Source organism: Choloepus didactylus, chromosome 25 (genome assembly GCF_015220235.1).
Source record: "Choloepus didactylus isolate mChoDid1 chromosome 25, mChoDid1.pri, whole genome shotgun sequence".
NCBI lineage: Eukaryota > Metazoa > Chordata > Mammalia > Pilosa > Megalonychidae > Choloepus > Choloepus didactylus.
In genome coordinates, this window is record NC_051331.1 from 5,005,484 (window position 1) to 5,135,237 (window position 129,754).

At 38.6% G+C, this 129,754-nt stretch overlaps 3 protein-coding genes and 2 pseudogenes across 4 annotated transcripts in view; all 5 read left to right on the forward strand.

The window, feature by feature from the left end:
* Positions 1-3,954, forward strand: part of LOC119520246 (zinc finger protein 596-like) — a 20,797-nt gene extending 16,843 nt beyond the window's left edge. The window contains exon 7 of one of the 2 annotated variants that reach the window (XM_037817942.1): positions 354-3,954. In XM_037817942.1, the coding sequence (XP_037673870.1) occupies positions 354-1,526 (1,173 nt within the window). In that variant the 3' untranslated portion in view covers positions 1,527-3,954. Of the gene's footprint in view, positions 1-350 lie in introns of both variants that reach the window. The other variant, XM_037817941.1, reaches the window with a different exon arrangement.
* Positions 3,955-4,918: 964 nt separating this feature from the next.
* Positions 4,919-7,282, forward strand: LOC119520232 (annotated as a pseudogene).
* A 12,384-nt stretch (positions 7,283-19,666) lies between these two features.
* Positions 19,667-65,839, forward strand: LOC119520251 (zinc finger protein 596-like). Its single transcript, XM_037817957.1, has 6 exons — positions 19,667-19,847; positions 58,957-59,042; positions 61,210-61,336; positions 62,089-62,184; positions 62,879-62,961; positions 63,397-65,839. Exons 2-6 carry the CDS (start codon positions 59,040-59,042, stop codon positions 64,543-64,545), a joined length of 1,458 nt encoding a protein of 485 aa, XP_037673885.1. The 5' UTR covers positions 19,667-19,847; positions 58,957-59,039; the 3' UTR covers positions 64,546-65,839.
* A 3,044-nt stretch (positions 65,840-68,883) lies between these two features.
* On the forward strand, positions 68,884-69,988 carry LOC119520233 (annotated as a pseudogene).
* Positions 69,989-94,509: 24,521 nt separating this feature from the next.
* Positions 94,510-95,442, forward strand: LOC119520252 (olfactory receptor 7A10-like). The gene has a single exon (XM_037817958.1). It carries the CDS (start codon positions 94,510-94,512, stop codon positions 95,440-95,442), a length of 933 nt encoding a protein of 310 aa, XP_037673886.1.
* Positions 95,443-129,754: the final 34,312 nt, after the last annotated feature.

Sequence of the window (129,754 nt, forward strand, 5' to 3'; positions counted from 1 at the left end):
TAAATATGGAAGTAAATGCTGTCCCATCAATAAGTTTTGGATAGTTTCATTTAAGGGAAAAATTAACCTGAGCTGAAAATGATAACCTGAAGTCTTACAAAAGTACAATGGCATAAACAGGCTTATATACCTATTCTTTGAAATGTATTGAAGTATTGAACATTAATTAGATAGCTCTGCAGATGAGATTCTAAAAAGAGTGAATCTCTGCAAACAAGAAAGTAGCCCATCATTTGCATGTAAATAACATGATGAACTTTAACTAGAGCCTCACTCTATTATTAGCCTAGAGAGTTCAGTTAATGACTATATGTGGACATACCTTTAACAGTTTCTCTTCTCATTTATAGCAGCAGGTTTCTAACATTGGAGGGGATCCCTTTGGAAGTATTGATTTGGGAGAAGATTTAATTCACTCAACATTGGCTGACATGGAAACAAAGCCCTATGTAAATGAACAATTTCAAAAAGCTATCAATTACCAGTCAATCTTTAGTAGACATAAGCAAATTCAGACAGGAAATAATTCATATGACTGTCATCTATGTGGAAAAGCCTTCAGAAATATTTCTGTCCTTAGACATCATGAGAGAACTTGCACTGGAGAGAAACGATATGTCTGCCATCTGTGTGGGAAATCCTTCAGTCGATGTTGTAACCTTAAGGAACATGAGAGAAGTCACACTGGGGAGAAAGCATGTGTCTGCTATCGATGTGGCAAAATCTTTACTGATAGGTCTAAGCTCAGAAAACATATGAGAACTCACAATGGGGAGAAAGCATGTGTCTGCCATCAATGTGGCAAAATATTTACTGATAGGTCTAAGCTCAGAAGACATGTGAGAACTCACAATGGGGAGAAACCACACATTTGCCATCTATGTGGAAAATCCTATAAACATCGTTTTAACCTGAGGCTACATGAGAAATCTCACACAGGAGAGAGACCATATGTCTGCCATCTATGTGGGAAAGACTTTGCTCGTAAATCTGCCCTCAAACCACATATGAGAATTCACACAGGGGAGAAACCATATGTCTGCCATCTATGTGGGAAATCTTTCAATTATTGGAATAGCCTTAGGGATCATAAGAGAACTCACACTGGGGAGAAACCATATGTCTGCAACACATGTGGGAAATCCTTCCGTTATTCTGCTAGCATTAGTTACCATAAGAGAACTCACACTGGGGAGACACCATATGCCTGCCATCTATGTGGGAAATCCTTCAGTCAGCGTGGGCACCTTAGGGGACATGAGAGAACTCACACTGGGGAGAAACCATATGTCTGCAACACATGTGGGAAATCCTTCCGTTCTTCTGCTAGCATTAGTTACCATAAGAGAACTCACACTGGGGAGACACCATATGCCTGCCATCTATGTGGGAAATCCTTCAGTCAACGTGGGCACCTTAGGGGACATGAGAGAACTCACACTGGGGAGAAACCATGTGTATGCCATGTGGGTGGGAAATGCTTCACTCATCATACTGCTCTCCCACAACGTGAGAATTCACATTAGGGAGAAACCATATTTATGCATCTATATGGGAAACGCTTCACTCATCGTACTGCTCTCCCACAACATATGACAATTCACACTGGGGAGAAACCATACATCTGCCATCTATGTGGGAAATCCTTCAAAACTTGTGGACACCTTAGGAATCATGAGAGAACTCACACTGGGGAGAAACCATACATCTGCAATGTATGTGGGAAATCCTTCAGTAAATGTGGTCAACTTAGGCAACATGGAAGAACTCACAGTAGGGAGAAACCAAATGTCTGCCATTTATGAGATAATCTTTCAGTCAACATGGTACCCCTTAGGCAACTTGGGAGAACTCACACTGGGAAGAAACTGTGTTTTGGCTTTTTATGTGGGGAAATCTTCACTGATAGAGTGACACTCAGACAACACAAGATAATTAACACTGGGGAGATAACATGTCTGCCCTTTATGTGGGAAAAAATTTAGACATAATTCTACCATTAGGAACATCATAGATCTCATTAACTATGTTGTGCATATGGGAGAGTTTTCAGACAGAGCTACCAGCTGTAAAAAGTAAAAAGAAGAAAAAAACCCACACAGGAGTTTAAATCCCCCTCAATGTAATCAATGTCTAGATGCCTTAATTTACAATCTATCCTTAAATAACATGATTGCACTATCCTGGGAGGAACACTATGTAATTACATATAGTAGATTTCAGCTGAGCTCCAGCCTTGTACACAAGAACAGCTCAGAGTAGGAATAACTCCAAAACAAGAAAACTGGATAAGAAAGATGTTATCACTGGGAGAAAACTCTAGGAGAACTCTAGGAGATAATTATTGATGGAAGAATAATTCAAAGATGAAATTTGTGAAATCCTTTGCTTACACAGCAATGTGTGGAATATATGTGAAGTTTGACTTTTTATAAAATATTCTCTATATGTGTATAGAAAATGAAGAAAAGTCTTTGGTGGCTTTGAACTGATTCATCAGTGTTTAATTTCCCATATGGAGGAAATGTCAACCCTAAAATAAAATCACAAAGTGTTCAGCCAGAGTTCACATCAGGAATATCAGACAGGCAAAAACATCTAACAAGAATGCTTTACAACACAATTCAATCATGACTTCAGAGTTTTGCCTGAAAAATGTTAAAACTTACATTGTGAAGTCATCTGTGAGTGCTGAATGCAGTATTTTTCAGTGAGTTTTAGGGAAGGAAATCAAAGTTTTATCAATACACTTGCAAACAATTATGAAGTAAAAGCTGTAGATGAAAATTCTGTAATGTTCAGCGTCTATTTTTTCACACAACTCTAAACATAAATATGATGACTGTTAAACCAGAGAACTTTGAGTGTTAACTGAAGAATGTACAGACCAAGATTATGTGTCATAAATATTATATACTTTTGACAGATATGCATACAGCAATAATGAATAGAATATAAATTAACAGATTATGGGATTAATGTCTCATGATAGAGAAATTTTCCTTTACACTGTCACTATTGGTATACCTTAAATTGAATTAAAATTAACTGTTAAAGGAATTACATGGTTGTAATTCATGGAGTATTGGGAAGCCTGGGGATGGGAAATCTCCCAATATTGACAGGCATTGGAGTCATTCCCTCCATTAAAAATGGGTTATGGGGGATCAAAGATGGCAGAGAGGTAGACATAGAGCAAATTTCTCCTCCATGAAAAATACTAGATAAAAGACAGAAGGTGCCCAGAGTAGCAGTTTCAGGGTTCCAACTGCTTGGCAAAGACTTCTAAATCCATAGTGACTGAGAAAATGAGGGACTGCATTTGGAAATATGGGAGTGTTTGAGGCTTCTGGGGAAATGGAGGCCTAAGACTTGCAGTGGGGAGAAGTGAGAGACAGTGATTGGAGGCAGGTTAATGTAAAATCTGGAAAGCTGCTGGGGGTCCAGCAGAGAGAGCCACAGTGGAGCACAGTGGGGAGATCCTTCCATTCCCCAGACACCCAACTCCCTATCTGGCATGGGTGATAGCCTTTGGCACAGCCAAAGCTAAGAGCTCCCGTGCCAGGGAAGAGCTGTGTAGCAGGCAGAGCTCCACAGAAGTGGGTTGTTTCTGCACGCTGTACAGATATCTGCAGCAGGCTAGGAGATACCACTGCAGGACCACAGCCAAGAGTTTCATGTGTGATTTTGCTGGCTTGAGATTGTGCACACTTCTCTGCAGAAGCCCATGGAGTGCACAGGCTAGATGCAGGGGTGCCACACAGAAATGTCAGGAGCCCTACACCAATCCCAGGGACTTGTGGACCCACCACAGAGAGGGATTGTATGAAATCTGAGGTGAAGGTTTTGACGTGTTACAGCCCTAGTGCATTCCAGCCACAGCCCCAGGTACAGCTGGGAGTACTGGGTCTTAAAGCCATCTTTCCCCCCAAACTGCAGAGTTCACAACCCCCACCGAAAGGGTTGGTGGTCCCCACCGCACAAGGAAAATTAGTGTACCAATTGGACCTCCACAAGATTTGCACCCCACTTGCTGCATAAACAAACTTTGGTAGGATAGGCTTGATGGTAAGAGGTAATTTGGGTGTGCCATCTGCTGTTAGGTCAGGGATAGTGCACTCAACCAAGCTGTAGCTCCGGCAAGTTACAGATAATTGTTTACATAAGCCTGCATATATCAAAAGAACTCTTTCAAGTTAAGCAAATGCCAAGAGGCCAAAGACAACCGAAAATTTTAAACCATATGAAGGAACTGTAAGGTATGAATAACTCAAATGCCTGAACTAAAAAACCAGAGGAGACACAGAAGTTGGAGCAATTAATCAGAGATAATCACAGACACCAGTGTCATGGCTCAGGATATATAGGGCATCAAAAAACCCTAGAAGAGCATAAAGCAGAATTTTCAAGAGTAAATTTTAAAAGGAGGCTGTTAGGGAAATTAAAAAAATGATTGAATTAAAAAGATTCTGGAAAACAGCATCAGATTTGTTGAAGAAGAGGAATGAATAAACACACTTGAAAAAGTATTCTGGAGAGTGAAATCAGAAAAGAACAAATGGAGAAAAAAATGTAAAATTTTAAATAGATATCAGGGATATGATAGTCAAAATGAATTGCACAAATATCAGAATCATAGGTGTTCCAGAAGGGGAAGAGAAGGGTAAAATTCTAGGAAGGGTATGCAAAGTCAATGTTTGGAAAACTTCCCAGCTGTTCTAAATGACAAAAATATGCAAATCACAGATGCCCAATGAACTCCAAACTGAATAAATCCAAATAAACCCACTCAGACATTTTGATCAGATATTCATATGCTGAAGAGAAGGAGGAATTTCTTTAAGCAGAAAGAGAGAAGCATTTCACCACATAGAAGGGAAACAGCATAAGACTAATTGGTGCTTACACAGCAACCACCATGGAGGTGAGAAAGCAGTGGCATGACATTTAAAATTATGAAAGAAAACTTGTCAACCAATTATTCTTTATCCAGCCAAGCTCTCCTTCAAATTTGAGGGAGAGCTTAAAATCTTCACAGGCAAACAAATGCTGAGAGTATTTGCTGAGAAACCAGCCCTACAAGAAATACTAAAGAGAGACCTTAAAGCAGGGGAAAAAAAAGAAATGAGAGGGAGGTCTGGATAAAGGCACAGAACTAAAGAGTTTTAGTAAGGGTACATTAAAGGAAATAGAGAGGGGGAAAATATATCTGACAAATAAAAACACAAGGATATGATGGCTGATTCAAGAACCGCCTCCACTAATAACATTAAATGTGAATGGATTAAACTCCCAAATTAAAAGATATAAATTGGCAGAATGGTGTAAAAAATATGAACCCTCAATGTGTTACTTAAATATGTAGCTCTAAATGCATACATTAAACAGAAAAAAGAACTAAAACCAAAGAACTAATGGAACAACTGAAGAAGCTAGAAAATGAACAGCAAACTAATCCTAAACCAAGTAGAAGAAAAGAAATAACAATGATTAAAGTATGAAACATGACACCATGGCTGAACCTTGAAGATAAAATGCTGAGTGAAATAAGCCAGGCACCAAAAGAGAGATGTTGTATGTTACCACTAATAAGAACTCTGCGAAAAATGTAAAATCAATGTTTTATGTTGTAGAATATAGGGGACCTAGAGATAGACTTCAGCTATTGAAGGGGAAGCAATAATAAGAACAGATAAGTTATGGAGAGTAATCTTAAAGGTCTGGGAATGCTCAGGAATGGCTATCATTTACTAATTTTCTGGGAACCCTGTGGTAGGAACATGTTAGAAGCAATGTAGTTATTTTAGGTCATTTGTTTATCTTATTCCTTGGTTTTGTTTTGTTTGAAATGTTTTTTATTGATTTTTAAAATTTTTTCATAAATAAAATTTTTAAAGAAATGGGTTGCCACTATATATCTTGAGGAGGGTGGCTCAGGTGGTGGTGGTGGCAGTGGGGTGCCTGCTTAGAGGGCTGAGATGGTGGGAGCTGGGGATGTTCTGGGCACCCCTGCCCCACGGCTGCTCCCAGCCACAGGCTCCTAGAAGGACTCCCAATCTGTGTGATCCACATCCCTACACAGGGCTGCACCAGACACCTTGAGCTACACCCTTGCCAGTGGCCCACTGGCATTTAAGGAGGAGGATATGGTGGGCTGTGCCAGGCCAAGAAGTTGGAGCATGTGTGATGGCAGTGGTTTCTGTGGTCTTGGCCAGCCCTGCAACCTCTGAACTGCCTCTACTCCCCCTGACAGGAGTGTCCCCTTTCAACCAGCACCTGGAATACAGGAGGAGCTGGTGTCCAACGGCCACCCTGAGAGCTGCCAGTGGCTCCACCCACCCACTGCTCACAGTCTGGTCACCAGTTCACTGGTACAATTGGTTTCTGCTGTTCTGTTACCTGCACTCTCACCCTGATGACACCAGGCTGGGCCAGGTTGTGGGTTCACTGTCATTGCCTGAGGCTATATCAGCTGCCCCAGGCTGACCTGCAAGAGGGACAGCTGCCAGACTGAGTTTTGTGACCACCAGAAGCAGACCTGGCATCCAAAACAGACCTGTGATATCAGCACAGGGTGCAGAGGTTGCAGGTAAGGACTATGCACTGTTCAGGCCTCAGATAGGGGCAAGATTCTGAACCAGATGACATCAAGCCTGACCAGGATGCAATGCTGACATCACCATAATGAATGACAGAAGCTGTACTCACATGGCCTCTGCAGAATGTGGCTGTGGATGTGGCTGGCTTTGTCTGCAAGAGATCTCAGAATTGCATTTACTCAGGCCTGCTGGCTGCCCCTTCTAGGGCAAGAAGCCAGAAGCAAGAAGAAGATTCTTTGGCCACTGGACACATTGATTGGTGCTCCAGTGGGGGTTTCCCTCATGGCTGGCATTGCCTTTCCTCCCATGGTCACTGTCATTCCTGTTTGTGTTGGCAGGAGGATCCTCAGCAGGTGTGAGGGAAGAAAAACCCCCAAGCACAGGAGGAATTTGTGTATTGCAGATAGAGTGTCTTTGTCAGTCTTGGCATCCCCAGTTATTGCTGCAGTTGTTTGTGGCTCCCCATTAAGCTAGAATACGTCTATGGGTTTGTGCCCATTTCTTTCTGTCCTGGAGGGGACTGTGGAGTTAGCACAGCCCAGGGAAACGGAGTGAAAATTTCCCTTGGGGGTGAAAGCTATGTCATAATTCTGACAATAAGTAAGAAGAATTTCACATCATATTTCAAAAATAAAACTGCCCTTGATCTCATATATAAAGCTGACATTTCTGAGTTCTGTTAACACTTCAGTCACAATGTTTTTGATAAAAAATTCCATACTACTTAACATTGATTTAACTTGAGTATCTCATATCTCCACCATTTTACTATAAAATATGTTAAGTACACTCAAAGTGTTATTGAAGTAATACCAACTTAGGTGCAATAAATATAATATATAATTTCAATATAATAATAATTGAAATCCTCAGAAAATATATTCATGGAATATGTCCAATGAAACCATTAATTTTATATTACTAAAATGTTTAAAAATTAAAGTCTTGGGATATTACAAAAATTCTTATAATCCTATCCTTTGGGGGAAGTTACTTGAGAGTCATTGCATTTCTGCTTTACATTATATTTTCATTTGTAATATTTGATTTTCTAACAAATAATTTTATATATTTGGAGAGAAAAAAGATGCCAAGAGTGATGAACTTACCTGAAAAGGTGATGGATTTTTATATTGATTGGTTGAATTATGCATTCATTAATTGCACCACAATGAATATTCATACATCTAGAAAATAGGACTAAAGGCAGCTAGTATGTTTCCTTTCCTCTTAGGAAAGTAGATATTGTTTGTGAGCATCAGTGTTTAATAACAGTGTGAATTTGAATAAGAAAACATGTTATTGAGTGTTCTGGTCTCTCTTTTACATGACTTAATGATTCTGTGATTGTCTTTTTGTAGAGAGTTGGAAACCTCCCCCCTTTTTCTGTGAACTTTCTCAGGTAGTCCAATTTGCTTGTTCTGACACCTTCCTCAATGACTGTTCTAGTTTGCTAATGCTGCGGAATGCAAAACACCAGAGATGGATTGGCTTTTATAAAAAGGGGGTTTATTTGGCTACACAGTTACAGTCTTAAGGCCATAAAGTGTCCAAGTAACACATCAGTAATCAAGTACCTTCACTGGAGGATGGCCAACGGCGTCCAGAAAACCTCTGTTAGCTGGGAAGGCACGTGGCTGGCATCTGCTCCAAAGTTCTGGTTTCAAAATGGCTTTCTCCCAGGATGTTCCTCTCTAGCAAGCTTGCTCCTCTCCAAAACAACATCACTCACAGCTGCACTGCGTCCAGTCTCTTTGAGTCAGCATGTTTTATATGGCTCCACTGATCAAGGCCCACCCTGAATGGGTGGGGTCACACCTCCATGGGAGTGTCCCACCGAAGTCACCACCCACAGCTGGGTGGGGCACATTCCAAGCAAATCTAACCAGCACCAAAACGTCTGTCCCACAAGACCACAAAGATAATGGCATTTGGGGGACACAATACATTCAAACTGGCACATTCCACCCCCTGGACCCCAAAATGACATTATCTTTCCAAATACAAAATACATTCATTTCATCACAATATCACAAAAACTTAAACCATTTCAGTAACAAAAGTTAAGTACAAGATCCCATCAAAATCAAATATAGGCGTGGTCAGTCCTAAGGCATACTTTTCCTTTAGCTTGGATCTGTGGACTTAGAACAAGTTATATGCTTCTAATATACAAAGGAGAGACATTCATAGGATAAACATTTCCATTGCCATAAGGAGAAAGCATAACAGGACCAAAACAGTTCCTAAAACCTGCAGGACAAACTCCATTAGATTTCAAAGTCAGACAGTCATTAACAGAACAATGTTGCATCCTTGGGGCTTGAGAGAGCAGGAGCCTAACCCTTCCTAAGGGCCTTTTTGGCAGCCCTTTCCTCTCCAAATGCTTAGGTGAGTGCTCCAACATACCCACACATTGGGGAGACCACCTTCTCGGCCCCACCCTCAAACATCGGGGCAGCTCCCGGATTCCCTTCCATCTCCGGGGCACACGCTCAACCCCTTCAGAACAGTGGGGTGGCAGCCAGGCTCTCCCCAATTCCCTGGGAATGTGCTCCAACCTCTTTGGGACCTGAGGTGGCAAAACTCTTCCAGAGCATCGAGGCGGAAAGCCCGCCTTTGTCCTCCAGGGCAAACTCACCCTTTCCATGCATGTGGGCTGCTCCACTCTCCCAGCCCGAGGCCTCTTGACTCCAGACCTCAACCTCCATGGCTCTGTCTTTGAAGAGATTTTTCCTTTAATTTTTTCCTTGTCTGTCTCCTCCAGTCCAGACCGGCAATGGCTCTGTCTATAAAGATCTCGCAAAAATTCTGTTGGCTTTGCATGAAGCATGCAGGGGTCAAAGCCATCAGACAATAGGACTTTCCACAAATCCTTTCTGCTTAACTCCTTTTCCAATCTTGGCTTGTACTGAAATGGCGGCTGGGTTCCATGTTTGGTTACATCCTCATGTTGGGCTGTAGCTTCTGGGATTCCACCCCCTGGAAGCCTGTAATTTTCCAAGCCATCAGCTTCTGGTTTCTTTGAACCCAAGAGTTCAGTTCTAAGTTTATCTCTCTCTGCTCGCATTTTACTATAAGCTGCAAGGAGAAGCCAGGGTATATCTTCCACACGTAGTCTGGAGATCTCCTCAGCTAAGTATTCCTGGTTGCCACTTTTAAATTCTTCCTTCCATCTGACACCAGGACTCAATTTTGCCAAATTCTGTGCCAGTTTAAAATAAGGATCGCTTTTCTTCCAGTTTACAACAACACATTCATCATCTCTGTTCAAGACCTCGTCAGAAGTATCTTTAGAGTCCATATTTCCACAGTCTCTTTAAAGCAGTTTTGGCCTTTTGTATCAAGCTCCTCACAACTCTTCCCGAAACTCCCCATTATCCATTTAAAAAGCCATTCCAACATGTTCGGTATTTGCAAACTCAGCAGCAAAAGCACCCCACTTCTCTGGTACCAAAATCTGTTTTAGTTTGCTAATGCTGCAGAATGCAAAACACCAGAGATGGATTGGCTTTTATAAAAAGGGGGTTTATTTGGCTATACAGTTACAGTCTTAAGACCATAAAGTGTCCAAGGTAACACATCAGTAATCAGGTACCTTCACTGGAGGATGGCAAATGGTGTCCGGAAAACCTCTGTTAGCTGGGAAGGCACGTGGCTGGCGTCTGCTCCAAAGTTCTGATTTCAAAATGGCTTTCTCCCAGGATGTTCCTCTCTACCAAGCTTGCTCCTCTTAAACATGTCACTCATAGCTGCACTCCGTTCAGTCTCTTTGAGTCAGCATGTTTTATATGGCTCCACTGATCAAGGCCCACCCTGAATGGGTGGGGTCACACCTCCATGGGAGTATCCCACCGAAGTCACCACCCACAGCTGGGTGGGGCACATTCCAAGCAAATCTAACCAGCACCAAAACGTCTGTCCCACAAGACCACAAAGATAATGGCATTTGGGGGACACAATACATTCAAACCGGCACAGGTACCTTCACTGGAGAATGGCCAATGGCGTCTGGAAAACCTCTGTCAGCTGGGAAGGCACATGGCTGGTGTCTGCTCCAAAGTTGTGGTTTCAAAATGGCTTTCTCCCAGGATGGTCCTCTCTAGCAAGCTTGCTCCTCTTCAAAACGTCACTCACAGCTGCACTGAGTTCCTACTCTTTGAGTCAGCTCATTTATATGGCTCCACTGATCAAGGCCCACCCTGAATGGGTGGGGCCATGCCTCCATGGGAATATCTCATCAGAGTCATCACCCACAGCTGGGTGGGGCACATTCCAAGCAAATCTAATCAGCACCAAAACGTCTGCCCCACAAGACTACATCAAAGATAATGGCATTTGGGGGACACAATACATTCAAACTGACACAATGACCTAGTGAAATATTTTGCTGCTGGATTGTGGGTGTTATTCCACTCACTGGGATCCTTTCCTCATACTCTAAGACTGTGTCCTCTCTGTTGAGGATTTCAACAGTGGGAGGCAAGTATGAAGCATTTTCCACTTGTGTGTTTCACCTCTCAGTAGTGTCCCTGTTTTATGGTACATCATTTGGAGTGTATCTTAGTTCTGCTGCTACTCAAAACTCAAAGGCAAGTGCAGTAGCCTCAGTGATGTACACGGTGGTCACTTCTATGCTGAACCCCTTTATCTATAGTCTTAGAAACAAGGACCTAAATCATGCCTTATAAAAACTCCTCAGATGTGAAACATTCTCAGTATAAAAGGATACTTTGTCTTAAGTTTAGAAATTTGTCATGTTTAATAGAGGTCAAACAATGGGAGATCTGGTTCTATACACTTTTCAATGTTGAGAAAGATAATCTGCTATTTGTCTAATTTCTATGATTCTATCTAATAATTACATATTGAAAACACCTATTTTTTCTGCTTATTTTTAAAAATGATTTGACTTCATTATATTCCATGGTTTCACTGCTGAAGATAATCTGTGAATTTTCTGTACTAATATATTAGTATAGTGCTGGTAAGCTATTCCTTTTAAATATAGTCTATAATATGTATACCATATGCCACTTGGTTGTTAATTTTTTTTGTACTTGTGTCATGCCTTATAAATATATCATGTTAACACTTTTTTGTATTTGTAGTGCTACTCTCTGGGCTACATGCCTTTAAACAACCATTTACAAACATGTGTGTCCTCAATGCATCACTGATACTTATAATCCCATTAATGAACCATAATCACACCTGAACATTCCCAAACCATTAAGTTCACCTTCATTATCATATCTCCACATATTAGATTATCATTCCTCCTTCACTGGCTTCTTCCTATCTCTAGGTTCCATATATTATACATCATAATACACTTATTTTCATTTTTAATGGAGTTCTCAGTGGCAACATACAATATCTCTCCTTTTGTGTCTGGCTTATTTCACTATGCATTGTATCTTCCAGGTTTGTCCATGTTGTCATATGTTTCAAGACCTAATTCCGTATTACTGTTGCATAGAATTCCATCATATGTGTGTACACTTTATTTATCCACTCATCTGTTGAAGGACACTTGGATTGTTTCCATCTCTTGGCAATTGTGAAGAATGCCACTATGAACATCAGTGTGCAAATACGTGTTCACATCACTGCCTTCATATCTTCTGGGTATATACCAAGAAGTGAAATTTCTGCATCATTAGGGTAACTCAATATCTAGTTTTCTAAGGAACCACCAGACTATCCTCCAGAGTGGCTCCACCACTTTACAGTCCCACCAGCAATGAATAAAAGCTCCAATTTCTCCACATCCTCTCCAGCATTTGTAGTTTCTGCTTTGTTTAATGACAGCCGTTCTAACTGGTGTGAGATGATATCTCTTTGTGGTCTTGATTTGCATTTCCCTAATAGCTAGAGAAGATGAACATTTTTTTCATGTGTTTTTTAGCAATTTGTATTTCCTCTTCAGAGAAATTTCTTTTCATATATTTAACCTATTTTATAATTGGGCTGTTTTTACTATTGTCATTGAGTTTTTGGATTTCTTTATATATGCATAACAGTCTTGGATCAGATACATGGTTTCCAAATGTTTTCTCCCACTGTATTTGTTGCCTCTTCACCTTTTTGTCAAATTCCATTGATGTACAGAAACTTTTGATTTTGAGAAGTTCCCATTTATCTATTTTTTCTTCCTTTGCTTGTGCTTTGGGTGTAAGGTCTAAATAGCTACCTCCAAATACTAGGTCTTGAAGTTGTTTCCCTACATTATCTTCTAGGAGTTTTATGGTACTGTCTCTTATATTGAGGTCTTTGATCCACTTTGAGTTAATTTTTGTATAGGGGGTATTGGTCCACTTTCATTTTTTGGATATGGATATCCAGCTCTCCCATCCCCATTTGTTGATGAGACTGTTCTGTCCCTGTTCAGTGGATTTGGGAGCCTTATAAAAAAAATCAGTCAACTCTAGATCTGAGTTTCTATTTCTGAATTCTCAATTCAATTACATAGATTAATATGACTATCTTTGTGCCAATACCATGTTGTTTGACTACTGTGGCTTTATAGTATGCTTCAAAGTCTGGAAGTGTAAGTACCACCCCTTAGTTTTCCTTTTTTAGAATGTTTTTAGCCATTTCAGGCCCCTTCTCCTTCCAAATAATTTTGATAACTAACTTTTCCAAATCTGCAATATAAATTGTTGGAATTTGGATTTGAAATGCATTGAATCTGTAGATCAGTTTGGGTAGGATTGACATCTTAACAATATTTAGCCTTTGTATCCATGAACACAGGATATCTTTCCAACTCTTAAGGTCCTCTTGTTTTGTTTCAATTTGTTTTGTTTAGTAAAGTTACATAATTTTCCATGTAGAGGTCTTTTACAACCTTGGTTAAATTTATTCCTAAGTTCCTGATTTTTTGTTGTTGTTGCTATTATGAATGGAATACTTTTCTTGACTTTCTCTTCATTTAGGTCATTTCTAGTGTATAGGAATATTATTGACTTACATGCATTAATCTTGTGTCCCACCATTTTTCTGAATTTGTTTATTAGCTCAAGTAGCTGTGTCATCAGTTACTAAGGATTATCCAAATATATGATCATATAATGTACAAATAGAGTTTTCTGCTTCCTTTCCAATTTGTATGCCTTTTATTTCTTTTTCTTGCTGGATTGCTCTGACTAGAACTTCTAGCACAATGTTGAGTAATATTAATGACCATGGGAATCTTGTCTTGTTCCCAGTCATAGAGGGAAGACTTTCTGTCTCCCAGTCTTGAAGATTATGTTGGCTGTGGGTTTTTCATATATGCCCTTTATCATATGGAGAAAGTTTCCTTCAATTCCTACACTTTGAAGTGTTTATATCAAAAAATGATGCTGAATTTTTTGAGTGTTTTTTCAGCATGTATTGTGATGATCATTTGATCATTCCATTTTGATTTGTTAAGGTGTTATATAACATTGATTGATTTTTTCATGTTGAACCAAGTTTGCATTCCTGGGACGAACCTCACTTCATTATGTTGCATGAACTTTTTTTATTACCATTTTTAATTGAAATATATTCACATACCACACAGTCATCCAAAGTATAAAACAGTTGTTCATTTATCATCATATATTTGTGCAAGCATCACCACAATCAATTTTTGAACATTTCCATTACTCAAAAAAATAAAAATAGGAGTAAAAATAAAAGTAAAAAGAACACTCAAAACATCCCTTACCCCTCCTTCCCCATATTAGTCATTTAAATTTTGTTCCCATTTTTCTACTCATCTCTCTGTACACTGGATAAAGGGAGTATAAGACATAGGTTTTCACAATCACACAGTTACACCATATAAGCCACATAGTTATATGCTCATTTTCAAGAATCAAGAATACTGGATTGCAGTTGAACAGTTTTATATATTTCCTTCTAACTATTCTGATGAACTAAAAACTAAAGTGGGATATTTATATCATGCATAAGAGTTATTTCCAGAATGACCTCTCAACTCTACTTGAAATCTCTCAGCTAATGAAACTTTATCTTGTTTCATTTCTCTTCCCCCTTTTTGTCCAGAAGGCTTTCTTAACCCCATGATGCAGGATCCAGGGTCATGCCTAGGAGTCACTACCCACATCATCAGGGAGATACGTAACCATGGAGGTCATGTCCCATGTAGGGTGGAGGAAAGTGAGCTCACCTGCCAAGTTGGGTTAGAGAGAGGGGCCACATCTGAGCAACAAAAGAGACAATCTGGGGGTGACTCCCAGGCACAATTATGAGTAGGCTTAGCCTCTCCTTTGCAGTAACAAGCTGCTTAAGGGCAAACCCCCAAATCAAGGTATTAATCCACCAGGCTGGTAGTCACCAATGCTTGTGAGGATAGCAGGAATTCCCCAGTTGGAAAGGTTTAATATTTCTGCATTTTTCCCTTGTCCTTCAAGTGGGTTTTGCAAATACTTTTATTCTCTGCCCAAATTACTGTGGGTTACATGAGGGCTTCATGCTAACCAGTACAAACCAATGAGATCTCACTTTCTAGTCAAGGTTCCATGTAATTACAGTGGTACTGACCATACAAGTTATATAGTGTGCTACAGAAAATGTATATTTTGCACCAAATAAACATCTCTTCCATTGGTCCCACACAGAAGCCACATTTTAACACAAAGTTAATATCCTCTGCCCTTCAGTCCAATCTACCCCAATCTTAACAATGTCCATTTCATTCATGTCTCCAATCAAGGTCTGATCTGTTTTTCAGTGTCTTTAACAGTTGATTCTTTGGGGCAATGCTGACACTCACAGCTGCCAAAGTCTGTGAATCCAAGGTACCACACAGAAATCTGAAGCTTCAGGGTCTGACCATGTCACACACAAACAGTTCAGAATCTCATACTTTAGAAATAACTGTTACAACTCATGAATAGAAGTGACTACTGTAGGAGCTCACAGTCTAGGAACCCTTATAGAAGCCCTCCCCTCATCCCCATGCTCCCAGATTCAATTCTCAGAGTTTGCACATTATTATTAGTCCACATTAGTGAGGCACTAAAATGGTTGCCTTTTCATGTCTGGCTTATTCACTCAACCTACTGTCTTCATGGTCCATTTATCTAATTGCATGCCTCACAACTTCATTCCTTCTTCCTCTTCCCTCATGCAAAAACATTATTCTATATGTACATTTAATCATACTCATTGAGCACTCTACATTTCACTAAGTTATATAGTCCCAGTCTTTATCTTCTGTCTTTCCATCTGGTGTCATACATACCCCTAACCTCCTCTTTCAGATATGCTCACAGTCATCTTTTATCAGTGTACCTGCAACAGTGGGCTACCACCACAGCATATTGTGTTATCCATTTCTGGATCTACACAATCAATCCTCCACGATATTCTATACTCCTTCAACATCAAATGCCCAATCACTAACCTCTATCTCCTGATATCTTCATTTCTACACTCTTCTCCAAAATGCTTTCTCCTGTCTTTTCCTGTCAGTAGCACTCATTTTTGTATTCCCTGTAGAGGAGGTCTCTTGTTCATGAACTCTCTCAGAGCCTGTTTATCTGTAAATGTTTTAAACTCTCCCTCATTTTTGAAGGACAGCTTCCCCAGATATAGGATTCTTGGTTGGCAGCTTTTCTCTTTCACTATCTTGAATGTATCATACCAGTGCCATCTAGCCTCCATGGTTTATGCTGAGAGATCTGCCCTTAGTCTTTTTGAGTTTCCCTTGTATGGGATGGATTGCTTTTCTCTTGCTCCTTTCAGAATTCTCTCTTTGTCTTTGACATTTGAAAATCTGATAACTGTCTTGGAGTAGGTCTATTTGGATCAATTCTGTTAGGGGTACACTGTTCTTCTGGGACCTGTAATTTTATGTGTTTCACAAGAGTTGGGAAATTTTCATTGGTTAATTCCTCTATTATTCTTTCTGCCACTTTTCTCTTCTCTTCTCCTTCTGGGACACCTATAACATGTATATGCATGTGTTTCATGTCATCATTCAGTTCCCTGAGACCCTGCTCATATTTTTCCATTATTTTCCCTATCTGTTCCTTTGTGTGCAGGATTTAAAATGTCCTGTCCTCCAGCTGATTCATGCCAAATAGAGTTTCAAAATCTAGAATTTATTGAGTCTTCCCCTCACATTGTATGTATTTAGTCCTATAAGAGCCAGTTACATCTTACAGCTGGGTTGAGTCAAAGAGCCCTCAAAAAGTCAGATATTGCCTAATGAACAGACTCACCCACAGATATAACCCTGTGAACTTCCTCATCATTCCTTTTTAAGTTAACTGATAAACAGGTGGTGATAATAGTAAAATCAAAATGTAAGCCTTGTACTTCACACCTCTTGCATATTTTAGAATAATGACCCTTCCGTTAATCTACATGATAGAGCCGAGATTCATTTTAATAGAGGAACTCACAGGGAGGTTAGAAAAAAAAAGAAACAAATATGAGGGAGTAACAAAGAGAACCCTGGTCTCCTCAAGACTCAGCCTGATCCAAACCCTTGCTCTGCTCTTTCTTGACTCTGACTTTGGGGGAAATACTTAACATCATTTATATTTTTTTCCCCTGTACTATAAGGGGGAAAGATACAAACCATTCATTTAGTATGTATGTTCTGTTTGGTTTTGTTTAGTTTACACACCTTTAAAAAGAGGTTTTTCTTCCTTCACCTTTCACTTTTTTTTTTTTTAACCTAAAGTAAGCAGTTGTTTTGTTTCTGCATTTTTTTCTATTGCCAACTCTGTGCATTCATTCCATTTAATATTATTTCACATTATGGCTCACTAGGTAATTAAATTGCCTTTAAATCTTTCAGGGTCTGAAGGGAGCTACTTATCTGAGAGCACTGTCAAATGGATTTTTTTAAATTATAATAATTCAAGCTGTGTTAATGTTAATCTTTATCCCAAATTTTTAAAATGTCTGAGACTTGCTTGTGTGTGTTGCATGTGTTTGAGTGGAAATTATGTTAGAGAGAATAAAAAAATTATCTCTAAGAGATGGAGAAACGAAACCAGTGAAGCATGGGATGTGGATATAGGGTCTCTAGGTAGAGAATGGGGTTGTGAAAGTAAGTCACAGATAAGAAGGTACAGCCAGGAGAAGATTAGGGTGGCCAGAATATGTTGAGTATGCAGTTTGCATAGTGGAAAAAGTGGTCTGACATGAATGCAAAACTCCTCAGGATCACTTCTATTATGTAGGCAAAGGGGGCAGGGACAGAGAAAATATCTTTGGGCAAGGGGATTATAATAGCAGGAATGTTTTGGTGTGAATAATAGAAACTTGATCCCAACTGTTTTGGGTAAAAATGGAACATATTATGGTTAGGCCTGGCTGGTCTCAGGTGCTCAGATGATGCTATCAGGAAACTTTCTCCATCTCTGAGCTTAGCTGGAATCTGGGTTGTTTTCATATTCAGGCAGCAAATGATCACCAGCAGCTTCTGATACATAGACTCTCAGTTTACAGTGGAGGAGGCTTCTGTGTTTCCTTGCTCCAGAAAAAAATGCGTCATGGTCTCAGTCTCCTTGGCCTGGAATAAATCACATGCCCATTTTGAACCAATTACTGTGGTAGGGAGGCAGGGCTGGCTACACAATTTGCAGAACCCAGTTCAAAATAAAAAATGTGAGGCACCACATAAAAAAGCAGGAGAAAAGTGTGATTAAAGATACTAAAATATAAAGCTATTGCGTTTATTCTGCAGTCTCTCTCACAATTATTATTTGCTGTATGATTTCTTTCTAAATAAAGAAAAATTAAAAAAATTTAATTATTAGCATGGATTTTACTGTCCTTCTTTATATTGGGCAATGCTAGTCTTAAATGCAAATATCAGAGTATTAAACTTGCATAAGGACTCACAAATTACATAATTCATTTTTCATTGCTCAAACATACATATGTATTTTGTTCTTACCAGAAGGATGGAAATATTGCAAAAAAAATTAACTGTACTTCTTGATACATTGTGCACATTCTACAGACACTCTACCTATAGCTCAATTATGAGTAAGGAAGGACCAAAAGGGAAAGGAGCTATGAGTTGCCCCATCTTCCCCTGTCCTTCCATGTGATCAATTTCAGCATAAGTGGTTGCCTAATGCAAGGAAATAATTAGTAAGAAAGGGTATGATAGGGTTCCTTGGTCATCTGTTTTCCTTAGAATGCCATAGTCTTCCTTTTGAATTTTAAGCAAGTTCTGGTGCAAATGGAAATCATGGCCTCCCAGGTGTCAATGTCCACAGTTATTCAGCTGTTGATGTGAACACCTGCCCTGTACTTGCTTTCAGTCTCACTGACCTCTTAGGTCTGCCAGAATTCTGTACTCATGAGGCATCATGAACACTATACACAAATGCTATATGTGATGCAGGCAAGGAGAAGTGTGTATTGTAAAAAACTCCTCTGCTCACATGCACCCTCCATTATCTCATCGCATTTACAAAAAATTCAAAGGTACAACTACAGGAATTCTGAGACAGAAAGAGCAGAGTGCTAAACCAAGTCTGGCACCATTCTGTAGCAGTAACCTTTTTAATACAATCTAAAACTGTAAGCAAGCAGGAAATTGTAAAGTCACCCTAAAATGTCACCAGAAAGCATCTTTTAAATGTAAAGTTAAAACGGAAAGCAGGCAGGTGGTGAAAACTTTTAGTTTCACAAAGGAGCAAGATGTAAATAAGGTCTGCAGCCATATGTAACTATCAGTCTGCACAAAAACCTAAATAATTAAAATCTATTGTCTTAAATCTTCCAAATATGAATCAGCCTTTCCTCTGGCTCTCTAGACTGCAAGGAAACTTTGCCAGTGTAAATCCTAAAAAAAGTACGATAAAATACTGAAATTCTCCTGTGACATGTTAAGGAAGATGATTAGCCCTGTCTCTAATGCGTTTAGCAAACGGAAGAATCAGTTGGAGGAGACTGATTTGGAAAACCTTCCCCTGTCCTCCCACCAGGGTAAATTAAGCCGCTTTTCCTCTTCAGCCTGGCGCGCTGTGACGTCATGAGGCTGCGCCGAGCGACGAACCCAGATCCCGGAAGTGCTTCTTCCACAGTTTTGACGCCAAGCCTGGGACACAAGGTCTGAAAGTCGTGCTGCTCTGTGGGTTCCTGGACCCCCGAGGTGGGACATTGTCGTCTCAGCTCCGCGGCCGACGGAGAGACTTTCCTCCGAGAGCTGGACAGAGAGTTTCTTGCCCCCGGTTTCCAGCACCCCAGCAGCTGCTGCTGCAGAGGAAAAGAGGTTTGGTGAGTGAGTGTGGACGACGCATGTGCTTGTATAAGCCTTGGCCTTGTTTCTCTGGTTCTTGGTCTTGTCTTCTGTTTGTTTGTGGACTGTTTGTTTCTTTTTCAGGGACACACAAACTGCTGGAGCTGTAAGCGGGAGACCACACTTGGTTTGGGCGCTCACTGGCACATAAATTTAAGCCAAAGATGTTTTTGGAGGGTGCAGTCACAGGCATCGGGAAACATTAGTGGGGTGGATTTCTAGGCCCATTTCTTGTGGGTCCCGCGCTCCCATTCCCCTTCCTGCTTGCGTTTGCAGATTTTGCACTTCCATTTCTCTCCCCACCAGAGCCTACAACTTGACCACTCCCTCCTCTTCCTCTCCCTCTGCCACCTTGTGAGAAAGCTAAGAACAAGCCCCTCATCCCTATGAATGTCCTCAAAATGGACTTACCGCTCCATATCATGAGTGACATGAACTTCAGGCAGGGTGTCTCTACCTCTGGAGGACACAGGCAGGGACAGTGTCTTTTTCTACAAGGGTCAGCTGAGATAGACACAAGGTATGAGCTAACTTCTTTCTCTACCTCAGATCTACGCAACTGGAAGAACTAGGTCCCCAGTAATCAAGAGAATCCCAGGAAAATGAAAAGCATGTTTAAGTTAATTTTTTTGTAATGCATAATCCTAAATGGGCTGATATACAAACTTTGTTAAATGTCCTATAATCTCAAAAGAAAGGGAATTAGTCTTAAAAGGGCTTAATTATGCTATTTCAATTGTGCTATTTCTTTAACCAACAATAAATCAGAAAATCCAGTTCATGCCCCAGGAAATCTGGGTATTCCACAAGTAGACCCCTACTGGGACCCAAATAAACAAGCTGGCAGAAAAAAATCAGATCACTACAAAGCATGCATAATTGTGAGACTAAAAAATGGAGTGCTCAGTAGCACATAAAGCCATTGAGACTTGGTTGCCTGGGACTTGGCTTTGATTCTTGGTCTTGATTTTGTTTGTGGTTTGGTTAAGATTTTGTTCTGTGTTATGTCTTGTCCTTTAATAAAATTCAGGAGGTTGTCTAACAGCTGGATGAAAATCCTTCCATGTTTTGAGAACAGTTATTTGAAGCTTACCTTAAATTTATTCATATAAGCCCAGAGGACCCAATAAATCAATGCAATGTAATTCAGTCTTTCATTTGTAAGAGTGCCCCTGAACATTCGTCAGCAATTGCTGAAAGTTAAGGTGTTCTTAAGTTACCAATCTCAGCACTGGTTAAAATTACATTTAAAGTGTTCTGTAATCATCATGCAGCTCAAGGAAAGGATGGAAAGAAAGCTGTCACCTATAGAGCTAACTGGAAGGCTAATGTCTTAAAAACAGCCCTGAATAAAACTTTTTATCAGCAAAAGGAGTCTGAGAAAGGCAACCCCTGCCATCTCCAAGGAAACTGCTGGGCCCCCAGTATATGCATATTGCTAGGGGAAGGGAAGTTGGAAATGGGAATGTCCCAGCTTGATGCAAAGGGAAACAAGGGACCCCAGCAATCCAGTGTCCGCAGCTGACAGGAGACAGGACAGTGAACCTTAGTGATGAGGTCTAGGGGCACTTTCCATCCATTGGGAAACCATCCTGATCACCCACAAAGAACCTTGTGTCTCACTGCAAGTGGGTAAGAACTTAGTAAAATTTCTGGTAGACAGGAGACTTAATTGCACTTAAAAAGGAATCAGTCCTTGTTATGGGCAGGTCTGAAGTTGCTAATGACTTCTCCCAGCATCAGTAATGCCAAATTGGAAAAAGGTCAATTGACTTACAAAGTTCTTTACCCACCCCTCCCAGTCTGAAATGAACTTACAAGTTCTGACTCTAGGAAGAGGCCTACAAACTGCATTGAAATATATAGGCAAGCCACAAATGCCTAAGGAAGAAGAGCTGTGAAATATGCTTCAATATCCACTTAGATGAAGAGAAGAGACAACATTTTTGCCACCAATTAAAAGATTTTAGAATAATGACTAATAACACCAGGAACTCAAAATTACAAATTTGTCCAGAATTTAAGAGTTATAAATCCAATGATAGAAAATATATGTCCCACAGTACCTAATCCATATTCTCTTCTCATCCATATTTCTGATGAATATACTTATTTTAACTTGAAAGAATGCCATTTATTGAATCCCAATAAATACTCAAAAAACTTTATATTTGAATAAGAAGAACTTGACAAAACTAAGACAGCAGTGTAATTAATATGCTACCACAATGTTTAAAAATGCAAGTTTTGTGCAGAAATGTTCAGGGAATAAAAATCCAGAAGAGACTGTTTTGCAGGGTAGACCCTTTGGCAAGTGGCCATGCCAAAGAGCAAAAAGAAAGGATTCTGAGGTATAAGTAGCTATTCCCAACTTTCAATACCAAATATTTGGTTGATAGCCAAACTTCTTTATCTGGACATAAATGGAAATGGAAAAAAAAAACCAAAAACTTTAAAACGGACATGAGAATGTACAATTGCCTTTGAAAGTTTAACGGCAAATTAATATCCACTCCAGCCTTGGGCCCCCTGGTCCCATGAAAAAATTTAACATGTCTCTCTATGAAAAACAGGGCATGACTTACAAGTTACTTGTGGAAGCTTATATAGGACCAGTGGTTTATTTGTCAAAACAGTTTGACACTGTAGCCCGAGAATGGCCTGCTGACCTGAGGACAGTGGCAACCACTTGTGAATGCTTATGAGAAATGAAAAGTTTACTTTGAACTCCCAACATGCCCTTACTGTATTCAGCAAAAGGGGGACAGGAAGCACTGCTGGACAGTCTTGAATGTCATCCTACAGGAAGCAAAATAACCAGTAGCAAATACTGCCTTTCCCACTGGAAATATCAGCACAAAGAGTGGGATTAATTGCCCTCATAAGTGCCCTCCAGCTGAGTACAAGGCAGATCACGCACCTGCACAGACTTAAGGTATGCTTTTACTAACATCCATGTTCACAAAACAATTTTTAAAACATGGTCAAATAACTGCAGCCAACAAAAACATAAAATATATACATCTAGTTTTTAAGTTGTAAAATACAGCAAGGCATCCCAAGAAATGAGTCATCCACTGCAAAGTACATCTATCCATGGATAACAAAGGCCTAAATAGTGAAAAAAAAAAAGTTAGCAAATAGATTCACAGTCAAGCCAAATGTACTTGGAATCTTCAAGTATTTGGTAGTGCCCAAAATTCCTAGGGAAAATTAACCAAGGCACAAAATAAAAATTATTCTTTTCTTGAACCCCAGGTTGGGCACCAATTTTCACAGGTTGGTCTCTTTACACCTCAAACCTATGCTCTCCATTAGAAAAGGCCTGAGTCTTCTCAGGTTGTGATTCAATTGGTTTGGGCTTCATCAAGTAACCTCCCACTCAATTAAGATCATAGGGACAGACAGTAGTTTATAAGTAAAGAGTCCACCAGGCAAGAATTCAACGTCAACACATTTTTACTAAAGGAGCAGTTAAGGTAAGAGAAACAACTTTACAATGTGAAAATTATTTGATACATTACCAAGCCTGGGTGCCCATGCTCCTGCAGATGCAGCTGGACATGAACTCACAGCCCCCTCTTGTCTGAGTTACAGATTACTTATAGCATTTTTTCATTTAGAGTGTATTTTATTAAGTTATATTCTATTTTGACATTTAAACCATGCACAGTAAATGATGTGTTGTGAAACATGAGTGACCCACAAAGTGTCCTGCTCCATGAGTGATTCACAAGTGTCTTGATCTAAGAGTGGTTCAAGATCAAAGGAGGGTATCCAGTGTTATCAGAGACTTAGCCTTGAATGACTGCAAAACTCTATTGTACATATTTCTACTAATTAAGATATGACTTCTGTAAAAGCAATAAAAGTTACTTTTTACTTACGTGAAATCTAAAACTTAGAAAAGAGATTGCTATTTCTTGTCTCTAACTAATATAGTTTTCTTATTTCATTCTACAATTAGTTTAGCCATTACATCATGTTGATAGACATTTGGTTAGACCTGTATTCAGCATTGCTGCATTACTTACAAGTTTTCTATGATGAAAGTAACAGCTGCAGCCCCAGCTGCAGAGTTCTAGATGGTTACATGTTATCTATTTCTAAGAAGGTTGAGAGGGCCTTTCTGCTTTTTGAAAATTTCACAGTTTTTTTTTTTTTTTTTAAAGTTTAGCTTCTTCAGTACAAACTTCTATTATAGGACCTGAAGGATATGAATCATCTGTCCCAGTTATTATAGCAGGTGCTTTCCACTTTTGATCTCTTGGAAATTGTACTTGAGTGTTTTAAATAAGCTTCTAGATCAGAAGAAATAACTGATTCTTCACTATCAGAACAGAAAGCATCAGGTGGTATATGAGAGCAGCATAGAGAAAAGGAGTCAACATCCTCATTATCAGGTTCCTCAGTGGGGATATTATCCTGTGACAACAGGTCGTTATTTCTTTACAGCACTTTGGAACACAGTCTAGTGTGCTTTCCTGTCAGTCTGAAGAGCTCCGTTTATCATTGCTTGTAGGGCAGATTTGTGGTGATGAGCTACCTCAGCTTTGTTTGAGAGTGTCTTAATCTCTCCCTCAATTTTATTAAGATATATTTACATACCATACAGTCCTCCACAGTGTATGATCAGTTGTTCAAAGTGCCATCATACAGTTGTACATTCATCACCACAAACAATTTTGAGCATTTTCCTTTCTCAAAAAATATATAAGAATAAGAATAAGAATAAAAGTAAAAATGAACATCCAAATCATCCCATCCCCTCATCCCTCCCTATTATTCATTTAATTTTTGTCCCCATTATTTGACTCACCTGTCCATACAGAGGATAAAGAGAGTGTGAGCCACAAGGTTATCACAATCACACAGTTATACCCTGTACACTGTCTAGTTATGCAATCATCCTTAAGATTCAGTGCTACTGGTTTGCAGTTCAACAGTTGCAGGTATTTCCTTCTAGCTCTTCTGGTACACTGAGAACTAAAAAGAGATAACTATGTAATGCATAAGATTTACCTGCAGCATGACATCTCAGCTGAAGGCAGATGGAGCGGCAGCCCCACCCTTCCGAGTGCTTGCCCAGCAGCCGTGCTCCCTCCAAACACTGGGTGGAGGATCCGGTATCTTCAATCATTGAGGTGGTGGCCGTGCTCTTACCTCCACCCTCATCAGGCATCTGGTTGGAAAGCAGAATTTTAAGCAAGGGTCACCTTTCTAATAGTTTGTGATATCATATTCTTCATTTTTATTTAAGGCCTCATCAGAATTAGCCTTAGTGTTCATATTTCCACCAATAGTCTCTTCAAAGCAATCTAGGCCTTTTTTTCTCAAGAACCTCACAATTCTTGTCTCTTGTCATCACACAATTCCAAAGCTGTATCCAGATTTTTGTTATTTGCAGTGGCAGTTTGCCAGGAAGCTGAAAACAGATATTGAAAAATGGGAATTTATTAGCTTCCAAGCTTACAGTTTTGAGGCCATGAGAGTGTCCAAATCAAGTCCTCAAGGCAATGCTTTCTCCCTGAATGCTGGCCGGTGGGGATCCTGGACCCCTGTCACGTGGCAAGGCACGTTGTAGCAGATGATGGTGTCTCTCTTCCCTGCTGGGTTTTTTGCTTTCAGCTTCTTGCTTCCCTGACTTTCTCTCTCTTTGTCTGAATTACACTCTTTTATAAAGGGCTCCAGTAAGAGGAGTAAGACCCACCCTGGGTCATGTCTTAACTGGAGTAACCTCGTGAAAACCTCCTTCCAATAAGTTTATACACACAGGAATGGACTCACGTGAAGAACATGATTTTCTGGTGTGCGTACGGTCCCAAACCACCACATCCTATTTGGTTCTGTTTTAAAATTTCTAAGACTCTCATTGTTTTCCTCATATCCTATAGTTTTTTCCTCATCTCCTTGAACATTTTTAAGATTATTTTTTGAGGCTTTGTTCCATGTATCCACATTCTCATCTTATTCATTGGTATTTTCTTGATTTTTATCCTTTCTGTTTGGATGAGCCATAATTTCCTATTTCTTTCTTTGTCATGTACTCTTGTTGCTTAGTGTACATTTTAATGTTTAAAAATGTTAACTCGGGGATTTATTGCCTGACATGCCTGTTTCTTGGTATTGTAACCAGCTAGTGATAAGGCACATTTTCTTGAGTCTCAACCCCCCTATCAGAAATGTCTGCCCAACATGAAGTGTGCAGGGTTTTTCCTGTCTTTCTGAGCCTCTGTCTTAATTCTGGGCTTTGGTTATTAGTTGTTTTGGAGTTCTCCTGTTAGGTTGTCCCCTCTGTTTCCCAGGAGACAGACCTCCTTTTCCCAGGTATTTGATGCCTGCAGGACTTTGTCCCAGACAGTCCCATACTGTCTGTCTCTCTAGTTTTATATCTCTATATATTTTTTTACAATTCTTTCATTGTCTCAAGCTACTTATGCCTGGAGGAAAAATTCTTGGAGGGAGGCACACCTGAAAGAACTTTCTCAAGTCAGTCTCTCCCAGCAAAAACAGTGCCAGGGGCTCACAGAAAGGCTGCAGACCAGCTCCAAATTTCTCTGGGGATGGGGATCAGAAAGGGTGTAAAGAGCTTCTCTGACAGCTCCCCATAGCTGAGTTTTCCTGGCCTGCCCAGCAAATGCAGCCATTCAGCTAGCTCCCCAGTAGGCATGAGGATGTGCAACATCTTTAAATCTCTACCACTGCTGCCCCTGTTCCAGAAGGTTAGAAATAATGGCTGCCACTGCCTTTGTCCAGGGTGGATTGAATCAATTGCTGCCCTCAGAGCCAGGCTCTCACTGATCCAAATTCACTAATCCAAAGCCATGGTCAGTGATCAGTCTTGCCCACCTCTGTTCTTGGGGAAGAGAAATTTTATGTCCCTTACTGCCACCAGCAAGCTAGCCATGGACAGGTGCCTGGTGGGGGGTGGGCAGCTGTAGCCACCATGCCGACAGCAATTAACTGTTCTTTATTTAATTTATCTGCTCTTCCCTGATTGCTGTACATTGTTCTTCTCTCCTCTGGAGTCTTAAAAGTTATTGTTTCAGAGACTTTCTGCCTGTTTAATAATTGATTTTGTGGAAGGACGTTCCTGGAGCTCCTACTCCACTATCTTCCCACTAGCCTCCGTCTTCTTCATGATTAAAATGGAAATTTTGTTGCAAGGTTTAATGAGATGACCTTTGCAAATCTGCCTAATAACTTCTCTAGTTGCTGCTCAGAAAGAGAAGCCTGAGCTCCCATCCCCATTCCCTTTTGTGTGGGAACGTGGCCTTCATTACATTACATTACTGGAGTACAATTGTGAACTCACCATTTTATTCTTTTTACATTAATGGTTTTGCTATCTATATCATTTTCAAAACCTTACCTCCTTTGTCTGGTGCTTCATTGATCTGTAGCTAGTGCACTTTTAATTTGAGGTCTAAAAATTGAAAAGTAGTTAGTACCATGTGGATGAGATTCCAGGGTGCTGAAATTTCCCATGGAATGAGACAACTCAAACAAAGGTGTCTGTGTCCTCAAACTGACATTCCAAAGAGGAGATTTATGACAGAAAGAAGCCAAATTGCACATATAGAATAAAGTGGGTTCTTACTGTCACAAAGAAGAGACATTTTAATTGGTTATGGTACTATCGAAGTTTGCTAGTAGTTGCCACCATGGGTATTGACCCATCCTGAAAAATGCCAGGTGTAATGAGGAAATAAAAATATATCTTTCTTAGTCCCTTGGCTTTGGAGTCATACAGTGTTTCAGTTTCTATCTTTCTTTAATGTTAGAGAAGAAATATATTCTTCTTGTTTTCTAACTATGGGATTCATATTTGAAAGTAGTCATTAATTGTAGAATAATGTAATTACAGTATTAGATAAGAGATATCAAAACATTACATATGCTGTTTTCAAGAAGCCAAGAAATAATTTTTATTTATGTCTATCAGTACGTCCTGAGATTTAACCTGTCATTGAAAAGACAGAATCATAGGACTTTTTTCTTTTTTTATTAAGATTTATTCACACACCATACAGTCATCCAAAATATACAATCAATTGATAACATTACCATCATGCAGTTTTTCATTCATCACCCCAGTCTATTTTTTTTTAACATTTTCCTTGTACCAGAAAAAGTGAGAATAAGATTAGAAAAATGAGAGTGAAAAAAGAACATGCAAATCATCTCCCCATCCTGCCCTATTTTTCCTTTAGTTTTTCGCCCCCATTTTTCTACTCATCCATCCATACTGTATAAAGGGGAGCATGATCTAGAAGGCTTTCACAATCACATTGTCACCCCTCATAAGCTACATTGGTATACAATTGTCTTCAAGATTCTTGGCTACTGGGTTGTAGTTTGATAGTTTCAGGTATTTACTACTAGCTATTCCAATTCATTAAAACCTGAAAGATTTGTCTATATAGTGCATAAGAGTGCCCACCAGAGTGACCTTTTGACTCCATTTGGAATCTCTCAGCCACTGAAACTTTATATCATTGCATTTCACATCCCCCTTTTGGTCAAGAAGATGTTCTCTATCCCATGATGCCAGGTCCAGATTCATCCCCAGGAGTCATATCCTGCACTGCCAGGGAGATTTACACCCCTGGTAATCAGGTCCCATGTATGGGGGAGGGCAGTTAGATCAACTGCCGAGTTTGCTTAGCTAGAGAGAGAGGGCCACATCTGAGCAACAAAGTCTATATAAATATATGGTAGTGGTTAAGGATATAAGAATATATAAGGAGATGAGGGATAAAAAGTAATGGGAGGTTTAGAAATACTTTGGATTACAATTATCTAAGAAGCCCCCTCTGCCCAATGACATACATGTAGGGAAGATAGAGCCAGGCCAAAACCTGCAGGACCAGGTTTCCAGGAAGAGGCAACAACAGGTGCAAATGAAGCTCTGTGGATAGACAAACCAGCCAATGGAATATTACTAATCATTGAAAATATACCCACATATATGAAAACAATATTATAGAAGTCCTGAACAGATAGCTGGATTTAACAAGATATAACAAGAATTTTACTGACAAAGAAATCGGAATGGCCAATAGACTTATAAAAAGATACTCTCAATATATTAGAACCACAATGTATGTCATTTTACATTTACAGTATTGGCAAATATTTTAAAAGGTATGACATTTTGAAGTGCTGGCAAGGATGTGGAGCAATAGGTACTCTTTTATACTCTGCTGGAAGGTGTGTAAAGTTAGTTTAATTGCAGTGGAAAACACATTTAATTATCTAGTAGAAATATTAGGTGCATGAAAATGCAATTCTCACCCAGAAATGCTCTAGAGAAATTCTGATGCATGTCTAAATACAAGAGATAAATATTATATGAATGTTCATAAGAGTATAGTTCTTTTTCTTTTAACTTTTTATTTTGAAATTTTTCAAATTTACAAGTTGCAACAGTGATACAAAAACAGTACAGATATGTGGTTTCCAAATATTGTCTCCCATTGCATAGGCTACCTTTTTCCTTTTCTGACACGGTCCTTTGAGATACAAAAGTGTTTAATTCTGAGGAGATCCCATTTTTTTATTTGTTCTTTGGTTGCTCGTGCTTTGGGTGTAACGTCTAGGAAGCCACTTCTCTCACAAGATCTTTAAAATATTGTCCTACATTTTCTTCTAAGAATTTTATGGTCTTAGTGCTAATGTTTATGTCTTTGATCCATTTTGAGTTAAATTTTGTTTAAGTTGTGAGGTAGGAGTCTTCTTTCATTCTTTTGGAAAAGGATATCCAGTTGTCCCATTGCCATCTATTGAAGAGGCTGCTCTGTCTCAGTGGCTTTGGCTTGACTGCCTTATCAAAGATCAATTGTCCATAGATGTGAGGGTCTAATTCGGAACACTCAATTCAATTCCATTGGTCAGTATATCTATCGTTATGCCAGTACCATGCTGTTTTGACCACTGTAGCTTTGTAATATGTTTCAAAGTCAGGTAGTGTGGTGCCGGTTTGAGTGTATTGTGTCCCCCAAATGCCATTATCTTTGTGATCTTGTGTGGGGCAGAAGTTTTGGTGCTGGTTAGATTTGCTTGGAATGTGCCCCACCCAGCTGTGGGTGGTGACTTTGGCGGGATACTCCCATGGAGGTGTGACCCCACCCATTCAGGGTGGGCCTTGATCAGTGGAGCCATATAAAACATGCTGACTCAAAGAGACTGGACGCAGTGCAGCTGTGAGTGACATTTTGAAGAGGAGCAAGCTTGCTAGAAAGGAACGTCCTGGGAGGAAGCCATTTTGAAACCAGAACTTTGGAGCAGACGCCAGTCACGTTCCTTCCCAGCTAACAGAGGTTTTCCGGATGCCATTGGCCATCCTCCAGTGAAGGTACCCGATTACTGATGTGTTACCTTGGACACTTTATGGCCTTAAGACTGTAACTTTATAGCCAAATAAACCCCCTTTTTATAAAAGCCAATCCATCTCTGGTGTTTTGCATTCTGCAGCATTAGCAAACTAGGACAAGTGTGAGATCTGCCACTTTGCTATCATCATTATCTAATTCTAGTAGATTTGCTGTAGATTTTTCTGGATTTCCTACATATGGTATCTATAAATGTCTGTCAAGTCTAGTTCATTTATCATACAATTCAGCATCTCTGTTTCATTATTGATCCTCTGTCTAGATGTTATATCCATTGATGAAAGTGGTGTATTGAAATCTCAGCTATTATTGTAGGAGTATTTCCTTGTACTTTGTGTTCTCAGTGTTTGCCACGTGTGTTTTGGGGTACTCTGACTTGGTGCGTGAATAGTTATGATTGTTATGTTTTCTTGATGAATTGACCTTTTGTTCCAGTTTGCTAATTCTGCTATCATGCGAAATAGCAGAAATGAATTGGCTTTTATAAAGGAGGTTTATTTGATTATAAAGTTAGAGTCTTAAGGCCATAAGGTATCCAAGGTAAGGCATCAACAGAGTACTTTCTCTGAAGGATGGCCATTGGCATCTGGAAAACCTCTGTTAGCTCAGAAGGCACGTAGCTGGTATCTGCTTGCTCCCAGGTTGTGTTTCAAAATGACCTTCTCCAAAATGTTGCTCTTGGGACATTTTGTCCTCTCTTAGCTGCAGCTGCTCTCCCAAGTGTCACTCTCACTTGTGTAGCAGTGAGCTCCTCTGTCTGAGCTTATATAGTGCTCTAGTAAACTAATCAAGGCCCATGCTGAATGGGCAGGGCCACACCTCCATGGAAATTGTCCAATCAGAGTTATCTCCTACAGTTGTGTGGGTTGCATCTCCATGGGAATAGTCAAGGAATTACAATCTAGTCAACAGTACTACATCTGCCACACAAGATTGCATCAAAGATAATGGCATTTTGGAGAACATAATACATTCAAATTATTACACCTTTTATTAGTATATAGTGTCCTTCTTTGTCTCTTTTGTTTTCCTTTTTTAGAGTTTTTTATTAAATTTATTTTTTTTGGTACAAGGAAAATCTTCAAAAAATAGATTGGGATGATGAATGCACAACTATATGATACTACTGTGAACAGTTGATTGTACACTTTGGATGATTGTATGGTATGTGACTATATCTCAAATAAATTGAATTAAAAATACCCAAATACCATATAATTTTTCTTCCCCTCTTTGGGGAATTTCCAATACCAGTAATTACAGTGTACTAAAAACATTGTTAGGATTACATTTAGATTTCAACTCGCCACCAGACCAAGTGGCATTTTTACAGCAAAGAAAAATCAAAGTTCCACATGGGGTCAAAGTCATTACCACATTCCCAAGTCCCAGTGAGATGAAGGCTATTGGACTGACTGGATGTTGGGAAGCTGTTAACTCAGGACAGACTACTACAGGCATATCTAAGAAAGACTCAGCAGAATCCAGGCTTCCAAAGTCCCCACTGCCATTATTATCAGTCCATATGTCCCCATCCCAAGTTTCAGGATCCCATTCTTTTCGAATCAATGCCTTTACTTTAACAGCACACACACCATGAGGTTGAGATTTCAGTTTACATTGTAAATCTGCTACTCACACAATGAGACTCTGGTCTGGTTTCAGAAATCTCAGGTCTGTGGCCCCAGGAAACCTATGTGGCCACATGAACCTATCCATCACAGTGTATAATTTTCTTTCTTTCTTTTTTCTTTTTTTTTTTTTTTTGTAGTATCTTTTTCTGACTTTGATGTTAGGGTGATGTTGGCTTCATAGAATGAGTTAGGTAGCTTTCCTTCTTCTTCAAATTTTTTGAAGAATTTGAGCAGGTTTGGTACTTAGTCTTCCTTGAATGTTTGGTAGACCTCACATGTGAAGCCATCCTTTCCTGCACCTTTGTTTTTTGGCAGCTTTTTGATGGCCATGTAGACTCTAGCTCTTGTGTTCCTAAGAAAGAGTCCTTGCACTTCTCTTATTGTCTGGCAGATGGTGATGTTCAATAATTTTATCTTCCTCAGAGGCTGCTCTGCTTCTGAGCACAGCAGGCCAGAAATGTGGGACCCTTATGCCCTCACTCTGCCAGCCAAAATCAGGCTTCATGTGGGGGTCCACCCATGGCAAAGCACTCCCCCAGCTGACTGAGCACTCCAGCTTTACCCACGTTGAGGAAACTGACCACTGGCTGCTGCTTCCCTCATGGATGGGGGAAGTGCTTTCAGACCCAGGGCTGGAACAATTTCTCTCTCCATGTTTCCCAGTCTCTTTTCCCCTCACTGATCTGGGCCTTGAAATGTTCTCCCCTTCCACAGGATCTTCAAACAGTGAGGGTGTTTTTCACTGCTGTGAGATTTTAAAATCTGTGTCCCTTCTGGGAGGGGTCCTGCCTGAAGTTTCTGTTCCTTTCCCACGTGAAGACAGAATGAGAGGGAGGGGAGAGGATCAGCTGGTCTGGGTTGGAAAATTCCTACCTGATATTGCTTCTCTTTCTTCAATTCAGCATGTGCAGGGTCTCTCTCCTCCAAAGTTTCAAAGAATTCAGAATTGTCCTTTATTTCATTGAATCTCTGGAGAGCTTTTCAGTAGCTGTTTATGTTGCCATGTTGATGATGCCATCCCGTCTATTTCTTCTTGAGTCAATGTTGGTTGTTCATGCTTTTTTAGGAAGTTGTCCACTTCTTTTAAGTTGCCAGATTTATTAGCCTATAGTTGCCTGTAGTATCCTCTCATTATCTCCCTTATTTCTGCAAGATCAGTAATGTCCACTGTCCCATTTCTGATTGGATTTATTTGCATCTGCTCTCTTTCTTTTTTTTTATCCTAGCTAAGGGTCCATCAATTTTAATAATTCCCTCAAAGAAATTGATTCTCTCTATTGTCTTCCTGTTGTCAATTTCATTTATTTCCCCTCTAAAGTTTATTTCTTTCCTTCCTTTTGCTTTGTGGTTAGTTTGCTGTTTTTTTTCTGTAATTCCTCCAAGTGAACAGTTAATTCCTCAGTTTTTTCTATTTCTTCTAATATAAGCATTTAGGGCAATAAATTTCCCTTTCAGCACTGCCTTTGCTGCATCCCATAAGTTTTGATATGTTATGTTTCCTTTTGCATTTGCCTCAGGGTATTTACTAATTTCTTCCTTTTCCCACTGGTTGTCAAACTGTGTTATTTAGCCACCATATATTTGTAAATTTTCAGGCTTTCTGCCTATTATTGGCTTTCAACTTCATTTCATTATGGTTCATGATGATGTTTTCTATAATATCAGTTTTTTTAATTTGTTGAGACTTGCTTTGTGCCCAACATGTGGCCAATCCTAGTGAATGTTCCCTGAGCACTTGAAAACAACATGTATCTTTCTGTTGTGGGGTGTAGTGTTCTGTAAATGTCTCTCAAGACTAGTTCATTTATCATGCAATTCCACTTCTCTGTTTCCTTATTGATCCTCTGTCTAGATGTTCTATCCATTGATGAATGCAGTGGATTGAAGACTTTATTATTATAGAGGTATCTGCTTTTGCCTTCAGTGTTGTTGGTGTTTGCTGCATGTGTCTTTGGGCACTCTGACTTGCTGAATAAGTATGATTGTTATGTTTTCTTGATGAATTTTCCTTTGTATTAATATATAGCATCCTTCTTTGTCTATGTTATTTGTTTTACATTTGAAGTCTAATTTGTTATGAAAACAGCTACTTCTGCATTTTTTTCTGGCTGTAGTTTGTATGAAATATCTTTCCAACCTTTCACTTTCAGCCTATTTTTTCCTTCTGTCTAAAGTGAGTTCTTTGTAGATAGCATATAAATATGTCTTATTTTTTAATCCATTCTGCCAGTCTATGTCTTTTTATTATGGCATTTATTCCATTAGTATTTAGTGTTATTATTGTAAAGGTAGTACTTCTATTTTGTCTTTTGAATTTTATATGTCATATCTCATTTTTTTCTCTCTGTCTCTTTTTACCCTTTCTGATAGTCTTAATTTCTACACTCTTCTCCTAATCTCTCTCTCTCTCTCTCTCTCTCTCTCTCTCTTCTGTCTTTTCCTATCAGCCTGTAGCAGTCCCTTTAGTATTTCTTGAAGTGCAGGTCCCTTATTCACAAATTCTCTGTGTCAGTCTCTCTGAAAATATTTTATTCTCTCCCTAATTTTTGAAAGACACCTTTGCCAGATATAGATTTCTTGGTTGGCAGTTTTTCCCTTTAGGCTGTTATCTCTTTCACATGGCTAGTTACTCTCAGAAAACTTTAATTCTTGTTTCTGTCCTTGCCTTGAGCAGTGCTGAGGCAGCTCCAAGAAAGACTGCTTTTCTTTGGGGGAACATCAGCACCCTGCCTGTGTGAACTGATAGTTTTTTGCTGCCATCTCAGCCATTCCACCCATTCCCCAAAAGTCCCTGAAAACATGTCTGTTCCAGACAGTTACTGGCTATTTACCAGCTTCCCTAGTTAATTAACTAGCTTCCACACCTCATCACTCCACCATCTTGCTCACCCCTTTTGGTCAATTTTGAGTTAAGTTTTCAATATGTTGTGGGATAGGGGTCCTCCTTTGTTCTTTTCATTTGGATATACAGTTCTCCCAGCACCATTTATTGAAGAGACTATTCTTTCCAAATTGAGTGGACTTGAAAACATTGTCAAAAATCAATTGGCCAGATATGAGGGTCTGCTTCTGAATTCTTAATTTGATTCCTCTTGTTGCTATGTCTGTCCTTGAACCAGTATCATAATGTTTTGGTTACTGTGGCTTTGTAATATGCCTTAAGATCAGAAAGTGTAAGTTCTCCAACTTTGATCTTCTTTTTCAAGATTGCTTTACTATTCGGCGACACTTACCCTTCCATATAAATGTGAGGATTTGCTTTACATTTCTTCAAAGAATGCTTTTGTGATTTTGATTGTATTGTGTTGAACCTGCATATCATTTTGGGTAGAATCAATATTTTAAAAATATTTGGTCTTCCAATCCATAAGCATATCATGTTCTTCCATTTATTTATGTCTGTGATTTCTTTTCACAATGTTTTATAGCTTTCTGTGTAAAAATACTTTATATCCTTGATTGGATTCATTCCTAGATATTTGATTCTTTTATTTCCTATTGAAAATGTAATTTTAAAAAATTCTCTTCCAATTGTTCATTACTAGGGTATAGAAAAACTACACATTTTTGGGTGTTGATCTTGTACCCTGTCAGTTTGCTGAATTAATTTATTAGCTCTATTAGCTTTGTTGTGGAGTTTAATGGATTTTTTTGTATATAGGATCATGACATCTGCAAATAGGAAAAGTTTTATTACTTTTTCTCCAATTTGGATATCTTTACTTTCTTTCATTTGCCTAATTTCTCTAGCTAGAACTCCCAGAAAAAAATGTTGAATAGCAGTGGTGACAGTGGGCATCCTTGTCTTGTTCCTGATCTTACTTAGAGGTAAAGCTTTAGTCTTTCACCATTAGGTATGATGTTAGCTGTAGGTTCTCAAATATCTCCTTTATCATGTTCAGGAAGTTTCCTTCTATTCCTAGTTTTCTAAATGCTTTTATCAATAAGGGGTGCTAGATTTTGTCAAACACCTTTTCTTTGTCAACTGGGTGGTCATGTGTATTTTTCCCTTCATTTGTTAATGTGGTATCTAAATTAATTTATTTTATGTTAAACCACCCTGCATACATGGAATAAGTTACTTCAACATGTTGTCTAATACTTTTAATTTGCTGTTGTATTTAGATTGCTAGTATTTTGTTCAGGATTCTTTGTCTATATTCATAAGAGATACTGGTATGTAATTTTGTTTTCTTGTGTTATCTTTATTTGGCTTTGGTATGAGATGTTGGCTTCACAGAATTAACTAGGAAGTATTCCCTTTTCCTCACTTTTTGGAAGATTTATAATATGATTTGTGTTAATACTTCTTGCAATGTTTGGTAAATTCCTCCTTGAAGTCTAATTCTGGGCTTTCCATTTTTGGAAGTTTTAGATAACTGATTCAGTCCTTTTACTTGTTATTGATATGTTGAGATCTTCTATTTTTCCTTGAATCAGTGTAGGTAGTTTGTGTGTTTGTAGGGATTTGTCCATTTCCCATAAGTTATTTAATATTGTAGCATATGATTGTTCATAGTTTCCTCTTTTTTTTTTTTTGCAGAGAACTTTTCCTTTATGCTTTAATCTCTTCTGCTGTCTTCTATTCTTCTGTTTTCTATGATTTTTTTATCATCATTTTATTGAGATATATTCACATACCACGCAGTCATACAAAACAAATTGTACTTTCGATTGTTTACAGTACCATTACATAGTTGTACATTCATCACCTAAATCAATCCCTGACACCTTCATTAGCACACACACAAAAATAACAAGAATAATAATTAGAGTGAAAAAGAGCAATTGAAGTAAAAAAGAACACTGGGTACCTTTGTCTGTTTGTTTCCTTCCCCTACTTTTCTACACATCCATCCATAAACTAGACAAAGTGGAGTTTGGTCCTTTTGGCTTTCCCAATCCCATTGTCACCCCGCATAAGCTACATTTTTATACAACTGTCTTCGAGATTCATGGGTTCTGGGTTGTAGTTTGATAGTTTCAGGTATCCACCACCAGCTACCCCAATTCTTTAGAACCTAAAAAGGGTTGTCTAAAGTGTGCGTAAGAGTGCCCACCAGAGTGATCTCTCGGCTCGTTTTGGAATCTCTCTGCCACTGAAGCTTATTTCATTTCCTTTCACATCCCCCTTTTGGTCAAGAAGATGTTCTCCGTCCCACGATGCCAGGTCTACATTCCTCCCCGGGAGTCATATTCTACGTTGCCAGGGAGATTCACTCCCCTGGGTGTCTGATCCCACGTAGGAGGGAGGGCAGTGATGTCACCTTTCAAGTTGGCTTAGCCAGAGAGAGAGGGCCACATCTGAGCAACAAAGAGGCATTCAGGAGGAGACTCTTAGGCACAAATATAGGGAGGCCTAGCCTCTCCTTTGCAGCAACCGTCTTCCCAAGGGTAAAACTTATGGTAGAGGGCTCAACCCATCAAACCACCAGTCCCCTATGTCTGTGGTCATGTTAGCAACCATGGAGGTAGGGTAGGCGAATACCCCTGCATTCTCCACAGGCTCCTCAAGGGGGCACTACATCTTTTTTTTTTTTCCTTGTTTTTCTTTTTTTTTTTTTTTTTTTAACTTTCCCTTCTTTTTTTAAATCAACTGTATGAAAAAAAAAGTTAAAAAGAAAACAAACATACAATAAAAGAACATTTCAAAGAGACCATAACAAGGGGGTAAGAAAAAGACAACTAACCTAAGATAACTGCTTAACTTCCAACATGTTCCTACTTTACCCCACGAAAGTTACATAATATAGCAACATTTCTGTGAACTTGTTCCTACTATATCCATCAGAAATTAACAGACCATAGTCATTTCTGGGCATCCCCAGAACGTTAAATAGCTTATCTGTTCTTCTTGGATTATTGTTCCCCCTTCCTTAATTGCTCTCTACTGCTAGTTCCCCTACATTCTACATTATAAACCATTTGTTTCACATTTTTCAAAGTTCACATTAGTGGTAGCATATAATATTTCTCTTTTTGTGCCTGGCTTATTTCGCTCAGCATTATGTCTTCAAGGTTCATCCATGTTGTCATATGTTTCACAAGATCGTTCCTTCTTACTGCCGCGTAGTATTCCATCGTGTGTATATACCACATTTTATTTATCCACTCATCTGTTGAAGGACAATTGGGTTGTTTCCATCTCTTGGCAATTGTGAATAATGCTGCTATGAACATTGGCATGCAGATATCTGTTCGTGTCACTGCTTTCCGATCTTCCGGGTATATACCGAGAAGTGCAATCGCTGGATCGAATGGTAGCTCTATATCTAGTTTTCTAAGGAACTGCCAGACTGACTTCCAGAGTGGCTGAACCATTATACAGTCCCACCAACAATGAATAAGAGTTCCAATTTCTCCACATCCTCTCCAGCATTTGTAGTTTCCTGTTTGTTTAATGGCAGCCATTCTAACCGGTGTTAGATGGTATCTCATTGTGGTCTTAATTTGCATCTCTCTAATAGCTAGTGAAGCTGAACATTTTTTCATGTGTTTCTTGGCCATTTGTATTTCCTCTTCAGAGAACTGTCTTTTCATATCTTTTGCCCATTTTATAATTGGGCTGTCTGTACTATTGTCATTGAGTTGTAGGATTTCTTTGTATATGCAAGATATCAGTCTTTTGTCAGATACATGGTTTCCAAAAATTTTTTCCCATTGAGTTGGCTGCCTCTTTACCTTTTTGAGAAATTCCTTTGAGGTGCAGAAACTTCTAAGCTTGAGGAGTTCCCATTTATCTATTTTCTCTTTTGTTGCTTGTGCTTTGGGTGTAAAGTCTAGGAAGTGGCCACCTAATACAAGGTCTTGAAGATGTTTTCCTACATTATCTTCTAGGAGTTTTATGGTACTTTCTTTTATATTGAGATCTTTGGTCCATTTTGAGTTAATTTTTGTGTAGGGGGTGAGGTAGGGGTCCTCTTTCATTCTTTTGGATATGGATATCCAACTCTCCCAGCCCCATTTATTGAAAAGACCATTATGGCTCAGTTCAGTGACTTTGGGGGCCTTATCAAAGATCAGTCGGCCATAGATCTGAGGGTCTATCTCTGAATTCTCAATTCGATTCCATTGATCTATATGTCTGTCTTTGTGCCAGTACCATGCTGTTTTGGCAACTGTGGCTTTATAATAAGCTTCAAAGTCAGGGAGTGTAAGTCCTCCCACTTCGTTTTTCTTTTTTAGAGTGTCTTTAGCAATTCGAGGCATGTTCCCTTTCCAAATAAATTTGATAACTAGCTTTTCCAAGTCTGCAAAGTAGGTTGTTGGAATTTTGATTGGGATTGCATTGAATCTGTAGATGAGTTTGGGTAGAATTGACATCTTAATGACATTTAGCCTTCCTATCCATGAACATGGAATATTTTTCCATCTTTTAAGGTCCCCTTCTATTTCTTTTAGTAGAGTTATGTAGTTTTCTTTGTATAGGTCTTTTACATCTTTGGTTAAGTTTATTCCTAGGTACTTGATTTTTTTAGTTGCTATTGAAAATGGTATCTTTTTCTTGAGTGTCTCTTCAGTTTGTTCATTTCTAGCATATAGAAACATTACTGACTTATGTGCATTAATCTTGTATCCCGCTACTTTGCTAAATTTGTTTATGAGCTCTAGTAGCTGTATCGGTGATTTCTCAGGGTTTTCTAGATATAAGATCATATCATCTGCAAACAATGACAGTTTTACTTCTTCTTTTCCAATTTGGATGCCTTTTATTTCTTTGTCTTGCCGGATTGCCCTGGCTAGCACTTCCAGCACAATGTTGAATAACAGTGGTGACAGCGGGCATCCTTGTCTTGTTCCTGATCTTAGAGGGAAGGCTTTCAGTCTCTCACCATTGAGTACTATGCTGGCTGTGGGTTTTTTCATGTATGCTCTTTATCATGTTGAGGAAGTTTCCTTCAATTCCTACCTTTTGAAGTGTTTTTATCAAAAAGGGATGTTGGATTTTGTCAAATGCTTTTTCAGCATCTATTGAGATGATCAATTGATTTTTCCCTTTCGAGTTTTTAATGTGTTGTAATACATTGATTGTTTTTCTTATGTTGAACCATCCTTGCATGCCTGGAATGAACCCCACTTGGTCATGGTGTATGATTTTTTTAATGTGTCTTTGGATTCGATTTGCAAGTATTTTGTTGAGGATTTTTGCATCTATATTCATTAGGGAGATTGGCCGGTAGTTTTCCTTTTTTGTAGCATCTTTGCCTGGTTTTGGTATTAGATTGATGTTAGCTTCATAAAATGAGTTAGGTAGTGTTCCATTTTCTTCAATGTTTTGAAAGAGTTTGAGTAAGATTGGTGTCAGTTCTTTCTGGAAAGTTTGGTAGAATTCCCCTGTGAAGCCATCTGGCCCTGGGCATTTATTTGTGGGAAGATTTTTGATGACTGATTGGATCTCTTTGCTTGTGATGGGTTGGTTGAGGTCTTCTATTTCTTCTCTGGTCAGTCTAGGTTGTTCATATGTTTCCAGGAAATTGTCCATTTCTTCTGCATTATCCAGTTTGTTGCCATACAGTTGTTCATAGTATCCTCTTATAATTTTTTAATTTCTTCAGGATCTGCAGTTATGTCACCTTTTTCATTCATTATTTTGTTTATATGGGTCTTCTCTCTTTTTGATTTTGTCAGTCTAGCTAGGGGCTTGTCAATCTTGTTGATCTTCTCGAAGAACCAACTTTTGGTGATATTTATCCTCTCTATTGTTTTTTTGTTCTCTATGTCATTTATTTCTGCTTTAATCCTTGTTATTTCTTTTCTTCTACTTGGTTTCGGATTGGTTTGCTGTTCATTTTCTAGCTTCTTCAGTTGATCCATTAGTTCTTTGATTTTGGCTCTTTCTTCCTTTTTAATATATGCGTTTAGTGCTATAAATTTCCCCCTTAGCACTGCTTTTGCTGCATCCCATAGGTTTTGGTATGTTGTGTTCTCATTTTCATTCGTCTCTATATATTTAGCAATTTCTCTTGCTATTTCTTCTTTAACCCACTGATTGTTTAGGAGTGTGTTGTTTAACCTCCAGGTATTTGTGAATTTTCTAAGTCTCTGATGGTTATTGACTTCTAATTGTATTCCATTGTGGTCAGAGAATGTGCTTTGAATAATTTCAATCTTTTTAAATTTATTGAGGCTTGTTTTATGTCCCAGCATATGATCTATTCTGGAGAAAGTTCCATGAGCACTAGAAAAGTATGTGTATCCTGGTGATTTGGGATGTAATGTCCTGTATATGTCTGTTAAATCTAATTCATTTATCAGATTGTTTAGGTTTTCAATTTCCTTATTGGTCTTCTGTCTGGTTGATCTATCTATAGGAGAGAGTGATGTGTTGAAGTCTCCCACAATTATTGTGGAAACATCAATTGCTTCCTTTAGTTTTGCCAGTGTTTCTCTCATGTATTTTGTGGCACCTTGATTGGGTGCATAGACATTTACGATTGTTATTTCTTCTTGCTGAATTGCCCCTTTTATTAGTATGTAGTGGCCTTCTTTGTCTCTCAAAACATCCCTGCATTTGAAGTCTATTTTATCTGAGATTAATATTGCTACACCTGCTTTCTTTTGGCTGTAGCTTGCATGAAATATTTTTTTCCATCCTTTCACTTTCAGTTTCTTTGTGTCCCTGTGTCTAAGATGAGTCTCTTGTATGCAACATATTGATGGTTCATTTTTTTTGATCCGTTCTGCGAATCTATATCTTTTAATTGGGGAGTTTAATCCATTTACATTCAACGTTAAAACCGTGAAGGCATTTCTTGAATCGGCCATCTTATCCTTTGGATTATGTTTGCCATATTTTTCCCTCTCTCTATTAATATCCTTTATTGTACCCATACCGAATCTCTTTAGTACTGAACCTTTCTCCAAGTCTCTCTGTCCTGTCTTTGTTTCTCTGTCTGTAGGGCTCCCTTTAGTATCTCCAGTAGGGCAGGTCTCTTGTTAGCAAATTCTCTCAGCATTTGTTTGTCTGTGAAAAATTTAAGCTCTCCCTCAAATTTCAAGGAGAGCTTTGCTGGATAAAGTATTCTTGGCTGGAAATTTTTCTCACTCAGAATTTTAAATATATCGTGCCACTGCCTTCTTGCCTCCATGGTGGCTGCTGAGTAGTCACTACTTAGTCTTATGCTGTTTCCTTTGTATGTGATGAATTGCTTTTCTCTTGCTGCTTTCAGAACTTGCTCCTTCTCTTCTGTGTTTGACAGTGTGATCAGTATATGTCTCGGAGTGGGTTTATTTGGATTTCTTCTATTTGGAGTTCGCTGAGCATTTATGATTTGTGTATTTATGTTGTTTAGAAGATTTGGGAAGTTTTCCCCAACAATTTCTTTGAATACTCTTCCTAGACCTTTACCCTTTTCTTCCCCTTCTGCAACACCAATGAGTCTTATATTTGGATGTTTCATATTATCTATCATATCCCTGAGGTCCATTTTGATTTTTTCAATTTTTTTCCCCATTCTTTGTTTTATGCTTTCATTTTCCATTCTGTCATCTTCCAGGTCACTGATTCGTTGTTCAACTTCCTCTAGTCTTGTACTATGAGTGTCCAGAATCTTTTTAATTTGGTCAACAGTTTCTTTAATTTCCATAAGATCATCCATTTTTTTATTTAGTCTTGCAATGTCTTCTTTATGCTCTTCTAGGGTCTTCTTGATTTCCTTCATATCCCGTACTATGGTCTCATTGTTCATCTTTAGTTCTTTGAGTAGCTGCTCTATGTGCTGTGTCTCTTCTGGTCTTTTAATTTGGGTGCTTGGGCTTGGGTTCTCCATATCGTCTGGTTTTTTCATATGCTTTATAATTTTCTGTTGTTTTTGGCCTCGTGGCATTTGCTGAACTTGATAGGGTTCTTTTAGGGTTTGTAGACCTATTGAAGTCCTTATCTCTAATTTATCAGATCTACAGCTTCGTGGAGTACACTTTCTCTAACTAACCAGCAGGTGGCGTCCACGAGCCACCTGTTCTCCACAAGCCAGATCTCCCCTGCTTAGCCTTTTTGGTGAGTGGGGGAGTGAGTCTTGTGGGGCCCAATTGGTGTACCAAGCTTGCGTGTGTAGTTGGTGTTGCCTGCCCTGTATGTGGGGCGTGTTTCTGGGCAGTCGGGGAGGGCGGGTGGCCCTAACAATCAAATCTCCCTGATGATCCTAGAGTTTTAACCCTGCTGCAATAGTCTAATCCTTCAGTTCAGTCCTGCCACAGTTTGTCTCTGCCACTGACCCACAAGTCTTTGGTATTGGCGTATGGCTCCTGAGACTTGCAAGTGGGCCCCTGTTCCAGGCTGTGCACCCCGGGTCCTCTGTTGAGGGATGACTGTGCTATGTCACAGGTGAGTGCCGTCCCCCCAGGGCAGTTCTGGGCTGCTGGGCTGTGTAGGGAGGCTCCCAGTCTGCTCAAATGATGGCTGAATGGGGCTTTGTTAATTCACACTGCTCCACCTTCCCAGCTCTGGGACAATCAGCTGAGGTTGCAGGGAAGGCTAATGTCCACGCCCAGTATTGTGGTGTGTGCTTGTTATTTGAAGCACTTCCGTCACACTGGGTTGTCTGGGGCAGCTCTGGGCTATGGGGCTGGCGATGGGCAGGAGTGTTTCCTGTCCACCAGGATGGTGGCTGTGAGCGGACACCCCCCTTTTCTTGGGAAGTTGTGGTGTTTAGTGAATTTTCCCAGCCACTGGATAATTGCCTTTTGTCTCAGAGCTCTCTTAGTTCTGCTCTTGACTTGACATGCCCAAATTGCAATTCTTTGAATCTTTCTGTATTGGGCTTCTTAGAGTAATTGTTTTAGAAAAAGTAAAAATGATTAAAAAAAAAAAAAAAAAAGGCCCCTCCTCAGAGATCTAATGGGTTATTGAAATGCTAATAGACACAGCAACCAGGGCCATTAAGGAAAGGTCCACAGGGCAGGGAGATCAGCTTTTCTTCGGGATTTGCATATGCGCCTCAAGGCCTGAGCTCCACCTTTCCCCTTTCTGTGTTCACCAGAACTCCAGAAATCCTCTGCTTTTATTTTGGAGTTTTTCGTGTTATTTTTATTTTTTTTTTTCTACGCCTGTCTCCTCTCTGCTGGGCTGGCAGCTCTCAGATTCTCCGGTGTCTGGTCTCAGTCTATCTATGGTTGGAATCTGGATCAGTAGAATGAGTTTCCGATAAGAGCAGCCACTGCAGTTCTCCCTTCTCCTTCCCGGAGCTGACAGCCCCTCCTCCCACGGGACCGAGCCTGGCAGGGAGGGGCGCGGGTCCCCTGGCCGCAAAAACTTACAGAATTCGCTGATCTCAGCAGTTCGACATTTTCATGAGTGTTGTATGAAGTATGCCCAAAGACAGATTGCTCTGTGGTGTCCAGTCCACGCAGTTCCTGGCTTTTTACCCACTTTCCTGGAGGAGTAACTAAAACCTATAGCTCACCAGTCTGCCATCTTGCCCCGCCTCCTCTGTTTTCTATGATTTTTTAACGTTGCTGCTGGAATTTTTCAGATGTGCAGATATGTCAGTTTTTGTTTGATAAATATTCCTAAACGAATTGTGTGTGTGTTGGTTTTATCTCTTCCAACTGAACCTGGCTATAGCCATTGAAAGAAGCATGGACCCTGTGCTGCGGATTGCCTCCTACTCTTCACCACCGGTCCCCAGGAAGATGGAAAAGTGGAGGTGGTACTTTGTGCGGCCTTGCAATCTTGGCTCTGGTTCAGTTTCTCCTTTGTAAAATGGGGATAATATCTCTTGTATAGGTTTAGTGTGAGTACCAAAAGAACTAGAGTAGCCCAAACACTATTCTAGCTGGTTCTTCCCAACTTGTAATATTCAGAAGCAGGGGACACTCCAAAGAAGAAAGAGGAATCGGCTTTCAGCCACTCAGGAGAGGGGAAGACCTCCCTCCTGAACTTCCTGGTACCCAGACAGTGGAACAGGACAGAGCCCCTCCACTCAGATCTCCAGCAGACAGAAACCATAGTGTCCTCTTATAGCTTTTTATTTTGTTTTTTTATTTATGTGTGGTCAGTAATAATCCCTTTTGTCATTTCTGATTTTAGTTATTCTATCTTCTTTCTTTTTTCCCCCTTAATCTAGATAAATATTTATCAATCTATTGATCTTTTCAAAGAACCAAGTTTTGGTTTTGTTGATTCTCTCTATTGTGTTTTTTTTTCCAAGATGCTATTTTAATTTTTCCATGCCCTAATGTTTGATATTTCCTTCTTTCTGCTTGATTTAAGTTTAATTTGCTCTTTCTCTCTGGGTTTGTGTTTAGGTTTTTTTGTTTTTTGTTTTTTTGTTTTTTTCTTTAAGCATTTAGAACTATAATTTCCCCCTCAGCACTGCCTTTTCTGCATCATATAATTTTTGGGATGTGTTTTCATTTCCACTCTCCTCCAGAAATTTTCTAATTTTTCTTGTGATTTCTTCCTTGACCCATTGATTGTTTAGAATTATATGGTTAGTTTCCACATATTTTTAAATTTTCCATTTCCCCTTCTGTCATTGAATTTTAGCTTCATTCCATTGTGTTTAAAGAAAATACATTGTATGATTTCAATATTTTTAATTATTGAGAATGTTTTTCGTGACCTAACATATAATCTATCTTATAGAATGTTCCACATATAGTAGAAAAGAATGATTATTCTGCTGGTTTTGGGTAAAGTGTTCTCACATGTCTGTGAGATCTAGTTGATTTATAGTATTTGAGTCTTCCATTTCCTTACTGATCTCTCTAGATATTCTATTGAAAGTTTTGCATTAATGTCTTCTACTGTAGAACCCTCTCTTTCTCTCTTTAATGCTGTCAATATTTGCTTCATATATTTTGGGGCTCTGGTGTTAGGTGCATATATGTTTATAATTGTTATATCTTGTTCAGTTTACCCCCTTTATCAGTATATAATTACCTGTTTTTTCCCTTGTAGTAGTCTTTTACTTAAAGTCTATTTTATTTGATATTAGTATAGCTAACTCAGCTGTCTTTTAGTTACTGCCTTCATGGTATATTTTCCAATCCTTTCACATTCAACTTGCCTATGTCTTTGAATTTAAGGTAAGTCTCTCATAAACAATATATATATATATAAATATAATCGATTCTTCCTATCTCTTCCTTTTGACTGGAGATTTCAATCAATTTACAAGAAACTACTGCTACTGCATGATTTTCTTCTGCCATTTTGCTATTTTGTCTTTGTAACTCTTAAACCATTTTTTTGGCCGTTAATTCTTCTGTGAATGCCTACATTCATATTTCTTTGATTTATGTTTGTAGCATATTGAGTACCTTCTCATTCCTTTCTTGTTATATTTTTCATGTATTTTCCTTGTAGTTACAATGGGCTTAAAATTTAACATCCTACTATATAACAATCATATTTGATTTGATATTAAATTTGCCACAATAGAATACACATACACTGTTCCTACCCTTCTGACCAACCATCATTTTTTGTACTTTTTAACTGGATTGTTTGTAAAATTAAAAATAAGCTGATAAAAATCCTTAAATCATCCAGTTCTTTCAATTCTTTTTCAATCTTGCATATTGGGCCCTTTTGTTTTTCTATGCTGTCATATCCTAATTCTGTCATACCATATGGGAACTCCTGTTTGGAGACTCACACTATGTTGCTTCTCTGAACCTCCATGCAGTGATTATCACACTAATATTGGCTTGATATCATCCTTGTCATCACAGAAATGCTGTATACCATCTATTCCAATTTCATTTTCATCTTGTGGATTTTGAATCTGTTGTACAGTTGTTCTAACTTCTTTCTGTCATTGATCCTCTTATAGTCTATCATATCTAAAGTTCAGAATTTTGGAAAAATTTGTCCATTGCAAAAATTAACTTTAAGTCCTTTTGAGATAGACAACTTAATGCTGTTTTCTCACAAGATTGTGTGCATATCATATACTGATAAACTTTATCCTTTGATGTTGATTTCAACTTGTTCAAATTGGTGTCCTTCAGGCGTCTTCCCTCCTTCACCAGCTCCTTAATGACTGGACAGTGGAGATGGTGGCTCCTGTCCTGGGCTCACCAGATCCCACTCATGCACAGTGCATAATTGCAGGGAGGCAGAGGGTCCCATCTGCCTTCTATTTTTTTGAGAAGGAGGAAGAAAAGAGGGTTTCTGTATGGTGGCAGGAGGACAGGGGAAGGTTTCCCAAATCATCCTCACAGTAGTGATTTTTCAATTCACTTTTATGCAGGTCAAAGACAAAGGAAGGTAACATTTTGTTTAATAGGTAACAGAGATCTGGAAAACTTCAGAAATTTCATTATTTACTATTTCCTTCCTGGGAAATATGCCTTCATGAGTCTAGGAAGATAGAGGTTGGCTTTACTCGTATCTGGGAGGTTGGGGGACCATAGGTGAAAGCTTATTGAAATCTGGGTGCAGACTTTACATTTACATATTGCTGCAGGCCTTACATCTATGTTTTGCTCCTTTGTGCGACCAAGAGTTCTCACCAACTGCCTACTCCCAGTTATAAAATACATTTAAATGGGGCTTTAGAGGTTCCATTTTTATATATTATATTTTAGTTCAGTTTTATTGAGATATATTCACATACCCCACAGTCATCCACACTGCAGAAATGGTCATAGTACAAACATACATCTGTGCTTTCATCACCACAATCAATTTTGAATATTTTCATTACTCCAAAAGAATATAAATAAAAATACAAGTAGAAAAGAGCACCCAAAATATCCTATCCCCCATCCACCCTATTATTCATTTGATTTTTGTTCCCATTTTTCTACTCATCTGTCCATACACTGGACAAAGTGAGTGTGAGCCACAAGGTTTTTACAATCACACAGTCACACTGTCTATGCTATGTAGTTATACAATCATCTTCCAGGATTAAGGTTACTGTGTTGCAGTTCAACATTTTCAGGTATTTCCCCATAGTCATTCCAGTACACTGAAAACTATAAAGGGATATCTATACAATGTATAAGAATAATCTCCAGATTTACCTCTTGACTCCACTTGAAATCTCCCAGCCATTGTAACTTTATTTTTTTTTTTCATTTTCTTCCCCCTTTTATTCAAGAAGGTTTTCTCAATCCCATGATTCCAGGCCCAGTCTCATCCCCATGAGCCATGACCCAGACTTCCAGGGAGAGTGACACCCCTGGGAATCATGTCTCATGTAGGTGGGAAGGCAGTGAATTTACCTCCAATTTGGCCTAGAGAGAGAGGCCACATCTGAGCAACAACAAAGGCATATGAGGGTGCCTCTTTAGCATTTATACAAACAGGCCCAGCCTCTCCTCTGCAGCAACAAGCCCCAAAGGTTAAGCCCCAAAATCAAGAGCTTGGTCCTCTAAATTGGCAGTCCCCAATTCTAGTGAAATTTAATACTTCCACATTTTCCCCCAGTCCTCAGAGGGGCTTTCCAAATGCATTCCTACTCTCTGCCCAAATTATTTTGAGATTTATTGAGATTTCACACCAACCTCTGCAAACCAATCGGATCTCACTTTCCAAGCTTCATGTAATTATGGTGTTTGAGTAAACTGACTGTATACATGAAACTATCTGGTGTGCTACAGGAAATATAGATTTTGCACCAAATAAATATATCTTCCTTTGGTCTCATGCAAAATTTGAAGTTCTAAAACAGTATCATCCTTTACTCTTCAGTCTGACCTGCCTCCATCCTAACCTGCCTTCATCCTAACCAGATTTGCTTCAGTCATATTTCTAATAGAATTCTGGGCTCTTTCTCAGCATTTTACAGGTGCTGTATGGGATAATACTGATATTCACAGCTGCCAAACTCTAGCTCTGAGTCTCATGTGCCACACAGATACTTGAAGTTCTTGGGCCAGACCAGGTTATACACAAAGAGCTCAGCATCTCTGAATCTAGAGATAACCATTAAAACTCAGGAACAGATATGACTGCTGTAAGAGCTCACAATATAGGGATCTTTATAATAAGCTTTCCCCTGATAACCTGTACTCTAAGATTCAATACTCATTAGAGTTTGCAAATTATACTTTGTCCATATTACTGAGGTGTTATAATGTTATAATGTTTGCATTTTGTTGCTGGCTGATTTCACTCAATATGTTGCCCTCAAGATCCAGCCACCAAGTTGCATACCTCACAACTTCATTCCTTCTTGCAGCCTCTCAGCATTCTATTGTAGGCCTACCCCACAGTCCACATTCTGTTCATCTGTTGAAGTAACCTAAAGCCACTTGCATCTGTTGCAAATCAGGAATACTGTCACCTTATACAACAGTGTGCAAATGTCCATTCATATCCCTGCTCTCCTTTCTTTCAATTATGTACTCAATAGTGAGGTTTCAGGATGTTATGGCAACACCATACTTAGCTTTTTGTGGAACCACCACACTGCATTCCAGATGGGCTGTACCATTCTACTTCCCCACCAGCAGTGAATAGGTGCATCCCTTTCTCCATGTTTTCTCCAGCAATTGTATCCTTCTGTTAATTTTTCTTCTGCAGTTTTATAGAGATATATTCACATACCATACAGTCATCCACAGTGTACAATCAGTTGTTCACAGTATCATCGTATAGTTATGCATTCATCACCACAATCAGCCCTTGAACATATTCATTACAATAAAAAAATTTAAGTAAGAATAATAAAAAGGATAAAAGAGAAAGTAGAAGTAAAATAAAATAAAATTCAACAATAATGTCACACAATACCACCACTAAGCAAGAATCCCATACCCCATTTCCTATATCCGTTATATCCCCTCTTATAGATCTTTAGGTTTGGTATATTGCCATTGTTAAAATTAATGGAAGCATATTGCAGTGTTACTGTAAAGTATATACTCTAGTTTTTATTGATTATATTTTTCCCCAATACCATCCCATTCTCAACACTTTGCAAACTTGACATTCATTTGTTCCCCTACATGGAGAAATGTTTCCTATTTGTACATTTAATCATCATCATTGATCATTCAAGTGTTTGCTAAGTTATACAGTACCAGTCTTTATCTTGTATCTTTTCCTTTTGGTATTATACATATCCCTAGCTTTCCTCTTTCACCTTTAGTCACAGTCATATTTTTCCAGGGTACTAACAATATTGTACTAACAATATTGTGCTACCAACATTCAGTATTTTGCTATCCATTTCTGGATCTATAAAATCAATCCTGCTGAACTTTCTATACTCCTTCAGCATCAAATGCCTAATATCTACCCTCTTTCTATCTTGTGATATCCTGTGTTCCCAGCTTTTAACTCTCAAAGTTTTTCATTAAAATTAGTTCATATTAGTGAGACCATACAGTACTTGACCTTTTGTTTTTGTCTAATTTCACTCAGTATAATGTCCTCAAGGTTCATCCACATTGTTTTATGCTCTGTCATTATTCTGTATTATAGCTCCACAATACTGCATTGTATGTATATGATACTTGTTATCATTTATTTATCCGCTCATCCATTGATGGCTGTTTGGGGTATTTCCATATCTTGGCATTTGTGAATAATGTCACTGTAAACATTGATTCACAAATGTCCATTAATTTCTTAGGTTTTATTTCTTCTGAGTATATACCTAGTAATGGAATTGCTGGATCATATGGCAGTTCTAAACTTAGCTTCCTGTGGTATTGCCACACTGCCTTCCAGAGTGGCTACATCATTCTGAATTCCCATGAACAATGAATAAATATGCCTCTTTATCCACAACCTCTCCACCACTTGTTATTTTCATTATTTTATAATGACCATTCTAGTAGATGTGAGATAGTATCCCATTGTGGTTTTGGTTTGCATTTCCTAAAAGTCAGTAAAGTTGAGCACCTTTTTACATGTTTTTGACCCATTTGTATTTCCTTTTCAGAAAAGTGTCTATCCATGTCTTTTGCCCAGTTTTTAATTTGGTTATTTTTCTTACTGTTGTTGAGTTGTTGGATCTCTTTATATATTTCAGATATTAAACCCTTATCTGGTATGTGGTTTCCAAATATTGTCTCCCATTGCATTGGCTGCCTTTTTACTTTTCTGACAAAGTCCTTTGATATACATAGTGTTTAATTTTGAGGAGATCCCATTTATGTATTTCTTCCTTCATTGCTCATGATTTGGGTGTAAAGTTTAGGAAACCACCTCTTATCACAAGATCCTTAAGATATTTCCCTACATTTTCTTCTTAATGTTTTATGGTCTTAGTTCTAGTGCTTAGCTGTTTGATCCATTTTGAGTTAATTTTTGTATAAGGTATTAGATAGGATCCTCTTTCATTCTTTTGGATATGGATATCCTGTTCTCCAAGTACCAATCATGATTTCTTGACTCCCTTATTGAAGATTAATTGTCCATAGATGAGAGGATCTATTTCTGAACTCAGAATTTGATTCCATTGGTCAGGATATCTATCTTTATGCCAGTACTATGCTGTTTTGACCACTGTAGCTTTGTAATATGGTTCAAAGTCTGCCTCTGGGGTTTAGGCACTGGGCACCACAGCGTGTTCTCTGTGTATGTGCAAAACAAAAATGTCTTGGATGTTCTTTTTATTCTAATTTTTATTTTATTATTTGGAGTAATGGAAATGTTCAAAGATTGATTGTGGTGGTCAATGCACTATGAACAACTGATTGTACACTTTGAAGGATTGTATGTTATATGAATATATCTCAATAAAATTGCATTTAAAAAAAAAGTCTGATGGCTCCCAGAGGTGTTCCAATTTTGCCAGCCAGCAAGCCCTGGTTTGATTTCCAGCACTGCTCTGTTGTGTTGTCTGTATTTCTCAACTTAAACAGGGCTCATTTACTGGGCACAGGGTGTAGAACAGTTCCATCAGTCCTGGGATGAAGTCTACAGAGGTTCTGAGAAATTCTAAAATTCCTTTGTGCTTTCCAGTCTATCCAGCAGATGGTGCTGTACAGTGACTTGATTGTCCTCAGAGAGTGTTTTTGAGGCTGTGTCTGACCAGATGAGGCTAAGTTCTCTCTTGAAGCCCGTTCTACTTTGCTAATGCTGCCAGGATGCAAAACACCAGAGATGGATTGGCTTTTATAAAAGGGGATTTATTTGGTTACACAGTTACAGTCTTAAGGCCATAAAGTGTCCAAGGTAACACATCAGCAATCAGGTACCTTCGCTGGAGGATGGCCAATGGTGTCCAGAAAACCTCTGTTAGCTGGGAAGGCACATGGCTGGTGTCTGCTCCAAAGTTGTGGTTTCAAAATGGCTTTCTCCCAGGACGTTCCTCTCCAGGCTGCAGTTTTCTCAAAAATGTCACTCTTAGTTGCACTTGGGGTATTTGTCCTCTCTTAGCTTCTCCGGAGCAAGAGTCTGCTTTCAATGGCCGTTTTCAAACTGTCTCTCATCTGCAGCTCCTATGCTTTCTTCAAAGTGTCCCTCTTGGCTGTACTTCCTCCTCAAAATGTCACTCACGGTTGCACTGAGTTCCCTCTGCCCGTCAGCTCCTTTATATGGCTCCACTGATCAAGGCCCACCCTGAATGGGTGGGGCCATGCCTCCATGGAAATATCTCATCAGTTATCACCTACAGTTGTGTGGGGTGCATTTCCATGCAATTCTAATCAGCACCAAAATGTCTGCCCCACAAGACTGCATCAAAGAATGTGGCTTTTTCTGGGGGACATAATGCATTCAAACTGGCACAGAGCCCAGATTCATCTGGCTGGGTGGGGCTGAATTACCTGTTGAAGCCTGGCCAAGTCCATCTGGGTGGCGATTAGTTACCTCTTAGAGACCTGGTGAGTCTGGCTGGGTGGGGCTAAATAACTTCTTGGAGCCCATCTGAGTCTGGTTGGGTGGTGCTGAATTACCTCCTGGTGCCCCTGTCTGACAGGGCATGGCTGAAGCTGCAGGTTTCTTGCACCCTCATTTTGCTGGGTAATGTCTGACTCAGTGTGGGGCTGTGGCCTCCTCTCTCTCTATCGTAGAGGGCTCCTCCAGCTGCCACTCTCTTTCACCATCTCCCAGGCAGATATTGGCCTCTGGCTACTATGTTCCTCAAGGGTGGGGGAAGGGCTTTCAGACTCAGGGTTAGAAATGGCCTCTGCCCATGTTTTCTCATACTCTTTTCCCCTCACTGATCTAGGCCTTGAAATATCATCCCCTATCCCCCTGATCTCCAAATGATGGGCATCTTTCTCTCTGCTGTGAATGATTTTTTTTTGTCTGTGTCTGCATTGGGAGGAGAGTGGAATCCTAACTGCTGGATCTGTGTTCCTTCCTTGCTGTTCAAGGCTGAGAGTGGGAGTGGGGAGAGGACTCACTGGCCCAGAAGAGATTTCTCGTATGTTAAATCTCTCCTTTTTGTAAATGCAACTTCTATGGGGTACCTCTCTCATCCATATACTCTTCCAGAGTTCTGAAAAAGTCAAGGTTCTCTCCCTCTTTTGCTGAATATCTGGGAAGTTTTCAGCAGCTGTTTACATCACCATGTTGTGTTACCACCACTGCAGTTTAATTTAATTTAGTGTTATGGAGATATAGTCACATATCATATAATCATCCATGGGTGACAACCAACTGTTCATAGTACTATCATATACTTGTGCATTCATCACCTCAATCTATTTTTTGAATATCTTTCTTATACCAGAAATAGTAAAAATAAGATTACAAAATAAAAGTAAAAAAGAACACCCAAATCATCCCCTCCCACCCTATTTTTCATTTATATTTTGTCCCCATTTTTCTATTCATCCATCCATACACTGGATAAAGGGATTGTGATCCACAAGGCTTTCACAATCACAGTATCACCCCTTATAAGCTACTTGCTATACAATTGTCTTCAAGAGTCAAGTCTACTGGGTTGCAGTTTGATAACTTCAAGTATTTACTTCTGTCTATTCCAATGCATTAAAACTTAAAAGGGTTATCTATATAGTGCATAAGAATGCCCACCAGAGGGACCTCTCAACTCCATTTGGAATCTCTCATCCACTGAAACTTTTGCATTTCATTTTTCATCCATATTTTGGTCAGGAAGATGTCCTCAAACTCATGGTATCATGAGCAGATTCATCTTGAGGAGTAATATCATGTGTTGCCAGGGAGATTTACACCCCTCAAAGTCAGAGCCCATGTAGTGGGGAGGGCAGTGAGTTCACCTGTCAAGTTGGCTTAGCTAGAGAGAGAGGGCCACATATGAGCAACAAAGATGTACTAAAGGGGAGACTCACAACCAGGTTTAGCCTCTCCTTTGTAGTAATGAGCTTCCTAATGGCAAGTCCCAAGATAGAGGACTTTGCACATCTAACAGTCAGCCCTCTGTGCTTGTGAGAATGTCAGCAACATCCCAGGTGAGAAAGCCCAATATTTCCACATTTTTCCCCAGTTCCTCAGGGTGGCCCTGCATATATATTTTTAGTCACTGCTGAAATCATTTTGGGATGTGTCACTATTTCACATTAATCTACACAAACCTACCAGGTTTCACTTCCTATTAAAAGTTCCATGTAATTATGGTATTTGAACAAACTGTGTGAGTTAAATTGGTTTGGAAACATGAATCCTGCACCAACTAAGCATCTCTTCCCTTGGTCTCACATGGAAGTTGAACTTTTAAAACATAGTCAGTGTTGTCCTTTATCCTTTGGCCCAATTTACCCTAGTCCTAACCAGATCTGCTTTTTTATATCTCTAATTGAAGTCTTGACTCTTTTTCAGCTTTTTTAACAGTTGCTGTATGCACATAGCACTAATACTGACATTCATATCTGCTGAGTTCTAGCTCTAAGTTTCAGATGTCACATGGATACCCAAAGTTCCAGGGTTTAATCAGGTTATACACATAGGGATCAGCATCTCAGAATCTGGAAATAGCCATTGCAATTCAGGAATAAAGATGTGACTGGTGTAAGAGCTTCCTATCTAGGGATCATTACAATAAGTGTTCCCCTGATAAGCTATGCACTTCTAAGCTGGCACTACAGCTCAGAGCTGTGCCAAACAACCCAGTGTGCCAGGAAGTGTTTTCAGCAACACACGCACATGCCACAATATCTGGCATGGACAATAGCCTTTCACACACCCACAGCTAATTGTCCCAGAGCTGGGAAGGCGGAGCTGTCTGAAAACAGGGAAATTAACATGTCCCATACAGCCATCCTTTCAGCAGTTTGGGAATGCCCCTACATGGCCCTGCAGCCCAGAACATCCCTTGGGTTATGATGCTGACTTGTGATATAGCAGTCTTCCCTCAGGAGAGGCTCTAGGAGGACACAGCTTGGAAGAGGGACCCACTCACATGTCCCAGGGACCATACACCAATACCAAGGCTTGGGGGTCAGTGTCAGAGGCAAACTGTGATGAGACTGAACTGAAGGAATAGATTCTTGCAACAGCTTTAAATCTCCAGGAAAACCTGGGATATTTGATTATTACAGCTGCCCTCCCACCCTAACTGCTTAAACACACCACACATTCAGGGTGGGCAGCACCAACTGGACCCCAACAAGATTCAGACCCCCACTTACCACAAAGACAAATTTGGGGAGAAATGGCTTGAGGGGAATAGGTGGCTCGCGGATGCCACCTGCTGGTTTGTTAGAGAAAGTTTACTCCACCAAGCTGTAGTTCTGATAAATTAGAGATAAGTGTTTGAATCAGTCTACATATCCTAAAAGAATACTATCAAGTTAAGCAAATGCCAAGAGGCCAAAAACAACAGAAAATTTTACAGCATATGAAGAAACCAGACAATATGAATAACCCAAACTGAAACACCCAAAAGAGCAGAGGAGACACAGTGCTTGGAGGAATTAATCAAAGAACTAAAGACAAACAATGAGAGCATGGCACAGGGTATAAATTATATGAATAAGACCCTAGAAGAGCATAAAGAAGAAATTGCAAGAGTAAATAAAAAAAAATAGACCATCTTATCAAAATAAAACAAACTGTCGGCAAAATTAAAAAGATTCTGTATACTCATAGTACAAGACAAGAGGAAGCTGAACAATGAATCAGTGACATTGAGGATGACAGAACAGAAAATGAAAGAATAAAAGAAAGAATGGGGAAAAAATTGAAAAAATTGAAATGGACCTCAGGGATATGATAGATAATATAAAATGTCCAAATATATGATTCATTGGTGTTCCAGAAGGGTAGGTGGAGGGTAAAGGTCTAGAAAGAGTATTCAGAGAAATTATTGGAGAAAACTTCCCAAATCTTCTAAACACCATAAATACACAAATCATAAGTCCCCAGTTAAACTCCAGATAGAATAAATCTAAATAAACCTACTCCGAGACATATTCTGATCACACTGTCAAATACTGAAGAGAAGGGGCAAGTTCTGAAAACAGCAAGAGAAAAGCAACTCACCACTTAGAAAGGAAACAGCATAAGACTATGCAGTGACTACTCAACAGCCACCATGGAGGTGAGAAAGCAGTGGCATGACATATTTAAAATTCTGAAAGAGAAAAATTGCCAACCAAGAATTCTTTATCCTGCAAAGCTCTCCTTAAAATTTGAGGGAGACTTCTAATTTTTCACAGGCAAACAAATGATGAGAGAATTTGCTAACAGGAGACCTGCCCTACTTGAGATACTAAAGGGAGCCCTACCATCAGAGAAACAAAGAAAGGAAAGAGCAAAATGGAGAAAGGTTCAGTACTAAAGAGATTCAGTACAGGTACATTAAAGGACATTAAGAGAGAGAGGGAAAAATATATCTGACAGACATAAAACAGGATAGGATGGCTGATTCAAGAAATGTCTTCATAGTAATAACATTGAACGTAAATGGATTAAACTGCCCAATTAAAAGATATAGATTGGCAGAATGGATCAAAAAATATGAACCATCAATATGTTGCATACAAGAGACTCAACTTAGACACAGGGACACAAAGAAATTGAAAGTGAAAGGATGGAAAAAATATCTCATGCAAGCTACAGCCAAAAGGAAACAGGAGTAGCAATATTAATTGCAGATAAAATAAACTCTAAATGCAAGGATGTTATGAGAGACAAAGGAGGCCACTACATACTAATAAAAGGGGCAAGACAACAAGAAGAAATATCATAAATGTTTATGCACCCAATCAAGATGCCACAAAATACATGAGACAAACACTGGGAAAACTAAAGGAAGCAAATGATGTTTCCACAATAATTGGGAGAGACTTCAACACATCACTCCTATAATTAGATCAACCAGACAGAAGACCAATAAGAAAATTGAAAAACTAAACAATCTGATAAATGAATTTGACTGAACAGACATACATAGAACATTACATCCCAAATCACCAGGATACACATTCTTCTCTAGTGCTCACAGAACTTTCTCCAGAATGGATCATATGGTAGAACATAAAACAAACCTCAATAACTTTTTAAAAAATTGAAATTATTTAGAGCACATTCTCTGACCACAATGGAATACAATTAAAAGTCAATAACTGTCAGAGACTTAGAAAATTCACAAATACCTGGAAGTTAAACAGCATGCTCCTAAACAATCAGTGGGTTAAAGAAGAAATACTAAGAGAAATTGCTAAATATAGAGAGACAAATGAAAATGAGAACACAACATATCAAAACCTATGGGATGCAGTAAAATAGGTACTGAGGGGGAAACTTATATCACTAAATTCATACATCAAAAAGGAAGAAAGAGCTAAAATCAAAGAACAAATGGAGCAACTGAAGAAGCTAGAAAATGAACAGCAAAGCAATCCTATACCAAGTAGAAGAAAAGAAATAACATGGATTAAAGCAGAAATAGGTGACATAGATAACAAAAAAAAAAAAAAAAACAATAGAGAAAATAAATAACACCAAAAGTTGGTTCTTGGAGATCAAGAAGATAGCTAAGTCCCTAGGTAGATTGACAAAATTATAAAGAGAGAAGACCCATATAAAAAAAATAATGAGAAAGGTGACATTACTGCAGCAATCTGTGAAATTACAGGGCAGTCTGGCAAGACAAAGAAATAAAAGGCATCCAAATTGGAAAGGAAAAAGTAAAACCATCATTATTTGCAGAGGATATGATCTTATATCTGGAAAACACTGAGAAATCAACAATACAGCTACTATAATAAAAAAATTTATCAAAATAGCAGATACAAAATTAATGCACATAAGTCAGTAATGTTTCTATACCCTAGAAAGATACCATTTTCAATAGCAACTAAAAAAATTTAAGTAACTAGGAAGAAACTTAACCAAAGATGCAAAAGACCTATACAAAGAAAATTACATAATTCTACTAAAAGAAATATAAGGGGACCTTAAAAGATGGAAAAATAACCATGTTCATGGATAGGAAGGCTAAATGTCATTAAGATGTCAATACTACTCAAACTCATCTACAGATTCAATGCAATCCCAATCAGAATTCCAACAACCTACTTTGCAGACATGGAAAAGCTAGTTATCAAATTCATTTGGACAGGAAAGATGCCTCAAATTGCTAAAAACACTCTAAAAAAGAAAAGCAAACTGGCAAGACTAACACTTCCTGACTTTGAAGTTTATTATGAAGTCACAGTAGTCAAAACAGCATGGTACTGGCACAAAGATAGATATATTGATCAATGGAATTGAATTGAGAATTCAGAGATAGACCCCCAGATCTACAGCTGAGTGATCTTTGATAAGGCCCCCAAAGCCGCTGGAGTGGGACATAACAGTCTTTTCGGCAAATGGGGCTAGAGAATTGGCTATCCATATCCAAAGGAATGAAAGAGGATCCCTACCTCACACCCTACACAAAAATTTACTCAAAGTGGATCAAAGATCTCAATATAAAAGACAATAACATAAAACTCCTAGAAGATAATGTAGGGAAGCATCTTCAAGACATTGTATTAGGTGGCCACTTCCTAGACATTACACCCAAAGCACAAGCAACAAAACAGCTGTAGACTTCTTACATTTGAGTTTAGGAGATGAGAACCTACCCCTGTTTCTCTTAGAATATACTACAAGTTTCTGCTAGTTGGACTGGGGGAGGTTACTTCCAGGTGAAGATTTGGATATCTGTGTCAAATGGCTCTGGAAAATGTGGACAAGTTTTGAGTCACATGTCTTCTTTCTCCATCCTCAGCTTTGGATGCTTATTGCCCAGACTGCCTGAGAGTGAAAAACCAGAAGAAGATTGTTGGTGGTAGAACTCTAACAGTGCAAGCAATGGTGAGAAGGGAATTACTGTTCCTACTGAAAAAAACTTTATTAAAAAAATAAGCCTAATTCTCTTATGACTTGGCAGATTCCAAGTACACTTATGAAATATTCACATATTTCAGATCCATTTAAGTATACCCAGGACTCTTGTATAATTATGGTGGTCCTAAAAGTGAGTTAGAAATCTCTCTACCATTTACATTAATTTCTTCCTGCCTCTGTAAAGGGTGTGTTTTCACAGAAGAGATGTGATAGGATTTATTTGCCTTGTGGAGCCTATGGTCTCAGTTTGGAAGAAATTCACTCATTCACTGTGTTAGTGGTAGTAATGTGCTTAGGATTGTGGTGAACACAAGGGATAGAGATGAATAATGGTGCAACTTAACACAACAATAGGGAGCCATATGGTTCAACAAGTGAGTTCAGTCCATTGTTATGAGAGCTGGGTCCAGGGCTATGCTGTGTTCAAGAGAGGACAAGAAAGAGAACACAAAAGGCAATGAAAGTGTTTATATTATCCAATAGTAAAATTCCAGCACTTTTGATAGAATATATTTTAATATTTTGAAAAGATGTTTTAAATTCTCATTACCATCTTGTCCCGAGTTAAACATTTTCTTGCATGTTAACAACATTTGTACAACTTTGGTAAGTTGAAGCAATGAATAGGGAATATTGTTTCCTCAATTTAAGCTGTGCACACAGGAGGAACATTGTAGGGAGAGTAAAATTTCATGACCAGTATGAATAGTTGAAGATCTAGTGAGAAAGAGACACCAGAACAAATGAAGAGTCTATTTATCCTTGAAAAGAGTCATGATGAATATACAAGGACACAATGAAAACTATTTTTTGCAGGTGTAGGGGAATATTGAGAATGGGTGGCCTCCTACCAAATAAAGGGTCAGCCTAGGACTGTACTTTAATATAGCAGTCACAGGGGTCCATGGTTTCTGCTACTGCATATCCTACCCTCATACTGTAATAAACACCTGAGTTTTATAGAGTTGAATGAGGAAGAACCTACTGTCCCCAAGTTCTGTATAAAGTTTGTATACTTCTACAGAATCATGTACATTTCTTCAAGTCTTTCCATGATTTTATTGAATCATAGATTTATTACTTGTAGTTAACAAGTGTTGGTTACACAGGAATCATCAGTCATTGGATTTTTCAAAACTTGCAACATTTTGTTAAACCATTTCATAGACAAGGAAACTGAGATCATTGCACTGCCTCAAATTGGTTAAGCTCAATTTCAAATTTGTGTCCAGGTGGAGATGAGGTGTCACAAAATGGGGTAGTGAGACAATATTACATGAATTATGTAGTGATTAGTCCAAGATCGTAGGGAGATTGTGTTGCCATGTGGAGTCAGTGGAAAGTGTGAACAGCCTGTTTTTGTGTGGGTAGTACACACGCATAACAAAAAGTCTCAATGGGTTTATGCTTTTAATGGGGCATAGGGGGAGTTAGTAGATTTTCCAAATGGGTTAGAGATTGATTAGTTTAAAGCAAATACCTGTGAAAAGGGGAAGGACACTCAGTTTGTAGAGATGGTTACCATAGCATTTGAGACCACATGAGGGTTCTGGGTGAGGCATGTCAGTGATGTGGATGGTGACCAAAGATGTAGGTTTGAATTCTGGAGGGATGGAAATTGTTAATTAGGCCAAAGGCCAATGTTGAGGAAAATGGCTTGGCCAAAGATGGATGCTAAGGCGGAACACAAAATTATTTTTATAGGATGGATGGGAATAATTGAATAATCATTATGTTAAAAGGTTAAAAGGTGGAAGATCATGAATAATGCTTCCCTAATGATTAGTCTGTATTTACTTGAAATTGAAGATTTACTTATGGATTCTTATGAGAAAATTTGATGATCACCATCTGGAAGTCATTATTATCAGTTTGTGGGTTACATCACACCATATGTTGTGCAGTGCTGCCTTATTGTGAAGTTTTATGTATGCAGAGTTGGTATGTCTCTGAGTGTATCTGAAGGATAGATGCCAGGTTAGCAGTAAGATTGATCTAACTGGAATCCCAAACTAAGTTTTGTCTTTTTGTACACACAACCTCTTTCCTTCATCAATGCTGTGATTTCAACCTATGTACTATGCATATTGGTAGGAATAGCCTTGTCTGAACTCAATTGCCTATGATGTTTTAGGAATCAGTGACCTTCAATGATGTAGCTATAGGCTTTGATGCAGAAGAGTGGGCCTTGATGGACACAACACAGAGGAACCTGTTCAGACATGTTATGCTGGAGAGTATCCATCATCTGGTGTCAGTGGGTGAGTTTCTTGAAATTTTCTGTCATATATACATCTGTCTATCCATCCATCCGTCCATCCACCCATCCATCCATCTGATCTTTCATCAATTAATTCAAGTATCTTGATAACTTCCCTATATTCCACTCTTATTTCTGCTCTGATTCTTTTATAATCTCATGACTACTTGTAAGAAACTATCTCTTCTAGTTTTTCCTTACATCTTGTTTGTCAAACCAGTGACCCATGATATTCCTGACTAAAATTTCATGTCTGTTTTGTGGCTAACTGCCACAATTCAGAATTCTGTGGGAACTCAATGAATATTATTTCTATGGATAAAATAAATATTCTCTAAATAGTTATCCTCCTGGGGCTCTGGTGTAGTTTCAGAACACAGTAGAAAAATAATCAACATGCTCTTTTCCACATAGAACATATTTTTTTTTTTGTGGAGCCTGTTTTAGTAGATTTTTTTAAATAAAATACTCTTCAACTACTGTGAAGATATAATTGTTCCTTGTATATAAAGACTGAGGATACTGTTATCTATGAATTTAGGCATGGGCATTAACATATACTTAATGACTTTGTATGTCAGGATCATCCATTTCTGCAAATGGATTATCACCATATGATGTTTAAATTGCACTTCCTCATGCTGCTCTTCACAGTTTACCTTATTCTTCCTAGTTGTTGTTCCCTAGACTTGATAATCATGAATGTGTATCAGCATAGAATTCAAAATCTGTGCTTCTGTTTCTCATAAATAGGGTATCAGCTCTGCAAATCAGAAGTGATTTCCCGGTTGGAACAAGGAGAGGAACTGTGGAGAGAAGGATTAGGATTTCTCCAAGGACAGAGTACAAGTGAGTTCTTGGGCACTATGCTTCAATAAGAGGAGGGGCCTGGTCAATGAATGAGAAGGTCTTTAGAAATAGCAACTGATTTCCTTAATTGAGTGATATTCCCTGAAATGTAGGCTATGACTTTGGCATCAAACTCCATAAATTGTGCAGTGATTCTGTACATGTATCAATCTCTAGTTTAGAATCCATTTATGGTTGTCTTTGGCTTAGCAAAAGAGATATTTATGTACTTACAGGAGTCAAACTTGCACATAGTGGCCTTTTCCTGTCCTTCTCTTTGAGGAATTCCCTCCTTACCACCCACCATGGCATCTTATTATTTTCCCTAACTTTAATACTGAAAATATTGTAGTTCTCTATTTCCATAAAAAGTTTTGCAATGTTCTTAAGTTTAGGTACTTTCCCATTTAAATAACAGTATTTAAAAAATAACCACATGAGCCTTGGAAGTGTTTTTTTTTTTTTTTAATTGTAAGAAATTTTATTTTGTAATAAATTCAAACTTACAGGAACAGTTGCAAAAACAGTTCAAACCCCATACATAGAACCCCATCATACCCCGACCCCCTCCCCTGATACCACAGTCCACCACCTTTAAGATCCTGAAAGAAATGGTGGTATGACAGGATGTTGGAAGTGTTTTAATATTTCAGATGGCTAATGCTACTATATAATGTTTTTAAAATTATTTCAGACAGACAAAATGACCATAGAAAAGAAGAAATGATAATTATGCCACATACCTGCAATAAGGACAAATATATGACCCAATCAAAGGTAAGCATCATAAATGTGATCAGCAGTCTTACAAATAAATACCTGGGATTGCATAGTCTAGGAGTTCAGCACAACCATCTGACTGTAATTAAATATGGGAGTAAACACTGTCCCATCAAGGTTTGGATAGTTTCAATTAAGGGAAAATTAACCTGAGCTGAAAACCATAACCTGAAGTCTTGTAAAAGTACAATGGCATAAACATGTTTGTATACCTATTGTTTGAAACATATTGAAGTATTCAACATTAATTAGTTAGCTCTGCAGTTGAGATTCTAAAAAGAGAGAATCTCTGCAAACAAGAAAGTAGCCCATCATTTGCATGTAAATAACATGATGAATTTTTACTGGATCCACAGTGAATTATTAGACAAGAGAGTTGAATTAATGAGTATATGTGGACATACCTTTAACAGTTTCTCTTCTCATTTATAGCAACAGATTTCTAACATTGGAGAGGATCCCTTTGGAAGTATTGATATGGGAGAAGATTTAATTCACTCAAGATTGGCCGACATGGAAACAAAGCCCTATGTAAATGAACAATTTCAAAAAGCCATCAATTACCAGTCATTCTTTAGTAGACATAAGCAAATTCAGACAGGAAATAATTCATATGACTGTCATCTATGTGGAAAAGCCTTCAGAAATATTTCTGTCCTTACACAGCATGAGAGAACTTGCACTGGAGAGAAACGATATGTCTGCCATCTGTGTGGGAAATCCTTCAGTCGATGTTGTAACCTTAAGGAACATCAGAGAAGTCACACTGGGGAGAATGCATATGTCTGCCATCAATGTGGGAAAATCTTTACTGATAGTTCTAAGCTCAGAGTACATTTGAGAACTCACAATGGAGAGAAACCATACATTTGCCATCTATGTGGAAAATCCTATAAGAATCGTGGTGACCTTAGGCAACATGAGAAATCTCACACAGGGGAGAGACCATATGCCTGCCATCTATGTGGGAAAGACTTTGCTCGTAGAACTGCCCTCAGATCACATGTGAGAACTCACACTGGGGAGAAACCATACATCTGCCATCTATGTGGGAAGTCCTTTGGTCATTGGAGTAACCTTAGGGAACATAAGAGAACTCACACTGGGGAGAAACCATATGTCTGCAACACATGTGGGAAATCCTTTAGTCATTGTGGTAGCCTTAGTAGTCATAAGAGAACTCACACTGGGGAGACACCATATGCCTGCCATCTGTGTGGGAAATCCTTCAGTCAACGTGGTCCCCTTAAGGATCATGAGAGAACTCACACTGGGGAGAAACCATATGTATGCCATGTGTGTGGGAAAGGCTTCACTCATCGTACTGCTCTCACACGACATGTGAGAATTCACACTGGGGAGAAACCATACATCTGCAATGTATGTGGGAAATCATTCAGTCATTCTGATAACCTTAGGAGTCATGAGAGAACTCACACTGGGGAGAAACCATACATCTGCAATGTATGTGGGAAATCATTCAGTCAGTCTGGTAGCCTTAGGAAACATGAGAGAACTCACACTGTGGAGATACCATACATCTGCAATATATGTGGGAAATCCTTCAGTAAAAGTGGTTGACTTAGGCAACATGGGAGAACTCACACTAGGGAGAAAACAAATGTCTGCCATTTATGAGGCAATTCTTCAGTCAATGTGGTACCCTTAGGCAACTTGGGAGAACTCACACTGGGAAGAAACCATGTATCAGTTTTTTTGTAGGGAAGACTTCACTGATAGAGTGACCCTCAGACAGCACAAGATAATTAACACTGGGGAGAAAACATGTCTGCCATCTATGTGGGAAAACTATTAGACATAATTCTACCATTAGGTACATCATAGAACTCATTAACTATGTTGTGCATATATAATTTTCAGACAGCTACCAACTTTAAAAAGAAAAAAACCCACACAGGAGTATAAATCCCTATCAATGTAATCAATGTCTACATGCCTTTATTTACAATCTATCCTTAAATAACATGATTGCACTATCCTGGGAGAAACACTATGTAATTGCATATAGTAGATTTCAGCTGAGCTCCAGCCTTGGTGTATATAAGAATAACTCAGAGTAGGAATAAATCCAAAATGAGAAAACTGGATAGGAAAGATATTATCAGTGGGAGGAATCTCTAGAACTCTAGGAGATAATTATTGATGGAACAATAACTCAAAAATGAAATGTGTGAAATTCTTTGCCTACACAGCAATGTGTGAAATATATGTGAAGTTTCACCTTTTATAAAATATTCTCTGTATGTATAGAGAGAATGAAGAAAAGTCATTGTTGGCTTTGAATTTATTCATCAGTGTTTAATTTCCCATACTGAGGAAATGTCAACCCTAGAATAAAATCACAAAGTGTTCAGCTGGAGTTCACATCAGGAATATCAGACAGGGAAAAACATCTAACAAGAATGCTTTACAACACAATTCAACCATGAATTCAGAGTTTTACCTGAAAACTAAATTAAAACTAGCATTGTGAAGTGATCTAGGATTGCTGAATGAAGTATTTTTTAATGAGTTGGAGGGAAGGAAGTCAAAATTTTTCTCAATACACTTGCAAATAATTATGAAGTAAAAGCTGTAGCTGAATGTTCTATAATGGTTAGCTATTTTTCACACTCTAAACATAAATATGACTGTTAAACCAGAGAACTTTGAATGTAAACTGAAAAATGTACAGACCAAGATTATGTATCATAAATATTATATTCTTTGAACAGGTATACATCCAGCAATGATGAATGGAATATAAATAAATAGATAACTTGGGATTAATTTCTGCTGATAGGGTCATTTTCCTTTGCACTGTCACTATTGGTCTTGTACCTTAAAATGGAATTAAAATTAACTCTTAAAAGAATTACACAGTTGTAAGTCATGGAATATTGGGAAGCCTGGGGATGGGAAATCTCCCAATCTTGACCAGGCATTGGGGTCACTCCCTCAATTAAAAATGGGTTGTGGAGGTTTTCAAATAAGGCAGACTAGTAGACATAGAGCAAAATTCTCCATAAAAAACACTAGATAAAAGAAAGTGCTCCCAAATAGCAGTTCCAGAGTTCCAACTGCTTGGCAAAGACTTCTATATCCCTAGTGACTGTGCTCTTGGAGAAACTGATAGATGGCATTTAGAATCATGTGAGTGTTTGAGGCTCCTTTGGAAATGGAAACTTGAGACTTGTGGTGGGGAGAAATGAGAGACTGTTTGGAGGCAGGTTAGTATAATACCTGGAAAGAAGCTGGGGATGCAGCAGAGACCCACAGTGGAGCACAGTGGGAAGTTCCTCCCATGCCACAGGCACCCAACTCCCTATCTGGTGTGGGTGATAGCCCTTTGCACAGCCAGAGCTCAGAGCTCCTGAACCAGGGAAGAGCTGTGTAGCGGGCAGATTTTCACAGAAATGGGTGGTTTCTGCACCCTGTACAGATACTTTTGCAGCAGGCTGGGAGACACCCCTTTGCAGAATCCTGAGGGATTCTGCTGGCCTGAGATTGTGCACTCTTTTCCTCTACAGAAGCCCATGGATTGCACTGGCTAGAGGCAGGGGTGCTGCACAGAAGTGCCAGGAGCCCCACATCAATCTCAGGGACTTGTGGACCCACCCCAGAGAGGGCCTGTAGGAAACCTGAGATGAAGGTTTTGACATGTGTTGCAGCCCCAGGGCATTCCAGTCACAGCCCTGGGGATGGCTGGGAGTACTGGGTCTTAAAGCCATCTTTCTGCCCAAACTGCAGTGTGCAAACCCCACAACCCAAGGGCTGGTGGTCCCCATTGCACATGGAAAATTGCTGCACCGATTGGACCTCCACAAGTTTTACACCACACTTGCTGTATAAACAAAGTTGGGTAGGATTGGCTTGAGGGTAAGCGGTGGTTCAGGAGTGCCATCTGCTGGTAGGTCAGGGAAAGTGCACTCAACAAAGCTGTAGTTCTGGCAAACTACAGATAATTGTTTACATAAGCCTGCATATACTACAAGAACTCTTTCAAGAAAAGCAAATGCCAAGAGGCCAAAAACAATAGAAAATTTTAAAGCATGTGAAGAAACTGGATGGTATTAATAACTCAAATGCCTGAACTAAAAACCAGATGAGACACAGAAGTTGGATCAATTAATCAAAGAAGTAATCACAAACACCAATACCATGGCTCAGAATATAAAGGATGTCAAAAAGATCCTAAAAGAGGATAGAGAAATATTTTCAAGAGTAAATTAAAAAAGGAAGATCTCATGTAAATAAAAGAAACTTGATCTAATTAAAAAGATTCTGGACAATATAGCATCAGATTGGTTGAAGAAGAGGAATGAATAAGCTCACATGAAAAATGTGTTTTGGAGAGTGCAATCACGAACAAATGGAGAAAAAAATGGAAAATTTTAAATTTATCTCAGGGATATGATAGACAGCATGAATTGCACAAATATAGGAATCATAGGTGTTACAGAAAGGGAAGCAAAGGTAAAGTTCTAGGAAGGGTATACAAAGTCATTGTTGGGAAAACTTCTCAACCATTCTTAATGACATAAATATGCAAATCGTAGATGCCCAATGAATGCCAAACTGAATAAATCCAAGTAAAGCCACTCTAGGACATTCTGATCAGATATTCACATGCTGAAGGGAAGGAGCAATTTCTGAAACCAGAAAGAGAGAAGCAATTCACCACATACAAGGGAAACAACATAAGACTAGTTAGTGCCTACTCAGCAACCACCATGGAGGAGAGAAAGCAGTAGTATGACATATTCAAAATTCTGAGAGAGAAAAATTGTCAGCCAATTACTATTTATCCAGCCAAGCTCTCCTTCAAATTTGAGGGAGAGCTTAAAATCTTCACAGGCAAATGCTGAGAGAATTTGCTAATTAGAGACCTGCCCTACAAGAAATACTAAAGGGAGCCCTTCCAGCAGAGAAAAATAATGGAGAGGGAGGTCTGGATAAAGGCACAGAATGAAAGAGTCTTAGTAAGGGTATATTTAAGGGACTACAGAGGGGGAAAGTATATCTGACAAATAAAAACCAAAGGATATGATGACCGAATCAAGAAATGCTACCACTAGTAACATTAAATGTTAATAGATTAGATTCCCCAATTGAAAGATATAAATTGGCAGCATGGTGTGAAAAATATGAACCATCAATATGTTGCTTAAATATGCGGCTATAAATGCATACAATTAAAAAGGAAAGAAGAGCTAAAACCAAAGAACTAATGGAACAACTGAAGAAGTTAGAAAATGAGCAGGAAACTAATCCTAAGCCAAGTAGAAGAAAAGAAATAACAATGATTAAAGCATGAAACATGACACCATGGATGCAACTTGAAGATAAAATGCTGAGTGAAATAAGCCAGGCACAAAAAGAGAGATATTGTATATTAACACTAATGAGAACTCTGTGAAAAATGTAAAATAAATGTTTTCTATTGTAGATTGTATGGAACCTAGAGATACACATGAACTGTTGAATGGGGAACAATAATAAGAACAGATAAGTTATGGAGGGAATCTTAATATTGTGGGAATGCTCAGGAATGGCTATGGATTGTTAACTTTCTGGGGAGCTTGTGGTAGGAACATGTTGGAAGCATTGTTGTTATTTTAGGTTATTTGTGTTTCTTATTCATATGTTTTATTAGAAATCGTTTGTATTGATTTTTTAAAAATTGTTTGATAAAGTTTTTTAAAAAATGTGTTGCCACTATATATCTCCAGGAGGGTGGCTCAGGTGGTGGTGGAGGCAGTGCGGTGCCTGCTTAGGGGGCTGAGATGGTGGGAGCTGGGGATGTTCTGGGCAAACCTGCCCCATGGCTGCTCCCAGACACAGGCTCCCAGAAGGACTCTAAATCTTTGTGATTCACTTCCCTACATGGGGCTGCACCAAACACCTTGCACTACAACCATGGCAATGGCCAACTGGGGTTTAAACAGGAGGATGTGGTGGGCAGTGCCAGGCCAGGGAGTTGGAGCATGTGTGATGGCTGTGGTGTCTGAGGTCTTGGCTGGCCCTGCAACCTCTGAACTGCCTGTACTGCCCCTGACAGGAGTGCTCCCTTCTCAACCAGCACCTGGAATACAGGATGAACTGGTGCCCATCAGCCACATGGAGAGCTGCCAGTGGCTCCACCCACCCAATACTCATAGTCTGGTCACCAGTTCACCGGTACAGTAGGTTCCTGCTGCTCTGCTACCTGACATCTGACCCCAATGCCACCAGGCTGGGCCAGGTTGTCGGTTCACTGTCATTGCCTGAGGCTGTGTCAGCTGCCCCAGGCTGACCTGCAAGAGGGACAGCTGTCAGACTGAGTTCTGTGACCACCAGAAAGAGAACTGGCATCCAGAACAGACCTGTGATATCAGCAGAGGGTGTAGAGATTGCTGGTAAGGACCATCCACCAATCAGGCCTCAGAAAGAAGCAAGATTCTGAACCAGATGACATTAAGCCCAACCAGGATGCAATGCTGACATCACCACAATGAATGACAGAAGCTGTACTCACATGGCCTCTGCAGAATGTGGCTGTGGATGTGGCTGGCTTTGTCTGAAAGAGATCTCAGAATTGCATTACCTAGTCCCACTGGCTGCCCCTTCTAGGGTAAGTAGCCCAGGAGCCAGAAGAAGATTCTTTGGCCACTGTACAATTGATTGGTGTTCCAGTGGGGGTTTCCCTCATGGCTGGCATTGCCTTTCCTGCCATGGTCACTGTCATTCCTGTTTGTGTTGGTAGGAGGATCCTCAGCAGGTGTGAAGGAAGGAAAACCTCCAAGCACAGGAGGAATTTGACTATTGCAGGCAGAGTGAGTTTGTCACTCTTGGCATCACCAATTGTTGCTGCAGTTATTGTTCGTGGCTCCCCATGAAGCTGGCATATGTCTATGGGTTTGTGCCCATTTCTGTCTGTCCCAGAGGGGGCTGTAGAGGTGCCACAGCCAGGGGAAAGGGAAGGAAAATTTCCCTTGGGGTGAAAGTTGTGACAGTAGCTGTCATAATTCTGACAAGTAAGTAAGAGGAATCCTACATTATATTTCAAAAATAAAACTGCCCTTGATGTTCTTGTGTATAAAGCTTATGTTTCTGGCTTGTGCTAACATTTCAGTCAATGATTTTGATATAAGATTTCATACCACTTAAAACTGATTTAACTTGAGTATCTCGTATCTTCACCATTTACTATAAGTACTTTAAGTACACTCAGTGTGTTATTTAACTAATATCAACTTAGATGCAGTATATGACATAATTGATTGAGGAATATCTTCAATAAAGCATTAATTTAATATTATTAAAATATTTCACAATTAAGGTCTTTGAGTATATTATAAAAATTCTTAAAATCCAGTCCTTTGTGGGCAGCTTCTTGAGAGTCATTGTATTTCTACTTAACATGCTTTCATTTGTACTATTTGATTTTTTAAACTATAACAATTTTATTACTATCAATATGCATTTACATGTTTGGAGACAAAAAAGAAGCCAAGAATGATGATCTTACCTGAGAAAGTTATGGATTGGTACATTGATTGATTGATTGATGCATTCATTAATTACACCACAATAAATAGTCACAGATCTAGAAAATAGGAATAATGACAGCTAGTATGTTTCCTTTCAACTTATGAAAGTAGATGTTATTTGTAGGAATCAGTGTTTAATAACAATATGAATTTGAATAAGATGAAATGTGTTGAGTCTTGTGTAAAATATTATGTTTTACCATACAAGTTGAATATAGTTCAGAATGTGAATAAGCTGAGACATAAAAGGATTGTTGTATGCATATGTGCAAATGTATGCATTGTTGGTAATCTGAATAATAAATGCATGTTGATTAACAGCTAATTCCTTGTGAATTCTCCTCTTCATACCTATCACTATAATTTGTAATATTTCAACCTGTTTTTGAAACCCCAATGCTTACAGGCCCCTAGGCTAAATTCTTAATAAACCCTGGTGAATAGCACATATTCTCATGGACTTCCTTTAACTATTTCCTTGATGAGTTGAAACTTTTAAATAGACATTTGCAGACTAGCTTAGCCTTCCACCCCTGACTTCTCTAAAGGAACATTAATCATACCCCCATACTTCATATTCTGGTTTTCTGATTCCCCATTTTTATTGTGATTGTTCACATACCATACAATTATCCAAAGACCCAAAGTGTGCAATGAATTGCACTGGCACCATTATACACATGTGCATCCATAACCACAATTAATTTTTGTTCAATGTTTAGAACATTTTCATTACTCCAGAAAAGAAACACCCACAAACAAAACAAAACAAAACAAAAAACAAAAACAAAATGAAATGAAACAAAAAAAAAAAGGAAACTCAAATCCTCCCATATTCCTAACCAACCCCCTCCATTGTTGACTCGTAGTATTGGTATAGTACATTTGTTACTGTTTATGAAAGAACTATTAACTGTAGTATATAGTTTGCAATAGGTACATATTTTTTCCTATATGCCCCTCTATCATTAACTTCTAGTTGTAGTGTCATACATTTGTTCTGGTTCATGGAAGAGATTTCTAATATTTGTACAGTTAATCTCAGACATTACCCACCAGAAGGTTCACTGTTTTATACATTCCCATCTTTTAACCTCCAACCTTCTTTCTGGTGACATACATGACCATGAGCTTTCCCTTTCCACCACCTTTACACACCATTCATCACTGTTATTCTCACAACATGCTACCAACACCTCTGTTCATTTCCAAACCTTTAAGTTCAACCTAGTTGAACATTCTGCTCATACTAAGCAACTGTTCCCCTTCTTTAGCCTCATTCTGTATCTTGGTAACTTATATTTCATGTCTATGAGTTTACATATTGTAATTAGTTCATATCAGTGAGACCCTGCAATAATTGCCCTTATGTGTCTGTCTTATTTCACTCAGTATATTACCCTCAAGTTTTCATCATCAACCCCTTCTTTTTTAAGATGGTTTTGTTCACATCTCATACATTCCATCCTAGGTAAACAATTGATGGTTCCCTGAATAGTCACATATTTATGTGTTCACCACCCTCACCAATATCTGTATAAGGCCATCTACATTTCATCCACAAAGCAGGATGAAGAGTCAAAGAAGGTAGAGAGACAAAAGAAAAAGAGAAATGAAAGAGGAAAAAGCAAACACACACAAAGAACCAACATGACAGCTAGGAAGCAGCAAAAAGGAAAGGTAACCCTAGATCAAAGTAGAATAAAGAGTCAGACAACATCACCAATTTCAAGAGTCTCACCCCTCCCCTAAACCCCCTTTTATCTGCATTTACCTTGATATGTTGCCTTTGTAACATTAAAGGAAGCACAACACAATGATTTTGTTGATTATAGTCTCTAGATTACATTGTATTTTTTCCCCAATACCTCCCTATTTTTAACACCTTTCAAGGTTGACATTCATTTGTTCTACATCATGAAAAAATATATTTGTACATTTCATCACAATTGATGAACACTCTAGGTTTCACTGAGTTATACAGTCCCAGTCTTTATGTTTCCTCTTTTTTTCTGGTGTACCACATGCTCCTAACCTTCCTCTTTCAACCATATTCATAGTTATCTTTGTTCAATGTACTTACATTGCTGTGCTACCATCACCCAAAATTGTGTTCCAAACCCCTCACTTCTGTGCTTCCTATCTATCTGTAGTGCTCTCTTTCATATTTCCTGTAGAGCAGGTATCTTGTTCACAAACTCTGTCATTGTAAGTTTATCAGAAAATATTTTGAGCTCTCCTTCATATTTGAAGGACGGCTTTGCTGGATATAGGATTCTTGGTTGGTGGTTTTTCTCTTTCAGGATCTTAAATATATCACACCCTTCCTTCTTGCCTCCATGGTTTCTGCTGAGAAATTTGCACATAGTCTTATTAAGCTTCCTTTGTATGTGATGGATCAGTTTTCTCTTGCTGCTTTCAGGATCCTCTCTTTGTCTTTGACATTTGATAATCTGATAATTAAGTGTCTTGGCATAGGCCTATTCAGGTCTATTCTGTTTGGACTATGCTGCACTTCTTGGATGTGTAACTTTTTGTCTTTTATGAGATGGGAAATTTTCATTGATTGTTTCCTCTATTATTGTTTCTGCCCCTTTCCCCTTCTCTTCTCTTTTGGGACACCAATAACATGTACATTCCTGCATTTCATTTTGTCCTTAAATTCCCAGAGATGTTGCTCATATTTTTCCATTCTTTTCCCAATCTGTTCTTTTGTGTGTAGGCTTTCAGGTGCCTTGTTCTCCAGTTCCTGAGTGTTTTCTTCTACCTCTTGAGATCTGCTGTTGTATGTTTCCATTGTGTCTTTTGTCTCCTGTGTTGTGCCTCTCATTTCTATAGATTCTGCTAGTTGTGTTTTTGAACTTTTGATTACTGCCTTGTGTAAGCCCAGTGTTTGTTTTTTTTTTTTGTAGCATTTATCTCTTTTGCCATATCTTCCCTAAACTTTTTGAATTGATTTAGTATTAGTTGTTTAAATTCCTGTGTCTCAGTTGAAGTGTAAGTTTGTTCCTTTGACTAGGCCATAACTTTGTTTTTCTTAGTGTAGGTTGTAGTTATCTGATGTCTAGGCATCTGACCTCCTTGGCCATCCTAATCAGGTTTTCACAGACCAGAACAGGCTCAGGTCCCAGAAGGAAGAAATATTCAGTATCCAGTTTCCCTGATGGTGTGTCTTAGAGGATTGACACACCCTGTGCTTTCCTGCCCAGCAGTTCATGCCTGTCTGCCTGTCACTCCAGCTTGGTATAAGGGGTGTATGGCCTGTGGCCATTTTCCCACAGGCTCTGAGTTGTTCTGAATGGAAGGTAAGTAGTAGAGCTGGGCCCCACCTCTTTCCTCCTGGGAAGATATGCCCCCTAGAGAGGGGTCATTTGCATATAAATAGATTATTTCTCTGGCTCTGCTACCTCCACCTGTGTCTGGGCCAGACTGCTGCAAGTTAAAATGGCTGAGGCTTTCTCTACTGCAAAGCACTGCAAGCCAAAAAAAGCCAAAGCCCCCTCCAATGAGCCAACCAGGTCGAGAGAGAGAGAAAGGGACAGAAAGCCCCCCTCCAGGGTTAGTCCACTGCCCCCAGATGCACTCATCAGCCAGAGACAACACTGGGCTCCCCATCCCAAGACCAATACATCCTCTAACTCTCCAAGATCAGTCACCATCAAAAACCTCCAACTGCTTGTTGGAGATTCTTAGTTTGTATTGAGCAGTTAACATTAAAACCCCAGTTGGAGCTGGGCTGAGGTATATTTGCTTGTTCAGAGAGTGCTGCTCTGTAGCACCATGTGGTTTTGCAGTTTAGGCTGCTGTGAGGGAGGGGGTGCTCAGCTCAGATCTGCAGCCTTTACTTACAGATTTTATGCTGTGATCTTGGGCATTTCTCCCAATTCAGACTGTTGCATGTGTGGACAATAGTCACCATCTCCCAGCAGCTATTTCAGATCTTTTACTAGTTTTTCCTGTTTCTTTAACAGTTGCTCTTGGAGAGACTAACTTCCACTCCTTTCTATGCTGCCGTCTTTTCCCTGTCTCTTATGCCCTTTTACTTGTGATCCAAATGATCATTGGATACACAGAGGACCTGTGATAATTTCCAGACTGTCCTCCTGGTTGCAAGACTATAAATTTTCTCATTATTCTCCTTCCTGTTGGTTCTTAGTTCAGGACCATTTGAAACAGCTCTTTGAGATGTTTATTTTTGTTGTTGTTGTTTTCTGTTTTACACCAGCCTGTTTACTGAAAGTTTAGTGATAGCATCATATGACTAAGCTGGTTAAAAACAGCTGTTTCAATATTCATAAGAGCTCTAAACTAGTAAAATTTATTTCAGTGTGAAGGTCAAAATCTTAGGAAGATTTTCTTAACATTTTCTTCAAATTAAACTAACATTTCAAGCCAATTATCAAACTGTTACTGCTGTATTATAGAAAAGCAACAGGGTTTCATTGTTTCAATATAGAATAAAAAAGTTTTATTAAGTTGCATTCTTGAATCAATATTAAGTTTCTAGTTTTAATTTACATGTGACAGTACAGAACAGTTAAAACTTCACACCTTCATTGAAATACTTATTTTATGTCTTAACTCTGCCTTTTACTTGCTTTAAAGTTCTGAGAAGTCTTTGAACATCTTTGAAACATCACTTCCTTATAGGATTTGTAGTAATACCCACCTCATGAACTTAATATTTAGAAAATATCTCAAATAAAGCCAGTTCTCAATTATGTCTATGTTGAAGAAAAATAAATCAATAAAAATTACAAATCACAGACAAAAAGCATTAATCATGTGAAACCTTCACCACTTACTTTTCTTCCATCCTAAAGCCATAGTACTATTGTTTTTAAACAAACAAAGATGTAGGAGGAAAACAAAGGGTTCACATTTGCTACTGGGCTTTTCTGTTAAGAAGAATAGGACATTATAAAATGTTCTGAAATGATTTGTATAGAGTTTGTAAAACTTAGACCCTTTCTTCACTTTCAGATTGGCAGGAGGCAGGAGGATCAAAGCACAGCAAAGCTTTCCTGTGGCAAGTAGAATATTGCACAGGGGCTCTCATACCACACAATATAAAACAAATTTCATTGACTTCAATGCATAAGCATGAAGAATTCATTTTCAGTCTGAAGAACAAGTAGTATAATTTTTCATTTATATTTTTCATTCACATGTCCATATAAAATTCAATATACTTGAATTTAATTCAATGTTACAAAATATTTAGGGGTTAATTTTGCACATGATGGTCTGGAGGCTGTCTCTATGGATCATGAACAAGTGCTTATGTGCTCCTCCATAATATGCTATGAAAAAACCTATAATTAAACCTCAACTATAAGGGATCCGGTATATATTTTATCTTTATATCAAGGATTTACTTACTTACTTTGCACCAACTGAATATATACTACAGAGATTAGTAAGGAGAAGATAATAGGCAGATATTTGTTGTAATTAGTTAAATAGAAAATATCCAACTTTTAAGACAAACATTGTTAAATAGAAAATATCCAACTTTTAAGACAAACAGAACCCACCATAATTAAATTTATTTAAATAATTTAAATTAGTATTCTGCATAAACAAATTTTTGGCAGCCAGAAGAGTCTTTCTCTTCCACCCTGTTTTGCTGGCATCAGTTCCACTAGATGCTGTTATCCAATAACTGTGCACTTTCATTAACAATTATCAATTCTGCTTAAAACTGCTGGGACTGAGTTTTCCAATTCAATGAATAATAAATAGTACATTTGTTCTAGTTTGCTAATGCTGCCAGAATGCAAAACACCAGAAATGGATGGCTTTTATAAAGGGGGTTTAGTTGGTTACAAAGTTACAGTCTTAAGACCATAAAGTGTCCAAGGTAAGTCATCAACAATCAGGTACCTTCACTGGAGGATGGCCAATGGTGTCCAGAAAACCTCTGGTAGCTGGGAAGGCACGTGGCTGGTGTCTGCTCCAAAGTTCTGGTTTCAAAATGGCTTTCTCCCAGGACGTTCTTCTCTAGGCTGCAGTTCCTCAAAAATGTCACCTTCAGTTGCACTTGGGGTATTTATCCTCTCTTAGCTTCTCCAGAGCAAGAGTCTGCTTTCAACGGCTGTCTTCAAATTGTCTCTCATCTGCAGCTCCTGTGCTTTCTTCAAAGTGTCCATCTTGGATGTAGCAGCTTGCTCCTTCTGTCGGATCTTATATAGTGCTCCAGTAATTTAATTCAGACCCAACCTGTGTGGGTGGGCCAACACCTCCATGGAAATTATCCAATCAGAGTCATCACCCACAGTTGGGTGGGGCACATCTCCATGGAAACACTCAAAGGATTCCAATCTAATCAGCACTAAATCTGCCCCACAAGATTGCATCAAAGAATATGGCTTTTCCTGGGGGACATAATACATTCAAACTGGCACATTCCACCCTCTGGACCCCAGAAAAACATACTCTTTCCAAATACAAAATACATTCACCCCATCACAATATCACAAAAACTTAAATCATTTTAGTAACAACAGGTAAGTACAAGATCCCATCAAAATCAATTATAGATGTGGTCAGTCCTAAGGCATAATTCTTCTTTAGCTGTGGATCTGTGAACTTAGAATAAGTTATGTGCTTCCAATACACAAAGGAGGGACATTAAAAGGATAAACTTTCCCACTGCCATAAGGAGAAACAGTAAGGAAAACAGGGTTAACAGGACCAAAACAGTTCCTAAAACCTGCAGGACAAACTCCATTAGATTTCAAAGTCTGAGAGGCATTAACAGAATGTTGTTGCATCCTTGGGGCTTGAGGGAGTGGGAGTCTAACCCTTCCTAAGGGCCCTTTTGGCAGCCCTTTCCTCTCCAACTGCTGGGGTGAGTCATCCAACATACCCACATATTGGGGAGATCACCTTCTCAGCCCTAGCCTCCTCAAACATCGGGGCAGCTCCCGGATTCCCTTCCATCTCTGGGGCACATGCTCAACCCCTTCAGAACAGTGGCACAACAGCCAGGCTCCCCCCAATTCCTTGGGAATGTGCTCCACCCTCTTTGGGACCTGGGGTGGCAAAACTCTTTGAGAGCATTGAGGCAGAATGCCCACCCTCAACCTCTGGGGCAAACTCACCCTTTCCATGCATGTGGGCCACTCCACTCTCCCAGCCCAAGGATTCTTTACTCCAGACTTCAACCTTCATGGCTCTGTCTTTGAAGAAATTTTTCCTTCAATTTGTTCCTTGTCTGTCTCTTCCAGCCCAGACTGGCAATGGCTCTGTCTATAAAGATCTCATAAAAATTCTGTTGGCTTCACATGAAGCACACAGGGGTCAAAGCTATCAGGCAATAGGACTTTCCACAAATCCCTTCTGCTTAACTCCTTTTCCAATCTTGGCTTGTACTGAAATGGCAGCTGGATTCCATGTTTGGTTACATTCTCACATTGGGCTGTAGCTTCTGGGATTCCATCCCCTGGAAGCCCATAATTTTCCAAGCCATCAGCTTCTGGTTTCTTGGAACCCAAGAGTTCAGTTCTAAGTTTATCTCTCTCTGCTCATATTGTACTATAAGCTGCAAGGAGAAGCCAGGGTACATCCTCCACATGTAGTCTGGAGATCTCCTCAGCTAAGTATTCCAGGTTGTCATTTTCAAATTATTCCTTCCATCTGACACCAGTACTCAATTTTGCCAAATTCTCTGCCACTTTAAAAGATGGATCACCTTTCTTCCAGTTCACAATTTCATCATTTCTGTTCAAGACCTTGTCAGAAGTATCTTTAGAGTCCATATTTCCACAACAGTCTCTTCAAAGCAGTTTAGGCCTTTTCTATAAAGCTCTCACAGTTCTTCCAGAATCTTCCCCTTATCTATTTAAAAAGCCATTCCAACATGTTTGGTATTTGCAAACTCAGCAGCAAAAGCACCCCACTTCTCTGGTACCAAAATCTGTTCTAGTTTGCTAATGCTGCTAGAATGCAAAACACCAGAAATGGATCAGCTTTTATAAAGGAGGTTTATTTGGTTACAAACTTACAGTTTTAAAGCCATAAAGTGTCCAAGGTAGGTCATCGACAATCGGGTACCTTCACTGGAGGATGGCCAATGGTGTCTGGAAAACCTCTGTTAGCTGGGAAGGAACGTGGCTGGCATCTGCTCCAAAATTCTGGTTTCAGAATGGCTTTCTCACAGGATGTTCCTCTCTAGGCTGCAGTTCCTCAGAAATGTCACTCCTAGTTGCACTTGGGGTATTTGTCCTCTCTTAGCTTCTCTGGAGCAGGTGTCTGCTTCCCATGGTCATCTTCAAACTGTCTCTCATCTGCAGCTCCTGTGCTTTCTTCAAAGTGTCCATCTTGGATGTAGCAGCTTGCTCCTTCTGTTGGATCTTATATAGTCCTCCAGTAATTTAATTCAGACCCACCCTGTATGGGTGGGCCAACACCTCCTTGGAAATTATCCAATCAGAGTCATCACCCACAGTTGGGTGGGGCACATCTCCATGGAAACACTCAAAGGATTCCAATCTAATCAGCACTAAATCTGCCCCACAAGATTGCATCAAAGAACATGGATTTTTCTGGGGAACATAATACATTCAAACTGGCACAACATTGATCTCATTGTGTGAGTACCATCCTTATTGGCATTTTCTATTACAATTTTATTAAAAATGCCAGAGCAGGAGAGAAGTGGGGATGATTCATGGAGGAGGTGAAGAGGAGAAAAAGAAGAGAACAATAATGTCAAACATATAAGTTAATACTGTGTTTTCTTACACTGGAGAGGCAAGGCAGGAATTCTAGTAAGGGTTCAATCATTTTTTTCAGATGCAGACAAGAATGAGTGGGCACTTGAGGTGATTAACACCATAGTAGAAATCATTCTGTTTATGACAAGGGCATTCTGTTTATGACAAGAAGCCACTATTAAAAGGCTAGATATTCAGAATGGGAGTTATGCTCCACTTTCTTGAAAGAGCAATATCTACATAAATTCTTTTGCATGGGAGATTTGTCACTTCTTTATTTATTCAAAATTTATTTCAGTGTGGTCTCATGATATTTATTTTTTACTTTGGTTTGAGATACAATGACACTTTATTTTTTTGTTCAATTTGTTCCTGTTTTGCTCATAGAATATCTTTCAGACTCACCATGTGTCTCTCTGTAAACCCCCATCATTGAAGGTTTTATTTTAACCCCAATTACTTTCGGGTACTACAAGATGCACAAGGCTCTTCTTGTATATTTCTTGCCCAAGTCCTCAAGTCACCATTTTTTCCAAGGAGACATTCATTGGACAATGGTGTTAAAAACCAAGGTCTGTGAGGGGCAAGATGGTGGCATAGAGAGGAGCAGAATTTAGTTAGTCCCCTGGATCAGTTAGTAAACAACCAGGAACAACTAGTAGATAACTTGAAATAACTGCTGGGAGACAATAGTGACTGTCCACACATCATACACCACCCTGGATTGGGTGAAATGCATAAGACTGCAGAATGAAATCTGTAAGTAAAAGCTGTGGAATCATGCCAAGATCTCCCTCCCCCCATAATAGGCTTTGCTGAAAAGCCTCACTCTGGTAGAAACTAGCAGCAATATCCCAGCAGAATGAGTGAATATGGCTTAGCTGAGCTCCAACTGGAGTTTTAATTAACAAATGTAGACTGCTGAATACAAGCTACAAATCCCCAACAAGCAATCAAGGGCTTTTAGTGACCACTGACCTTCAAAAAAAAAAAAAAAAAACAGAAGACTCACCTGACCTGGGAGGGGGAGCCCAGAAGACCAGGTGTCACCTCTGGCTGATGAATGAATCTGGAGGGCTGTGTACTGGCTCCAAAAGGGGGCTTTCTGTCCCTTTTTCTCTTTCTCAACCTGAGGGGCTCTGAAGAGAGAGAGCCACAGCCATTTTCAGTTCCCAGGGCTCTGACCCAGACAGGGGAGGAGACAACAGAGGCAGAGAGACAACAATTCAAATGCAGTTGAAAACTCCAAAGGGAGTTTACCTTCTCTAAGAGTAAGGAAGTAAGGCCCAGTTTTCCCTTCAGAACCAGAACCCAGAGCCTGGGGGAAAACAGCCATAACAGAAATTGAAGTGCCCATTCTCCTTACACCAGTCAGGCATGACAGGCTGACAGACAGCACCTACTGGGCAGGTTAGGGAAAGTACAGTGCCTGGAAATTCGCAGGAAAATCTGTCATTCCTCTAAGATACAGCCTGATTATAGCCCCATTCTGAGAACTGAACCTGTTCTGGTCTGGGAAAATCTGACTGGGGTGACCAAGGAAATCAGATGCTTAGACAACAGAAAACTACAATCAATGCTAGGGGAAATGAAAAAATGGCCCAGTGAAAGGAACAAACTTACACTTTAATCAAGAAAGAGTTGAGATATTTTTTCACTTTAATGAAACAATCTATTAAAGATTTTCAAAGAAATATGCTAAATGAAATAATAAATGAAATCAACATGTTCAGGGAAGATACAACAAAAGAGCCAAGGCTATAAAGAAAAACCTGGGGAAACACAAGGTAGAAATTGAAAACTTGAAAAAACAGCTGGCAGAATCTGTGGAAATGAAAGGCACAACACAACAGATGAAAAACACAATGGAGACAAAGAACAGCAGATCTCAAGAGGCAGAAGAAAACACTCAAGAACTGGAGAACAAGACCCCTGAAATCATACGCACAAAAGAACAGATAAGGAAAAGAATGGAAAAATATGAGGAACGTCTCAGGGAATTGAATGACAACATGAAACACATAAATGTATGTGTCATAGGTGTCCCAGAAGAAGAAGAGAAGGGAAATGGGGCAGAAGCAATAATAGAGGAAATAATGAAAATTTCCCATCTCTTATGAATGATATAAAATTACAGATCCAAGAAGTACAGCATAGATCAAACAGAATAGATGTGAATAGACCTACACCAAGACACTTAATAATCAGATTATACAATGTCAAAGACAAAGAGAGAATCCTGAAAGCAGCAATAGAAAAGCAATCCATCACATACAAAGGAAGCTTGAAAACTATGTGTGGATTTCTCAGTAGAAACCATGGAGGCAAGAAGGAAGTGGTGTGATATATTTAAGATACTGAAAGAGAAAAACCACCAACCAAGAATCTTTTATCTGGCAAAACTGTTCTTCAAATATGAGGGAGAGTTTAAAATATTCTCTGACAAACAGACAATGACAGTCTGTGCACAAGATACTTGCATTACAGGGAATACTAAAGGGAGCACTACAGACATATAGGAAAAGACGCAAGTGAGAGGTTTCGAACACAATTTTGGGTGATGGTAGCACAGCAATGTAAGTATACTAAACAAAGATGACTGTGAGTGTGGTTAAAAGGGGAAGGTTAGGGGATGTGGGACACCAGAAGGAAAGAGGAAAGATAAAGAGTGGGATTTTATAACTCAATGAAACCTCAAGTGCGCAACAATTGTGATAAAATGTACAAACATGTTTTTTCATGAGGGAGAACAAATGAATGTCAGCCTTGCAAGGTGTTAAAAATAGGGTGGTTTGGGGGAAAAATGAAATCAACGCAAACTAGAGACTATAGTTAACAGAAACTTTGTATTATGCTTCCTTTAATGTAACAAAGGCAATATACCAAAGGTAAATGCCTGTAAGCTGGGGACATACAGGAGGGGTATGGGACTGTTGGCATTGGTGATGTTGTGTGACTCATTCTACCTTAGTTTAATTCTATCTTTCCTTTCATTGCTTTTTAGCTGTCACGTTTTCCTTTATTTTCTTTCTCTTTTTCTTTTCCATCTCTATATACTTTTACTCTTCCTCCTTCTTTGTGAAAGTAATGGAGATGTCCTTATATAGATAGTGGTGATGGTAATGAATTCATAAATATGTAACTATACAGGGAACCATTGATTGTTTACTTAAGGTAGACAGCATGATGGATGAACAAAACCATCTTTAAATACATGGGTTGATGAAGAAGTCTTGAGGGCACTACATTGAGTGAAACAAGTCAGACACTTAAGGACAAATATTGCATGGTCTCACTGATATGAACTAATTATAATAGATAAACATATAGATATGAAATATAGGCTAACACAATATTGATTAACCAAAGATTAGGAAGTGGTTGCTTATTATGAGCAGAATGTTCAACTAGATTGAACCTAAGTGTTTGGAAGTGGACAGAGGTGATGGTAGCATGTTATTGTGAGAATAATTAACAGTGCTTAATGGTGTGTGAATGTGGTGGAAAGGGGAAGCTTAGAGTCATGTATGTCTCCAGAAGGAATGTTGGAAGTTAAAAGAAGGGAATGCATAAAACAGTGATTCTTGTGGTGGACAATGTCTGTGATTAACTGTACAAATATTAGATATCTCTTTCATGAGCTGGGACAAATGTCTGACACTATAACTAGAAGCTAATAATAGAAGGGTATGTAGGGAAAAAATATGCCTATTGCAAACTATGTATTACAGTTAAGAGTATTTTAACATTCTTCCATCAAAAGTAACAAACGTACTATACCAATACTATGAGTCAATAATGGAGGGGGGGTTGTTCAGGTTAGGGGAGGTATTGAGTTTTCTTTTTTGTCCTTATTTATTTCTGGAGTAATGAAAATGTTTTAAAATTGGAAAAAAATAATTGTGGTGATGGATGCACAGATGTATGATGGTACCATGGGCAATGGATTTTGCACTTTGGATCTTTGGACAATTGTATAGTATATGAATAAGCTCAACAAATTAAATTAAAAAAAGACATGGAAAGCAAAATTGCTTTCATATGAAAAATGATAGCTTATACATGATCTCAACTTTTAAAAAATCAATTACTCATAAAATTTTTCTCTAGATACACTTTGGAAAAAGAAAGGTTAATCTGTGTGAAAACTAAAACCCAAGAATTATTATAAAACTTCAAGACCATTAAAAAAGGGCAGAAAGACTATTTGAAGAAATAATGGCTAAAGATATTTGAAATAGGATGAAAGGCCTGAATATGCAAGTCAAATAGGGTCATGAAATTCCAAACAGAGTAAAAGCATTCCAAAGCATGCTATAATCAATCTGTGGAAGGCTAAAGATGAGAGAATCCTGAAAGCATTAAGGGAGAAGCAACTTGTCACATACAAAGAGTGTCAAGGAGACCAGATTCCTCTTTCTCACCAGAAATGATGGAGGTGAGAGAGAGTGTGTGAAGATATATTTAAATTAGTGTAAGAGAAAAATTGCCAGCCTAGAATTATATATCAGACAAAACTGTCCTTCAAAAATGTGGGAGAGCTGGTTCCAGGGAAGATGGTTGAATAGGAGCTCTACGACCCACTATTCCTGTAAAACAGCTAGTGGACAGGCATAAGGTGTCAGAAACAAGTGTTCCGGGGTCCTGGAGGCCAGGGGAGCACTGTGTAGCATTCAGGGATGAGCAGAACAAAGAGTCTGAGAAACTACAGTGAAGAACTGTGAGTTACTCACGGTGCAGTGGCCCAGTGCCCATCACCCACTATCAAGGTGAGCCGTATTGGGATCTAGTCTCTAGGTGCAGCTGGAGAGAGATGTGGAAGTCCTCTTCCCTAAGAACCTGGGGGCACAGTGTTGGGGAATGGACAAGTACTGATCACAGGTTTGGATTGACAGATTAAGTCACTGGTTCCTGGCTGTGAACTGCTGTTTTAGCTCAGTCAGCCAGGGATCAGTGTGGCCATGGTTTCAACCCCATCTCTGATAAAGATGAAGGTAGTGTGAATTTAAAGAACGAGTGCCTCCACAGGGCTATGGAACTGGTTGCTGAAGAACACCACATGATTGACAGACCAGGAAATGCTGCTTTTGGGAGTCATCAAAAAAATTTGCTGTATTTCCTGACCCTTTCCACAGGGCTCCATTGAACTGGTTTTTCCTGCCTCTGTGGGTCCCCGAGTTTGTTGTGGCTGGGAAATACATATTTGGGAAGTCATCCCTGGGGTGACCTTGCTCCTAGATTTTGAACTCCAGGTAAAGGAGTTAGAGGCAATGAATAAGAGATAAAAAGAGCATTGGGAGATCTGAATATCCATATCCCAAAGAATGGAGGACCCCTAACTCACACCCCATCTAAAAAGGAATTCAATATGGTTCAAAGACTTCAATGTAAGAGCCAGTATTGAAAAATCCTGGAAGAAATTTAGTGAAACATCTTCAAGATCTAGTGATAAGAGGTAGTTTCCTAGTCCTAATGTTCAAAGTAGAAGCAATGAAAGAAAAAATAGGTAAATGGGATCTCCTCAAAACAGAATACTTCTGTGTTTCAAAGGACTTTGTCAAAAGGGCAAAATGGCAGCTGACTAAATGGGAGAAAATATTTGGAAATAACATATCTAATAAAGGTTTGATATCCAGAACATATAAGGAAAACCTACAGCTCAACAGTAAAAAGATGAAAAGGCCAATTAAAAAATGGTCAAAAGACGTGAATAGACCTTTTTACCAAAGAGGAAATCAAATGGGTAATATGCACATAGAGAGATGCTCAGGTTCCTTAGCTATTAGGAAAATGCAAATCAAACCCACAATGAGTATCTTCTCACACCTACTGGAATTGGTGTTATTAAACAAACAGGAAACTAAAGATGTGGAGAAATAGGAAAACTTATTCACTGCTGGTGGGATTCAAAATGGTATAGCCACTGTGGAAGATATTTTTTTTGTTCCTCAGGAAGCTAAGTATAGGGTTGCCTTGCAACCCCACAATCCTGTTACTTGGCATGTACCCAGAAGATATGAAAGCAGGGACTCCAATGGACATTTTCACACTGACGCTCATAGCAGCATTATTGACAATTGCCAAAAGATGGAATCAATCCAGTTGTCCAACAGATGAAAGGGATCAACAATATGTGGTATATACAAAAAATGGAACATTATTTAACAGTAATAAGGAATGAAGTCCTGAAGCGTGAGTAACACATGGATGAACCTTGAGTACATTTTGGTAAGTGAAATAAATCAGACATGAAAGGACAAATATTGTATGATCTCATTAGCATGAGCTAATTATAATATGTAAGCTCATAGCCATAAAATGTAGAGTACAGTTTACCAGGGGATAGAACAAGGCTAGAGAATGGAGAGTTGTTGCTTAATATGTCCAGGATGTTTAATTAGGTTGACCTTACATATTTGGAAATGGATAGAGATGATTGTAGCACATTATAATGGGTGTATTTAATAGGGCTTCATTGTGAGTGAACATGGTTGAAAGGGGTAGTTTAGAGGCAGGTATGTTACCAGAAGGAAAGCTGGAGGTTACACAGCTATGTACTCACTATGTGGTGTAGAAGTCCCGGCCCAGCAGGTGGAACGCTGGAACTGCTGTTCTGGAGCACTCTCTGTCCTTTATCTAGTGTTTTTCACAGAGGAGTATTTTGCTATGTCTCTTAATCTACCATTTTCCCAGGAGTCTCAATGAATTTTAAAAGATTGATATTATGCAAAGCATCTCTGTTCACAATGAAATGAAGCTAGAAATCAATAAAAGTACAAAATGGGAAAATATTCAAATATGTTGAAGATAAACAACCCAGTCTTAGAAATCAAAGGGTCAAAAAATAAATCACAGGATAATTTTGGAAATATCCTGAGAAGAATGAAGTGGAAAACAAAACATCCCAAACTTATGGGATACACAAAACCAATGATAAGAGGGAAAATAATAGCTATGGATGCCTGTATTAAACAAGAAGAAAGATAAAATATCAGCAACCCAACTTCACATTTCAAGGAACTAGAAAAGGAAGGGTGAACTGAACCTAAAGCTAGAGGAAGGAAGGAAACAGTAAATGTTAGAAGGGTGAAGACCACTGAATTAAAGAATAGAAAAACAATTGAGAGAATGAATGAAACTAAAAGTTGGTTCTTGGAAAAGACCAATAAAATTGGAAATATTTAGCTAGACTGAAAGAGAAAAAGGAAAGAGAGAGGATGGAAATTACTAAAATCCAAAATGACATTGGAGATATTGTTGGGTTTTGCAAAAACCCAGGTTTATAAGTCAATAGTATGAACAATTCTGTGTTAAAAATTTTAAAAATCTAGAAGAAATGGACAAATTCTTAGAAACACACAACTTACCTAAATTGACTCAAGAAGAAAGAGATGATTTCAATGAACTATAACATGTAAAGAGATTAAATCAGAACCAAAACCTCCCAGCAAAGATAATCCCAGGGCCAGACACTGTCAATGGTGAATTCCATCAAATATTCAAAACTTTTACTCTGATACTTCCCAAGCTTTTCCATATTGAAGAGGAAGGACCCTTCCTAGCTCATGCGATGAGTTTATTATTGTGGTAATAAATCTACATACAGACATAAGAAAGGAAAACTAAGGACCAATTTCCCTTATACATACAGATGCAAAAATCCTCAACAAAACTCAAGTATATTCTAGGAAATTGAATCCAACCAAATATTAATAGAATTATCCACCATGACCAAGTGAGATTTTTCTCATGACAGCAAGACTATTCAAAAAAAGACAATCAATATAATATACCACATTCACAGAAAGAAGGAGAACATCACATGATAATCTCAATTGATGCAGAAAATGTGTTTGACAAACACCAATGCCCTTTCATGATAAAAACACTCAGGAAAATAAGAAGTTACCTTCCTCAATATGATAAAAGTCACACACATGCACACACAAACACACAGGTAAACTTATACTCAACTCTGAAAGGGTGAAGACCATCCCCTTGAGGTCTGGAAGAAGACAACAATAACTGTTTTCACTATGTTCTGGAAGCCCTTGTAAAGAAATTAGGCAATGAAATGAAAAGAAAGGCATCCAAATTGGAAAAGAAGTTCAGCTATCTGTATTCACAGAAGACATGACCCTTTATATAGAAAATACGTAAGTATCCACAGGAAAATGTCTGGAGCTCATAAACTAATCCAGCCAAATGCAAGCTACAAGATTAACATGCAAAAAGCTGATGTGCTTTATACACCAGTGAAAAGCATTCCTAACTGGAAGTTAAAAAAAAATGTATTCACCATAGCATCTAAAAGAAGACACTAGGAACAATTTTATCTCAAGAGGTGAAGTACTTGTACACTGAAGACTATAAAACTCTGCTGAAGGAAATTAGGGAAGACCTAAGTGACGTTCCTGCCTTCCTGTGCTCTTGGACAGGAAGGAATATTATTAAGTTGTTGATACTACCCAAAGTGATCTAAAGTTTGAACATAATCCCTATCAAGTCCTGGGAGCCTTTTAGCAGAAATGGAAAAGCTGATCCTGATAAATATGGAATTACACTTCTGCAGGGCTGCAACACCATGTTAGGGTGCTGCATTTATTTATTTCTCTATATCCTGGACAGTTTAGACTGTGAGCTGTTTGAGAGGAGGAACAGTATCTTACTCTTTTCTTCATTCATTCATAGTTTAGTGCTTACCATACAGGACTGTTGAAAAAGTGCTTGTTGAATGACTGAAAACAAATAGTTGAGTGAGTTGAACAGATGGAGTGAAGATGGAGAAAGAAGGGGGAGCAGTGAAACAAGAGGAAATACTATTGTGGGAGGGCAGCCCCACAAATGAGAGCCAACACCAGAGGAGACAGATGAGAGACAGAAGATGTTTTACTGTACCCAGAATCCCTATCCAGAATCAGCAATACAGAAGTAATTATGGGAAACCTTACAATACTAGAGCCACACCTACAGAGTGGGGACTTCCACCTGGAAGGAAGGAGTCCCCTGGGAGAAGAGGTAATCATGAAACTCCAGAGCTTTCTCTCAAGGGTCTAAAGAGGCACAAGTTTGTGTTGTTTTTCTTTCTTCCCCCAAGAGATCTAAATATCTCAGGGAGTACAGTGGCAAAAGAGTACTTCATTATCAAGGCTCATGCTAATTAAATCCCTAAAAGCCTGCAAATTGTAAGTGCTTCTACACTGTCTCAAGTCTAATTTGACAATTTCTGGTGAGGAGGAAACCTAATTGTGTCTTCTAGAGACCTCACAAGTGGCTCCATCTCCCTGCCTTTCTTGGGAACAGAGCTTTCAGTTTCTTCCACCATTTGAGGAAGAATCTATATTGGAGAACTCAGACACTACTTAGATAATTTGTGGGTGAGTCACAGAATCTCCATAGGTTCTGGGATAATGTATTATGGCTCCAGGAACCCCTTTTATTGGTAGTAACTTTGGAGGCATCAACAGGGAGACATATACATGCAAAATCCTGTTAAAAGCCTGGTTGTGAAGGTACATAATGGATACACTAAAATATCTTCTTTCTCCAGTCTTTCTTCTCTGGCATTAGCACTCACTCATGGGGCTTTCCTCTCTGAGCAGCACTTTTTCTTGTTTTACTGCTTGTTATTGTGCATAATTGTTGGAAGTATCCCTTTAGCTACATTCACCCATTTTTTTTCTTTTCATTTTAAACAACCATTTACTCATCTAATACTCGTGGCAGGCACTAAATATTGTTCTGGGATAAAGAAATGAGTAAGACATTGTTTCTTGTTTGAAAGAGATTACAGCTATCATGAAAGAGACATAGAAATAAGTGCATGTGATATCCTGATGTGGCACTGAAATCCTGGTGAAGAGGATCCAAAAATTTGGACTCATCCTGTGGAGGTGAGAGATGGCTTCACAAGGCTGCCGATAATTTTGATGGGCCTTGAAGGAGGACTTGGAGTAATTCCCGGAGAAGAAAGGGATAGAAGCACACTAAGAAGAGATGACATGGACATAGACGTGGGATCAGTATAACTGTAAGGTGTGGTTAGGTTTAAAAGTAGTTCTTAATATCTGATGAATGAGTGCCTGGGAGTGAAAACTGGAATGTGAGCCTGGCTGGGTTGGCATCAGCCAGGTAACAGAGAGTGTTGTGTGTTGTCCATGAGATAGTTATTTATGTTTCAAGTTATTGGAGAATGAGTGCAAGGTTTATAGAAGGGGAAGTTCTTGAAAAGTCTTTCCTTGTGGAAAGCTCATTCTGGTCTATTTCTGTTCTCCAAACCATAGAGAGATGACGAGGGCTGGAAATAGCACACTGGAAATGGGGATGGAGGTTTGTGGAATGAATCTGTGTGGGGTTGAACCATGATGTATAAAAATATTTGGTATTAAAACTAGGCACAATGCTGGACATTTAACATCCATTATTTTCTTTAACTCTTTAAATTACTCTATGATATTGTTATCACCATTCTGACTTAATGGATGAAAACATAAGGCTTATACATGTGTGATATTCTTGATCAAGGCATGTAATCATGGTTTGGAATGATGCATGATTACATTGCATTCTAAGTTTTTGTATTTCACTAATAATTTTACTTCTTAATAAATTTGATTTTTGCAAAGTGTTAGGTTGAGAGAAAAATTGTGAGGATGTTAGAGTTTCCAAAAATTTCTCACCCACTCCCCCCATCTCCCATCCAGAGTACCACACTACATTTATTTGTTATAAATTCTTAGTCCCATTTTGATGGTAATGGTGACAGTTTTTCAGGGTCTCCTTGTTTATGATGACATGGATAGCTTTGAGGAGTTCTGTTCAGGTATTTTGCAAAATGTTCCTGTTGGGATTTCTCTGATATTTTTGCCATGATTCACATGGGTTATGTGTTTCTGGAGGAAGACATGAGAGATAAAGTGCTGTTTTCATCACATGATATCCACTATTGATGTTGATGTTGATTAACACTGTTTGCCAGGTTTCCCCACTATCAAGTTACTCATTTCCACACCTTTCCATATATCATCGTTGCAAAGAAGCCACTACGTGAAGCCCTCACTTTTGCACTGGGGATTATGCTTCACCTTCTTGAGAGAGCATTACCTATATAAATTATTGGAATTCACATGATGAGATATTTGTCTCTTCTTATGTATTTATTCAACTATTAGTATGGACCCATGACATTTTTTTCAACTATTAATATGGACCCATGACATTTACTTTTTTCAACTATTAGTATGGACCCACAACTTTTACTTTTTACCTTGGGTTATGATAAAATGCAACTTTATTTTTGGTGTTTTAGTTTGACCATGGGAAATTTTTCAGCTGCACCCTGAGTCTCTTTCATATACCCCTATCACTGAGGGTTTTATTTTATCAATGACTTACTTTCTGTGACTACAAGATGCTCCAGGTTATTCTTGTATATTTTTTGCCCCAATCCTAGATTCAGCCATTTCTTCAAGGAGCCTTTTATTGGAGATTGGTGCCAAAAACCAAGGTCTGGACACTATCTGTGCTCCTTGCTTCTAGGAACTCTGGGCCCTCTCCACTGACAGAGTAAGGATATACATGTGAGTCTACTGACATATATATACACATATATGTGCATATTTCTAAGTGTAATTCTTGGTATCCTTGTCAACCTACACATGAGTTTTTTTTTGCTGTTTCCCACTCTGTCATTGCCACACAGAAGTCTCACTTCCTCCCTTTGCTTATCTGTAACCTCCCAATCCACTGTTAGAAATATATTCCCCTGATCTACCATCCATTTACTTAATAGCTTGATGCCAGTGTACATGTGTGGAAGTAAGAGAATTGTTTATCCTTACCCTGCTGTGATATAACTTTATCAATTACAGCCCTATACTCATGTACAATTTCTATTGATTTCCTTTTACAACCCCATTCATGTCCAATATTAGTAGATTCAACACCTTTTCCCTCAGTCCCTTCAGTGAGAGCATGCCATTCATTTGTAATACAGATTGTTTGCAAAACATTGGGTTCCATCCTCTTGTTCCCGTGATCTTGTAAATGAATTTTTATTTGAATACAGTAAGATTCACCTTTTGTGTTGTAAAGTTCAAAAGGTTTTAACAAATGCATAAATATCACATGTCGACAACAGTAGTATTCAGAGTAGTTTCACTGCTCTAAAACTTCCACTTTGCTTCACCTTCAACCCTTCTCTTCTCCTGCCAAACTCCTGGTAACTAGTAATGATTCTATTGTCTCTATTCTTTTGCCTTATCCAGAAGGTCATAAAATTAAGATCACATATGTGCAGCATTTTTAGACTAGTTTCTTTCAATTAACAGCAATCGTTTAGGATTCATCCTTGTCTTTTGCAGCTGGCTAGAACATTTCTCTCTATCACAGCATGATATTACACCATAAAGAGAAATCTCAGTGTGTTTTTCATTCGTCTATTAAAAGACATCATGGTTGTTTTCAGATTTTGGAGACTATAAATAAAGCTGCTATAAGCATTCATTTGTGGATTTCTGTGTAGACTTAAGTTTTCAAAAAGCTCTGTATATATCTAAGAACACAATTGCTGGATTTATGGTGTGTTAGTTTCCTTGACTCTTGAGCAAATACCAAGCAATGAGTTGACTTATACAATGGAAATTTACTAGCTTGTGTATTTGAGACTAGGAAAAATTCCAAATCAAGGCATCATCAAAGTGATGCTTTCTTCCTGAAGACGGTGGCATTCTTGGGCTGCCTACCAGTGATCCTTGTCCTGGGCTCCTCTGTCACATGGTGACTTCTCCTGGCCTTTCCCTTCTTTTCTAGATTCCATTGACCTTCAGCTTTTTGCTTCCCATGGCTTCTATTTGTATGAATTTCATTCTGCTTTAAAGGACTCCAGTAATAGGATTTATACCCATCCTGAATGAGTTGGTCTACACCTTAACTGAAGTCACCTTATCAAAAGCTCCCACCTACAATGAGTTCACATCCACAGTAATGGGTTAAGTTTAAGAACATGTTTTTCTGAGATATGTGCAGCTCTAAACCATCACATGTGGTAAGACTATGCTTAGTTTTATAAGAGACTGCCAAACTGTCTTCTGACAGTACCACTTTGTAATCTCACTAACAATGAATGAGAGCCCATCTTGCTCCCTAACCTCACCAGCCATTGCTATTGTCAGTGTTTAGGTTTTAGCTATTCTAATATATGTGTGGTGATATATCACTGCAGTTTAATTTTGAAATTTCCTAATTACAAATGATGTTGAGATCTTTTCATGCTTATTTCCAACTGTATTTCTTCATGTAGATTTCTGTTCAGATCTTTTGCCCATTATTTAAATTCATTTTATTGAGATATATTCACATACCATGCAATCACACAAAACAAAGCATACATTCAGTTGTTCACAGTACATTACATAGTTGTGCATTCATCACAAAAATCAAATCCCTGACAGCTTCATTACCACATACACAAAAATAACAAGAATAAAAATTAAAGTGAACAGTGCAATTAAAGTAAAAAAGAACACTGGGTGCCTTTGTTTGTTTGTTTCTTTTCCTTCCCCAATTTTTCTACTCATTCATCCATAAACTAAACAAAGGGGAGTGTGGTCCATATGGCTTTCCCAATCACATTGTCACCCCTCATAAGCTACATTTTTATACAATCATCTTCAAGTTTCATGGGTTCTGGGTTGTAGTTTAATAGTTTCAGGTATTTACTGCTAGCTACTCCAATTCACTAGAACCTAAAAAGTGTTGTCTATATTGTGCATAAGAGTGACCACCAGAGTGACCTCTCAGCTCCTTTTGGAATGTCTCTGACACTGAAGCTTATTTCATTTCCTTTCACATCCCCCTTTTGGTCAAAAAGGTGTTCTCCATCCCACAATGCCGGGTCTAGATTCCTCCCTGGGAGTCATATTCCATGTTGCCAGGGAGATTCACTCCCCTGGGTATCTGATCCCACATAGGGGGAGGGCAGTGATTTCACCTGCCCAGTTGGCTTAGCTAGAAAGAGAGGTCTTTTGCCCATTTTTAAATTGGATGTTCACTTTCTTAGAGTTGGTGTTAAGAATTCTTTGTATATTTTAATACAAGTTTTTTATTAGGTAAGTGCTTGCAAATATTTTCATCAAGTCTGTGGACTTTCTTTTCATTCCCTTATCAATGTCTTTTATGGAGGAGATATTTTAAATTTTATTAAAGTCCAACTTATAAATTTTCTTTTCTCATGGGTCATGCATTCAGTGCTATATCTAAATCTCATCATCAAACCATTGATCCCTGGATTTTCTTGTATATTTTATTCTAGAAGCTTTAGACTACTTCATTTTACTTATAAGTGAGTGATCCATTTGGATGTAATTTTTGTGAAATTTATACAATCTGTGACTAAATTCTGTTTTCTGTTTTTTGTTTTGAATTTGTGCATCCCGTTGCTCCAGCACTGTTCATTGTAAAGACCCATTCTTTCTCCATTGAATTGTTCTTGCTCTTTGGTGGAAGATCAGGTGACTGCATTTGAATGGATCTCTTTCTGGGTTCTCTAAGGTTAGTCTATGTTTCTTTTTCAACAACACAACACTGTTGATTTTTGTGTCTTATGGATCCTCCAACTTTGCACTTTTTCTTTGGTATTGTTTTGGCAATCTAGGTCTTTTGCTTATCCATAGAAACTTTAGAATTAGTTTGTCAATATGCAAAAAAAAAAATCCTGCTGAAATTTAGAATGGGACTGATTTAGTATTAGATCAGATTGGGAAGGCATGGCATCTTACAATATTGTGTGTCCTAATCCATGAAGATGTAATACCTCTAATTAGTTAGTTAATTATTTTAAACATTTTACTGTAGTAAGGAATATACAGCTTAAAGTTTCCCATCTTTAATCATTTTCAATAGTGCAATTTGTAATATTAATTACATTGAAAATATTGTGGAACTATCACCAGTATCCATTACCCCAACTTTTTCATCATATGGTACAAAATAACTGGTCAAATAGTTTGTTGAATAAAATAAAGTCTAAGACACTTTGTAGCAGGAAATATGGCCTTGGGAAAAAGCTTACAGTTATGGACGAGGATGGCTAGTCAGCAACAGCATAATGGAGAAACAGGAACATTTAGTTACCTTGATATTTTCAGATAAAGGGCACTAGCTCTCTATATAACAAATAAGTATTAATTAAATCTGTTTACCATGCAAACCATAACACTTAATGTGAATCTGCTGATACCTGCTTGTGGCTAAATTTGCCTTACTCTGGGCTCTTTTCCAGTAGTTACAGATACATGGAAACAGGAAACCAAACACACGTGTCAGAATTTATCCTCCTGGGACTCTCAGAAGATACCAAAGTACAGCCCCTCCTCTTTGGACTGTTCTTGATGATGTACCTGGTCACCTTCATGGGGAACCTGCTCATCATCCTGGCCATCACCTATGACTCCCACCTCCACACACCCATGTACTTCTTCCTCTCTAACCTGTCTTTTGCAGATATATTTTTCACTTCCACCACTGTCCCAAAGATGTTGGTGAACATCCAGACAGGAACCAAAATCATAACCTATGAAGGCTGCCTCAGCCAGATGTATTTTTCTATGCTTTTTGCAGTATTAGACAACTTCCTCCTGGCTGTGATGGCCTATGACCGCTTTGTGGCCATCTGTCACCCCCTGCACTACACGGTCATCATGAACCCCCAGCTCTGTGGCCTCCTGCTGCTGGCATCCTGGTTATCGAGTGTTCTGGTCTCTCTTTTACATGACTTGATGGTTTTGCGATTGTCTTTTTGTAGAGAGTTGGAAATCTCCCACATTTTTTGTGAACTTTCTCAGGTAGTCCAACTTGCTTGTTCTGACACCTTCCTCAATGATATAGTGAAATATTCTGCAGCTGGACTTGTGGGTGTTATTCCACTCACTGGGATCCTTTTCTCTTACTCTAAGATTGTGTCCTCTGTTTTGAGGATTTCAACAGCCAGAGGCAAGTATAAAGCATTTTCCACTTGTGGGTCTCACCTCTCAGTAGTGTCTGTGTATTATGGTACAGGTTTTGGAGTGTATCTTAGTTCTGCTGCTACTCAAAACTCAAGGGCAAGAGCAACAGCCTCAGTGATGTACACGGTGGTCACTCCCATGCTGAACCCCTTTATCTACAGTCTTAGAAACAAGGACCTAAAGCATGCCTTAAAAAAACTCTTCAGATGTGAAGCAGTATAAAGGGATCCTTTGGCTGAAGTTTAGAAATTTGTTATGTTTGATAGAGATCAAACACTGGGAGATCTGATTCTATACACTTTCTTAATGTTTAGAAAAATAATCTATTTGCCTAATTTCTAGGATTCTATCTCTTCAATAATCATATATTGAAAATACCTGTTTTTTCTATTTATTTTAAAAAATAATTTGATTTCATTCATTGTATTCCATGGTTGCAGTGCTGAAGAAAATCTGCTGATGAATTTTCAGTACTAATATATTAGTGTAGTGCTGGTAAGATACTCCTATTAAATATAGTCTATAATATGTGTACCATATACCACTTGATTGTTATTTTATTTTTACCTTTGTCATGCCTTATAAATATATCATGTTAACACTTTTTTATATTTGTAGTGCTACTCTGTGGGTTACATGTCTTTAAACAGTCATTTACGAACATGTTTGTCCTCAATGCATCACTGATACTTATAATCCCATTAATGAACCATAATCAAACTTGACCATTCCCATACCATTAAGTTCACCCTCATTGTTATATCTGTGCCTATTAGATTATCATTCCTCCTTCACTGGCTTCCTCCTATCTATCTAGGTCCCGTATATTATACATTATAATACACTTATTTTCATTTTTAATGGAGTTCTCATTAGTGGCAACATACAACATCTCTCCTTTTGTGTCTGGCTTATTTCACTATGCACAGTATCTTCCGGGTTCATCCATGTTGTCATATGTTTCTAGACCTCACTCCTTATTACTGTCACATAGAATTCCATCACATGTATGTACCACATTTTGTTTATCCACTCATCTATTGAAGGACACTTATTTCCATCTCTTGGCAATTGTGAAGAATGCCACTATGAACATCAGTGTGCAAATACATGTTCACATCACTGCCTTCATATCTTCTGGGTATATACCCAGAAGTGAAATTTCTGGATCATAGGGTAACTCAATATCTAGTTTTCTAAGGAACCACCAGACTATCCTCCAGAGTGGCTCTATCACTTTACAGTCCCACCAGCAATGAATAAGAGCTCCAATTTCTCCACATCCTCTCCAGCATTTGTAGTTTCTGCTTTGTTTAATGACAGCCATTCTAAATGGTGTGAGATGATATCTCTTTGTGGTCTTGATTTGCATTTCCCTAATAGCTAGAGAAGATGAATATTTTTTTCATGTGTTTTTTAGCAATTTGTATTTCCTCTTCAGAGAAATGTCTTTTCATATATTTAATCCATTTTATAATTGGGCTGTTTGTACTATTGTCATTGAGTTTTTGGAGTTCTTTATATATGCATGATGTCAGTCTTGTATCAAATACATGGTTTCCAAATATTTTCTCCCATTGTATTGGTTGCCTCTTCACCTTTTTGTTAAATTCCATTGATGTACAGAAGATTTTGATTTTGAGGAGTTCTCATTTATCTATTTTTTCTTCCTTTGCTTGTGCTTTGGGTGTAAGGTCTAAATAGCTACCTCCAAATACTAGGTCTTGAAGTTGTTTCCCTACATTATCTTCTAGGAGTTTTATGGTACTGTCTCTTATATTGAGGTCTTTGATCTACTTTGAGTTAATTTTTGTATGGGGGTATGGATCCTCTTTCATTCTTTGGATATGGATATCCAGCTCTCCCATCCCCATTTGTTGATGAGACTGTTCTGTCCCTGTTCAGTGGATTTGGGAGCCTTATAAAAAAAATCATTCAACTCTAGATCTCAGTTTCTATTTCTGAATTCTCAATTCAATTACATAGATTAATATGTCTATCTTTGTGCCAATACTATGTTGTTTGACTGCTGTGGCTTTATAGTATGCTTCAAAGTCTGGAAGTGTAAGTACCACCCCTTAGTTTTCCTTTTTTGAATGTTTTTAGCCATTTGACGGCCCTTCTCCTTCCAAATAATTTTGTTAACTAACTTTTCCAAGTCTGCAATGTAGATTGTTGGAATTTGGATTTGAAATACATTGAATCTGTAGATCAGTTTGGGTAGGATTGACATCTTAACAATATTTAGCCTTCATATCCATGAACATGGAATATCTTTTCAACTCTTTAGGTCCTCTTTTTTGTTTGTTTGTTTAGTAAAATTACATAATTTTCCATTTACAGGTCTTTTACATCCTTGGTTAAATTTATTCCTATGTTCCTGACTTTTTGTTGTTGTCACTATTAAGAATGGAATTCTTTTCTTGAGTTTCTCTTCATTTAGGTCATTTCTAGTGTGTAGGAATATTATTGACTTATGTTCAGTAATCGTGTGTCCCACCACTTTTCTGAATTTGTTTATTAGCTCAAGTATCTGTGTCATAAATTACTCAGGATTGTCCAAATATATGATCATATCATCTACAAATAATTACAGTTTTCTGCTTCCTTTCCAATTTGGATGCCTTTGATTTCTTTGTCTTGCTGGATTGCTCTAACTAGAAATTCTAGCACAATGTTGAGTAATAGTGGTGACCATGGGCATCTTGTCTTGTTCCCAGTCTTAGAGGGAAGGCTTTCTGTCTCCCACCTTTGAGGATTATGCTGGCTGTGAGTTTTTCATATATGCACTTTATCATATTGAGGAAGTTTCCTTCAATTCCTACACTTTGAAGTGTTCATATCAAAAAATGATGCTGAATTTTGTTGAGTGTTTTTTCAGCATGTATTGAGATGATCATTTGATCTTTCCATTTTGGTTTGTTAATGTGTTATATAACATTGATTGATTTTCTCATGCTGAACCACCTTTGCATACCTGGGAGAAACCTCACTTGGTTATGTTGTATGAACTTTTTTTTTTTTTTTACCATTTTCATTGAAATATATTCACATACCATTCAATCATCTGAAGTGTAAAACAATTGTTCACTGTATCATCATATAGTTGTGCATTCATCAGTACAATCAATTTTTGAACATTTTCATTACTCCAAAAAAATAAAAATAAGAGTAAAAGTAAAAGTAAAAAGAATGCTCAAAACATCCCACACCCCTCCTTCCCCATATTAATCATTTACTTTTTGTCCCCATTTTTCAACTCATTTGTCTATACACTGGGTAAAGGGAGTGTAAGACTTAGGTTTTCACAATCACACGGTTACACCATATAAGCCCCATAGTTATATGCTCACTTTCAAGAATCAAGAATACTGGATTGCAGTTCAACAGTTTTAGATATTTCCTTCTAACTATTCTGACAAACTAAAAACTAAAGTGGGATATTTATATCATGCATAAGAGTTACCTCCAGAATGACCTCTCAACTCCACTTGAAATCTTTCAGCTAATGAAACTTTATCTTGTTTCATTTCTCTTCCCCCTTTTGGTCCAGAAGGCTTTCTCAACCCCATGATGCAGGGTCCAGGTTCATGCCTAGGAGTCACTACCCACATTGTCAGGGAGATTTGTAACTATGGAGGTCATGTCTCACATAGGGGGAGGGCAGTGAGCTCACCTGCCAAGTTGGCTTAGAGAGAGAGGCCACATCTGAACAACAAAAGAGGCAATCTGAGGGTGACTCTCAGACACAATTATGAGTAGGCTTAGCCTATCCTTTGCAGTAACAAGCTGCATAAGGGCAAAGCCCAAAATCAAGGTCTTGAACCACCAAGCTGGTAGTCACCAATGCTTGTGAGGATAGTAGGAATTCCCCAGTTGGGGACATTTAATATTTCTGCATTTTTCCCCAGTCCTTCAAGTGGGTTTTGCAAATACTTTTTATTCTCTGCCCAGATTACTGTGGGTTGGATCAGGGCTTCATGCTAACCTGTACAAACCAATGAGATCTCACTTTCTAGTCAGGGATCCATGTAATTACAGTATTTGAGTAAACTGACCATACAAGTTAAATTATATAGTGTGCTATAGAAAATGTAGATTTTGCACCAAATAAACATCTCTTCCATTGGTCCCATGCGGTCGCAGTTGATTCGTCTGGGGGAGGGTGGCGGCCGGTTGCTAAATCCTAAGCTCCCAGGATTGCTCCGAGGGTACCGGCGGCGGGGGCTCTTTCCCGGAGGCGAGGGCGAGGCGGGGGACTTGGCCAGGTCCCCGGCGGGAGGCGTGCAAGTATGGAGGGCGGCGAGAAAGGAACAGGCGGGACACGTTTCTTTTAGGATGATGAAAACCAAGAGAGAGCGAGAGAGCTTTATTAGGGGAGAGTACAAGTTTATATCGGGCATTTAGAGGGCGGGGTAGCTGCAAGGGTTAAAGGCTTGGATTGGTTCTGAGAGGGCGCGGAGGTTGATTGAAAAGAGGCGAGAGTTGCTCCCGTAACGGTGTCCGGCAACAATGTATGCGCACCGGTGGTGATGGGAGTTGCGCTGGCAACGGGGAGTGTCCGGGCAAGATAAGGGGGTGGGGAAAAGGCGGTTCCCTCCGGCAAGCCTCTCCTAACATTTGGTATATTTTGGGTGAGGAAATGGGGCCTGCCTCCGGCCTCACTTTCCCAGGCCCGGGGGGCTGTAGAGGGCGCACTCACCCGTACCCACTACCCTCCCCAGGGGTGGATCCGGTCCCCCAGCCCAGGCCCGCCAAGTTAAGGCACGTAATCAGTGTCCCGCAGTCCCACACAGAAGCCACATTTTAAAACACAGTTAATATCCTCTACCCTTTAGTCTGATCTACCCCAATCTCAACCAAGTCCACTTCAATCATATCTCCAATCAAGGTCTGATCTTTTTTTCAATCTCTTTAACAATTGATTCTTGGGGGCAAAGCTGACACTCACAGCTGCCAAACTCTGTCTCTGAGTCCCAGACACTCGACAGAAACCTGAAGCTCCAGGGTCTGACCATGACACACACAAACAGTTCAGAATCTCAAACTTTAGAAATAACTGTTACAATTCATGAATAGAAGTGACTGTTGCAAGAGCTCACAGTCTAGGAACCCTTACATAAGCCCTCCTCTCATCCCCATGCTCCCAGATTCAATTCTCAGAGTTTGCACATTGTTATTAGGCCATATTACTAAGCACTAAAATGGCTGCCTTTTCATGTCTGGCTTATTCACTCACCCTGCTGTCTTCAGGGTCCATTTATCTAGTTGCATACCTCACAACTTCATTCCTTCTTGCTGTTCCCTCATGCAAAATCATTATTCTATTTGTACGTTTAATCATACTCATTGACCACTCTACATTTCACTAAGTTATACAGTCCCAGTCTTTATCTTCCATCTCTCCTTCTGGTGTCATACATACTCCTAACCTCCTCTCTCAAATGTGTCCACAGTCATCTTTTATCAGTGAACCTACAACATTGGGCTACCACCACAAAGTATTGTGCTATCCATTTCTGGATCTACACAATCAATCTTCCAGGATATTCGATAGTCCTTCATCATCAAATGCCCAATAACTGACCTCTTTCTATCTCCTGATATCATCATTTCTACACCCTTCTCCAATCTGCTCTCTCCTGTCTTTTCCTGCCTGTCAGTAGCACTCATTTTAGTATTTCCTGTAGAGGGGGTCTCTTGTTTACAAACTCTCTCAGAGCCTGTTTGTCTGTAAATATTTTAAACTCTCCCTCATTTTTGAAGGAGAGCTTCACCAGATACAGGATTCTTGGTTGGCAGCTTTTCTCTTTCAATATCTTGAATATATCATACCACTACCATCTCGACTCCATGGTTTCTCCTGAGAGATCTGCACTTAGTCTTTTTGAGCTTCCCTTGTATGTGATGGGTTGCTTTTCTCTTGGTTCTTTCAGAATTCTCTCTTTGTCTTTGACATTAGAAAATCTGATAAGTGTCTTGGAGTAGGTCTATTTGGATCAGTTCTGTTTGGGGTATACTGTGTTTCTTGGACCTGTAATTTTATTTGTTTCACAAGAGTTGGGAAATTTTCATTGACTAATTCCTCTATTATTCTTTCTGTCACTTTTCCCTTCTCTTCTCCCTCTGGGACACCTATAACATGTATATTCATGTGTTTCATGTTGTCATTCAGTTCCCTGAGACCCTGCTTGCATTTGTTCATTTCTTTCCCTATCTGTTCCTTTGTATGCAGGATTTAAAATGTCCTGTCCTCCAGCTCATTCATGCCAAAAAGTATTTTAAAAATTTAGAATTTATTGAGTCTGCTCCTGCACATTGCATGTATTTAGTCCTATAAGAGCCAGTTACATGTTACTCACAGCTGGGTTGAGTTGAAGAACCCTGAAAAAATCAGATATTGCCTAATGAACAGATATCCACAGATATAACCCTGTGAACTTACTTTCTCATCATTCCTTTTTAAGTTAACTGATAAACAGGTGGTGATAATAGTAGAATCCAAATGTAATCCTCCTATTTCACATCTCTTGCATATTTTAGAATAATGACTCTTCAGTTAATCTACATGATAGAACAGAGACTCATTTTAATAGAGGAACTCACAGGGAGGTTAGGAAAAAAAGAAACAAAGATGGGGGTGTAACAAAGAGAACCCTGGTCTCCTCAGGACTCAGCCTGATCCAAACCCTGGCTCTGTTCTTTCTTGATTCTCTGTGACTTTGGGGGAAATCATTTAACATCATGTATATTTAATTTTCTCCCCTATACTATAAGGGGGTAAGATACAAACCATTCATTTGGTATGTATGTTCTGTTTTGTTTTGTTTTGTTTACACACCTTTAAAAAGAGGTTTTTCTTCCTTCACCTTGCAGTTTTTTTACCTAAAGTAAGCAGTTGTTTTGTTTCTGCATTTTTTTCTTCACAACTCTGTGCATTCATTCCATTTAATGTTATTTCACATTATAGCTCACTGGGTAATTAAGTTGCCTTTAAATCTTTCAGGGTCTGAAGGGAACTGCTTACTTGAGAGCACAGTCAAATGGATTTTTTAAGTATAATAATTCAAGCCATGTTAATGTTAATCTTTATCACAGATTTTTAAAATGTGTGAGACTTGCTTGTGTGTGTTGCATGTGTTTGGGTGGAAATTATGTCAGATAGGACAACAAAATTATCTCTAAGGGATGGAGAAACCAAACCACTGAAGTATGGGATGTGGATATAGAGTCTCTAGGTGGAGAATGGGTTCTGAAAGTAAGTCACAGATGAGAAGGTACAGCCAGGAGAAGATTAGGGTGGTCAGAATATATTGAGAATGCAATTTGCATACTGGAAAAAGCAGTCTGACATGAATGGAAAACTCTTCAGTATCACTTTTGTTACATAGGCAAAGGGAGCAGGGACAGAGAAAATACCTTTGGGCAAGGGGATTATAATAGCAAGAATGTTTGGGTGTGAATAATAGAAACTTGATCCCAACTGTTTTGAGCAAAAAGGGAACATGTTATGGTTAGGTCTGTCTGGTCTCAGGTGCTCAGATGATGCTATCAGGAAACCTTCTCCATCTCTGGGCTTAGCTGGAATCTGGGTTGCTTTCATATTCTGGCAGCAAATGATCACCAGCAGCTTCTGATGTATAGACTCTCAGTTTACAGTGGAGGGATGCTTCTATGTTTCCTTGCTCCAGAAAAAATGCTTCATGGACTCAGTCTCCTTGGCCTGGAACAAATCAGATGCTCATTTTGAAACAATCACCGTGGCAGGGAGGCAGGGCTGGGTACACAATTTGCAGAACCCAGTTCAAAATAAAAAATGTGAGGCACTCTGTAGAAAAGCAGGAGAAAAGTACCATTAAATATACTAAAATATAAAGCTATTTCATTTATTCTGCAGTCTCTCTCACAACTTTTTATTTGCTATATCATTTCTTTCTAAATGAAGAAAAAATAAAAAAATTAAATTATTACCATGGATTTTATCATCCATCTTTATATTGGGCAATGCTAGTCTTAAATGCAAATATGAGAGTATTAAACTTGCATAAGGACTCACTAAAATTACATAATTCATTTTTCATTGCTATACATACATATGCATTTTGTTCTTACCAGAATGTTGGAAATAGTGCAAAAAAAATTAACTGTACTTCTTGCTACATTGTGCACATTCTATAAAAACTCTACCTATAGCTCAATTGTGAGTAAGGAAGGACCAAAAGGGAAAGGAGTTATGGATTGCTCCATTCCCATTTCCTTCTATGTGATCATTTTCAGCATAAGTTGTGGCCTAATGCAAGGAAGTAATTAGTAAGAAATGGTATTATAGGGTTCTTTTGTCATCTGCATTTCTTAGAATGCCATAATCTTCCTTCTGAGTTTGAAGCAAGTTCTTATAAACAGACAGGATTTTGTTTAATCTCTCTTTATGTGTCTCCCTGATGATGCCTCCGAAGTTACTACCAATAAAAGGGGTTCCTGGAGCCATAATACATTATCCCAGAACATATGGAGATTCTGTGAGTCACCCACAAATTATCTAAGTAGGGTGTGGGTTCTTCAATATAGATTCTTCCTTGAATCATCGAAGAAATTGGAAGCACTGTTCCCTGGAAAGTCAGGGAGATGGAGCCCTTGTGAGGTCTCTAGAAGACACAACTAGGTTTCCTCCTCACCAGAAATTGTCAAATTAGACTTGAGACAGTGTAGGGGGAGCATTTAGAGTTTGCAGGATTTTAGGGATTTAATTAGCATTAGTCTCATTAATGAAGTATTCTTTTTTTTGCTCTTCCTGAGATATTTAGAACTCTTGGGGGAAGAAAGAAAAACAAAACACAAACTTTTGTCTCTTTTGACCCTTGAGAGAATGCTCTGGAGGTTCATGATTATGTCTTATCCCAGTGGACTCCTTCCTTCCAGGTGGAAGTCCCCACTCTGTAGGTGTGGCCTCTAGTATTGTAAGGTTTCCCATAATTACTTCTGTATTGCTGATTCTGGATAGGGATTCTGGGTACAGTAAAACATCTTCTGTCTCTCATCTGTCTCCTATGGTGTTGGCTCTCATTCATGGGGCTGCCCTCCCACAATAGTATTTCCTCTTGTTTCACTGCTCCCCCTTCTTTCTCCATCTTCACTCCATCTGTTCAGCTCACTCAACTATTTTTCAGTCATTCAGCAAGTACTTATTCAACAATCCTGTATGGTAAGCACTAAACTATGAATGAATGAAGAAAAGAGTAAGATACTGTGCCTCCTCTCAAACAGTTCACAGTCTAAACAGTCCAAGACACAAGGAAATAAATAAATGCAACACCCTAAGTTGGTGCTGCAGTCTTGGTGAAGTGAAATTCCATACTTATCAGGATCAGCTTTCCGTTTCTGCTAAAAAGGTTCCTGGGAATTGATAGGGATTATGTTCAAACTTTAGATCACTTTGGGTAGTATCAACAATTTAATAATATTATTTCTTCCTGTCCAAGAGCACAGGAGGACAAGACCTTTACTAAGGTCTCCCCTAATTGCCTTCAGCAGTGTTTTCTAGTTTTCAGTGTACAAATCCTTCACCTCTTGAGATAAAATTGTTCCTAGTTTATTCTTTCACATGCTATGGTGAATAAATTTTTTTAACTTCCAGTTATGAATGTTTTTACTGGTGTATAAAACACAAGTGACTTGCATGTTAATCTTGTAGCTTGCATTTGGCTGGATTTGTTTATGAGCTCCAGAAGTTTTCTTGCTGATATTTAGGTATTTTCTATACAAAGGATCATGTCTTATGTTAATAGAGAATCTATACTTCTTCCTTTCCAATTTGGATGCTTTCATTTCATTTCATTACCTAATTTCTTTCACAAAGTCTTCCATAACAATACTTGATAGGAATAGTGAAAGCAGTTATACTTGTCTTGTTCCAGAGCTCAAGGGGAATGTCTTCATGCTTTCAGCATTGAGTATAAGTTTAGCTGTGTGTGTGTGTGTGTGTGTGTGTGTTGTATGTCCTTTATCATATTGAGGAAGGTAATTCTCCTCTTATTTTTCTGTGTTTTTACAATGAAAGGGCATTGGTTTTTGTCAAACACATTTTATGCATCAATTGAGATTATTATGTGATGTTCTCCTTTCTGTGAATGTGGTGTACTATATTGATTGACTTTCTTTTGTTGAACACTCTTGCTGTCCTGAGAAAAATCTCACTTGGTCATGATGGATAATTCTACTAATATTCTGTTGGATTCAGTTTGCTAGAATATTCTTAGTTTTTTTGAGGATTTTTGCATCTATATGTAAAAGAGAAATTGGTCCTTCATTTTCATTTCTTATGTCTGTATGTAGATTTATTAAACAATAATATTAGCCACATAGCACAAACTAGGAAGAGTTCCTTCCTCTTCAATATGGAAAAGCTTGGGAAGTATCAGAGTAAAAGTTTTGAATATTTGATGGAATTCACTATCGACAGGGTCTGGCCCTGGGATTATCTTTGTTGGGAGGTTTTGATTCTGATTTAATCTCTTTACATGTTATAGTTCATTGAGATCATCTCTTTCTTCTTGAGTCAATTTAGGTAAGTTGTGTGTTTCTAAGAATTTGTCCATTTCTTCTAGATTATTAAAATTGTTGACATACAATTGTTCATAGTATTGACTTATAAACCTGGGTTTTTGCAAAACCCAACAATATCTCCAATGTCATTTTGGATTTTAGTAATTTCCATCCTCTCTCTTTCCTTTTTCTCTTTCAGTCTAGCTAAATATTTCCAATTTTATTGATCTTTTCCAAGAACCAACTTTTAGTTTCATTTGTTCTCTCATTTGCTTTTCTATTCTTTAATTCATTGATCTTCACCCTTCTAATATTTACTGTTTCCTTCCTTCCTCTGGCTTTAGGTTCAGTTTGCCCTCCCTTTTCTAGTTCCTCCAAATGTGAAGTTGGGTTGCTGATATTTTATCTTTCTTCTTGTTTAATACAGGCATCCATAGCTATAATTTTCCCTCTTATCATTGGTTTTGTGTAGCCCATAAGTTTGGTATGTTTTGTTTTCCACTTCATTCATCTCAGGATATTTCCTAAATTCTCCTGTGATTTATTTTTTGACCCTTTGATTCCTAAGACTGGATTGTTTATCTTCAACATATTTGAATATATTCCCATTTTGTACTTTTATTGATTTCTAGCTTCATTTCATTGTGGACAGAGATGCTTTGCATAATATCAATCTTTTAAAATTCATTGAGACTCCTGGAAAGATGGTAGATTAAGAGACATAGCAAAATACTCCTCTGTGAAAAACACTAGATAAAGGACAGAGAGTGCTCCAGAACAGCAGTTCCAGCATTCCACCTGCTGGGCCGGGACTTCTACACCACATAGTGAGTACATAGCTGTGTAACCTCCAGCTTTCCTTCTGGTAACATACCTGCCTCTAAACTACCCCTTTCAACCATGTTCACTCACAATGAAGCTCTATTAAATACACCCATTATAATGTGCTACAATCATCTCTATCCATTTCCAAATATGTAAGGTCAACCTAATTAAACATCCTGGACATATTAAGCAACAACTCTCCATTCTCTAGCCTTGTTCTATCCCCTGGTAAACTGTACTCTACATTTTATGGCTATGAGCTTACATATTGCAATTAGCTCATGCTAATGAGATCATACAATATTTGTCCTTTCATGTCTGATTTATTTCACTTACCAAAATGTACTCAAGGTTCATCCATGTGTTACTCACGCTTCAGGACTTCATTCCTTATTACTGTTAAATAATGTTCCATTTTTTGTATATACCACATATTGTTGATCCTTTTCATCTGTTGGACAACTGGATTGTTTCCATCTTTTGGCAATTGTGAATAATGCTGCTATGAGCGTCAGTGTGAAAATGTCCGTTGGAGTCCCTGCTTTCATATCTTCTGGGTACATGCCAAGTAACAGGATTGTGGGGTTGCAAGGCAACCCTATACTTAGCTTCCTGAGGAACCAAAAAACATCTTCCACAGTGGCTATACCATTTTGAATCCCACCAGCAGTGAATGAGTTTTCCTATTTCTCCACATCTTTAGTTTCCTCTTTGTTTAATAACACCAATTCCAGTAGATGTGAGAAGATAGTCACTGTGGTTTTGATTTGCAATTTCCTTATAGCTAAGGAACCTGAGCATCTTTCCATGTGCATATTACCCATTTGATTTCCTCTTTGGTAAAAAGGTCTATTCACATCTTTTTACCATTTCTTAATTGGCCTTTTCATCTTTTTACTGTTGAGCTGTAGGTTTTCCTTATATGTTCTGGATTCAAACCTTTATTAGGTATCTTATTTCCAAATATTTTCTCCCATTTACTCAGCTGCCATTTTGCCCTTTTGACAAAGTCCTTTGAAATACAGAAGTATTCTGAGGAGACCCGATTTACCTATTTTTTCTTTCATTGCTTCTACTTTGAATGTTAGGACTAGGAAACTACCTCTTATCACTAGATCTTGAAGATGTTTCACTAAATTTTCTTCTAGGATTTTTCAATACTGGCTCTTACATTGAAGTCTTTGAACCATATTGAATTCCTTTTTAGATGGGGTGTGAGTTAGGGGTCCTCCTTCATTCCTTGGGATGTGGGTATCCAGATCTGACATTCTTTTTACCTTTTATTCCTTGCCTCTATCTCCTTTACCTGGAGTTCAAAATCTAGGAGCAAGGTCACCCCAGGGATGACTTCCCAAATATGTATTTCCCAGCCACAACAAAGCCAGAGACCCACAAAGGCAGGGGAAAACAGTTCAAAGGAGCCCTGGGGAAAGGGTCAGAAAATACAGCAAATCTTTTGATGGCTCCCCAAAGCAGCATTTCCTGGCCTGTTAATCATGTGGTGTTCTTCAGCAACCAGTTCCATAGTCCCACGGAGGCACTATTTCTTTAAATTCCCACCACCTTCATCCTTATCAGAGAGGGGGTTGAAACCATGGCCACATTGATCCCTGGCTGACTGAGCTAAAACAGCAGTTCAGAGCCAGAAACCAGTGATTTAATCTGTCAATCCAAACCTGTGATCAGTACTTGTCCATTCCCCAACACTGTGCCCCCAGGTTCTGAGGGAGGAGGACTTCCACATCTCTCTCCAGCTGCACCTAGAGACTAGATCCCAATACGGCTCACCTTGATAGTGGGTGATGGGCACTGGGCCACTGCACAGTGAGTAACTCACAGTTCTTCACTGTAGTTTCTCAGACTCTTTGTCCCGTTCATCCCTGAATGCTACACAGTGCTCCCCTGGCCTCCAGAACCCCAGAACACTTGTTTCTGACACCTTATGCCTGTCCACTAGCTGTTTTACAGGAATAGTGGGTCGTAGAGCTCCTATTCAACCATCTTCCCTGGAACCAGCTCTCCTACATTTTTGAAGGACAGTTTTGCCTGATATACAATTCTGGGCTGGCAATTTTTCTCTTGCACTAATTTAAATATATCTTCACACACTCTCACCTCCATAATTTCTGGTGAGAAAGAGGAATCTGGTCTCCTTGACACTCTTTGTATGTGACAAATTGCTTCTCCCTTAATGCTTTCAGGATTCTCTCATTATCTTTAGCCTTCCACAGATTGATTATGGTAAGCTTTGGAATGCTTTTACTCTGTTTGCAGTTTCATGACCCTCTTGGATTTGCATATTCAGGCCTTTCAGCCTATTTCAAATGTTTTCAGCCATTATATCTTCAAATAGTCTTTCTGCTTTTTTTAATGGTCTTGATATTTTAATAATAATTCTTGGCTTTCAGTTTTCACACAGATTAACCTTTCTTTTTCTGAAGTACATGTAGAGAAAGATTTTATGAGTAATTTATTTTTCAAAAGTTGAGATTGTGTATAAGCTATCATTTTTCATTTGAAAGCAATTTTGCTTTCCATGTCTTTTTTTACTTTAACTTTTTGAGATTTTTCATATACCATACAATTGTCCAAAGATCCAAAGTGCACAATCAATTGCCAATGGTGCAATCATACATCTGTGCATCCATCACAATTATTTTTTTCCAATTTTAAAACATTTTCATTACTCCAGAAAATAAAGACAAAAAAGAAAACTCAATACCTCCTGACCCCTAACCACCACCCCTCCATTATTGACACATAGTATTGGTATAGTACATTTGTTACTGTTGATGGAAGAATGTTAAAATGCTCTTAAGTGTAAGACATAGTTTGCAATAGGCATATTTTTCCTTACATACCTCTTGATTATTAGCTTCTAGTTATAGTCTCAGACATTTGTTCTATTTCATGAAAGAGATATCTAATAATTGTAAATTTTATCACAGACATTGTCCACCACAACATTCACTGTTTTATACATTCCCATCTTTTAACCTCCAACTTTCCTTCTGGTGACATACATGACTCTAAGCTTCCTCTTTCTACCAAATTCACACACTGTTAATTATTCTCACAATAACATGCTACCATCACCTCTGTTCACTTCCAAACACTTAGGTTTGACCTAGTTGAACATTCTGCTCATAATAAGTAACCACTCCTTGTTCTTTAGCCTCATTCAATATCATATTAACTTGTATTTCATATCTATGCATTTACATATTTTAATTAATTCATATCAGTGAGACCATGCAATTTTTGTCCGTATGTGTCTGACTTATTTCACTCAATGTAGTGTCATCAATGTTTCATCAACCCATTTTTTTAAAGATGGTTTTGTTCATTCACCATTCTGTCCATCTTAAGTAAACAATCAATGGTTCCCTGTATAGTCACAGATTTATATATTCACCACCATCACCACTATCTATATAAGGACATCTCCATTACTTCCACAAAGAAGGAGGAAGAGTCAAAGAATATAGAAAGAGAAAATAAAATGAAAAAGAAAGAAAAAGAAAAAGAAGAAGGAAAAGAAAAAGAAAGAAAACCATGACAGCTAAAAATCAATGAAAGGAAAGGTAGAATTAAACTAACGTAGAATGAGTCAGACAACATCAGCAATGCCAAGAGTCCCATACCCCTCCTGTATGTCCCCCTCTTATAAGCATTTAACTTTGGTATATTGCCTTTGTTACATTAAAGGAAGCATAATGCAAAGTTTCTGTTAACTATAGTCTCTAGTTTGCATTGATTGTATTTTCCCCCAATACCACCCTATTTTTAACACCTGGCAAGGTTGACATTCATTTGTTCTACCTCATGCAAAAACACATTTGTACATTTCATCACAGTTGTTGAGCACTCTAGGTTTCATTGAGTTATACAATCCCAGTCTTTATCTTCCTTCTTTCCTTCTGGTGTCCCATGACTCCTAACATTCCTATTTCAACCATACGCACAGTTGTCTTTGTCCAGTGTACTTACATTTCTGTGCTACCATCACCCAAAATTGTGTTCCAAACCCCTCACTCCTGTCTTCTGCCTCTTTTCCCTTCTCTTCTTCTGGGACACCTATGACATGTACATTCATGTGTTTCATGTTGTCATTCAATTCCCTGAGACGTTCCTCATATTTTTCCATTGTTTTCCCTGTCTGTTCTTTTGTGTGTAGGATTTCAGGGATCTTGTTCTCCAGTTGTTGAGTGTTTTCTTCTGCCTCTTGAGATCTGCTGTTGTATGTCTCCATTGTGTTTTTCATCTCTTATGTTGTGCTTTTCACTTCCATAGATTCTGCCAGTTGTTTTTTCAAATTTTCAATTTCTACATTATGTTCACCCAGTTTTTTCTTTATAGCCTTGTCTCTTTTGTTATATCTTCCCTGAACATGTTGATTTGGTTTTTTATTTCATTTAGCATATTTCTTTGAAAATCTTTAATAAATTGTTCCATTAAAGTAAAACAATATCTCAACTCTATCTTGATTGAGGTGTAAGTTTGTTCCTTTGATTGGGCCATTTCTTCATTTTCCCTAGTATAGATTGTAGTTTTCTGTTGTCTAGGCATCTGGTTTCCTTGATTACCCCAGTCAGATTTTCCCAGACAAGAATGGGTTCAGGTCTGAGAATGGGGCCATAATCAGGGTGTATCTTAGAGGAATGACAGACTTTCCTGTGAGTTTCCAATCACTGTGCTTTTCCTAATCTGTCCAGTAGGAAGTCCCTGTCAGTCTGTCACTCCCAACTGGTGTAAGAAGAATGGGCACTTCAGTTTCTGTTATGGCTGTTTTCCCCCATGCTCTGGGGTCTGGTTCTGAAGGAAAAGCTGGGCCCCACCTCCTTACTCTTATAGAAGATAAACCCCCTTAGGAGTTTTCATCTGCATTTGGATTGTTGTGTCTCTAACTCTGTTATCTCCTCCCCTGTCTGGGTCAGAGCCCTGGGAACTGAAAATGGCTGTGGCTCTCTCTCTTCAGAGCTCCTCTGGTTGAGAGAGAGAAAAAGGGACAGAAAGCCCTCTTTGGGAAGCAATACAAAGCTTCCCAGATTAACTTATCAGCCAGAAGTAACACCTGGTCTTCGGGTCTCCCCTTCCCAAGTCAGATGAGTCTTCTGGTTTTTTTTTTTTTTATTTTCAAATAAATTTAATCTTACAGGAAGAGTTGCAAAAACAGTACAAACCCCATACATAGAATTCCATCATACCCCGACCAGCCTCCCCCGATACCCCATCCACCACCTTTAACATCCTGTCACACCACCATTTCTTTCTTTTCCTCCCTATCTATCACCCATCATCTATTGCTCTGTCCTCTGAACATATGAAAGCAAGCTGCACATATCTTTGAACAAACAATATAATTCACATATACCTTTCCCGTGGAAAAAAACATTCTTTTGTGCAATCTCATTAAGTGCAGCTAAGAAGTTCAAGAAATTCAACATTGATACAAAGCTTACATTCTATATTTCATTTATTTTTTTTAATAATCTTCATTTTATTGAGATATATTCACATACCACGCAGTCATACAAAACAAATCGTACTTTCGATTGTTTACAGTACCATTACATAGTTGTACATTCATCACCTAAATCAATCCCTGACACCTTCATTAGCACACACACAAAAATAACAAGAATAATAATTAGAGTGAAAAAGAGCAATTGAAGTAAAAAAGAACACTGGGAACCTTTGTCTGTTTGTTTCCTTCCCCTATTTTTCTACTCATCCATCCATAAACTAGACAAAGTGGAGTGTGGTCCTTATGGCTTTCCCAATCCCATTGTCACCCCTCATAAGCTACATTTTTATACAACTGTCTTTGAGATTCATGGGTTCTGGGTTGTAGTTTGATAGTTTCAGGTATCCACCACCAGCTACCCAATTCTTTAGAACCTAAAAAGGGTTGTCTAAAGTGTGCGTAAGAGTGCCCACCAGAGTGACCTCTCGGCTCGTTTTGGATTCTCTCTGCCACTGAAGCTTATTTCATTTCCTTTCACATCCCCCTTTTGGTCAAGAAAATGTTCTCCGTCCCACGATGCCGGGTCTACATTCCTCCCCGGGAGTCATATTCTACGTTGCCAGGGAGATTCACTCCCCTGGGTGTCTGATCCCACGTAGGGGGGAGGGCAGTGATTTCACTTTTCAAGTTGGCTTAGCCAGAGAGAGAGGGCCACATCTGAGCAACAAAGAGGCATTCGGGAGGAGACTCTTAGGCACAAATATAGGGAGGCCTAGCCTCTCCTTTGCAGCAACCGTCTTCCCAAGGGTAAAACTTATGGTAGAGGGCTCAACCCATCAAACCACCAGTCCCCTATGTCTGTGGTCATGTTAGCAACCATGGAGGTGGGGTAGGCGAATACCCCTGCATTCTCCACAGGCTCCTCAAGGGGGCACTACATCTTTTTTTTTCCCTTGTTTTTCTTTCTTTCTTTTTTTTTTTTAACTTTCCCTTCTTTTTTAAATCAACTGTATGAAAAAAAAGTTAAAAAGAAAACAAACATACAATAAAAGAACATTTCAAAGAGACCATAACAAGGGAGTAAGAAAAAGACAACTAACCTAAGATAACTGCTTAACTTCCAACATGTTCCTACTTTACCCCAAGAAAGTTACATAATATAGCAACATTTCTGTGAACTTGTTCCTACTATATCCATCAGAAATTAACAGACCATAGTCATTCCTGGGCATCCCCAGAACGTTAAATAGCTTATTTGTTCTCCTTGGATTATTGTTCCCCCTTCCTTAATTGCTCTCTACTGCTAGTTCCCCTACATTCTACATTATAAACCATTTGTTTTACATTTTTCAAAGTTCACATTAGTGGTAGCATATAATATTTCTCTTTTTGTGCCTGGCTTATTTCGCTCAGCATTATGTCTTCAAGGTTCATCCATGTTGTCATATGTTTCACGAGATCGTTCCTTCTTACTGCCGCGTAGTATTCCGTCTTCTGTATATACCACATTTTATTTATCCACTCATCTGTTGAAGGACATTTGGGTTGTTTCCATCTCTTGGCAATTGTGAATAATGCTGCTATGAACATTGGCATGCAGATATCTGTTCGTGTCACTGCTTTCCGATCTTCCGGGTATATACCGAGAAGTGCAATCGCTGGATCGAATGGTAACTCTATATCTAGTTTTCTAAGGAACTGCCAGACTGACTTCCAGAGTGGCTGAACCATTATACAGTCCCACCAACAGTGAATAAGAGTTCCAATTTCTCCACATCCCCTCCAGCATTTGTAGTTTCCTGTTTGTTTAATGGCAGCCATTCTAACCGGTGTGAGATGGTATCTCATTGTGGTTTTAGTTTGCATCTCTCTAATAGCTAGTGAAGCTGAACATTTTTCATGTGTTTCTTGGCCATTTGTATTTCCTCTTCAGAGAACTGTCTTTTCATATCTTTTGCCCATTTTATAATTGGGCCGACTGTACTGTTGTCATTGAGTTGTAGGATTTCTTTATATATGCAAGATATCAGTCTTTTGTCAGATACATGGTTTCCAAAAATTTTTTCCCATTGAGTTGGCTGCCTCTTTACCTTTTTGAGAAATTCCTTTGAGGTGCAGAAACTTCTAAGCTTGAGGAGTTCCCATTTATCTATTTTCTCTTTTGTTGCTTGTGCTTTGGGTGTAAAGTCTAGGAAGTGGCCGCCTAATACAAGGTCTTGAAGATGTTTTCCTACATTATCTTCTAGGAGTTTTATGGTACTTTCTTTTATATTGAGATCTTTGGTCCATTTTGAGTTAATTTTTGTGTAGGGGGTGAGGTAGGGGTCCTCTTTCATTCTTTTGGATATGGATATCCAACTCTCCCAGCCCCATTTGTTGAAAAGACCATTATGGCTCAGTTCACTGACTTTGGGGGCCTTATCAAAGATCAGTCGGCCATAGATCTGAGGGTCTATCTCCAAATTCTCAATTCGATTCCATTGATCTATATGTCTATCTTTGTGCCAGTACCATGCTGTTTTGGCAACTGTGGCTTTATAATAAGCTTCAAAGTCAGGGAGTGTAAGTCCTCCCACTTCGTTTTCCTTTTTTAGAGTGTCTTAAGCAATTCGAGGCATCTTCCCTTTCCAAATAAATTTGATAACTAGCTTTTCCAAGTCTGCAAAGTAGGTTGTTGGAATTTTGATTGGGATTGCATTGAATCTGTAGATGAGTTTGGGTAGAATTGTCATCTTAATGACATTTAGCCTTCCTATCCATGAACATGGAATATTTTTCCATCTTTTAAGGTCCCCTTCTATTTCTTTTAGTAGAGTTATGTAGTTTTCTTTGTATAGGTCTTTTACATCTTTGGTTAAGTTTATTCCTAGGTACTTGATTTTTTAGTTGCTATTGAAAATGGTATCTTTTTCTTGAGTGTCTCTTCAGTTTGTTCATTTCTAGCATATAGAAACATTACTGACTTATGTGCATTAACCTTGTATCCCGCTACTTTGCTAAATTTGTTTATTAGCTCTAGTAGCTGTATCATCAATTTCTCAGGGTTTTCTAGATATAAGATCATATCATCTGGAAACAATCACAGTTTTACTTCTTGTTTTCCAATTTGGATGCCTTTTATTTCTTTGTCTTGCCGGATTGCCCTGGCTAGCACTTCCAGCACAATGTTGAATAACAGTGGTGACAGAGGGCATCCTTGTCTTGTTCCTGATCTTAGAGGGAAGGCTTTCAGTCTCTCACCATTGAGTACTATGCTGGCTGTGGGTTTTTCATATATGCTCTTTATCATGTTGAGGAAGTTTCCTTCAATTCCTACCTTTTGAAGTGTTTTTATCAAAAAGGGATGTTGGATTTTGTCAAATGCTTTTTCAGCATCTATTGAGATGATCAATTGATTTTTCCCTTTTGACTTGTTAATGTGTTGTAATACATTGATTGTTTTTCTTATGTTGAACCATCCTTGCATGCCTGGAATGAACCCCACTTGGTCATGGTGTATGATTTTTTAAATGTGTCTTTGGATTCGATTTGCAAGTATTTTGTTGAGGATTTTTGCATCTATATTCATTAGGGAGATTGGCCGGTAGTTTTCCTTTTCTGTAGCATCTTTGCCTGGTTTTGATATTAGATTGATGTTAGCTTCATAAAATGAGTTAGGTAGTGTTCCATTTTCTTCAATGTTTTGAAAGAGTTTGAGTAAGATTGGTGTCAGTTCTTTCTGGAAAGTTTGGTAGAATTCCCCTGTGAAGCCATCTGGCCCTGGGCATTTATTTGTGGGAAGATTTTTGATGACTGATTGGATCTTTTTGCTTGTGATGGGTTGGTTGAGGTCTTCTATTTCTTCTCTGGTCAGTCTAGGTTGTTCATATGTTTCCAGGAAATTGTCCATTTCCTCTACATTATCCAGTTTGTTGCCATACAGTTGTTCATAGTATCCTCTTATAATTTTTTTAATTTCTTCAGGATCTGCAGTTATGTCACCTTTTTCATTCATTATTTTGTTTATATGGGTCTTCTCTCTTTTTGATTTTGTCAGTCTAGCTAGGGGCTTGTCAATCTTGTTGATCTTCTCAAAGAACCAACTTTTGGTGATATTTATCCTCTCTATTGTTTTTTTGTTCTCTATGTCATTTATTTCTGCTTTCATCCTTGTTATTTCTTTTCTTGTACTTGGTTTAGGATTGGTTTGCTGTTCATTTTCTAGCTTCTTCAGTTGATCCATTAGTTCTTTGATTTTGGCTCTTTCTTCCTTTTTAATATATGCATTTAGTGCTATAAATTTCCCCCTTAGCACTGCTTTTGCTGCATCCCATAGGTTTTGGTATGTTGTGTTCTCATTTTCATTCGTCTCTATATATTTAGCAATTTCTCTTGCTATTTCTTCTTTAACCCACTGATTGTTTAGGAGTGTGTTGTTTAACCTCCAGGTATTTGTGAATTTTCTAAGTCTCTGATGGTTATTGACTTCTAATTGTATTCCATGGTGGTCAGAGAATGTGCTTTGAATAATTTCAATCTTTTTAAATTTATTGAGGCTTGTTTTATGTCCCAGCATATGATCTATTCTGGAGAAAGTTCCATGAGCACTAGAAAAGTATGTGTATCCTGGTGATTTGGAATGTAATGTCCTGTATATGTCTGTTAAATCTAATTCATTTATCAGATTGTTTAGGTTTTCAATTTCCTTATTGGTCTTCTGTCTGGTTGATCTATCTATAGGAGAGAGTGATGTGTTGAAGTCTCCCACAATTATTGTGGAAACATCAATTGCTTCCTTTAGTTTTGCCAGTGTTTCTCTCATGTATTTTGTGGCACCTTGATTGGGTGCATAGACATTTACGATTGTTATTTCTTCTTGCTGAATTGCCCCTTTTATTAGTATGTAGTGGCCTTCTTTGTCTCTCAAAACATCCCTGCATTTGAAGTCTATTTTATCTGAGATTAATATTGCTACACCTACTTTCTTTTGGCTGTAGCTTGCATGAAATATTTTTTTCCATCCTTTCACTTTCAGTTTCTTTGTGTCCCAGTGTCTAAGATGAGTCTCTTGTATGCAACATATTGATGGTTCATTTTTTTTTGATCCATTCTGCGAATCTATATCTTTTAATTTGGGAGTTTAATCCATTTACATTCAACGTTATAACCGTGAAGGCATTTCTTGAATCAGCCATCTTATCCTTTGGTTTATGTTTGTCATATTTTTCCCCTCTGTCTATTAATATCATTTATTGTACCCATACTGAATCTCTTTAGTACTGAACCTTTCTCCAAGTCTCTCTGTCCTTTCTTTGTTTCTCTGTCTGTAGGGCTCCGTTTAGTATCTCCAGTAGGGCAGGTCTCTTGTTAGCAAATTCTCTCAGCATTTGTTTGTCTGTGAAAAATTTAAGCTCTCCCTCAAATTTGAAGGAGAGCTTTGCTGGATAAAGTATTCTTGGCTGGAAATTTTTCTCACTCAGAATTTTAAATATATCGTGCCACTGCCTTCTCACCTCCATGGTGGCTGCTGAGTAGTCACTACTTAGTCTTATGCTGTTTCCTTTGTATGTGGTGAATTGCTTTTCTCTTGCTGCTTTCAGAACTTGCTCCTTCTCTTCTGTGTTTGACAGTGTGATCAGTATATGTCTCGGAGTGGGTTTATTTGGATTTATTCTATTTGGGGTTTGCTGAGCATTTATGATTTGTGTATTTATGTTGTTTAGAAGATTTGGGAAGTTTTCCCCAACAATTTCTTTGAATACTCTTCCTAGACCTTTACCCTTTTCTTCCCCTTCTGGGACACCAATGAGTCTTATATTTGGACGTTTCATATTATCTATCATATCCCTGAGGTCCATTTTGATTTTTTCAATTTTTTCCCCATTCTTTCTTTTATGCTTTCATTTTCCATTCTGTCATCTTCGAGGTCACTGATTCGTTGTTCAGCTTCCTCTAGTCTTGTACTATGAGTGTCCAGAATCTTTTTAATTTGGTCAACAGTTTCTTTAATTTCCATAAGATCATCCATTTTTTTATTTAGTCTTGCAATGTCTTCTTTATGCTCTTCTAGGATCTTCTTGATATCCTTTGTATCCCGTACTATGGTCTCATTGTTCATCTTTAGTTCTTTGAGTAGCTGCTCTAGGTGCTGTGTCTCTTCTGGTCTTTTGATTTGGGTGCTTGGGCTTGGGTTATCCATATCGTCTGGTTTTTTCATATGCTTTATAATTTTCTGTTGTTTTTGGCCTCGTGGCATTTGCTAAACTTGATAGGGTTCTTTTATGATTTGTAGACCAATTGAAGTCCTTATCTCTAATTTATCAGATCTACAGCTTCGTGGAGTACACTTTCTCTAACTAACCAGCAGGTGGCGTCCACGAGCCACCTGTTCTGCACAAGCCAGTTCTCCCCTGCTTAGCCTTTTTGGTGAGTGGGGGAGTGAGTCTTGTGGGGTCCAATTGGTGTACCAAGCTTGCGTGTGTAGTTGGTGTTGCCTGCCCTGTATATGGGGCGTGTTTCTGGGCAGTCAGGGAGGGGGGGTGGCTCTAACAATCAAATCTCCCTGGTGATCCTAGAGTTTTAAAGCTGCTGCAATAGTCTAATCCTTCAGTTCAGTCCTGCCACAGTTTGTCTCTGCCACTGACCCACAAGTCCTTGTTATTGGCGTATGGCTCCTGATTCTTGCAAGTGGGCCCCTCTTCCAGGCCGTGCACCCCGGGTCCTCTGTTGAGGGATGACTGTGCTATGTCACAGGTGAGTGCCATCCCCCCAGGGCAGTTCTGGGCTGCTGGGCTGTGTAGGGAGGCTCCCAGTCTGCTGAAATGATGGCTGAATGGGGCTTTGTTAATTCACACTGCTCTGCCTTCCCAACTCTGGGACAATCAGCTGAGGTTGCAGGGAAGGCTAATGTCCACGCCCAGTTTTGTGGTGTGTGCCTGTTATTTGAAGCACTTCCGTCACACTGGGTTGTCTGGGGTAGTTCTGGGCTATGGGGCTGGCGATGGGCAGGAGTGTTTCCTGTCCACCAGGATGATGGCTGTGAGCGGACACCCCCCTTTTCTTGGGAAGTTGTGGTGTTTAGTGAATTTTCTCAGCCACTGGATTATTGCGTTTTGTCTCAGAGCTCTCCTAGTTCTGCTCTTGACTTGACCTGCCCAAATTGCAAGTCTTTGAAGCTTTCTGTATTGGGCTTCTTTGAGTAATTGTTTTAGAAAAAAAAAAAGGATTAAAGAAAAAAAAAAAAAAATGGCCCTCCTCAGAGATCTAATGGGTTATTGAAATGCTAAGAGACAAAGCAACCAGGGCCATTAAGGAAAGGTCCACAGGGCAGAGAGATCAGCTTTTCTTCGGGATTTGCATATGCGCCTCAGGGCCCTTCCCCTTTCTATGTTCACCAGAACTCCAAAAATCCTCCGCTTTTATTTTGGAGTTTTTCGTGTTTTTTTTTTTTCTCTGTGCCTGTCTCCTCTCTGCTGGGCTGGCTGCTCTTAGATTCTCTTGTGTCTGGTCTCAGTGTATCTATGGTTGGAGTTTGGATCAGTAGAATGAGTTTCCGATAAGGGCTGCCACTGCAGTTCTCCCTTCTCCTTCCCGGAGCTGACAGCGTCTCCTCCCACGGGACTGAGCCTGGCAGGGAGGGGCGCAGGTCCCCTGGCCGCAAAAACTTACAGATTTTGCTGATCTCAGCAGTTCCACGTTTTCATGAGTGTTGTATGAAGTATGCCCAAAGTCAGATTGCTCTGTGGTGTCCAGTCTACGCAGTTCCTGGCTTTCTACCTACTTTCCTGGAGGAGTAACTAAAACATACAGCTCACCAGTCTGCCATCTTGCCCCCCCCCCCTGCTTGCTACCTTTCAATCCTCAGCTTTACAACATAGTCTTCAACAAATAAGCAGGGGCATTTTCAGGTATGTCTTTGCTGCTTGCCACTTCTCTCGCCTAAACTATCAGCTCCAACTCCACAGCCCAGCAGTGTGCTCTTGGGACTAAGGGAAGGAATCGAGTCTTCTGGTTTTTTTGAAGGTCAGTGGACACTAAAAGACTGCCTGCTTGTTGAGGATTTGTAGCTTGTATTCAGCAGTCTACATTTGTTAATTAAAACCCCAGTTGGAGCTCAGCTGAGCTATAGTTGCTCAGTCCATTGGGAGAGTGCTGCTAGTTTCTACCACAGTGAGACTTTTCAGCAAAGCCTGTCATGGGGGGAGAGAGCTCTTGGCATGGTTCCACAGATTTTACTTAAAGATTTCATGCTGCAGTCTCAGGTTGGTGTAAAATGTGTGGACAGTCACAGTTGCCTCCCAGCAGTTATTCCAAATTATCTATTAGTGGTTCCTGGTTGTTTATTAGTTGATCCAGGGTACTAACTAAATTCTGCTCCTCTCTATGCCACCATCTTGCCCCTCACAGACCTTGGTTTTAACACCATTCTCCAAAAAACTCTCCTTGGAAAAAATTGTAACTCGAGTTCCAGGGAAGGAAATATATAAGAAGAGCCTGGAGCATCTTATAGTACCAGAAAGTAATTGGTGTTAAAATAAAACCTTCAATGATGGGATTTTACAGAGAGGCACATGGTGAGTCTGAAAGATATTCTATGATCAAAACAGGAAAAAATTGAACAAAAAAAATAAAGTGTCATTGTATCTCAAACCAAAGTGAAAAATAAATGAGTCCACACTGAAATAAATTTTTGAATAAATAAAGAGGCGACAAATTTCCCATGCAGAAGAATTTATGTGGATAATGTGCTCCCAGGAAAGTGGAGCATAACTCTCATTCTGAATATCTAGGCTTCTAATAGTGGCTTCTTTTCATAAACAAAATGCCCTTGCCATAAATAGAATGATTTCTGCCATGGTGTTAATCATCTGAAGTACCCACTCATTCTTGCCTGCATCTGAAAAAATGATTGAACCCTTACTAGGATTCCTGCCTTGCCTCTCCAGTGTAAGAAAAGACAGTATTAACTTATGTGTTTGATATTATTGTTCTCTTCTTTTTCTCTTCACCTCCTCCATGAATCACCCTCACTTCTCTCCTACTCTGGCATTTTTAATACAATTGGAATAGAAAAAATTCCAATAAGGATGGTACTCACACAATGAGATCAATATGTTATTTATTATTCATTGAATTGAAAACCTCAGTCCCAGCAGTTTTAAGCAGAATTGATAATTGTTAATGAAAATGCACAGTTATTGGATAACAGCTTCTAGTGGAACTGATGCCAGCAAAACAGGGTGGAAGAGAAAGACTCTTCTGGCTGCCAAAAATTTGTTTATGCAGAATACTAATTTAAATTATTTAAATAAATTTAATTATGTTGGGTTCTGTTCGTCTTAAAAGTTGGATATTTTATTATATTATTGCTATTTAACTAATTGCAACAAATATCTGCCTATTATCTTCTGCTTTCTATCCTCTGTACTATATATTCAGGTGGTGCAAAGTGAGTAAGTAAATCCTTGACATAAAAATAAAATATATATACAGAATCCCTTATATTTGAGGTTTAATTCTAGAGTTTTTTCATAGCATATTATGGAAGAGCACATAAGCACTTGTTCATGATCCATAGAGACAGCCTCCAGACCATTGTGTGCAAAATTAACCCCTAAATATTTTGTAACATTGAATTAAATTCAAGTATATTGAATTTTATATGGACATGTGAATGAAAAATATAAATGAAAAATTATACTACTCGTTCTTCAGACTGAAAATGCATTCTTCATGCTTATGCATTAAAGTCAATGAAATTTGCTTTTATATTGTGTGGTATGAGAGCCCCTGTGCAATATTCTAGTTACCACAGGAAAGCTTTGCTGTGCTTTGATCCTCCTACCTCCTGCCAATCTGAAAGTGAAGAAAGGGTCTAAGTTTCACAATCTCTATACAAATCATTTCAGAACATTTTATAATGTCCTATTCTTCTTAACTGAAAATCCCATTAGCAAATGTGAACCCTTTGTTTTCCTCCTACATCTTTGTTTGTTTAAAAACAGTAGTACTATGGGTTTAGGATAGAAGAAAAGTAAGTGGTGAAGAGACCACATAATTAATGCTTTTTGTTAGTGATGTGTAATTCTCATTGATTTATTTTTCTTCAACATAGCCACAATTTGAGAACTGGCTTTATTTGAAATATTAAGTTCATGAGGTGGGTATTATTACAAATTATATTTATAAGGATGTGATGTTTCAAAGATGTTCCAAGACTTTTCAGAGCTACAAAGCAAATAAATGGCAGAGTCAAGACATAAAATAAGTATTTCAATGAAGGTGTGAAGTTTTAACTGTTCTGTACTGTCACATGTAAACTAAAACTAGAAACTTAATATTGATTCAAGAATGCAACTTAATAAAACTTTTATTCTGTATTGAAACCATGAAATCCTGTTGCATTTCTATAATTCAGCAGTAACAGGTTGATAATTGGCTTGAAACATTAGTTTAATTTGAAGAAAATGTTAGGAAATTCTTCCTATGATCTCAACCTTCACACTGAAACAAATTTTACTAGTTTAGAGATACTTATAAATATTGAAGTGGTTATTTTTAACCAAATTAGTCATATGATGCTATCACTAAACTTTCAGTAAACAGGCTGGCATAAAACAGCAACAACAACAAAAATAAACATCTCAAAGAGCTGTTTCAAGTGGTCCTGAACTAAGAACCTACAGGGAAGAGAAAAATGAGAGAATTTATAGTCTTGCAAGCAGGAGGTCACTCTGGAAGTTATCACAGGTTCTCTGTGTATTCAATGATCATGTTGATCACAAAAAAAGGGAACAAGAGGGAAAAGATGGCAACATACAAAGGAGTGGAAGTTAGTTCCCCCAGAGCAACTATTAAAAAACAAAAAAAAAAACAGGTAGAACTGGTAAAAGATCTGGAATAGCTGCTGGGAGACAGTGGCTACTGTCCACACATCATGCAACAATCTGAATTGGGAGTAATGCCCAAGATCACAGCATAAAATCTGTAAGCAAAGGCTGCAGATCTGAGTTGAGAGCCCCCTCCCTCACAGCAGCCTAAACTGCAAAACCCCGTGGTGCTACAGAGCAGCACTCTCTGAGTTAATAGAGGGGCATATAGGAAAAAAATGTGTACCTACTGCAAACTATATACTACAGTTAGTAGTATTTCAATGTTCTTTCACAAAGAGTAACAAATGTACTATACCAATACTATGAGTCAACAATGGAGGGGGGGTGGTTAGGAATATGGGAAGATTTGAATTTCCTTTTTTTTTGTTTTTGTTTTGTTTTGTTTTGTTTTTGTCTTTGTTTCTTTTCTGGAGTAATGAAAATGTTCTAAAGATTGAACAAAAATTAATTGTGGTGATGGATGCACAGCCATATGATTGTGCCAGGGGCAACTGATTGTACAATTTGGGTCTTTGGATAATTGTATGGTATGTGAGCAATCTCAATTAAAAAAAGGGGGGGGGGGATAAGAAAACCAGAATATGAAGTATGTGGGCATGATTAATGTTCCTTTAGAGAAGTTGAGGGTGGAAGGCTAAGCTGGTCTGCAAATGTCTATTTAAAAGTTTCAACTCATCAAGGAAATAGTTTAAGCAAGTCCATGAGAATATGTGCTATTCACCCGGGTTTGTTAAGAATTTAGCTTAGGGGCCTGTAAGTATTGGGGTTTCAAAAACAGGTTAAAATTTCACAAATTATACTGACAGTTATGAAGAGGAGTATTAACAAGGCATTAGCTGTGAATCAACATGCATTAATTATTCAGATTACCAACAATGCACACATTTGCTCATATGCATAAAACAATCTTTTTATGTCTCAGCTTATTCCCATTCTGAATGATGTTCAACTTGTATGGTAAAGCATAATATCTTACACAACAGAAGACTCAACACATTTCATCTTATTCAAATTCACAATGTTATTAAGCACTGATTCCTACAAATAACATCTACTTTCATAGGTTGAAAGGAAACATACTTGCAGTCATTATTCCTATTTTCTAGACCTGTGAATATTCATTGTGGTGTAATTAATGAATGTATTAATCCATCAACATATCAATCCATAACGTTCTCAGGTAAGATCATCACTCTTGGCTTCTTTTTTGTCTCCAAACATGTAAAATGCATATTGATAGTAATAAATTGTTATAATTAAAAAAATCAAATAGTACAAATGAAAGCATGTTAAGTAGAAATATAATTAATGTCAACTAACTTCTCAGAGGATTGGATTTTAAGAATTTTTATAATATCCCCAGAGAACTTAACTGTGAACTATTTTAATAACATTAAATTAATATTATCAGACATATTCTTCAAGTATATTTTCTCAGTATTTCAATTATGTCATTTTTGCATCTAAGCTGATATTAGTTAAATAACACATTGAATTTACTTAAAGATTTTATAGTATATGGTGGAGATATGAGTTACTCAAGTTAAGTCAATTTTAAGTGGTATGAAATCTTTTATCAAAAGCATTGACTGAAGTGTTAACACAAGCCAGAAACATAAGCTTTATACATGAGAACATCAAGGGCAGTTTTATTTTTCAAATATAATGTAGGATTCCTCTTACTTACTTGTCAGAATTATGACAGCTACTGTCATAACTTTCACCCCAAGGGAAATTTTCCCTCCCATTCCCTTTGGCTGTGGTATCTCTACAGACCCTTCTGGGACAGAAAGAAATGGGCACAACCCCATAGACATACGCCAGCTTCATGGGGAGTCATGAACAATAACTGCAGCAATAACTGGGGATCCCATGACTGACAAAGACACTCTACCTGCAATAGTCAATTTCCTCCAGTGCTTGGAGGTTTTCATTTCCTCACATCTGCTGAGGATCCTCCTGCCAACACAAACAGGACTGCCAGTGACCATGGTAGGAAGGGCCATGCCAGCCATGAGGGAAACCCCCACTGGAGCACCAATCAACATCTCCAGAGGCAAAAGAATCCTCTTATTCTGGCTCCCAGGCTTCTTGCCTTAGAAAGGGCAGGCAGTGGGACTAGGTAATGCAATTCTGAGATCTCTTTCAGACAAAGCCAGCCACATCCACAGCCGCATTCTACAGAGGTCATGTGAGCTTCTGTCATTCATTATGGTGATGTCAGCATTGCATCCTGCTCAGGCTTGATGTTATCTGGTTCAGAATCTTGCTCCTATCTGAGGCCTGAATGGTGCATAGCCCTTACCTGCACCATTTATCAAAAAATTTTAAAAAACAATAAAAAACATTTCAAACAAAACAAAACAAAGGAATAAGATAAACAAATGACCTAAAATAACTACATTTCTTCCAACATGTTCCTACAAGGCCCCCCCAGAAAATGAACAAACCATAGCCATTCCTGAGCATTCCCTGAACATTAAGATTACCCTCCATAACTTATCTGTTCTTATTTTTGTTTCCCCTTCAATAGTTGATGTCTATCTCTAGGTCCCCTATATTCTACAACATAAAACATTTATTTTACATTTTTCACAGAGTTCTCATTAGTGGTAACATACACTATCTCTCTTTTGGTGCCTGGCTTATTTCACTCAGCATTTTATCTTCAAGGTTCATCCATGGTGTCATGTTTCATGCTTTAATCATTGTTATCTTTTCTTCTACTTGGTTTAGGATTAGTTTCCTGTTCATTTTCTAGCTTCTTCAGTTGTTCCATTAGTTCTTTGGTTTTAGCTCTTTTTTCCTTTTTCATGTATGCATTTAGAGCTACATATTTAAGCAATACATTGATGGTTCATATTTTTTACACCATTCTGCCAAGTTGTATCTTTTAATTGGGGAGTTTAGTCCATTCACCTTTAATGTTATTAGTGAAGGCGGTTCTTGAATCAGCCATCATATCCTTGGGTTTTTATTTGTCAGATATATTTTCCCTCTCTATTCCCTTTAATGTACCCTTACTAAAATTCTTTAGTTCTGTGCCTTTATCCAGACCTCCCTCTCCTTTCTTTTTTCTTCTGCTGGAAGGGCTCTCTTTAGAATTTCTTGTAGGGCAGGTCTCTCATTAGGAAATCCTCTCAGCATTTGTTTGCCTGTGACGATTTTAATCTCTCCCCCAAATTGGAAGGAGAGCTTGGCTGGATAAATAATAATTGGCTGACAATTTTTTCCTTAGGAATTTTAAATATGTCGTACCACTGCTTTCTCACCTTCTTGGTGGTTGCTGAGTAGGCACTAACTAGTCTTACATTGTTTCCCTTGTATATGGTGAATTGCTTCTTTCTGCTTTCAGAAATTGCTCCTCTTCACCATGTGACTATCTGATCAGAATGTCCCAGAGTGGGTTTATTTGGATTTATTCAGTTTGGCATTCATTGGGCATCTACGATTTGTCTATTTATGTGATTTAGAATGGTTGGGAAGTTTTCCCAACAATGACTTTGCATATCCTTCCTAGAACTTTACCCTTCTGTTCCCGTTCTGGAACACCTATGATTCTTATATTTGTGCAATTCATGTTGTCTATCATATCCCTGAGATCCATTTAAAATTTTCCATTTTTTTTCTCCATTTGTTCTTTTGTGATTTCACTCTCCAAAACATTTTCTTCAAGTGAGCTTATTTGTTCCTCTTCTTCAACTAATCTGATGCTATGTTTTCCACAATCTTTAATTAAATCAAGTTTCTTTTATTTCCATGAGATCTTCCTTTTTTAATTTACTCTTGCAAACATTTCTGTCATCTTTTAGGGTCTTCTTGATGTCCTTTATATCCTGAGCCATGGTATTGGTGTTTGTGATTACTTCTTTGATTAATTGCTCCAACTTCTGTGTCTCCTCTGGTTTTTAAGTTCAGGCATTTGAGTTATTCATACCTTCCAGTTTCTTCATATTTTCTCTTGTTTTTGGCCTCTTGGCATTTACTTATCTTGAAAGAGTTCTTTTAGTACATGCAGGCTTATGTAAACAATTGTCTGTAATTTGCCAGAGCTACAGCTTGGTTGAGTGTGCTATCCCTGACCAACCAGCAGATGGCACTTCCAAACCACCTTTTACCCTCAAGCCAATCCTACCCAACTTCATTTATGCAGCAAGCGGGGTGCAAACCTTGTGGAAGTCCAATTGGTGCAATTTTCCATGTGCAGTGGGGACCATCAGCCCTTTGGGTGGGGGGTGTGCACTCTGCAGTTTGGGGAGAAACATGGCTTTGAGACCCAGTACTCCCAGCCACACCCAGGGCTGTGGCTGGAATTCCCTAGGGCTGCAACACATGTCAAACATGTCATCTCAGATTTCCTACAGGCCCTCTTTGGGGTGGGTCCACAAGTCCCTGGGATTGGTGTAGGGATCCTGGCACTTCTGTGTGGCACTCCTGCCTGTAGCCTCTGCACTCCATGGGTTTCGGCAGAGAAGGGTGCACAATCTCAGGCCAGCAAAATCCCACATGAAACTCTTGGCTGTGGTCCTGCAAAATGGTGCCTCCCAGCCTGCTGCAAAGATATCTGTACAGGGTGCAGAAACAGCCCACTTCTGTGAAACTCTGCCTGCTACACAGCTCTTCCCTGGCTTGGGAGCTTTTAGCTTTAGCTGTGCAAAGGGCTATCACCCACACCAGATAGGGAGTTGGGTGCCTGGGGCATGGAAGGAACTCCCCACTGGGTTCCACTGTGGCTCTCTCTGCTGGCTCCCCAGCTGCTTTCCAGCTATTACACTAACCTGCCTCCAAACACTGTCTCTCATTTCTCCCCACCACGAGTCTCAGGCTTCCATTTCCCCAGGATCCTCAAACACTCACATGATTCTTAATGCAGTCCCTCAGTTTCTCCAAGAGCACAGTCACTATGGATGTAGGTCTTTGCCAAGCAGTTGAAACCTTGGAACTGCTGTTCTGTCTTTTATCTAGTGTTTTTCCTGGAGGAGAATTTTGCTCTATATCTACTAATCTGCCATCTTTGATACCCCACAACCCATTTTTTTTTTTAAGTCAAACATTTATTTTGTTTATTTGGTTACACATCTGTCTGTACATTCCAGGATGAATGCTTTTTTTAAAAAAGAACTTTATTTATCGAAAAATTAAAAACAAACAACAAAAAACCCCACAACATTTCAAACAAAACAAAGCAAAAGATTAAGAAAAACAAATAACCTAAAATAACTACTTTGCTTCCAACATGTTCCTACCATACCCCAAGAAAATTAACAAACCATAAGCAAAGGCATAAGAAAAACCAAATAACCTAAAATAACTACACTGAAGCTAATTTTTTTTAAATGCCATCGCTTTTTTTTACTTTATCAAAAAATTAAAAAAAGAAAACAATTCAAACAAACAAACCCAAAGGAATAAGAAAAACAAATAACCTAAAATAACTACATTGCTTCCAACATGTTCCTACCATACCCAAGAAAGTTTGCAAGCCATAATCATTCCAGAGCATTCCAATAACATTGAGATTACCCTCAATAGCTTATCTGTTCTTATTAGATTATCCTTCCTCCTCCACTAGTTGCTGTCTGTCTCTAGGTCCCCTACATTCTACAATATAAAATATTTATTTTACATTTTTCACAGAGTTCACATTAGTGGTAACATACAACATCTCTCTTTCTGTGTCTGTCTTACCTCACTCAGCATTATATCCTCAGGGCTCACCCACATTGTCGTATGTTTCATGGCCTCGTTCCTTCTTACGGCTGCACAGTATTCCATCATCTGTATATACCACATTTTGTTTATCCACTCATCTCTTGAAGGACATTTGGATTGTTTCCATTTCTTGGCAATTGTGAATAATGCCACTATGAACAACAGTCTTCAAATATCTGTTCGTGTCACTGCTTTCAGATCTTCTGGGTATATACCAAGAGGTGAAATTGCTAAACTGAAGGGTAACTTGGTATCTAATTTTCTAAGGAACTGCCAGACTGTCCTCCACAGTGGCTGTACCATTACACAGTCCCACCAGCAATGAACAAGAGTTCCAATTTCTCCACATCCTCTCCAGCATTTGTAGTTTCCTGTTTGTTTAATGGTAGCTGTTCTAATTGGTGTGAGATGATATCTCATTGTGGTCTCAATTTGTATTCTCCCTAATAGCTAGTGGAGATGAACATTTTTTGTGTGTGTTTCTTAGCCCTTTGTATTTCTTCAGTGAAGTGTCTTTTCATATTTTTTGCCCATTTTATAATTGGGCTGTTTGTACCACTGTCATTGAATTGTAAGATTTCTTTATATATGCAAGATATCAGTTTTTTGTCAGATACATGGTTTCCAAATATTTTTTTCCCATTAAGTTGGCTGCCTCTTCACTTTTTTGACAGATTTTTTTGAGGAATGGAAGGTTTTAATTTTGAGGAGTTCCCTTTATCTGTTTTTTCTTATGGCATCTTTGATAGCTAAAAATTCCTTAAAGTCCTTAAAACTATTTTCTACTAAAAAATGTAGAACATTCAACAATTTTAAGAGGTTATGCAACAAATGGAAGAGAAATTCATGTTAGGTAACAGTCACAGAGAAAGCAAGTATGAATTAAATGGTAGAACAAATAAGCTATTGAACATACAAATGGACAAGGACCAGTAAATGGTAAATCAACTTCAGTGGTAACCAACCAGCAAAATTCGGTCCACCATCTAGAAGCATCAGTGAGGTAGCCAGCCAGTATCCACACATTCAGTCTAGAAAGTTAAACCACAATCTCTACAATAGCACAAAATAGTCTGTGTCGCAGGATAAGATCGCTACTGAGGAATCTAATAATGAG

What these genes read in the sequence shown, in the direction of transcription:
- LOC119520251 (XM_037817957.1), top strand. An exon ending in CCATCATCTGGTGTCAGTGG is followed by an intron (nt 61,337 to 62,088) that starts GTGAGTTTCTTG and finishes TCTCATAAATAG; the next exon opens with GGTATCAGCTCTGCAAATCA. An exon ending in TCTCCAAGGACAGAGTACAA is followed by an intron (nt 62,185 to 62,878) that starts GTGAGTTCTTGG and finishes AAATTATTTCAG; the next exon opens with ACAGACAAAATGACCATAGA.
- LOC119520252 (XM_037817958.1), top strand. Translation starts at nt 94,510, where the DNA reads ATGGAAACAGGAAACCAAACACACGTGTCAGAATTTATCCTCCTGGGA.